This window comes from Oncorhynchus mykiss, chromosome 5, assembly GCF_057628025.1.
Source record: "Oncorhynchus mykiss isolate SJ-2025 chromosome 5, ASM5762802v1, whole genome shotgun sequence".
NCBI classification, from domain to species: domain Eukaryota; kingdom Metazoa; phylum Chordata; class Actinopteri; order Salmoniformes; family Salmonidae; genus Oncorhynchus; species Oncorhynchus mykiss.
In genome coordinates, this window is record NC_143026.1 from 82808576 (window position 1) to 82952754 (window position 144179).

Consider the following 144179-nt stretch of genomic DNA (forward strand, 5'->3'; position numbering starts at 1 on the left):
AAGTGCACCAGTAAGCAAGTGACTCAGCCCCTGTAATAGGGTTAGAGGCAGAGAATCCAAGTGGAAAGATGGGAACCGGCCAGGCAGAGACAGCAAGCCTTTCCGTTCACCTTCACACTCCTGGGTCAGACTACACTCAATCATATGACCCACTGAAGAGATAAGTCTTCAGTAAAGACTTAAAGGTTGAGACCGAGTCTGTGTCTCTCACATGGGTAGGCAGACCATTCCATAAAAATGGAGCTCTATAGGAGAAAGCCCTGCCTTCAGCTGTTTGCTTAGAAATTCTAGGGACAATTAGGAGGCCTGTGTCTTGTGACCGTAGCGTATGTGTAGGTATGTACGGCAGGACCAAATCAGAGAGATAGGTAGGAGCAAGCCCATGTAATGCTTTGTAGGTTTGCAGTAAAACCTTGAAATCAGTGTAGGGAGGTTAGCACTGGAGTAATATGATCAAATTTATTGGTTCTAGCAGCCGTATTTAGCACTAACTGAAGTTTATTTAGTGCTTTATCAGGGTAGCCAGAAAGTAGAGCATTGCAGTAGTCTAACCTAGAAGTAACAAAAGCATGTATTAAGTTTTCTGCATCATTTTTAGACAGAAAGTTTCTGATTTTTGCAATGTTACGTAGATGGAAAAAAGCTGTCCTTGACACAGTCTTGATATGTTCGTCAAAAGAGAGATCAGGGTCCAGAGTAACGCCGAGAACACAGGGAACACATCAGTCTCCCTTCCTCTCTCTCCTATCATGCATGTATTGTATTAACCAAGCTATTGAGAGACGTAGGGGTTATCTTGACAGCTTTTCCCAGCAGATTCAGATCCTAGACGTACATATGATCTCCAGAAAGCTGGCTGATGTGCAACTAATAAACAAATATCTAATACACAACCTGAACAACAGTTTTATTGAATTACTACCTTTCTAAGTGTTGACATTCCAGCCTCAAATGTCACTTCAGGTAAAGCATCTGAGAAGAATGCAACACTATGACAACAGCATGGCAGAGACATGTTAGAAAGGTACATCGTCATACACACTATCCTATGCTTTAGCAGAACTGTGCTTGGTCAGAAAGGCAATCGGTGAGCATTATAGAGTTAACAGTTGGTTTTAATCTGCTATCCTAAACAGAGTAAGTTAATTAAGAACAGATTACATAATTACAGGCACAGCAACATTACAAGCACAGCATCATATATGGGCTCTAAAACACCTGTGAGAGATTTACCTTGGATCATAAAACAAGAACAATATGGACTTCATAATACTCTGCTATAGGGCACAATCCCCGACTACACAGCATTTCGCCAAACCATTCCCTGTCCTTTGTGCTAAACTCTTCCGTGTTCCTTCATGAATTCATTAGCCTTGTCTTAGCATGTTTGATTACACTTTAACGCATTTAATTGATGTCTACATGTTGTTCCATCTATTTGGTGCCAACAATCCATCCACACAGCCCAGATCCATGGTAGGGTAATGGTAATGACAACACAACGGTAGTGTCTCATAGCAGTGCTCTCTCTGGCATTGATCGATTGTCCCTTATTTGATGTGGCCTGTTGGATCTGAACTACAGTGACATCCAATCCCCTCCCAACCCCCTTTTACTAGGAAGGAAGTGCTCACCCACTGGTTGTCTGTTCCCTCTTGAGAGAGAGGCAGGAGGACGGGGCAAGCCAGGAGATGGTGGAGGTGTCAATGGGGAGGGAGGCTGAGGAGGAGGGGGGTGGGGTAATATTTACATTGAGCTCTTCCTCTTGCTGGCCAGGGGCCCATGGGAAAAGAATATGAAAGACAAACAATGAACAATAGATGGTTTTGGGGGTGAGCTACGGTGCCAACACAGCGTGTGCCATGGGACGGAGGGATGAATGTAGGCGTGGGGGGGGGGGGGGGTCTCTAGTCCTGGTGTAGCTGGGGGTTAGGATGACTTCACTGGCTCTCTGTAGAGTACACCTGAACTATTTTACACTGAAATGTGCACTTTTGGGACTATTCCATTGGTTCAATTGTACTGGGTAAACCAAATCAAGCACAGCACAAGTATTTTAAAGTATGTGACATATGTATTTGACCTAGGTCTGTCTGCAACTAGCGACTCTCTGAAGTGTCTACGATACTCCAAACACCAAAGAGAATATTCTGGTCATGCTATAGATGCCAGCTGGGAGTCTGAGCTCCTTTCCTCCTTTCTCTTTTCACGGTGCATCACTGCGGCATTTCCACTTGTTCTGGGAAAGACACAGACAGCATCATTAGAGCTGCAACAGGGAGTCAGGGAGAGACCACCCAGGCACACTGGAGCTCTGAGCGCTGATACCAACATATTTATCTCACCAAATTGTCCAAGGCACGGCAGAGCTTGTTTCTGTATGATAAGACCTGGCCACCCAGCCCCCCCCGCCCCTCTGGGGAACCCGTATTTTCCAATTAGCCAGGGTTAATGTGATAATGGAGGGATCAAACTGTGATTTGGGCGGTTGGTGGTTGGTTTGGCGACTACCCCATCTCTTCATTGCTGTGGCCCAGGTCCAGCACATTGCAGTGAGTTTGAGTGGATGCTTAGCCTCTGACTGGCTCTGTAAGGGCTAATTTAAGGTAATGACTTTGTAGGATTTGGGCCTTCTCAGCTCCCAGGGGTAGGCTACAGCAGCCCTTTGCCAAAAAGTAAGAATAATGGTGTCATATTACGCATACCGGCATGGACTGGACTGGTGCTCCTTCCAGAACTTGATGAGGGGTTTTGGTGCTTTGACCAGAGGGAGTTGTAATGTTTTTTTTGTTCTCCTTTTTCCCCCACAAGTTAGAGTTCTGAGGGATTTGCATGCGAGGCGTAGTGGCCCGGCGACCAACGATTCTGGGAGAAATCTGACAGCAAGTTCCAGCTGTCCATTACACGCCATTGGGTTTCATGACCACTTAAAGTAGACGTGCCAGCCAGCTCCTGTTTTCACAGACCCTAGACATGACCCTGAGAATTTCACTACTACTACACAAATGAGCCAAGAGAACCTTGTGGAAGATTCTAAAACAGTAACTGCGCATGATTTGGGTTACCTGGTGCAATGGAGCAAATGGAATAGTCCCAAAAATAAATAAAGCGGGGGAAAACCAGACAGCCAATACTCCTACGGTGAATCAATCAATCAAATTAATTTACAAAGTGCTGTACAGAAACCCAGCCTAAACCCCAAACAGCAAACAATGCAGATGTAGAGGCAATGCAGATGTAGAAGCAATGCAGACTCCCAAATGAAAATACATGTACATTTACATTCCATTTTTTGTCTAGTTCTTAAACATGCATTTCTAATTGAAAATGTTCTTATATTGCTTTACTAAGTCAATACATACGTATAGCAAACACAGACACAGTATATAGAGACAACTATTGATTCTAAGTGGGTGAGTTATTTTTCTCCATCAGAAAACCAACCAACCCAGCCCAGACATGTGTCAATCTCAGCCAGACGGCTCCCTGGAAGTGTTGCATAATAGTAGGATGTTTGCTGTGCAGTAGGTTATTGGGCAGGTCTGTGTGAACCACCCAGCACAATGAGATGTTTGAGTTTTATATCACAAACCTCACTTCCGACAAGGAAAATAAACGGTTGCCATCCCAAGGTTTGGCTTAGGCTCCTTGTTTTGAGAGCCAGCGAGTCAAGAATGACCTAATAAGAAACAAGCACTTGAGAAGGAGGAAGACACAGGCACAATTTTACCGTGTGCTTGGCAGGCACAGAACATGAACAGGGCAATATCCGTAGCAGTACAGCATTTTCTACTGTCAATATTTCACACCTCAAAGATGATAGGGCTATTATTCTCAAAGATGATAGGGCTATTATTCTCAAAGATGATAGGGCTATTATTCTCAAAGATGATAGGGCTATTATTCTCAAAGATGATAGGGCTATTATTCTCAAAGATGATAGGGCTATTATTCTCAAAGATGATAGGGCTATTATTCTCAAAGATGATAGGGCTATTATTCTCAAAGATGATAGGGCTATTATTCTCAAAGATGATAGGGCTATTATTCTCAAAGATGATAGGGCTATTATTCTCAAAGATGATAGGGCTATTATTCTCAAAGATGATAGGGCTATTATTCTCAAAGATGATAGGGCTATTATTCTCAAAGATGATAGGGCTATTATTCTCAAAGATGATAGGGCTATTATTCTCAAAGAAACAATCAACATGAAAAATGTACACTACAAAGTGCTCTGTAAACCCAAATGATGGCCGTGTTTGAGGGCATCAAAACCATTATGTATCATGGGCAAATTGTGACTGACTGATCTAAAAGTAATAATGAGTCGTTATTTATGATGCAAGGTGATTTATAGATCAGTGGGGGGATCAGCAGTGGTGATTTTAGCATGTAAAATCTAAGTGGGGCAAAAAAACAAAAACATGTTTGCTGCATGCCAGCAAAGCCACGACACAACACTAAACAATATATATTCATTGCACTATAACGGTGACTTGATGATTTGATTTTTGATTTGACAAACGGTGACAACAAACTGTAAGGGAAAACCTAAAGCCGTCCCAACAGCAGAGCTTTCTTTTCAGCACCATTAAATGAATCCTTACCACTGCTACACTTGGCTGCCAGCAAAGCCTTGTCTGGACGGGAAACAGTTAATTCATCCTCATTTACTGCCTTTTTTAAAAACATAGCTGATATGGCTGACTTGCTTAAACAAATGTGGTTTCTACTGACAATTCTGACAATTGAGATGTACAAACTATGGCATAAGGGAACAACGAGCAGATAAAAGGCAATCGTAATTTTGATTAAGATATTAATGAGCAAGCTAGGAAGGACGTAGTCAGTATAACTATTTGTTCAGAACTTTTGAAATGTACAGCTCAGTATTCTCCCTGTACACCAAATCAGAACCGTAGGCTAAATAAAGGGGGCATAGACAATGAAAGCTCTTACAATATTTGATGATTACATTTCTCTAAAACAGGCTATATGTGCACCATCAAGTCAGAACAGTAGGCTAAGTTATGAGGGAGGAAAGAGACCAAATTATTAGGGTGATGCACATGGGCTACTAACAGCTTACTACACAACATACACTTAGTATTACTTTCTTAGAGAAAGTATATCCCTGGCATATTACATAATTTATGCAGCAGCATACGATAGATTTTTGGACTCACCTTGTTGTGCTGTGCTCACTTGAACAGGAAGGTGGTGAAGCGGTCCTTCCTGTGGGCTCTAGAAAGAGTCCCACCTTGGAATTCTGAGTTGGATGAGCACTCAAAATTATTTTACATATTTTCCCAGTCGGAGCTAGTTTTATCCGAGTTCCCAGTTGTCTTGAACTCACCTCTTGTTTTACCAGACACCGCTGTTCTATCCTGCCGGTACATCGTATAACCAGCCAGGTATGTTGATATTGTTGTCGTTCAGCAACGAGTCCATGAAGCATAAGATGTTACTGTTTTTAATGTCCGGTTGGTAGTTTAATCTTCCACGTAACTCAGCGATTTTATTCTCCAAGGATTGCACGTTTTCTAGCAGAATGGAGGGAAGTGGGGGTTTATTCGATCGCTTACGAATTCTCAGAAGGCAGCCCTCTCTTCGGCCCCTCTTTCTCCACTTCCTCTTCATGCAGATCACGGGGATCGGGGCCTGTTCCCGAGGAAGCAGTATATCCTTCGCGTCGGGCTCGTCAGAGTTGCAAATAAAACGACAAAAAAATACAATCACGTAAAACATCTGCCTTCTTCTCCAGCGCTATCTTAACACTGTCGAACTGACAACCGGGGTCAGCTTGCAGGCACCCAGCTCGCCACAATGAGTCGGTAGAGCCGGATGAGATAAGGACATCCCTGCCAGCCAAACCCTCTCCTAACCCCGATGACGCTGGGCTAGCATAGACCTAGGGCTTGTTTGACATTGCAGCCGAGAGTTCATGAGACTGCCGACTGTGGTGACACGTAATTCAGGGCAGGTGTAGCAGAGACCCACCTGTTGAGCTATTTTTTTAAAAATTATTTTAGCTAAACAGGTGGGTCTCACTGACACGTCGGCAGTCGCATGCACTCTCAGCTGCAATGCCTAACGTTACTTCTTAGTCCAAGGACATTACATGTTCTGTTTAAGGGCAAATATGATCTGGAAGCCAAAACAGCCAAATACTCTAAACGTGAATCGATTCTTAATTGCGGTACGGTTCTAGAAATATAAATCCCTCTACTTTCTATCACATCAATGCAAAATAAACACTGTCTTAACAGTTGCAGCAGACAGTATGTTTCAGTGACAACATGTTTGTGCCGTCTGTCTTCCGCAGATAGGTTTAGCACAGGTTGTCTACTCTGTCTTCGGTCTGTTTTCCGTAAACAAGCTCCGTAACATGTAAATATGGCCGCATGGAAACACTAACTCTATAAAGAATGTATCAATTTACAGTTTTGTTTTTATTTCTAACCGATATGTTAGATAAGGTCCTTATGCTTCCAAAACCGTAGCGCATGCAATGCGTATTGATGTTCTGACCGAGCGTCGCGGCTCTTAACAAAACTCCCCCTTACAGTAGACGCCTTTGTCCAATGACTTATGTGTCATGTAATGGTACTATGGGCTATGTCTATGATCAAAATAAAACATCATGGCAGAGATAAATACAGAATAGTTTAAAGATATTCCAGGTTATAGAATTTTTGGTAAAATAAAGTAGGCTATGTTTGTGCGAACTGGGCCCAGGCCAACACTGCTATTAGTGGCAAGATGGAGAGGTTGACAGTTCACAAACCAACATGTTTATATTATTTTCATGTTCATATATATATATATATATATATATATATATATATATATATATATATATATATATATATATATATTATATATATAATATATAATAATATAGATAATATATATATATATATATATATATATATATATATATCTCACTCAACTCAGCTATTGTGAGCTTATGCTCTGAGGGGATGCAAAGTAGAGTGCGTGATGATATCGTCACTGGTCGTTGCAGGAAGTGGCAACCTGGAAGTTGATTTCGGAAAAGGTTAGCTGGGATTTTTCGTTCAACAGCACTTAATTGTAAGTTACCCTATGTTATCTATTTATTTAACTAAATGTGACACAAATATGAACTATTTATCATGGTCTTAGTTCGTATCGCTTCAGAGAGAGTTCAGAAGATTGTTTCCATTTCCAGCTAGCTAACGTTAGACAACTCGATAGTTCGCTAACAGTGTCCAGCTTCATATTGAAATACGGTCTCACGTTACTATGTATGTTTGTCTGATGGTTGTTAAGAGTCTATGTATTTTGGCTGACAGCGAACGAACTTGAGAAATGTTTAGCTATTAACGTTAGTTGCCCTAGCTAGCTCGTGTCAATTGACCTGTCAAAAAAACCAACCCTGCTCATCTTTAACTGTTGACATGCTCATATGAATGTAATCATTAGTCGATTTTGCAAGTAAAACGAGAATTTCTATTCGACAAATTGAGATGTTTCGTATGTTCCCGAAACAGAGTCAGATTTCGCATTCAAGGGGTCATTGACTCATCTACCTGCCTACTGGGAGTGAAAACGTTTTGGAACCCCTGCTCTAACATGTTGGCTTCAGCATTCCCGAACAGTCCAATTACAAGTCAGAATGTTGAATAAACGTAATTTTAACTTACTTTACCTGTCGTCAGCTGTTTTTGTCCTCGTGTCGTGTTATTAACCCGACTTTCAGTACGGCGGTTTGAATTTCCGGTTTTGTGTTTACTATTCTGAAGTGATTCGCATGCGACAAAATACTTGCCCGAGCTTAACCGTACTACAGACCAAACGTTGTTGCATGCAATCAGCTGGCAAATATCACAAGTACTTTCAGCTGATTGCGAGGGAAAGTGCTTTGGTCACAACTTTCGGTTATATTCGACTATTGTTTACATATTGTGCAATGCGTCAAGAGATTGAATACAAAGATTGATACAAACCGGCGCCGCAAAAACTCAGGTAAACAATACTTTACTGTGGATATTGTATCTCCACTTCCTACCGTCAAAAGGACCAACAGCACAGACAATAGGTAAAGTAAGTGTCAATATCATTTTATTCAACATTCTGGATTGTAGTCTTTTTTAGGGCGACTTCTTTCAGACAGAATGTCCATGGGGTAACCACGGTAACAGTCTGATGTTTATGCATAGGCCTATGTAATGCCAATCTCATGAAATATACACTGTTTGGGCTATACGTGTAAATTTGACTCTGCAGAGGCAGATGTAGAGGAGCTCTGCAGGATAGAATGGAAACAGTGGCTTGTCAAACCAATAGCCATTTCCCCTTGTTGTTTTGTTTTATTGATGTGTACCCTGACTGGCCTCAATAAGCCATCGGGAGCCCGGCATTGCCACCAGCCATTGAGGGAATGCTTCCTTTGAAATTAATGACAGCTGCTATACTGCTTGCTTTACGCCGAGGTTTAATTCTCGATGACTGACGCCTGTTCTTGGGAATTGAAATAATGAGAAATAAAGTTGAATTTGGTGGGTTACTATGTAGCAGATAGAACGTCACATTGATGGCAACGCGTGTAGTGTAGCTGAAGTGTTACTGTTTGTGTGTGTGTTCTCCAAGCTTACTTGTATGATTTGCTATTCATGGAAATGACAACAATAGAAGTATGTTGAGAATGTGAAATTATCATTATAAAAATGTTTGCTTGCATCAGAGTGTAGTTAGGCTGAGCCCACACTGTAGAGCTGTTTGTCTTTCATTATGGCCAGTTACTGCATGATTACACCCCATCATATAGGGCAGGCGAATCATGTCAGGCTCTGAGGCACTGTCCTGGCCTCTGCACAGCCACCAGCCCTGATTGGCATGATTTTAGTGATTGACATTTGGTAGATGATCCTTCTGCACTGATACAGCAGCATATTGCTGTGTTCTCAATCATCCATAATTGGTAGCTAGAAGGTCAGTGTTTTGAAACTATAGCATACAGAGCCTAGCGCTAACATAACAATTATGTCTTTAGTCTCCTTGGATCAATTTTTAACTACTTTAACAGACTTCTGATCTAAATGAGACTTTGCAGAAGCCTACATTTATGTAAGTTACTGGTAAGTTTTTTTTGTTTTGTTGTAAGATTTTAAGCTTAGATATCATCTAAATGATGTAGGCCTAAGTGTGTCAGATAGGCAAGCAGCTGCCTTAATATATCAGAGCACCACATTTTTCATGTTGGATCAGTGTTGAGGGGTCTTCTATTGGTAGAGGAACATTACCTCTGCTGTGTCACCCTCAGAAATGAAAGGTCAAAGCACAGACCCTTGTTGCTGTGTGTGTGTGTCCTTGCGTGTTGTACACTATGTGCTGTTTCAGCTGGAGCATTGGGGGGAGAGAGGAGGGAGGGAGAGAGACTGCACAGGCAGCTCTTTCCCTTGCTGGTCGACAGCTTAAGGTATCACAAACTTAATGAGACTCAAGCCATGTCCTGTTATCACACCTAGGAATACAGTATGTTTAACATCAACTGGAAAATGAAGACTAACAGTAATATAGGTATGGTATTCTTGTGGTTCTCCTTTCAGCTTTGTTAAAGGATCTGAATTATTGCGTTGTGTGGGTGGGTGTGCAGGCCTCTCAGTTAATGTATTATTTTTGTAATGATTTTTTGAAATTCCCCCAAAATGTAAAACCTTTCTTAGTAATTACTGAATATTTTCTAAACCTTTACGCTGTGTGTGTAACATTCTGTGGTTGACACTAGTGATGCACTGATATTACATTTTTGGCTGATACCGATATTCAATATTTTCATTGCCAAAAATACCTATACAGATTTTAACGGCCTTTTAAGTATTCTAGTACAGTTAAATAATTAACACACACACATGGATGCAGCGGTCTAAGGCACTGCATCTCAGTGCAAGAGGCATCACTACAGTCCCTGGTTCGAATCCAGACTTTATCACATCCAGCTGTGATTAGGAGTCCCATAGGACGGCGCACAATTGGCCCAGCGTCGTCCGCGCCTTCATTGTAAATAAGAATTTGTTCTTAACTGACTTGCCTAGTTAAATAAAGGTTACACCCACACACACCACAATGACCAAAAAGTTACTTTGTTGGCATTTACGTATGTCCCCATTACCAGTAAAACCTAATCAAAACCTATTTCTTTCACTTACTTGCGTGCAGTTTTGTTGTTCATTTGTTCAGTCGTTTCATTCTCAACCAGGATTATTATGGAACGCCGTTTGGGTCTTTGCGTGTCAAACAACACTATGACGTGTCAAATAAGCTTGTTGATCAATCAGGATCTGACTATGACTGCAAGTCAAATAATAAATTAACGCGTTCATACATTTAATGTAGTTGTTACACATTGATTACACTATCACTCGTATTTCATATGCTATGATGCTGGTAAAGTCGTCTCGCGCACCTACAGTGCTGGTCATTAAAAAAGCTAGCTAGCTCATGGATGCAAACAATGTTTTTCTACAAAAATATAGCAAAACGTCATAATCTATTTCAGTTGCTATAGTTAGCTAGCTCACTATCTCGCTAGGTGTCATCATGTAAAATAACCCTAATTTATAAGACAGTTCTTATTTGATTAATGGTGGTCTGACCCATCTATGTGAAGCTAGCCACAATGAGGATTAGCCACAATAGTGGACTTTGCGGTTAGCCTTCAAAATAAAACTATGGCACAATCCTACTATTTGTATTAATTTGCATCACTGTCAATGTCATACTTTTATTTTGAAGGTAAACCGCAAATTCCACTATTGTGCCTAATCCTTATTGTGGCTAGCTTCACAACACATAACCCGGTCCGGTCGAGCTTCACGAGCAGAAGGAAGCTAGCTGGTTGCTTATAACGTTAGCTTTGGGCAACAGGGTTAAGTAGCTGGATAGCTATTTATTTTCATGAACTGAAGGTCAATTTCAATAGGCGAACAACACGTGGCAACCTAGCTAGTACTTACTCACAAGGATTCCTAAATCATTGCTAAGAATAATGAAAATGACTGCAGTTTCTACTGGTCATGGTTTTCAGGCTGGTTGTATTGGTGCTAGCTAGGTACCAAGCTAAATCTAGCTACCCCTGAAGTTGCAGTCAAACAAATGTATGGTTTATTACCAACGTGATATTGTAAACACATCATTCATGGGCGGTGTTTGCTTGTTTGCAGACTTTTTTGTAGAAGCTTTGACAGTGCAACTGTATCTTTTTTGACATGCAAAAACCCAAACGGCGTTCTATAGTATGTATGTCGTGAAGCAAATAGCAGTGACGGTATTACTGTGTAACATCTGGAAAAATAGCGCACTTGGTAGTGTGTACCAGTGCTCGACCAGTCTGCGAAAGCCAACATCACCTATGACAGAGAACGGCTGAAATGTTTGTACTCTTTCAAATGACTGCTCGACTTGTTGACTGCTCGATCCACACAGCAGACATTGTGGGCTAGGTTAGGAATGCTGTGTTGCCCGCGTAGCGCCAAATTTTACGTGGCATCATTACTTCCTGTACCTTCGATATAGGTATGCACTGTAGCTTTGACATTGGTTTTTAACATCGCCGTTAAACTTGACATCGGGCCGATACCGATGTTGTCATTTGTAGCTAATATCGGCCGATTCACCGATATATCGTGCATCCCTAGTTGACACATAGCATGTCACAGGAAATCAGTGCTAAGCTGTCTCTGTCTCTCTGTGGTTGGAGCCTTTAGGACCCCCGTACCTCACCCTTGACCCCCACCCTGCTCCCTGGGGAGAACACAGGGACGTTTCCTGCCCCCTCACAGGGCTCTAATTGGAAATGTTGGGTGGGCCGGACGGCCCCTGTTTGTTTGTTTTGGTGGAATGCTCGACAGCGGGTTATATTTTTGTGGCATTTTCTCAGCAGTGGTTGCTGCTTTAGGATTAAGCCAGGGGTGGTTGAAGCAGAGCGGTTACAGCAGGGGTGGGAGGGTTGATGGGGGCAATGTTTTTGGAGTGGCACTTCTCTCTCACCCCTGATGTCCCTCCTCTCTCTCCACTCCCCCCCACCTGCTGGCCAGCCCCTCTCATACAGTCTTTTTGAGTAGTTACGCTGAGTGTGAGTGAAGGGTTATGTTTTTGGAGTCAGTGGCACTTCTGTCTCACCTCTGTCATTCCTTTTCTCCCCCTCTTCCCCACCTGGCTGGTAGCCACTCTTTCCCCTCTTTCAGTCCCCCCTGCTGACAGACTTGTTTGTTGGCCATTGGTTTTCACAGTCCTGGGTCAGTTCCCAGACCCAGTCAGACTACAGGGTAGTCCAGGACAGACCACACTGGATTCTGGGAGAGGGATGGGTGATAACACAGTAATAACCCTTTAAAAACCTCTAAAACAGTAATAACACAGTAATAAGGGATAATAACGAGGGGCTATGCGTTCTATGGAAAATAATTGAATCAAATTGTATTAGTCACATGTGCCGAATACAATAGGTGTAGTAGACCTTACAGTGAAATGCTTACTTATGAGCCCCTAACCAACAATGCAGTTAAAAAAAAATAAATGAATAAGAAATAAAAGTAACAAGTATTTAAAGAGCAGCAGTAAAATAACAATAGCGAGACTATATGCAGGGGGGTACCGGTACAGAGTCAATGTGCGGGGGCACCGGTTAGTTGAGGTAATATGTACATGTGGGTAGAGGGGGGGCAGCAATGCAAATAGTCTGGGTAGCCATTAGAGGTCGACCGATTTATGATTTATAAACGCTGATACCGATTATTGGATGACCAAAAAAAGCCGATACCGATCGTCCGATTTTTATATATATATTTGTAATAATGACAATTACAACAACACTGAATGGACACTTTTATTTGAACTTAATATAATACATCAATTAAATCAATTTAGTCACAAATAAATAATGAAACATGTTCAATTTGGTTTAAATAACGCAATACAAAGTGTTGGAGAAGAAAGTGAAAGTGTAATATTTGCCATGTAAAAAAGCTAACGTTTAAGTTCCTTGCTCAGAACATGAGAACATATGAAAGCTGGTGGTTCCTTTTAACGTGAGTCTTCAATATTCCCACGTAAGAAGGTTTACGTTGTAGTTATAGGAATTATAGGACTATTTCTCTCTATACCATTTGTATTTCATATACCTTTGACTATTGGATGTTCTTATAGGCACTATAGTTTTGCCAGTCTAATCTCGGGAGTTGATAGGCTTGAAGTCATAAACAGCGCAATGCTTGAAGCACAGCGAAGAGCTGCTGGCAAATGCAGGAAAGTGCTGTTTGAATGAATGCTTACGAGCCTTCTGCTGCCTACCACCGCTCAGTCAGACTGCTCTATCAAATATCAAATCATATACTTAATTATGATATAATAACACACAGAAATACGAGCCTTAGGTTATTAATATGGTCAAATCCGGAAACTATCATTTCAAAAACAAAACGTTTATTCTTTCAGTGAAATACGGAACTGTTCCGTATTTTATCTAACGGGTGGCATCCCTAAGTCTAAATATTGCTGTTACATTGTACATCATTCAATGTTATGTCATAATTATGTACAATTCTGGCAAATTAATTACGGTCTTTGTTAGGAAGAAATGGTCTTCACACAGATCGCAACGAGCCAGGCGGCCCAAACTGCTGCATATAACCTGACTCTGCTTGCACGCAAGAGAAGTGACACAATTTCCCTAGTTAGAAGTAATTCATGTTAGCAGGTAATATTAACTAAATATGCAGGTTTAAAAAATATACTTGTGTATTGATTTTAAGAAAGGCATTGATGTTTATGGTTAGGTACACATTGGTGCAACGACTGTTTTTTTGCGAATGCACTTGTTAAATCATCACCCGTTTGGTGAAGTAGCCTGTGATTCGATGATAAATTAACAGGCACCGCATCGATTATATGCAACGCAGGACAAGGTAGATAAACTAGTAGTATCATCAACCATGTGTAGTTAACTAGTGATTATGTTAAGATTGTTTTTTAGAAGATACATTTAATGCTAGCTAGCAACTTACCTTGGCTTCTTGCTACACTCGCGCATCAGGTAGTTAGCCTGCCACGCAGTCTCCTCGTGGAGTGCAATGTAATCTGCCATAATCGATGTTCAAAAATGCAGATTACCGATTGTAAAATCGGCCATTCTAATTAATCGGCCATTCTAATTAATCGGCCATTCTAATTAATCGGTTGACCTCTAGTAGCCATTTGATTCGGTGTTCAGGAGTCTTATGGCTTGGGGGTAGAAGCCTCTTGGGCCTAGACTTGGCGCTCCGGTACCGCTTGCGTGCGGTAGCACAGAGAACAGTCTATGACTAGGGTGGCTGGAGTCTTTAACAATTTTTAGGACCTTCCACTGACACTGCCTGGTATAGATGTCCTGGATGGCAGAGAGCTTAGCCCCAGTGATGCACTGGGCCGTTCGCCCTACCCTCTGTAGTGCCTTGCGGTTGGAGGCCGAGCAGTTGCCATACCAGTCAGTGATGCAACCAGTCAGGATGCTCTCGATGGTGCAGCTGTAGAACCTTTTGAGGATCTGAGGACCCATGCTAAATCTTTTCAGTTTCCTGAGAGGGAATAGGTTTTGTTGTGCCCTCTTCACGACTGTCTTGGTGTGTTTGGACTATGGTAGTTTGTTGGGGATGTGGACACCAAGGAACTTGACACTCTCAACCTGCTCCACTGCAGCCCCGTCGATGAGAATGGAGGCATGCTCGGTCCTCTTTTTTTCCTGTAGTCCACAATCATCTCCTTTGTTTTGATCACGTTAAGGGAGAGGTTGTTGTCCTGGCACCACACGGCCAGGTCTCTGACCTCCTCCCTATAGGCTGTCTCGACATTGTCGATGATCAGGCCTACCACTCATCGGCAAACTTAATGATAATAATGAACGACTTGGAAGGTGTGTTCCAGGACACGTACAAGCGGAGTGGGAATGACCTTTCACGGAGTTGCATTATTTTCTAGAGAACTTATAGAACCTCGAGTTGATTATCCCTTTTATACCATGGCTATAATTTAACACATTTTCCACTAGAATGTGTTCATTTGCCGGTAGAAATGTGTTCAAGTAGCTAGCAAGTTGACTACAGCTACAGTAGTTGCTGTGGTAACCAAACAGAAAGACTTGCAGTCCTAGCTTGCTATTATAAAAATCAAATTCAACGATCTCAATAATGTTTTCAATTCGACTTTTGCTTTCAAAAGCAGCTCAAACAAAACATGTAAGAATGAACTATAGCCATTGAATTCTACCGTGCCGATTTACCGTGCATTATCGGGAAATAATGCATACTCTAGAATGCCCTTCAAGCCAATCAGAAACAGTGTTTATCAATGCCATGGTACAACTCTGTAACCACCCTGTAATAACCCTTTAATAACATGATACACTAGCAGAAGGAACCACTCAATTCACTGTTTGTTTGCAATTTAGGCTAAAGGAGCTGTTTTGGTATTGTCCAGTTTAATAGGTCTAGTCTGTGGTTGACTGTGAGGAATTTTTTTTCTCACGCTCATCGTGATGATCCATGTTTTTGTATGTAAACAAAGTTACTGTACTTATGACACGGCATTACCAAGGTTTAAACCCTGTCTCCCCATAGCATCTCATTATGTAGCTTTCTGTCTCCACATCTTAAACCCTCTACAAACATCAGCCTGCATTCATACGCCCACATATCACTGTTCTGTTTATTTATCCAGGATTCTGAGAGGAGAAATTGGTGCCTATGCTTAAGTTAGATCTTAAAAATATCATTTCAGACCAACAAACAGAGCCAGCCAAAGGATAACAAACGGGAGAGGAGACAGAGGGGATGGAGAGAGCCAAACCCAGACGCCTGATGGCTCTGGTCTAAGTCCTCTCCGGGACCCTCTTACTGTCCTGTGTTGGGATTGGCTGAGAAGTGCTGACTCATTGTGGAAGGCTTGACTGGCCAACAGATTCGATAACAAAAAATGTCTGTCTGCCCAAAAACATAAAAGGCACTGCAATGACAACATATTACGAGTCAGATTATTTGGTTGTATGTTTTACACAATAGTGCTGATTTTGAAGTTGTCTATTTGTAATCGATTCCTGCCTTATCAAAATGTAACATTTGATTCAAAATAAAACTAGCCTATGTATGAGCCTTGTTGTCTTCTGAAACTTATTTTATCCCATTACTTTTTCTTTAATGCACACATCAGAGAGAGTGTAGCCTAACTGATGCTGTCTGTGAAATACTTGGCAGTGTTCTATCTGTCCCCTGCCAGTCTGCCACTGAGGGCCAGTTCAAAGCAATCTGTATGAGTTCTGGTGTGAGTTTTGAGTGAGGAATGGTTTCTTAAATCGCTGGCCTGTCAGATCAGAGATCAGAGCCGGTCATACCAGGGCCAGGATGTTTGGCCAGCTCTGTGCATTCAGACTGAGGGGAATCTTTGATGGAATCTGGTGTTTGTGTAATGTTGGGGGGCTGAGGAGAGTGTTAGTATGGGGTACTGGGGAGGCTTAGTGGTAGCAGCGCTGATGGGGAGGCAGGCAGGGGTGACGGTGTGGTGGGCAGGCATGGCGGTGTGGGGGGCAGACGGAGATGTCTGAAAGGGTTCCTTTGTGCCCCTAGTCCAGACCATCACACAGAACATACACCTAACCCCCTCTCACCTGTCAATCACTCCTACTTGGGGATATGAGAAACCGTACAATACATAGAGCTCAGATCAGAGCGAAGTGGACCACTACACTACATACTATCTGTCTAATTCAGAATAGGCAGGCCAGTTGTGTGTAACATGAGCTAACATCAGGATTTCCTTAACAAGCTCAGTTTGTAAACTCAGCCCATTGCTGTCTCCAGTAGGGATATCACCCCTGACAACCAAGGGGACATCTCTCTGACCACCCTCTCTACCCCCCAGGTTCTTCTCACAGTGACTCAGTCCTTCTGTAGCAGTAGAGCGAGATGAGGAGGGATGAAAGGGACGCATGCTGGAAGTAGTAAGTAAGTCAAAGTTTAGTAAAAAGATGACTTAAATAAACCACTTAAGGTCTACGTTTGGGAGCAGTAAGTGAAATCACCCCCCTGTCAAGCTGCTGCTATCCCCCTCTCGGCCCTCTGCTCTCCTCAGAACCTTTCCTCCTGTCCAGTTCATTAACCTAAACAGCAGGGGAAAATCAGCCAAACCCCTAAAACCCAGACAAACTCTCAGAGGGGGGACCATATGACAGACAGATGATCAACACTCACACTGCCTGGGAAGTGTGTGTGTGGGCATGCTGTGTGTGCTTAAATGCTGGCTTGTGTGTGGGTTTCTTAGTGCACGCATCCTAGGTTGTGTTAAATATATATATATCACAATACACTTATTTGCTCTCCTTAGCGTCTTTCTAAAACAGAACAGTGTCCTGGGATCGTGTGTAGGTGTGGGGTATATTATTTGAAGTGTGCAAATGTCCTAGGGCATAGTCCTATATGGTTTTCATCTGTTCTTAAATATAAATATACCGTATAAAATACTTCCTATGAAAAAAGCTATTTCTCATATTCAGACCATACAACGGTTGTGTCACAAATGGCACCCAAATGGCACCCAAATGGCACCCAACTCACTATAGGCTAGTGCACTACCATCTGGTCAATAGTAGTACACTCTATTAGGAATATGGTGCCATTTGGGACATTACTTGGGCTACATGCAGTCTTCCCTAACCAGAGAGCTCCTTTCTCCCTGGGCTTGTTAGCTCTGTTTCTGTTGCTTATCAAGACCTAGTAGGATCTAGTGTGACAGAGCTACCAAATAGAGGGGCAGTCACTCTGTTCATAAGTCCCTTTCCAAGTAAAACAAACCTGCCATTTTAGCCCATTTAGAACAACGGCACTGAGGGAGAGAGAGCGAGACGTAGACTGGGAGGTGTTGCCTAGGGCGGCAGGTAGCCTAGCGGTTAAGAGCATTGGGCCAGTAACTGAATGGTTGCTGGTTCTAAACCCTGAGCCGACTAGGTAAAAAATCTTTCTATGTGGATTAGAGCATCTGCTATATGACTTAAATGTAAACAATGTCAATGTATAGCGAGACAATGCTTCTGGATCCGTAATGTGGTCAATGAGTAGGAAGATGTTACCCTAGCAGCTGGTGTTTGGAGGATATTGGGCACGGGTGTTGATTATCACTTAATTATCAAACATCTTCCTACTCATTGGCCACATTACGGATGTTTTACCAACATATTCAAATATTGATTTACATATTTTCATTAACTTTATTTTGATAAATTTATTCATACTATTTCATCCTTCCACAAGATATAGTCCCGACCGGCAGAGAGAGCAGTCCTTAACTGCCTTTTTATATGACTTTAATTGTTATTAATGTACTGTGTGCAGTCTCTAGCCTACTTGATTTTCAGGTGGTTTATTGTAGGCTTTCCAAAGAGGGTCCTTTAGTGCCCCCTAGAGGATTTTTGTAGAACTAATAAACACACACTGCTGTAATACAATCTGCAGTGCAGTCATGCAAATACTGTTGCTTAGCTTACCTGTTTTTTTTTTTTCTTCACATTTTTTCAGTAACAGTATGACTCATGGCAATGAACAATAACCTAGTGAAACCTGAATAGGCATTCCTATTCTGTAGTTAGTTTTGATACAGCTTAGTTTTGTTTCTGCTCCTGTCATATCTAAGAGCTTGGTCAATATAAAGGACGTAGTCCTACATAAAATGTTTATTCAAAATGTAACATCTATGCCTCAATTGTCACTGACAGGGTTGTTCCACTAGCTTGTGACGTGTGGCTCGTGCAAGAGCCTATGTGCTCTGTCTGTGTGTGTGTGTGTTACAGAGTGGAGGGGTCTGGGCACTGTTCCCGTGTCCATGCATGGCCCCCAGAGTAAAGTAAACACAGTGCTCTTTTCTCATCCCAGCCGTCAGCATGCTCTCCCCAGGCCCGAGCCAGAGACCACACAGCCAGACCACACACACACACACTGCCCAGACCCCTCCACTCTGCAGCACAGATCCCTCCACACACTCTCTCACATACACAGAGACCACACAGCGCCTGCTCGGGCCCCTCGCATGCAACCGAGCAGAGCTGTCATTCTTCCTAGCCTGTGTGTGTGTGTACACAAGATGTGGATAGAAACACTCCTGTTGAGGAAACACAACAGTTGTAGACATTTTGTGCAGAAGAAGACAGACTAACCCCTATATTCCCCACTGCCCCCTCCATTCAAACTCCCCTTCTAAAGATATGGGCTTGATGAACGACAGACGAGGCGCTTGTTTAAGGCCTGTTAGCCTCTTATCTTCTCCATGTCAGATCCCCTGCCCCTAGATAACCTCTGACAAGCACACTGCAGCGGAGGTTAGATTAGGCTGCATGAGTTAGTCCTACATCCCCTTTGAGTTATCAGACCGCCATCTCTGTAGTGTGTGTGTGTGAACTCAGATTACAGCCTAGTAGAACTGCTGTTCTATCATTCTGTGTGTGTAGTTAGCTAGGTGCCACCCTGTAGTGTGTGTGTGAACTCAGATTATAGCCTAGTAGAACTGCTGTTCTATCATTCTGTGTGTGTAGCTAGCTAGGTGCCACTCTGGAGAGAGAGAGTGTGTGTGTGTGTGTGTGTGTGTGTAGCTAGCTAGGTGCCACTCTGGAGTGTGTGTAGCTAGCTAGGTGCCACTGGAGTGGTTGGATGTGTGCTTTTGTGAATGTGCTGAATAATTTTGAAGGAGTGTTTTTTAAAAACATTTTTTACATGTATTTTTTGTAAACTTCGTCTTACTTGTTGAGTTTATCAAAAATTTCCAACTCCAGAAATGAGCCCAATAGCACATTGATAAAATGATTTGCATTGATAAAATGATTTGTTTAAATTATTTTAACATATTGGGCTATGCATATAGCCTATGCATGGTCCATATGAACAGGTAAGCTATTAGCAATAAACATTATAACCTGTTGCCCAACTGATGCAGCAAAGTGCAAATACATAGGCTGGAGCATTGACCCAATTGGGCTAATCATTAGCCAGATCCCAAATGTGATATTTTAACTAGATATTATCCTATTGATACATTTTATGTCCCCAAAAACTTGCACAGTGATTATAATGTAGGCCTACCTGTTGGTGTAACTTAGGGTGACTTTCCACCCGGGGTAACACGCACCCAGCCTGTACTTCTCACAGAAACCACTTCATGTCACAAGTTTTCCCCCCAACACTTTCTCTGGTTGCCACTACTCTTGATCAACAAAAAATATTATCTGTCTCATTACCATTTCTAAGTCACTTCCAAAAAATGATTTTGAGGTAGAGTTGCGTTCTACCCCAAGTTACCCTACAATTGACCGGTGTTACATTCAGCCCCACTCTCCCCTATGCACTCACTGTGAATTGCAGAGCAGTAACATGCTTAACCATGTTTAGCAGTTACACTGGTGGGCACCGAAGGCAATCAATTAATAAAACCTTGGAAGAGTTCAGTGTTGGATAGCCATAGCATCCCTCTCTGTTTGAGCCGGGTGTTTGAGTAGGCTAAACTAACTAGCTGCGTTCACTAGCTAAGTAAATGAAAGTGAAAAAAAGACACTGAAATATAGCTAGCTGTCTCTGCCTCTTTCCCGCGTCTTCAGTTTTGAATAAATTAATTTGTTAATTGTTCAACTACTCACCAGATGTTATGCACTGCAGTGCTAGCTAGCTGTAGCTTATTCTTTCAGTACAAGATTAATTATTTGATCTTTCGATTGGGTGGAAAACATGTCAGATCATGCTGCAAGAGCTTTGATACGTTGGAGGACGTCCTTCCGGAAGTTATCATAATTACTGTGTAAGAGAGTGAGAACCATGAGCCTCCTAGGTTTTGTATTGAAGAATGTACTCAGTTTCCGTTTCCGTCTTCCTCTATCTGTCCTCCGGCTACACCATGGTGCTACCCTACAGAGTGCTGTTGAGGGTACTGTAGACCTTCATTGCAAAATATTGTGTTTTAATCAATTATTTTGTGACGTGAATATACTGAATAAAAATGTAAACGCATCATGTAAAGTGTTGGTCCAATGTTTCATGAACTGAATTAAAAGATCCATAGGCACTAAGAGCTCATTTCTCTCACATTTTGTGCACATCCTTGTTATGAATATTTATTCTTTACCAAGGTAATCCATCCACCTGACAGGTATGGAATATCAAGAAGCTGATTAAACAGCATGATCATTACACAGGTGCTCCTTGTGCTGGGGACAATAAAAGGCCTCTATAAAATGTGCAGCTTTGTCACGTAACACAATGCCACAGATGGCTCAAGATTTGAGGGAGTGTGCAATTGGCATGCTGACTGCAGGAATGTCCACCAGAGCAGTTGTCAGAGAATTGAATGTTCATTTCTCTACCATAAGCCACTTCCAATGTCATTTTAGATGATTTGGCAGTACGTCCAACTGGCTTCAACCGCAGACCATGTGTTACAGCAGCCCAGAACCTCCACATCCAGCTTCTTCACCTGCAGGATCATATGAGACCAGCCATCCAGACAGCTGATTAAACTGAGGAATATTTCTGTCTGTAATAAAGCCCTTTTGTGGGGAAAAACTCATTGGCTGGGCCTGGCTCCACAGAATGTGGAGCTGGCTCCCAAGTGGGTGGGCCTATGCCCTCCCAGGCTGCGTTCCTGCACAGTCATGTGAAATCCATAGATTTGGAACTATTGAATTTATTTCAGTTGACTGATGTCCTTATATGAACTGTAACTCGGTAAAATCATTGAAATTGTTGCGTTTTATATTTTTGTTCAGTAAAGTTTTATCTAAAAATGATTAACTAAATTATTCAAATTCACTGAGGAGGATGGTCCTCCCCTTCGTCCTCTGAGGAGCCTCCACTGCGGTTACATGGCCTACACACACACATGCACCCTCTAGATATATTAGGGTAGGGCTAGCTATTCGGTCTCTTACACAAACACACACGTTGTGTAGGTTAGGCTATGTGGAATCGATGAGGGAGAGCAGCTTTATTTATCCTGCTCTCTGAGGTTTACATTCCTCCTTTCCTCCCCCCCTTTCTCTCTCTCTTAGTCCGGTCAGAGCTCCTACCAGCACCCTCATGTCCTCCTGTGTTTGTAGACATTGTAGCCTTCACTGTGAAACTCTTTTAAATATAAGCCTTATAAGATATTCTAGTCTGCATAATAAAACATTATAAAGGTTCATACATGCTTATAAATAATAACACATGAGCCTATAGCTGTGCTGTACACATTACAGCTGTTTTTATGTCTCTTGGTTTCTGTATTAGACTAATATCCGTGTTACGTGTCCTTCTGTCTTTCCCTCTCCCCTGCCGTGTTCACAGGTTACTGACTGACTTTGTGTTCCTGCACACACGTGACCACCACCATGTCTCGTGCCCACCAGCCCCCCCTGGTGACGGGCATCTCACCCAACGAGGGCACTTCATGGACCAAGGTCACCATCCGAGGAGAGAACCTGGGTACTGGCCCCGCAGACCTCGTTGGTACGAGTATGATACACACATTCACATGCAAGCACAAACTTACACACGCACAGGCACGAATGTACACACACACACTTGTTATTTTGCATTCGACTTCTGACAGTCAATTCACTTCCATTTTTTTTTTAATAGATTGCCCACCTTTCTGCAATGTAATTCATTGCTGCGGTTGTTTTTGATACGCACTAAACTGAATAATTTTATGCAAGTGTTTTCACTGGCATTGTCGATAATTGTGTGTTTGTGTATGAGAGAGAGTGTGGTATTCTCTGGCTCTTCCCAGTCTGTGAGGTAGGGTTCATGCCGTTATGACCCTTCATCAGAGTCAGACTGAGTGACTTTTATTAATTTACCCAGAGCCTGGATAGCCTACAGTCTACCACAGAACACACTGGACCTTAGTCAGCCGTGGTCAGGCTCTGCTTACATTACACAGTGTTTGTTGCTGTTTATCAAATGAAAGGTTTTCATTACTTTTTGAAGGGGAAAATACTTTTTTATGATTCTAGATTAAATTACTTTTCGTTTCTTTCAACTGAGTGAAACCTCTGCCTAATTCACAATCTTTTATACCCGGCCAAGATGATGAATTTTAACCCATATTCATTTTGTTTAAAAATAAGACTGTATGTAAAGGAATTAGAACATAATCAAACAATCATTTTAGGCCTACATTTAAAAGATGTGATTTAAATGCTGAAACAAATTATGTCTGAATAATATGTTATTTTAGGTTTTTGGTACGTGTTAATTGAATTTAGACCTAAAATAATATTTTCTAACCTTTGTGGTAAAGATGTATTTGTCAAAATGTTGAATTTAAAATGTAAAGATTATTATAGCATTGATGGGAGTCTTTTATTAATATGGTAGTCAATATGTAGGGATATTAGTTATGATGATTTATTGTTAAAAAGGAGATTTTGTTACCACAAAAAAATATACATTAGATACTCTAACTAAATACTGTATATACTGTTTTTATTCAATTTGATCAAAATGTAATTGACCAAAGTTATTCAATTATTTAGAATTATGGGTTAATTGTTTTTACAGAATTACAATAATTGTTTTGTTTTAAATATATACAGTATCAGTCAAAAGTTTGGACACACCTACTAATTCAAGGCTTTTTCTTTATTTTACTATATTCTATATTCAAGAATAATAGTGAAGATGTCAAACACCCAAAAAAGTGTTAAACAAATCCAAATATATTTGATATTTGAGAATCTTCAAAGTAGCCACCCTTTGCCTTGATGACAGCTTTGTACACTCTTGGCATTCTCTCAACCAGCTTCATGAGGCAGTCACCTGGAATGCATTTCCATTAACAGGTGTGCCTTGCTAAAAGTTCATTTGTGGAATGTCTTTCCTTAATTTGTTTGAGCCAATCATTTGTGTTGTGACAAGGTAGGGGTGGTATACAGAAAATAGCCCTATTTGGTAAAATACCAAGTCCTAATTATGGCAAGAACAGCTCCAATAAGCAAAGAGAAATGACAGTCCATTCTTACTTTGACTGACCTTCATGGTCTTAATGTGGAACATTTCAAGAACTTTGAACTTTTCTTCAAGTTCAGTCACAAAAACCATCAAGCGCTATGATGAAACTGGCTCTCATGAGGACCGCTAGAGGAAAGGAAGACCCAGAGTTACCTCTGCTGCAGAGGATAAGTTCAAAACAGTTACCAGCCTCAGAAATGGCAGTTTAAATAAATGCAACAGACACATTTTAACATCAACTGTTCAGAGGAGACTGTGTGAATCAGGCCTTCATGGTCAAATTGCTGCAAATTAACCACTACTAAAGACACCAATGAGAAGAAGAGACTTGCTTGGGCCAAGAAACACGAGCAATGGACATTAGACCGGTGGAAATCTGTCCTTTGGTCTGATGAGTACCATTTTTTTATTTTTGGTTACAACCGCCATGAGACGCAGAGTAGGTGAACGGATGATCTCCGCATGTGTGGTTCCCACCGTGAAGCATGGAGGAGGAGGTGTGATGGTGTGGGGGTGCTTTGCTGGTGACACTCAGTGATTTATTTAGAATTCAAGGCACACTTAACCAGCATGGCTACCACAGCATTCTGCAGCGATACGCCATCTCATCTGGTGTGCGTTTAGTGGGACTATAATTTGTTTTTCAACAGGAAAATGATCCAAAACACACCTCCAGGCTGTGTAAGGGCTATTTGATCAAGAAGAAGAGTGATGGAGTGCTGAATCAGTTGACCTGGCCTCCACAATCACCCAACCTCAACCCAATTGAGATGGTTTTGGATGGGTTGGATTGCAGAGTGAAGGAAAAGCAGTGCTCAGAATATGTGGGAACTCCTTCAAGACTGTTGGAAAAGCATTCCAGGTGAAGCTGGTTGAGAAAATGCCAAGCGTGTAAAACTGTCATCAAGGCAAAGAGTGCTACTTTGAAGAATCTCAAATATATTATAACTTTTTGGGTTGCTACATGATTCCATATGTGTTATTTCATAGTTTTGATGTCTTCACTATCATTCTACAATGTAGAAAATAGTAAAAATAAAGAAACACCCTTGAATGAGTAGGTGTGTCCAAACATTTTTGGTATGACTGGTACTGCATATATATTTTGGGGTTTGACATTTCACATTTTTGGCAAATTTAAGTTGTGCTAATGTAAAGAAAATAACTTGTACTTCCACAATTCCTTTAGCTGCTATTTCAAAATGCCTTATTGTTTTTATTTAATTATTTTTATTTTACCTTTATTTAACCAGGTAGGCTAGTTGAGAACAAGTTCTCATTTGCAACTGCGACCTGGCCAAGATAAAGCAAAGCAGTGTGACACAGACAACAACACAGTTACACATGGAGTAAACAATAAACAAGCCAATAACACAATAAACAAGTCAATGACACAGTAGAAAAAAGAAAGTCGACATACAGTGTGTGCAAAAGGCATGAGGAAGTAGGCAATAAATAGGCCATAGGAGCGAATAATTACAATTTAGCAGATTGACACTGGAGTGATAAATGAGCAGATGATGTGCAAGTACAGATACTGGTGTGCAAAAGAGCAGAAAAGTAAATAAAATAAAAACTGTATGGGGATGAGGTTGGTAGATTGGGTGGGCTATTTACAGATGGACTATGTACATCTATATCTACTGATCATGTATGATCAGTTAGCTGCTCAGGTAGTTGATGTTTAAAGTTGGTGAGGGAAATGAATGTCTCCAACTTCAGCGATTTTTTGCAATTCGTTCCAGTCACTGGCAGCAGAGAACTGGAAGGAAAGGCGGCCAAATGAGGTGTTGGCTTTGGGGATGATCAGTGAGATATGCCTGCTGGAACGTGTGCTACGGGTGGGTGTTGTTATCGTGACCAGTGAACTGAGATAAGGCAGAGCTATACCTAGACTTATAGATGACCTGGAGCCAGTGGGTTGTGGAACATCTGTTGCTTAAAATTAAACTCTGTGGATAGTCTACATTTATTTTTATGTAAATGCCCTGAATTTGTGGCATTGTCAAAATGCCACCACTCATTTCCCTAGAATTTCAGTATTATATACAAAAGTATGTGGACACCCCTTCAAATTAGTGGATCGTAAGTGCTGTTATTGTGAAGTGAAAATGTCTAGGAGCAACAACGGCTCAGCCGCAAAGTGGTAGGCTACACAAGCTCACAGAAGGGGACCGCCACTGAAGCGCATACAAATCGTCTGTCCTCGGTTGCAACACTCACTGCTGAGTTCCAAACTGCCTCTGGAAGCAACGTCAGCAGAACTGTTTGTCGGGAGATTCATGAAATGGGTTTCCATGGATGAGCAGCTCCAGACAAGCCTAAGTTCACCATGCGCAATGCCAAGCATCGGCTGGTGTGCTGTAAAGTTTGGACTCAGTGGAAGCAGTGGAAACACGTTCTCTGGAGTGATGAATCACGCTTCATCATCTGGCGGTCTGACGGACGAATCTGGGTTTGCCGGATGCCAGGAGAACGCTACCTGCCCCAATGCATAGTGCAAACTGTAAAGTTTTGTGGAGAAGGAATAATGGTCTGGGGCTGTTCTTCGTAGTTCGGGCTAGGCTGTTTAGTTCCAGTGAAGGGATATCTTACCGTGACTCTGTGCTTCCAAAGTTGTGGCAACAGTTTGGGGAAGGCCTGTTTCAGCATGTTGCTCCTGTGCACAAAGTGAGGTCCTTAATACAGAAATGGTTTGTCAAAATCGGTGTGGAAGAACTTGACTGGCCTGCACAGAGCCCTGACCTCAACCCCATCGAACACCTTTTGGATGAATTCGAACGCCGACTGCGAAGCCAGGCCTAATCGCCCAACAACAGTGCCCGACCTCGCTAATACTATTGTGGCTGAATTAAATCAAATCCCTGCAGCAATGTTCCAACATCTAGTGGAAAACCTCAGAAGAGTGGAGGCTGTTATAGCAGCAAAGGGGGGACCAACTCCATGTTAATGCCCGTGATTTTGGAATGAGATGTTGGACAAACTTTTGGTCATGTAGTGCATTTCTGACCACTAATATCCCTGGAGCCTGAAATTAGCCTATTAGATGTTGGATAGCAACAGGTGTGTGTTAGTTAGTGCATCTACTGTATATTCAAACAAAACAACCAGTACAGAACAAAGGCAGGAAATGTCCTTTGTTACTGTTTTATTATTTACAGTTTGTTTCAGTGGTTATTTGTTGATCATCTCTCACAGGATTTTATGATGTTTAAGTGCAGTCATCTGTAGCTCTCTGTTCAGTTCCATTTGGTCAGATAAATCAAATGGGTTTCACTTTCTCTCTTTTTAGTCACTCTCTTTCTTTTCTCTCGATCACTTTCTTTCTCTCTAAACTTCTCTTTACTCCATGAGAAGGGTCAGATAGAAAGATAAATAAAATAGAAAGTGTAGAAGTAGAGTAAATAGATCTGTAATGAGCCACTTAACAGTGAAGTGACAGCACTCTCAGTGTGGAGAGAATGATGAAGCTGTGGCAGACTTGCCAGGGCTACACAGGACTGACTGGACCCTGGGCTGAACTTTGACCCCCTAATGACAGGTTTATTAAACTGCTGTTTGTGTCATGCCTCTTCTCTCAATGTGTCTCTGTGTTATTACTTGTCCTGTTGCTGTAAGCGTGCCTATATATTTCTCTCTCTCTAAGGTCTCTTCATCTGTGGTCACAACTGCCTGCTGACGGCTGAGTGGATGTCAGCCAGTAAGATAGTGTGTCATGTGGGCCCAGCCAAAGACGATAAGGGAGAGATCATCGTCAGCACCAAGTCAGGAGGACACGGCACCTCCACCGTCTCCTTCAAGCTGCTCAAGGCTGAGAAGATCGGTAAGATGGCTGCTGTCTGTAAGCACTCCAGTTCTAATACAAGTCTCTCTGTCAATCATCAGAGGAACTCTAGAATGACTACTCAGTGGCACAAGTACAGACAATCTTCCTCGGTATTACCAAGCAGAGGCAGCGGGGAACTACAGTATGGATACTCATACTGTTTTGTCCTGTGTTGCTGTACAAACTGTATAGTAGCTCTGTCAGGTACTATTATTTTGTGTGTGTGTGATCTTGGCGGTCCCTCAGTGATGATGTGTGTCTGTGCTCTAGGTATCCTGGACCAGTCTGCTGTGTGGGTGGATGAGATGAACTATTACGACATGAGAACCGACCGCAACAAGGGCATCTCTCCCCTCTCCCTACGCCCCAGCAATCCATTGGGCATCGACGTAGACAAGTAGGGACATACACACACACGCACGCACGCACACTACACACACACACACACACGCGCATGCTACACACACACAAGACACGCATGCATGCACACACTACACACACACCACACACACATACATAAACACACAGGTTCTAGTCTTTGAGTCATGATTTAGGTCTGTAAACAGAAACAAAGGATCCCCATGTGGAGGTGTTTGAAATGTTATGCCAACACAGCAATGGCTCAACTGGATTTAACCGCTGAACAATGCACTGGAGACAAAATCATTGTGTTTAAAGGAGAGAGAAGAAAAGAAGAAAGGAAATAGTTGAAAAGAAAGAGTGCAGCCCACCACACATGGTCATAGGAGGCGTGTGGTGTGGTCTCAGCCTCCCACGCGCCTGGCAGAGAAAGCACAGCCTGTAATGTATAGTTGAGTTTATATAGTTCTGGTATGTCTGTGCTCTAGGCCCTCTGGTGTTTGTTTGGTTTAGAGGGGGCAGGGGCCAAGTGACCACTCGTGGCCAGGGAGGTTAGCCCCTGACTGAGCCGCAAACCCTCCATGTCCAGGGTCACTTTCCTGGGCCTACTGGAAGGCTGCAACCCATAGAACGAGTTATCCCGAACTGAGAAACCACGGTTTCTTCTCTTCATGTTATTAGCCACATTAAAGACTTTCTCTGGTACTTTGGCGACTAGTAAGTTTGTTTTTTTAAACCTCCCAATTTGGGCTGGATGTGTCTATGTGTAGTTCACACATGCATAATCTTTGAGCAAAGTTGCTCTCTTACCTTAATTAGCTATGAAATCCCTAGTTTGAAAGCAACTGCTTTCTGGAAGCTGTGCGGCGCCATTTCCCCCCACTTGGGCCAGCCCCCTAGCAATTCGAGTTTCAGCCAATGAGCTTCAGCCCTTCGCCATTTTAGTGACTGTTAGCAAGACGTACACACAGTAGAGAGCGATCAATGACGTAACGTAGTAAGCCATTTTTGTGGATCGCTTTTGGCTCATGGATGCTACTTTCAGAGCTGCTGGCTAAAAAGTATGCAAAAAGATGGGAGAATATCTAGTAAAGACACTCGTCCATTAAAATGGACACACACACACTGCACAGTACACACACACACTGCACAGTTCACACACACACACACACACACACACACACACACACATCACATCACATGAATGAATGTAGCCAATGCTGTTTATTGAAGAGACAGTGGCTAGCTGTTCAACCAGACACAGTTGACCAGGAGAAGTGGAGTGGACGGAGTCGGACAACCTTTTAGTGAATCGTTTAGTAATTCAATAACTTTCAACCCATGATTATCATTACGAGGTCTTGAACCAGTTTGAACAAGTTTGTCTGGTGGTGATGTCACTGGCTGGTTATTATTGCCGAGAGGTCAGACAGGAAGTCATCTTGTCGGTCTGCAAAACACTTCCTGGGGATGTCATCATCAACCTGTTCCTTTTTATTTTGGTCCACACGCTACAGAGTAACAAACCTCGTCCGTGCCGCAATGCTCCAGTAATAATGTCCCAACTGTAACTGCTTGTTTTGAGTTCGCCTACTGAACTGCATGAATAGTAAGAGCAAAGTTTCTCTCAGCGTATACGTATGTGCTTCCTGTCTGTAGAGCAAAGCAGCGGATCCGTAACATGTGAGAGCAGGCTTTGATAACGTGCCAGGTATGGAGATGAGGGAATAACTTAACGGAATGAGAAAGTTGTTTCTCTCTCTTTTGCTTCCTGACTCTCTCTCTGTCTCTGTCTCTTTCGAGATACATGTGTAAATTGAATATGCCACTTTGTAGAAGCTTTGTAAAGTGACCTACAGTGCATCCGTTTTTAGTATGTTCACTTGATCTTTGCAAATTCAATCTGTAAACTTTGTTGTTCACGCCACACTCTTACCAACTGAGCAACAAAGTTACAAGGTCGTTAGCAGAGCATGGGTACTTTGAATGGAAAGTGTGGTGAGTTCTATGGTGATCAAACCCTCTCTCTCTCCCACTTCTTTCCCATGACAACCCATCGTTACATCTTTTCTGAGATAATTCTGCTCTATGATGTTTGTGTGTGTGCATGCATGCGTGTGTGTGTAATCACTCCCTGAAGGCTCAGTGGGCTCCAGTACATTACAGTGGAGGCTGGATGGGGGGGGGGGTTAGGGTTTAGTTTGTGTAGCCCACGGGTCATTACCACAGATCAAACCTTCCTAATGAGCTCTAGGTCCTCAAGGGGCACCCAGGCGTCACACACTGCTCTTCCCACGCCCGGGCCTCCCTCCTTGGGCACAGCCTGGCCTCACACTGACCCCTGCTGGATGACTTTATACAAACACCCCAACTCACCTTTCACCTCATTACATTATAAGAAGGACATTCTTGTTATTTTGTACAATGTCATGGATATGTTATTTCTTATTTGTGAAACTATGTACAGTTGTAAGCATTACCTATTATGTGTTGTTTGTGTAGATTGTGTTCAATTTTCAACTTCATTGTCAAAGAGAGAAATGGGCTAAGCAGTATAATCTATAATACTATGTTTGCTTTTAACCAAATGTGCCTGAATACATTATCCGTATGGGTGATCAAGAGAAATCCAACCCACAATCACTCTACCAACTGACCCAAACAGGACCACAGCATGACCGTACAGGACCACAGCATGACCGTACAGGACCACAGCATGACCGTACAGGACCACAGCATGACCGTACAGGACCACAGCATGACCGTACAGGACCACAGCATGACCGTACAGGACCACAGCATGACCGTACAGGACCACAGCATGACCGTACATAGAAGATATAAAACAGAAATTTCACAGGGTTTCTTAGTAATCCGTTTTCTCCCCCAGGGGTAAGGTCCCTCTGAAAGATCTGGAGGCCATGTTCCCAGGGGTGAGTGGGGATTTCACCAGCGAGAACTTCTCAGCCACCTGGTACCTAATCGAGAACCACTCTGTCACCAGGTAGGTCAGGCCGACCCACCTATCTATTTTCTACGACCTCTGAGTCAGACACACAGCCAATCACAAGTATATTTCTCCTGTACCAGCCAGCGCACCATCCCAACTAATATGTTGATGAACGTCAGCCCTCTAGCCAAGCGATCAGTCAGAAACACTGTTGGAAGTAATGCAGTGACTTGGCACAACACTTTTGAATGTTGTCTTTATCATCAAATCACAATTTATTTCAAATGCATTTAACAAAGGCCTCAATACAGTTTACAATAAAAACATTTTTATTTTTAATTTTTTTACGTGGTTCTCAGTCCATCCAATCAATCCACTGACCCAGAAACAGAGCTAGTCTGTAAATAAATACAATCTAGCTCCAATCCCTGTTGATCCCTGACCCCTGACTTGGCACAAGAAAACTTTGGACATGTGGAGGAATTGTCCTTTCTCTTGTTGACTTCTGACCCCTGGTCTCTGTCATACTAGGACAGTGTTTGTCAGCATGTCTGTCAGGTTATTATTAGTCTCTCCTGGTTTCCTCCCTGTCATCCATCATGGTTCCCCTCCATCTAACCCCCCAGTCTAGCGGATGGATCCTGTCTGCTCCTGGCCAGCAACTGCAGGGCTGCAGACTCCACTGGGTTGGGCTGTTTTGGGTTGACAGGGCCTGTGTTTCTTCCTCCAGAGGAAACTTACATTCACTCCCAAAGTACACACACGCATGCTTGTGCGGACTCACTTGTGTGCGTTACACATAGAAAATCGTACGCACACACACACTCCTCTGACTGATGGGATGGTGTCACACTTGGAAGTAAACAGAGTTTTTAACTTTCACATCCCACTTTTCTTTCTCATCTCGCTCTCTCTTTCCCTCCCTCCCCCTCTCAGTTTTGACCAGTTGCGTATGGCAGCCAGTAACCTGAAGAAGCAGGCCACTAGGAAGAACGAGGGCAGTCTGGCCTACGTGAAGGGAGGCCTCAGCACTTTCTTTGAGGCACAGGACGCCCTCGCAGGTAAAGATACAGTACACGTTACACACAGACTATACACAGAGTATGTGTTTTTTACACTGTACATCAATACTACACAGAGAGTGTGTGGTATATACATTATATGTGTGCTATTACACAGGTAGATGATAACCGTATAAAGACAATGAATGTAAACATGTTTCAGGGTTGACGGTACTTGTCTCTCATGATGCAAGTAAGAGTTTGTGAGGCTCTGGTCTATTGCAGTGTGTGTTTGACTAATATCCTTTACAGACATAGAACACTTCTACAGTAACGCGTCGATAGCGACAGTAGATCATTTTTAAAAGTGCCGCATCAGGAGCATCTGTACCTTTTCTGACAGTAGAATTCTGCTCTGGCATATAATGACCGGTATTGTGTCCCTGACAACAATAAACCTTACTGATTGATGTGCTGCTGTGTTTTTTTAAATGGCGTTTTATTTTATGATAGTTTTCTTTCTACTAAATTTCTTGGTAAGTCACAGTGTTTAATGAACTTTTTTTAGGAGAGAGTGGGCTGCTGGCAGGCAGGGCGCAGGCAGGCAGCTCGAGATTATTTGATTGACAGTTCTTGTCCCATAGTGATGGACGTCAAACCTGCTTCAGAGGAGGTATTCCATTATAGACAAGTAAAATGCCTGTTCAGTGGTTCTTCAAAACTATCTCCAGAGATGGTTTTGTGTCGTCTTTTGAAATAGTGTACCCTTAGCCGAGGCACTTTCAAGGTGGCACATTCCATCTGTCTGTAAAGAGTATAAGACCGGTATGGTTTGGGATATCATTAGTGTGGTGTTTTACAGTGGGAGTTAGAATAAGACAGGTGTGGTTTGGGATATCATTAGTGTGGTGTTTTACAGTGGGAGTTAGAATAAGACAGGTATGGTTTGGGATATCAGTAGTGTGGTGTTTTACAGTGGGAGTTAGAATAAGACAGGTATGATTTGGGATATCATTAGTGTGGTGTTTTACAGTGGGAGTTAGAATAAGACAGGTGTGGTTTGGGATATTATTAGTGTGGTGTTTTACAGTGGGAGTTAGAATAAGACAGGTATGGTTTGGGATATCATTAGTGTGGTGTTTTACAGTGGGAGTTAGAATAAGACAGGTGTGGTTTGGGATATCATTAGTGTGGTGTTTTACAGTGGGAGTTAGAATAAGACAGGTATGGTTTGGGATATCATTAGTGTGGTGTTTTACAGTGGGAGTTAGAATAAGACAGGTATGGTTTGAGATATCATTAGTGTGGTGTTTTACAGTGGGAGTTAGAATAAGACAGGTGTGGTTTGAGATATCATTAGTGTGGTGTATTACAGTGGGAGTTAGAATAAGACAGGTATGGTTTGGGATATCATTAGTGTGGTTTACAGTGGGAGTTAGAATAAGACAGGTGTGGTTTGGGATATCATTAGTGTGGTGTATTACAGTGGGAGTTAGAATAAGACAGGTGTGGTTTGGGATATCATTAGTGTGGTGTTTTACAGTGGGAGTTAGAATAAGACAGGTATGGTTTGGGATATCATTAGTGTGGTGTTTTACAGTGGGAGTTAGAATAAGACAGGTATGGTTTGAGATATCATTATTGTGGTGTTTTACAGTGGGAGTTAGAATAAGACAGGTATGGTTTGGGATGTCATTAGTGTGGTGTATTACAGTGGGAGTTAGAATAAGACAGGTATGGTTTGGGTTATCATTAGTGTGGTGTTTTACAGTGGGAGTTAGAATAAGACAGGTATGGTTTGGGATATCATTAGTGTGGTGTATTACAGTGGGAGTTAGAATAAGACAGGTATGGTTTGGGATATCATTAGTGTGGTGTATTACAGTGGGAGTTAGAATAAGACAGGCATGGTTTGAGATATCATGAGTGTGGTGTTTTACAGTGGGAGTTAGAATAAGACAGGTATGGTTTGGGATATCATTAGTGTGGTGTATTACAGTGGGAGTTAGAATAAGACAGGTATGGTTTGGGATATCATTAGTGTGGTGTTTTACAGTGGGAGTTAGAATAAGACAGGTATGGTTTGGGATATCATTAGTGTGGTGTTTTACAGTGGGAGTTAGAATAAGACAGGTATGGTTTGGGATATCATTAGTGTGGTGTTTTACAGTGGGAGTTAGAATAAGACAGGTATGGTTTGAGATATCATTAGTGTGGTGTTTTACAGTGGGAGTTAGAATAAGACAGGTATGGTTTGGGATATCATTAGTGTGGTGTTTTACAGTGGGAGTTAGAATAAGACAGGTGTGGTTTGGGATATCATTAGTGTGGTGTATTACAGTGGGAGTTAGAATAAGAAAGGTATGGTTTGAGATATCATTAGTGTGGTGTTTTACAGTGGGAGTTAGAATAAGACAGGTGTGGTTTGGGATATCATTAGTGTGGTGTTTTACAGTGGGAGTTAGAATAAGACAGGTATGGTTTGGGATATCATTAGTGTGGTGTTTTACAGTGGGAGTTAGAATAAGACAGGTGTGGTTTGGGATATCATTAGTGTGGTGTATTACAGTGGGAGTTAGAATAAGACAGGTATGGTTTGGGATATCATTAGTGTGGTGTTTTACAGTGGGAGTTAAAATAAGACAGGTATGGTTTGGGATATCATTAGTGTGGTGTATTACAGTGGGAGTTAGAATAAGACAGGTGTGGTTTGGGATATCATTAGTGTGGTGTATTACAGTGGGAGTTAGAATAAGACAGGTATGGTTTGGGATATCATTAGTGTGGTGTTTTACAGTGGGAGTTAGAATAAGACAGGTATAGTTTGGGATATCATTAGTGTGGTGTTTTACAGTGGGAGTTAGAATAAGACAGGTATGGTTTGAGATATCATTAGTGTGGTGTTTTACAGTGGGAGTTAGAATAAAACAGGTATGGTTTGGGATATCATTAGTGTGGTGTTTTACAGTGGGAGTTAGAATAAAACAGGTATGGTTTGGGATGTCATTAGTGTGGTGTTTTACAGTGGGAGTTAGAATAAGACAGGTATGGTTTGGGATATCATTAGTGTGGTGTTTTACAGTGGGAGTTAGAATAAGACAGGTATGATTTGGGATATCATTAGTGTGGTGTTTTACAGTGGGAGTTAGAATAAGACAGGTATGGTTTGGGATATCATTAGTGTGGTGTTTTACAGTGGTAGTTAGAATAAGACAGGTATGGTTTGGGATATCATTAGTGTGGTGTATTACAGTGGGAGTTAGAATAAGACAGGTGTGGTTTGGGATATCATTGGTGTGGTGTATTACAGTGGGAGTTAGAATAAGACAGGTGTGGTTTGGGATATCATTAGTGTGGTGTTTTACAGTGGGAGTTAGAATAAGACAGGTATGGTTTGGGATATCATTAGTGTGGTGTATTACAGTGGGAGTTAGAATAAGACAGGTGTGGTTTGGGATATCATTAGTGTGGTGTTTTACAGTGAGCATGTAATCTAAGGACTTCCTGACCATTCCTCAGAACTCTGATGGACGTGTGGAAGCTGGCCTCTAGGTTTGTGTGTATGTGGGTGTGTATTGCCTGGTGTGTTTTCTGAAAAGTGTGTGTGATTCTGGGGTGTGTTTGTGTGCCTATGACCACGTCTCTGCAGCTCCTGGGTTTTCCTGTTGTGTGTGTAAATCAAATCAAATTTTATTTGTCACATGCCGAACACAGCAGGGAAATGCTTACTTATACAAGCCCTTAACCAACAATGCAGTTTTAAGAAAAATAAGTGTTAATGTATTTGCTTAAATAAAATATTACAAATAGAAAATAGAAAAATATCAAATAATGAAAGTTAACAGTAAAATAACAGTAACGAGGCTATATGCAGGGGATACCTTACAGAGTCAATGTGCTGGGGCACAGGATTTGGGCATGCACACGGTCACGCAGTGTGGTCTAGCAGTGGTTGATTAAAGAGGCATGTGTGTGTGAGCAGAGCACCACTCCACCGCAGTGTACCACAGTTGCGCTAGCCAACCACAACATCTTCATTAAAACGGCATCAGCTCTCACATGTCAATCACAGTGCTGCCTGTAGCAGGGCCATCTAGTTCTGTACTGCTTTCCTATTAGAACCGTTCATTACACAAATACACACACACCAACTAACATACACACTGAGACATATGCACACGCATACACACACATGTATACCCAAACAGACGCACACACACTCCCATGGCCTTTCTGATTCACTCTCTGATAACTCTGAGGTAACATTTTGACTGCTGTCGCTCTGCCAGGTAGCTCAGTCAAATCAATTGTTCAACTTTATCAGTCATATTTTTGTCTGTTTACTCTAATTCCCCTCATAGCCACTCAGTTACTTCCCTTGACTATTTATATGTTTCAGTCATTATTATGATTGCTTTCCGTATGTAATGTCTGTGCCCGGGTGGAGCAGGGGGGTCCGAATCCGAGGCAATGTTTTCATTGTTAGCGTCTGAATCTAAATAAACGGAGCAGGGCAACACAATGCAGGCCAGAGCAATAGGGATGATAACGGCCCTAATATGACCGAGGGGAACAATACAGTCCCTTTCTCACGTTCACTCTGCTGAGCGTGCCCATTATGAGCCAAAATGGGAAGAGCAGGTGTCCTCAGTGACCCAGGAAATAATGCACCCTCAGATGGACTCATGGCCTGTGAACCAGGAAGCAATAGACCATAAGATGACAAGTCAATTGACCTGTGTCATTAGGCTGTACTTCACTGTAAAGGTTTAAGAGTATATTCTGCCTCCTTACAGCACGGCTGTCAAGCTCATTCCACGGAGGGCCGAGTGTCTGCAGGTTTTACATTTTTACTTTCAATTAAGACCTAGACAACCAGGTAAGGGGAGTTCCTTTCTAATTAGTGACCTTAATTCATCAATCAAGTACGAGGGTGGAGCGAAAACCCGCAGAACCTCGGCCCTCCGTGGAATGAGTATGACGTGCCTTACAGCACATAGTCCTGTGATTATGTCTGTTTTTAGGGAGTTGAATCTGAGGCCCTTGTTTGTTTTGGTTATTGAGAATGTCTCAGTGCTAGTTCTGGTATGGATAGTAAGCTTGATGTATGGTTCAAGTTACATACAATAGTCAGGTATGGTCAGGGTAAGCTTTAGTAATGTGCCAGCCATCTTGTTCTGAACCAGACGGCACTTGGCGGCTCCAGCAGTTGCTCACTGCCAGGTCCAGTTAGCACAGCTGTCCGCAAAACTGTGAATCCTTTCTTTGTCTGTCTCTCTCCATGTTTGGCAAGTCGTCTGAGTCATTCTAAATTAGCTCTACTTCAGGTGTTGCTGTACAAATTTAAAGGAAATTAATAATGAAGGGTCTGTGTGTGTGTGTGTGTGTGTGTGTGTGTGTGTGTGTGTGTGTGTCTGTGCTTCTGAGCGTGTGTGTGTGTGTCTGCGTCTGTGCGTGTGTGCTCTGTGTTCAGCATGTGTTACATTAAAAGTGGCACGGTACTAATAGCGGTTTAGCCTGTGGTGCTTCCAGCTCACTTAATCACCATTTAATGGCTTTTATTTTTAGTCTCCTCCTCAGTTTATTTTCTCTTCTGGCTGCATGTGAGAATTTTATTGATGGCTCTCGTAAAAGCCACTGGTGTTTTATTATTAAGAGAGAGCAGGGGAGTGGGGATCGCAGTGTGGAAATAAGGAAGGAATGTCTCTGCATGGACCAAATCTGGAAAATGAAATGAGTTCTGTTCTACCAGAAATGTTTTAAACAAGTGGTGTGTTTTGAGAATCCATGAGGTTCTTCTCTTTCCCCTCTTCTCTCTCCTGTTATCATCTCTCTCTACTTTCTCTCTTTTGTCTTGCCCTCTTCATTCCTTCCTCTCTTCTCATTTCATCTCCTCCAACAGAAATGTGTGTGTGCGCGTGCGCACTTGCCTCTGACGTCTCAGTAATAATGTCGGTGTGTGTTTCCCTGCTGGGTTTAAACACACAGTTTAGCACCAGGCACTAACTGGCTAACCCCACCCATCCTCATCCCACAGCACTATTTATGGCTAGTTTGGTTAGTGCAGTGGCTAGGCCAAATGCTAACCTCAGTGCGTGTAGTGTTGTGGACAGTGATAAGCTCTCTCCATTTAGGGAATGGAAACTACAGCCAACTGTTGCTCCCTAAACATGCTTACTACACCCTTCCTACACGGCTCCCCTTCTCTATTAGACTGAGACTTGTAGATACATAGTGACAGAGAAGAGGAGGGTAGATCGAGGGGTTACTTGAGGTCAAAGGTCAGACGACCTCGATGTCTAGGGTCACCCACCCAGTGGACCAGGGACTGGGTAAAACAGGAAGTGAAGGAATAGTTCTCTAAACTCTCTGTTTGACCCTGAGCAGGCAGGCTGTTGAAAGGCATGAGGGGGTTCATAGTTCATAGTCATAGTTGGGGGCTGTTTGGTTAGGCTGATCCGCTGACAAACTGAACCATGTTTCACAGGGGTCTTCTGAGACCTGGCTGACTGACTAACTGGCTCACTGATTGACAGAGAGGCCGGGTTCCTTCTTTTTGCAGGGGGGCCTCAGAAGAATTATGAAATTTGATGTCTTTCATTGTTGTGTGAAAAGGAAGTGGCCCTGCGATACAGGAAACGGACCACCGCTACCGTGTTCCAAAATCCCATATTTCCCAGGGCCGTATTCCCGACGCTCTGAACCTCCGACTCCGGTGCATAGTCAGGAGTCAAAACATCTCCAACTTCAGAACCCAGGGAGGCTGTATTTTTATTTTGGATCCATTCTTTTCAATGGGTTCCAGGAAGCTGAGTGGGGGCTGCCTGTGTCTCTTCCTCCGCTCGCGTGTGTGTGTGTGTGGTGTGTGTTATCTGGAGGCTGTTGGGGTGTTTAGGTTAGCCGTGACGTCATGACCGCGGCAGCGAGTATGTGTGACAGACAGAGAGGACACACAGCTGGCAGGGGGCATGGGGGTCTCCGCAGAGACAAAAACCAGGACCCTGGGGGTGTGTGTTTGTACAATACACTAGACTTCCCTCTACTCTATACTTTTCAGAGCAAATGGCATTATTCTTCCATAAAACCTCTGGTCTCCCTGTTTCTGTCTGTAGGCTAAGTAAGTCTATGGTTCCTGCCCTGGCTCTCTGAATGTCCTCTGGCCATTCTGCTTGCGTTGGTTCAGTGATGTCCGTGTCAATTTAGGCAGCCATGATATGATGGCATGTTTGATTAGTGAGGTTCAGGAATACCTCAGCCTCTGCCTCAAGGCTCCCGTCTTTCAGAACAGGACCCACATTTATTTACAGAACTCTCTCTCCCCTTTCTCTTTTTCCTTCCTTCGTTCCTTTTCTCTCGCTTTGTTCTGTTTTAGCTGACAGTCGTTGTTTTCAGTGGAGCGAATGAGGGTGAGAGTGGTGAAAAGCAGAGAATAAGGAAAGGGGGCTTGAAAGGGGGATGACATCCCTTTTCTCTTTCCCTTGTCAGTGTTTCTCGTCTCGTACCCTAGCCTCCCCTCTTTCTTCTCTCCCCCTCCATCCTGTCCTCTAATCCTACTCCCCCCCCCCTCCATCCTCTCCTCTCAACCTACTCTCTCCCCAACTCCTCTCCTCAATCTTCTCTCCCACCCTCCATCTTCTCCTCTTCTCTCTCCCCCTCTCCATCTTCTCCCCCCCCCCCCCGCCATCTTCTCTCTGCCCCTCTCCCCCCTCAATAAATGCTCACTGCCCCTCTCAGCACCCAGCTGCCCCACTACAGTCATTTGAGCAGCTCTGATACTCACTCACTCTCACACACACATGAATTACTCCAGACCAATTCTCTCTTCTATCTCCTTTTCTTCTCCTTTTCTCACCTTTTACACTCTACCTTTCATCTACTTCTCCTTGCCTTACCACACCAGCACTATTTCCTACTCCGTGTTGATGTTGGACTGTGGACCCCCCCAGATCTTTATTCATTAGTGTTGTATAGTCAACCTGACACAAGCAGCATCCCTCTCAGCAGTAGAAATAGTGCCTTTCAGTCAGCTCTCCTCACCCAAATATTATTCCCCCAACTGATAAAACATTTGGATTTACATTTCCTCTGGGAGTCTCTTGGTCTTTGGGTGCACAGTATCTACAGTCTATGTTCAAAATGGATCAGTCTTCTTTCACCTAGATTATTTTCCAGGCATGTTACAAAGGCCATCAATGGAACATCAAATGCTGATCTGGAGTGGATGTTGATTGGGGGTACCAATTCAGTCAGGTTAGGTCAAGTGGATCAGTTACAGTAGCTGTGGTCAGGTCAGTGGTTGGCGTGGGAACGGTTGAGAGGGGCGTGGTCAGAGTCTGACAGAAGCCACTGGGGCAGAGAGGCTGTTTATTGTTTTAACTTCAGTTCCTCAAATTGGAATCTCATAATTACGCATGTTAGATTGAGCAGTAGATGCACTCTGTGATTACAGAACACACAGAGACCTTAAAATAACTTGAATAACTCTATCTCTCTTTATCTTTCTCAATGTGTCTCTATATCTGAGTCTGTGCTGCTTTAATTCAGTGATTTGATACTGAATTCAGAGCTCAGATTTTTTTCTTGTCTCCTTTGATTGAACAGAATAATTGGAGCATCCATGACAGCTAGTCACGGTGTTGAATAAAACACTATTGTTATTTTACAGCGATCCACCAGAGGTTGGAGTCTGATGGGACAGAGAAGGTGGAGGGCTCCATGACACAGCGCCTGGAGAATGTCCTCAACAGTAAGCCTTCCATCTTTCTATCCATCCATACATCTTCAATATGCATCCGTCCATCCATCTATTCACTCTCTGTTAATATCTCTACCTCTCAGTTGGAACATACACCAATTCATAGGTCAAGTCAAATCAGTAGTATGTATTGTAATCTGAAGGCAGACATCATCCCAGCTGACATTGTTTAGACTACCTTCTCTCTCTATAGGAAGTCCAATTAGCAGGAAGTTTCTTCAGAAAACACCACCTACTTAACTATCAATCTGTTTGAGGATAGATAGAGTGCGATTTCGCCTCCTCGCCACCCACCAATTATATCACACACACCATGTTGTGTGTGTTCGTTTTTCCCTGTCTGTAGAGCGTCTCTTCCAGCTAGATCCTCTGTCCCTGTCTCCCATCTCATACATGATAATGTGACTCCTACAATGGAGCATCAATAAACATGTCCTCAGGGTTGAAGGTAAATAAACCTCCCTCCCGGACGCTGCTTTCATCCCCACAGCCCCAGACAGACACACATGTGGGCCCACAGCCCCAGACAGACACACATGTGGGCCCACAGCCCCAGACAGACACACATGTGGGCCCACAGCCCCAGACAGACACACATGTGGGCCCACAGCCCCAGACAGACACACATGTGGGCCCACAGCCCCAGACAGACATACATGTGGGCCCACAGCCCCAGACAGACATACATGTGGGCCCACAGCCCCAGACAGACATACATGTGGGCCCACAGCCCCAGACAGACATACATGTGGGCCCACAGCCCCAGACAGACATACATGTGGGCCCACAGCCCCAGACACACATACATGTGGGCCCACAGCCCCAGACAGAAATACATGTGGGCCCACAGCCCCAGACAGAAATACATGTGGGCCCACAGCCCCAGACAGACATACATGTGGGCCCACAGCCCCAGACAGACACACATGTGGGCCCACAGCCCCAGACAGACACACATGTGGGCCCACAGCCCCAGACAGACATACATGTGGGCCCACAGCCCCAGACAGACATACATGTGGGCCCACAGCCCCAGACAGACATACATGTGGGCCCACAGCCCCAGACAGACATACATGTGGGCCCACAGCCCCAGACAGACATACATGTGGGCCCACAGCCCCAGACACACATACATGTGGGCCCACAGCCCCAGACAGAAATACATGTGGGCCCACAGCCCCAGACAGACATACATGTGGGCCCACAGCCCCAGACAGACATACATGTGGGCCCACAGCCCCAGACAGATATACATGTGGGCCCACAGCCCCAGACAGACATACATGTGGGCCCACAGCCCCAGACAGACATACATGTGGGCCCACAGCCCCAGACAGACATACATGTGGGCCCACAGCCCCAGACAGACATACATGTGGGCCCACAGCCCCAGACAGATATACATGTGGGCCCACAGCCCCAGACAGACATACATGTGGGCCCACAGCCGAGAGCTCAGCAACCGCACACCTCCATAACTCCCTACATGTGGGCCTTCAGCCCGAGAGTAACCGAGCCACCCCTCCCCCACCCTCCAGTCACCACACACACCAGTGGGTCTACACAATCACAAACATCCCCCCGAAATATCAAAACAGCATGACAACTCGTCAGTCAGAGCCCAGAGTGGGGAGTGAAAAATGTGAAATATTTCTCTGTTCGCTGTTTCAATGTTTTTCCTTTTGAGATTTGGTGTGGTGGGGGCGAGAGGGCTAACCCCTTTTTCTGATTAAAATCATTTTTGCGAGTCCTTGTTTTTTCTTTTTTTGCCGGCACATCCGAGGCCACCCACAAAGCCGGAGAGTAGTGTGTGAATGGGCCTGGGAGGGAGAGAGAAGGAAAGACTGAGAGATACAGTGCCTTGCGAAAGTATTCGGCCCCCTTGAACTTTGCGACCTTTTGCCACATTTCAGGCTTCAAACATAAAGATATTAAACTGTATTTTTTTGTGAAGAATCAACAACAAGTGGGACACAATCATGAAGTGGAACGACATTTATTGGATATTTCAAACTTTTTTAATAAATCAAAAACTGAAAAATTGGGCGTGCAAAATTATTCAGCCCCCTTAAGTTAATACTTTGTAGTGCCACCTTTTGCTGCGATTACAGCTGTAAGTCGCTTGGGGTATGTCTCTATCAGTTTTGCACATCGAGAGACTGAAATGTTTTCCCATTCCTCCTTGCAAAACAGCTCGAGCTCAGTGAGGTTGGATGGCGAGCATTTGTGAACAGCAGTTTTCAGTTCTTTCCACAGATTCTCGATTGGATTCATGTCTGGACTTTGACTTGGCCATTCTAACACCTGGATATGTTTATTTTTGAACCATTCCATTGTAGATTTTGCTTTATGTTTTGGATCATTGTCTTGTTGGAAGACAAATCTCAGTCCCAGTCTCAGGTCTTTTGCAGACTCCATCAGGTTTTCTTCCAGAATGGTCCTGTATTTGGCTCCATCCATCTTCCCATCAATTTTAACCATCTTCCCTGTCCCTGCTGAAGAAAAGCAGGCCCAAACCATGATGCTGCCACCACCATGTTTGACAGTGGGGATGGTGTGTTCAGCTGTGTTGCTTTTACGCCAAACATAACGTTTTGCATTGTTGCCAAAAAGTTCAATTTTGGTTTAATCTGTCCAGAGCACCTTCTTCCACATGTTTGGTGTGTCTCCCAGGTGGCTTGTGGCAAACTTTAAATTACACTTTTTATGGATATCTTTAAGAAATGGCTTTCTTCTTGCCACTCTTCCATAAAGGCCAGATTTGTGCAATATACAACTGATTGTTGTCCTATGGACAGAGTCTCCCACCTCAGCTGTAGATCTCTGCAGTTCATCCAGAGTGATCATGGGCCTCTTGGCTGCATCTCTGATCAGTCTTCTCCTTGTATGAGCTGAAAGTTTAGAGGGACGGCCAGGTCTTGGTAGATTTGCAGTGGTCTGATACTCCTTCCATTTCAATATTATTGCTTGCACAGTGCTCCTTGGGATGTTTAAAGCTTGGGAAATCTTTTTGTATCCAAATCCGGCTTTAAACTTCTTCACAACAGTATCTCGGACCTGCCTGGTGTGTTCCTTGTTCTTCATGATGCTCTCTGCGCTTTTAACGGACCTCTGAGACTATCACAGTGCAGGTGCATTTATACAGAGACTTGATTACACACAGGTGGATTGTATTTATCATCATTAGTCATTTAGGTCAACATTGAATCATTCAGAGATCCTCACTGAACTTCTGGAGAGAGTTTGCTGCACTGAAAGTAAAGGGGCTGAATATTTTTGCACGCCCAATTTTTCAGTTTTTGATTTGTTAAAAAAGTTTGAAATATCCAATAAATGTCGTTCCACTTCATGATTGTGTCCCACTTGTTGTTGATTCTTCACAAAAAAATACAGTTTTATATCTTGATGTTTGAAGCCTGAAATGTGGCAAAAGGTCGCAAAGTTCAAGGGGGCCGAATACTTTCGCAAGGCACTGTAGCTGTCATGCTGTCCTTACTGACTCTCTCTCTCTACCTCTGCCTAGTTCAGGTAGCTTCCTGGCACACAGCTTCCTGGCACACAGCTTCCTGGCACACAGCTTCCTGGCACACAGCTTCCTGGCACACAGGCCACAGAGGGAAATCAGATTCTCGCCTGAAAGATAATATGTATTAGTAGAAAAAAAAATCTAGATTTTTTTTGATACCTGCCCTTTCTCTCTCTTTACTTCCTTCTCTCTACCCCCCTCCCCCCATCTCAGGAGCCAGTGATACAGCAGACACTCTGTTCCAGGAGGTTTTGGGGAGGAAGGATAAAGCTGACTCAACACGTAACGCCCTCAACGTTCTGCAGCGCTTCAAGTTCCTCTTTAACCTGCCGCTCAACATTGAACGAAACACACACAAGGTATACAGAACAGACACACACACACACCTGCCCCTCAACAAAGAGTGCAACATACACAAGGTGCCCATCATACACACACATATAGACAGATACACATACGGACGCACACACACACCACACACATTTCTATGTACACACACAGCATACACACCTCTCTCTATCTGTCGCTCATCATTAAGTACAGTATCCACAAGGTGGTGCTACAGAGGCCTGAATGTGTGTAGGGTGTATTCAGTTTACAATGCTAGAGTCTCATCTTGACATGTTCTTGTCCACTGTAGCTTTTTCTCTGTGTCACAAAATTCAACAAATGTGATGTTGTTACAGTGAGAGTTTAATGTTGTTGTGTTCTCTCTACATGTTATAATCATAAAGTATAATGTTGTTGTGTTCTCTCTACATGTTATAATCATAAAGTATCATGTTGTTGTGTTCTCTCTACATGTTATAATCATAAAGTATTATGTTGTGTTCTCTACATGTTATAATCATAAAGTATTATGTTGTTGTGTTCTCTCTACTTGTTATAATCATAAAGTATTATGTTGTTGTGTTCTCTACATGTTATAATCATAAAGTATTATGTTGTTGTGTTCTCTCTACATGTTATAATCATAATATATTATGTTGTTGTGTTCTCTACATGTTATAATCATAAAGTATTATGTTGTTGTGTTCTCTCTACATGTTATAATCATAAAGTATTATGTTGTTGTGTTCTCTACATGTTATAATCATAAAGTATTATGTTGTTGTGTTCTCTCTACATGTTATAATCATAAAGTATTATGTTGTTGTGTTCTCTACATGTTATAATCATAAAGTATTATGTTGTTGTGTTCTCTCTACTTGTTATAATCATAATATATTATGTTGTTGTGTTCTCTACATGTTATAATCATAATATATTATGTTGTTGTGTTCTCTACATGTTATAATCATAATATATTATGTTGTTGTGTTCTCTACATGTTATAATCATAAAGTATTATGTTGTGTTCTCTACATGTTATAATCATAAAGTAATATGTTGTTGTGTTCTCTCTACATGTTATAATCATTAAGTATTATGTTGTGTTCTCTCTACATGTTATAATCATAAAGTATTATGTTGTGTTCTCTCTACATGTTATAATCATAAAGTATTATGTTGTTGTGTTCTCTCTACATGTTATAATCATAAAGTATTATGTTGTTGTGTTCTCTCTACATGTTATAATCATAAAGTATTATGTTGTTGTGTTCTCTCTACATGTTATAATCATAAAGTATTATGTTGTTGTGTTCTCTCTACATGTTATAATCATAAAGTATTATGTTGTGTTCTCTCTACATGTTATAATCATAAAGTATTATGTTGTTGTGTTCTCTCTACGTGTTATAATCATAATATATTATGTTGTTGTGTTCTCTCTACATGTTATAATCATAAAGTATTAGGTTGTTGTGTTCTCTCTACATGTTATAATCATAAAGTATTATGTTGTTGTGTTCTCTCTACATGTTATAATCATAAAGTATTATGTTGTTGTGTTCTCTACATGTTATAATCATAAAGTATTATGTTGTTGTGTTCTCTCTACATGTTATAATCATAAAGTATTATGTTGTGTTCTCTACATGTTATAATCATAAAGTATTATGTTGTTGTGTTCTCTACATGTTATAATCATAAAGTATTATGTTGTGTTCTCTACATGTTATAATCATAAAGTATTATGTTGTTGTGTTCTCTACATGTTATAATCATAAAGTATTATGTTGTTGTGTTCTCTCTACATGTTATAATCATAAAGTATTATGTTGTGTTCTCTACATGTTATAATCATAAAGTATTATGTTGTTGTTCTCTACATGTTATAATCATAAAGTATTATGTTGTTGTGTTCTCTCTACATGTTATAATCATAAAGTATTATGTTGTTGTGTTCTCTACATGTTATAATCATAAAGTATAATGTTGTTGTGTTCTCTCTACATGTTATAATCATAAAGTATTATGTTGTTGTGTTCTCTACGTGTTATAATCATAATAAATTATGTTGTTGTGTTCTCTCTACATGTTATAATCATAAAGTATTATGTTGTTGTGTTTTCTCTACATGTTATAATCATAATATATTATGTTGTTGTGTTCTCTACATGTTATAATCATAAAGTATCATGTTGTTGTGTTCTCTCTACTTGTTATAATCATAAAGTATTATGTTGTTGTGTTCTCTACATGTTATAATCATAAAGTATTATGTTGTTGTGTTCTCTCTACATCTTATAATCATAAAGTATTATGTTGTGTTCTCTACATGTTATAATCATAAAGTATTATGTTGTTGTGTTCTCTCTACATGTTATAATCATAAAGTATTATGTTGTGTTCTCTACATGTTATAATCATAAAGTATTATGTTGTTGTGTTCTCTCTACATGTTATAATCATAAAGTATTATGTTGTGTTCTCTACATGTTATAATCATAAAGTATTATGTTGTTGTGTTCTCTCTACATGTTATAATCATAAAGTATCATGTTATTGTGTTCTCTACATGTTATAATCATAAAGTATTATGTTGTTGTTCTCTACATGTTATAATCATAAAGTATTATGCTGTGTTCTCTACATGTTATAATCATAAAGTATTATGTTGTGTTCTCTCTACATGTTATAATCATAAAGTATTATGTTGTTCTGTTCTCTCTACATGTTATAATCATAAAGTATCATGTTGTTGTGTTCTCTCTACATGTTATAATCATAAAGTATTATGTTGTTGTGTTCTCTCTACATGTTATAATCATAAAGTATTATGTTGTGTTCTCTCTACATGTTATAATCATAAAGTATTATGTTGTTGTGTTCTCTACATGTTATAATCATAAAGTATTATGTTGTTGTGTTCTCTACATGTTATAATCATAAAGTATAATGTTGTTGTGTTTTCTCTACATGTTATAATCATAAAGTATTATGTTGTTGTGTTCTCTACTTGTTATAATCATAAAGTATTATGTTGTTGTGTTCTCTCTACATGTTATAATCATAAAGTATTATGTTGTTGTGTTCTCTCTACATGTTATAATCATAAAGTATTATGTTGTTGTGTTCTCTCTACATGTTATAATCATAAAGTATTATGTTGTTGTGTTCTCTCTACATGTTATAATCATAAAGTATTATGTTGTTGTGTTCTCTTTACATGTTATAATCATAAAGTATCATGTTGTTGTGTTCTCTACATGTTATAATCATAAAGTATTATGTTGTTGTTCTCTACATGTTATAATCATAAAGTATTATCTTGTGTTCTCTACATGTTATAATCATAAAGTATCATGTTATTGTGTTCTCTACATGTTATAATCATAAAGTATTATGTTGTTGTTCTCTACATGTTATAATCATACATTATTATGTTGTGTTCTCTACATGTTATAATCATAAAGTATTATGTTGTTGTGTTCTCTACATGTTATAATCATAAAGTATTATGTTGTTGTGTTCTCTACATGTTATAATCATAAAGTATTATGTTGTTGTGTTCTCTACATGTTATAATCAATCATAAAGTATTATGTTGTGTTCTCTACATGTTATAATCATAAAGTATCATGTTGTTGTGTTCTCTCTACATGTTATAATCATAAAGTATTATGTTGTTGTGTTCTCTCTACATGTTATAATCATAAAGTATTATGTTGTTCTGTTCTCTCTACATGTTATAATCATAAAGTATTATGTTGTTCTGTTCCCTCTACATGTTATAATCATAAATTATTATGTTGTTCTCTACATGTTATAATCAATCATAAAGTATTATGTTGTGTTCTCTCTACATGTTATAATCATAAAGTATTATGTTGTTGTGTTCTCTACATGTTATAATCATAAAGTATTATGTTGTTGTGTTCTCTACATGTTATAATCATAAAGTATCATGTTGTTGTGTTCTCTACATGTTATAATCATAATATATTATGTTGTTGTGTTCTCTACGTGTTATAATCATAATATATTATGTTGTTGTGTTCTCTCTACATGTTATAATCATAAAGTATTATGTTGTTGTGTTTTCTCTACATGTTATAATCATAAAGTATTATGTTGTTGTGTTCTCTACTTGTTATAATCATAAAGTATTATGTTGTTGTGTTCTCTCTACATGTTATAATCATAAAGTATTATGTTGTTGTGTTCTCTCTACATGTTATAATCATAAAGTATTATGTTGTTGTGTTCTCTCTACATGTTATAATCATAAAGTATTATGTTGTTGTGTTCTCTCTACATGTTATAATCATAAAGTATTATGTTGTTGTGTTCTCTCTACTTGTTATAATCATAAAGTATTATGTTGTTGTGTTCTCTCTACATGTTATAATCATAAAGTATCATGTTGTTGTGTTCTTTCTACATGTTATAATCATAAAGTATCATGTTGTTGTGTTCTCTACATGTTATAATCATAAAGTATTATGTTGTTGTTCTCTACATGTTATAATCATAAAGTATTATCTTGTGTTCTCTACATGTTATAATCATAAAGTATCATGTTATTGTGTTCTCTACATGTTATAATCATAAAGTATTATGTTGTTGTTCTCTACATGTTATAATCATACATTATTATGTTGTGTTCTCTACATGTTATAATCATAAAGTATTATGTTGTTGTGTTCTCTACATGTTATAATCATAAAGTATTATGTTGTTGTGTTCTCTACATGTTATAATCATAAAGTATTATGTTGTTGTGTTCTCTACATGTTATAATCAATCATAAAGTATTATGTTGTGTTCTCTACATGTTATAATCATAAAGTATCATGTTGTTGTGTTCTCTCTACATGTTATAATCATAAAGTATTATGTTGTTGTGTTCTCTCTACATGTTATAATCATAAAGTATTATGTTGTTCTGTTCTCTCTACATGTTATAATCATAAAGTATTATGTTGTTCTGTTCCCTCTACATGTTATAATCATAAATTATTATGTTGTTGTTCTCTACATGTTATAATCAATCATAAAGTATTATGTTGTGTTCTCTCTACATGTTATAATCATAAAGTATTATGTTGTTGTGTTCTCTACATGTTATAATCATAAAGTATTATGTTGTGTTCTCTCTACATGTTATAATCATAAAGTATTATGTTGTTCTGTTCTCTCTACATGTTATAATCATAAAGTATCATGTTGTTGTTTTTCTCTACATGTTATAATCATAAAGTATTATGTTGTTGTGTTCTCTACATGTTATAATCAATCATAAAGTATTATGTTGTGTTCTCTACATGTTATAATCATAAAGTATCATGTTGTTGTGTTCTCTACATGTTATAATCATAAAGTATCATGTTATTGTGTTCTCTACATGTTATAATCATAAAGTATTATGTTGTAGTGTTCTCTACATGTTATAATCATAAAGTATTATGTTGTTGTGTTCTCTACATGTTATAATCATAAATTATTATGTTGTTGTGTTCTCTACATGTTATAATCAATCATAAAGTATTATGTTGTGTTCTCTACATGTTATAATCATAAAGTATTATGTTGTTGTTCTCTACATGTTATAATCATAAATTATTATGTTGTGTTCTCTACATGTTATAATCATAAAGTATTATGTTGTTGTTGTGTTCTCTACATGTTATAATCATAAAGTATTATGTTGTTGTGTTCTCTACATGTTATAATCATAAAGTATTATGTTGTTGTGTTCTCTACATGTTATAATCAATCATAAAGTATTATGTTGTGTTCTCTACATGTTATAATCATAAAGTATCATGTTGTTGTGTTCTCTCTACATGTTATAATCATAAAGTATTATGTTGTTGTGTTCTCTCTACATGTTATAATCATAAAGTATTATGTTGTTCTGTTCTCTCTACATGTTATAATCATAAAGTATTATGTTGTTCTGTTCCCTCTACATGTTATAATCATAAATTATTATGTTGTTGTTCTCTACATGTTATAATCAATCATAAAGTATTATGTTGTGTTCTCTCTACATGTTATAATCATAAAGTATTATGTTGTTGTGTTCTCTACATGTTATAATCATAAAGTATTATGTTGTGTTCTCTCTACATGTTATAATCATAAAGTATTATGTTGTTCTGTTCTCTCTACATGTTATAATCATAAAGTATCATGTTGTTGTGTTCTCTCTACATGTTATAATCATAAAGTATTATGTTGTTGTGTTCTCTACATGTTATAATCATAAAGTATTATGTTGTTGTGTTCTCTCTACATGTTATAATCATAAAGTATTATGTTGTGTTCTCTACATGTTATAGTCATAAAGTATTATTTTGTGATCTCTACATGTTATAATCATAAAGTATCATGTTATTGTGTTCTCTACATGTTATAATCATAAAGTATTATGTTGTAGTGTTCTCTACATGTTATAATCATAAAGTATTATGTTGTTGTGTTCTCTCTACATGTTATAATCATAAAGTATTATGTTGTTGTGTTCTCTCTACTTGTTATAATCATAAAGTATTATGTTGTTGTGTTCTCTCTACATGTTATAATCATAAAGTATTATGTTGTTGTGTTCTCTCTACATGTTATAATCATAAAGTATTATGTTGTTGTGTTCTCTCTACATGTTATAATCATAAAGTATTATGTTGTTGTGTTCTCTCTACTTGTTATAATCATAAAGTATTATGTTGTTGTGTTCTCTCTACATGTTATAATCATAAAGTATCATGTTGTTGTGTTCTTTCTACATGTTATAATCATAAAGTATCATGTTGTTGTGTTCTCTACATGTTATAATCATAAAGTATTATGTTGTTGTTCTCTACATGTTATAATCATAAAGTATTATCTTGTGTTCTCTACATGTTATAATCATAAAGTATCATGTTATTGTGTTCTCTACATGTTATAATCATAAAGTATTATGTTGTTGTTCTCTACATGTTATAATCATACATTATTATGTTGTGTTCTCTACATGTTATAATCATAAAGTATTATGTTGTTGTGTTCTCTACATGTTATAATCATAAAGTATTATGTTGTTGTGTTCTCTACATGTTATAATCATAAAGTATTATGTTGTTGTGTTCTCTACATGTTATAATCAATCATAAAGTATTATGTTGTGTTCTCTACATGTTATAATCATAAAGTATCATGTTGTTGTGTTCTCTCTACATGTTATAATCATAAAGTATTATGTTGTTGTGTTCTCTCTACATGTTATAATCATAAAGTATTATGTTGTTCTGTTCTCTCTACATGTTATAATCATAAAGTATTATGTTGTTCTGTTCCCTCTACATGTTATAATCATAAATTATTATGTTGTTGTTCTCTACATGTTATAATCAATCATAAAGTATTATGTTGTGTTCTCTCTACATGTTATAATCATAAAGTATTATGTTGTTGTGTTCTCTACATGTTATAATCATAAAGTATTATGTTGTGTTCTCTCTACATGTTATAATCATAAAGTATTATGTTGTTCTGTTCTCTCTACATGTTATAATCATAAAGTATCATGTTGTTGTGTTCTCTCTACATGTTATAATCATAAAGTATTATGTTGTTGTGTTCTCTCTACATGTTATAATCATAAAGTATTATGTTGTTGTGTTCTCTCTACATGTTATAATCATAAAGTATTATGTTGTGTTCTCTACATGTTATAGTCATAAAGTATTATTTTGTGATCTCTACATGTTATAATCATAAAGTATCATGTTATTGTGTTCTCTACATGTTATAATCATAAAGTATTATGTTGTAGTGTTCTCTACATGTTATAATCATAAAGTATTATGTTGTTGTGTTCTCTACATGTTATAATCATAAAGTATTATGTTGTTGTTCTCTACATGTTATAATCATAAAGTATTATGTTGTGTTCTCTACATGTTATAATCATGAAGTATTATGTTGTTGTGTTCTCTCTACATGTTATAATCATAAAGTATTATGTTGTCTTCTCTCTACATGTTATAATCATAAAGTATCATGTTGTTGTGTTCTCTCTACATGTTATAATCATAATATATTATGTGGTTGTTCTCTACATGTTATAATCATAAAGTATTATGTTGTGTTCTCTCTACATGTTATAATCATAAAGTATTATGTTGTTGTGTTCTCTCTACATGTTATAATCATAAAGTATTATGTTGTTGTGTTCTCTCTACATGTTATAATCATAAAGTATCATGTTGTTGTGTTCTCTCTACGTGTTATAATCATAATATATTATGTTGTTGTGTTCTCTCTACATGTTATAATCATAAAGTATTATGTTGTTGTGTTCTCTACTTGTTATAATCATAAAGTATTATGTTGTTGTGTTCTCTCTACATGTTATAATCATAAAGTATCATGTTGTTGTGTTCTCTACATGTTATAATCATAAAGTATTATGTTGTGTTCTCTACATGTTATAATCAGAAAGTATCATGTTGTGTTCTCTCTACATGTTATAATCATAATATATTATGTTGTTTTTCTCTACATGTTATAATCATAAAGTATTATGTTGTTGTGTTCTCTACATGTTATAATCAATCATAAAGTATTATGTTGTGTTCTCTACATGTTATAATCATAAAGTATCATGTTGTTGTGTTCTCTACATGTTATAATCATAAAGTATCATGTTATTGTGTTCTCTACATGTTATAATCATAAAGTATTATGTTGTAGTGTTCTCTACATGTTATAATCATAAAGTATTATGTTGTTGTGTTCTCTACATGTTATAATCATAAATTATTATGTTGTTGTGTTCTCTACATGTTATAATCAATCATAAAGTATTATGTTGTGTTCTCTACATGTTATAATCATAAAGTATTATGTTGTTGTTCTCTACATGTTATAATCATAAATTATTATGTTGTGTTCTCTACATGTTATAATCATAAAGTATTATGTTGTTGTTGTGTTCTCTACATGTTATAATCATAAAGTATTATGTTGTTGTGTTCTCTACATGTTATAATCATAAAGTATTATGTTGTTGTGTTCTCTACATGTTATAATCAATCATAAAGTATTATGTTGTGTTCTCTACATGTTATAATCATAAAGTATCATGTTGTTGTGTTCTCTCTACATGTTATAATCATAAAGTATTATGTTGTTGTGTTCTCTCTACATGTTATAATCATAAAGTATTATGTTGTTCTGTTCTCTCTACATGTTATAATCATAAAGTATTATGTTGTTCTGTTCCCTCTACATGTTATAATCATAAATTATTATGTTGTTGTTCTCTACATGTTATAATCAATCATAAAGTATTATGTTGTGTTCTCTCTACATGTTATAATCATAAAGTATTATGTTGTTGTGTTCTCTACATGTTATAATCATAAAGTATTATGTTGTGTTCTCTCTACATGTTATAATCATAAAGTATTATGTTGTTCTGTTCTCTCTACATGTTATAATCATAAAGTATCATGTTGTTGTGTTCTCTCTACATGTTATAATCATAAAGTATTATGTTGTTGTGTTCTCTACATGTTATAATCATAAAGTATTATGTTGTTGTGTTCTCTCTACATGTTATAATCATAAAGTATTATGTTGTGTTCTCTACATGTTATAGTCATAAAGTATTATTTTGTGATCTCTACATGTTATAATCATAAAGTATCATGTTATTGTGTTCTCTACATGTTATAATCATAAAGTATTATGTTGTAGTGTTCTCTACATGTTATAATCATAAAGTATTATGTTGTTGTGTTCTCTACATGTTATAATCATAAATTATTATGTTGTTGTGTTCTCTACATGTTATAATCAATCATAAAGTATTATGTTGTGTTCTCTACATGTTATAATCATAAAGTATCATGTTGTTGTGTTCTCTACATGTTATAATCATAAATTATGATGTTGTTGTTCTCTACATGTTATTATCATAAAGTATTATGTTGTGTTCTCTCTACATGTTATAATCATAAAGTATTATGTTGTTGTGTTCTCTACATGTTATAATCATAAAGTATTATGTTGTTCTCTACATGTTATAATCATAAAGTATTATGTTGTGTTCTCTACATGTTATAATCATAAAGTATTATGTTGTGTTCTCTACATGTTATAATCATGAAGTATTATGTTGTTGTGTTCTCTCTACATGTTATAATCATAAAGTATTATGTTGTCTTCTCTCTACATGTTATAATCATAAAGTATCATGTTGTTGTGTTCTCTCTACATGTTATAATCATAATATATTATGTGGTTGTTCTCTACATGTTATAATCATAAAGTATTATGTTGTGTTCTCTCTACATGTTATAATCATAAAGTATTATGTTGTTGTGTTCTCTCTACATGTTATAATCATAAAGTATTATGTTGTTGTGTTCTCTCTACATGTTATAATCATAAAGTATCATGTTGTTGTGTTCTCTCTACGTGTTATAATCATAATATATTATGTTGTTGTGTTCTCTCTACATGTTATAATCATAAAGTATTATGTTGTTGTGTTCTCTCTACATGTTATAATCATAAAGTATTATGTTGTTGTGTTCTCTACATGTTATAATCATAAAGTATTATGTTGTTGTGTTCTCTACTTGTTATAATCATAAAGTATTATGTTGTTGTGTTCTCTCTACATGTTATAATCATAAAGTATCATGTTGTTGTGTTCTCTACATGTTATAATCATAAAGTATTATGTTGTGTTCTCTACATGTTATAATCAGAAAGTATCATGTTGTGTTCTCTCTACATGTTATAATCATAATATATTATGTTGTTGTTCTCTACATGTTATAATCATAAAGTATTATGTTGTTGTGTTCTCTACATGTTATAATCAATCATAAAGTATTATGTTGTGTTCTCTACATGTTATAATCATAAAGTATCATGTTGTTGTGTTCTCTACATGTTATAATCATAAAGTATCATGTTATTGTGTTCTCTACATGTTATAATCATAAAGTATTATGTTGTAGTGTTCTCTACATGTTATAATCATAAAGTATTATGTTGTTGTGTTCTCTACATGTTATAATCATAAATTATTATGTTGTTGTGTTCTCTACATGTTATAATCAATCATAAAGTATTATGTTGTGTTCTCTACATGTTATAATCATAAAGTATCATGTTGTTGTGTTCTCTACATGTTATAATCATAAATTATGATGTTGTTGTTCTCTACATGTTATTATCATAAAGTATTATGTTGTGTTCTCTCTACATGTTATAATCATAAAGTATTATGTTGTTGTGTTCTCTACATGTTATAATCATAAAGTATTATGTTGTTGTTCTCTACATGTTATAATCATAAAGTATTATGTTGTGTTCTCTACATGTTATAATCATAAAGTATTATGTTGTGTTCTCTACATGTTATAATCATGAAGTATTATGTTGTTGTGTTCTCTCTACATGTTATAATCATAAAGTATTATGTTGTCTTCTCTCTACATGTTATAATCATAAAGTATCATGTTGTTGTGTTCTCTCTACATGTTATAATCATAATATATTATGTGGTTGTTCTCTACATGTTATAATCATAAAGTATTATGTTGTGTTCTCTCTACATGTTATAATCATAAAGTATTATGTTGTTGTGTTCTCTCTACATGTTATAATCATAAAGTATTATGTTGTTGTGTTCTCTCTACATGTTATAATCATAAAGTATCATGTTGTTGTGTTCTCTCTACGTGTTATAATCATAATATATTATGTTGTTGTGTTCTCTCTACATGTTATAATCATAAAGTATTATGTTGTGTTCTCTCTACATGTTATAATCATAAAGTATTATGTTGTTGTGTTCTCTACATGTTATAATCATAAAGTATTATGTTGTTGTGTTCTCTACTTGTTATAATCATAAAGTATTATGTTGTTGTGTTCTCTCTACATGTTATAATCATAAAGTATCATGTTGTTGTGTTCTCTACATGTTATAATCATAAAGTATTATGTTGTGTTCTCTACATGTTATAATCAGAAAGTATCATGTTGTGTTCTCTCTACATGTTATAATCATAATATATTATGTTGTTGTTCTCTACATGTTATAATCATAAAGTATTATGTTGTTGTGTTCTCTACATGTTATAATCAATCATAAAGTATTATGTTGTGTTCTCTACATGTTATAATCATAAAGTATCATGTTGTTGTGTTCTCTACATGTTATAATCATAAAGTATTATGTTGTTGTTCTCTACATGTTATAATCATAAAGTATTATTTTGTGTTCTCTACATGTTATAATCATACAGTATTATGTTGTTGTGTTCTCTACATGTTATAATCAATCATAAAGTATTATGTTGTTGTTCTCTACATGTTATAATCATAAAGTATTATGTTGTGTTGTCTACATGTTATAATCATAAAGTATTATGTTGTTGTGTTCTCTCTACATGTTATAATCATAAAGTATTATGTTGTTGTGTTCTCTACATATTATAATCATGAAGTATTATGTTGTTGTGTTCTCTCTACATGTTATAATCATAATATATTATGTTGTTGTGTTCTCTCTACATGTTATAATCATAACGTATTATGTTGTTGTGTTCTCTACATATTATAATCATGAAGTATTATGTTGTTGTGTTCTCTCTACATGTTATAATCATAATATATTATGTTGTTGTGTTCTCTCTACATGTTATAATCATAAAGTATTATGTTGTTGTATTTTCTACATATTATAATCATAAAGTATTATGTTGTTGTGTTCTCTACATGTTATAATCATAAAGTATTATGTTGTGTTCTCTACATGTTATAATCATGAAGTATTATGTTGTTGTGTTCTCTCTACATGTTATAATCATAAAGTATTATGTTTTTGTGATCTCTCTACATGTTATAATCATAAAGTATCATGTTGTGTTCTCTCTACATGTTATAATCATAAAGTATTATGTTGTGTTCTCTCTACATGTTATAATCATAAAGTATTATGTTGTTGTGTTCTCTACATGTTATAATCATAAAGTATTATGTTGTTGTGTTCTCTCTACATGTTATAATCATAAAGTATTATGTTGTTGTGTTCTCTCTACATGTTATAATCATAAAGTATTATGTTGTTGTGTTCTCTCTACATGTTATAATCATAAAGTATTATGTTGTTGTGTTCTCTCTACATGTTATAATCATAAAGTATTATGATGTTGTGTTCTCTCTACATGTTATAATCATTAAGTATTATGTTGTTGTGTTCTCTCTACATGTTATAATCATAAAGTATCATGTTGTTGTGTTCTCTCTACGTGTTATAATCATAATATATTATGTTGTTGTGTTCTCTCTACATGTTATAATCATAAAGTATTATGTTGTTGTGTTCTCTCTACTTGTTATAATCATAAAGTATTATGTTGTTGTGTTCTCTCTACATGTTATAATCATAAAGTATTATGTTTTTGTTCTCTACATGTTATAATCATAAAGTATTATGTTGTGTTCTCTCTTCATGTTATAATCATAATGTATTATGTTTTTGTTCTCTACATGTTATAATCATAAAGTATTATGTTGTGTTCTCTACATGTTATAATCATAAAGTATTATGTTGTTGTGTTCTCTCTACTTGTTATAATCATAAAGTATTATGTTGTGTTCTCTCTACATGTTGTAATCATAAAGTATTATGTTGTGTTCTCTCTACATGTTATAATCATAAAGTATTATGTTGTGTTCTCTACATGTTATAATCATAAAGTATTATGTTGTGTGCTCTACATGTTATAATCATAAAGTATTATGTTGTGTTCTCTCTACTTGTTATAATCATAAAGTATTATGTTGTTGTGTTCTCTCTACATGTTATAATCATAAAGTATTATGTTGTTGTGTTCTCTCTACTTGTTATAATCATAAAGTATTATGTTGTTGTGTTCTCTCTACATGTTATAATCATAAAGTATTATGTTGTTGTGTTCTCTCTACTTGTTATAATCATAAAGTATGATGTTGTGTTCTCTCTACATGTTATAATCATAAAGTATTATGTTGTGTTCTCTCTACATGTTATAATCATAAAGTATTATGTTGTGTTCTTTACATGTTATAATCATAAAGTATTATGTTGTTGTGTTCTCTCTACATGTTATAATCATAAAGTATCATGTTGTGTTCTCTACATGTTATAATCATAAAGTATTATGTTGTGTTCTCTCTACATGTTATAATCATAAAGTATTATGTTGTTGTGTTCTCTACATGTTATAATCATAAAGTATTATGTTGTTGTGTTCTCTCTACATGTTATAATCATAAAGTATCATGTTGTTGTGTTCTCTACATGTTATAATCATAAAGTATTATGTTGTGTTCTCTCTACATGTTATAATCATAAAGTATTATGTTGTTGTCCTCTACATGTTATAATCATAAAGTATTATGTTGTTGTGTTCTCTCTACATGTTATAATCATAAAGTATTATGTTGTTGTGTTCTCTCTACATGTTATAATCATAAAGTATTATGTTGTTGTGTTCTCTCTACATGTTATAATCATAAAGTATTATGTTGTTGTGTTCTCTCTACATGTTATAATCATAAAGTATTATGTTGTTGTGTTCTCTCTACATGTTATAATCATAAAGTATCATGTTGTTGTGTTCTCTACATGTTATAATCATAAAGTATTATGTTGTGTTCTCTCTACATGTTATAATCATAAAGTATTATGTTGTTGTTCTCTACATGTTATAATCATAAAGTATTATGTTGTTGTGTTCTCTCTACATGTTATAATCATAAAGTATTATGTTGTTGTGTTCTCTCTACATGTTATAATCATAAAGTATTATGTTGTGTTCTCTCTACATGTTATAATCATAAAGTATTATGTTGTTGTGTTCTCTCTACATGTTATAATCATAAAGTATTATGTTTTGTTCTCTCTACATGTTATAATCATAAAGTATTATGTTGTGTTCTCTACATTTTATAATCATAAAGTATTATGTTGTTGTTCTCTACATGTTATAATCATAAAGTATTATGTTGTGTTCTCTACATGTTATAATCATAATATATTATGTTGTTGTGTTCTCTCTACATGTTATAATCATAAAGTATTATGTTGTTGTGTTCTCTACATGTTATAATCATAAAGTATTATGTTGTTGTTCTCTACATGTTATAATCATAAAGTATTATGTTGTTGTGTTCTCTACATGTTATAATCATGAAGTATTATGTTGTTGTGTTCTCTACATGTTATAATCATAAAGTATTATGTTGTTGTTCTCTACATGTTATAATCATAAAGTATTATGTTGTTGTGTTCTCTACATGTTATAATCATAAAGTATTATGTTGTTGTTCTCTACATGTTATAATCATAAAGTATTATGTTGTTGTGTTCTCTACATGTTATAATCATAAAGTATTATGTTGTTGTGTTCTCTACATGTTATAATCATAAAGTATTATGTTGTTGTTCTCTACATGTTATAATCATAAAGTATTATGTTGTTGTGTTCTCTACATGTTATAATCATAAAGTATTATGTTGTTGTTCTCTACATGTTATAATCATAAAGTATTATGTTGTTGTTCTCTACATGTTATAATCATAAAGTATTATGTTGTTGTGTTCTCTACATGTTATAATCATAAAGTATTATGTTGTGTTCTCTCTACATGTTATAATCATAAAGTATTATGTTGTTGTGTTCTCTCTACATGTTATAATCATAAAGTATTATGTTTTGTTCTCTCTACATGTTATAATCATAAAGTATTATGTTGTGTTCTCTACATGTTATAATCATAATATATTATGTTGTTGTGTTCTCTCTACATGTTATAATCATAATATATTATGTGGTTGTTCTCTACATGTTATAATCATAAAGTATTATGTTGTTGTGTTCTCTCTACTTGTTATAATCATAATATATTATGTTGTTGTGTTCTCTCTACATGTTGTAATCATAAAGTATTATGATGTTGTGTTCTCTCTACATGTTATAATCATAAAGTATTATGTTGTTGTGTTCTCTACATGTTATAATCATAAAGTATTATGTTGTTGTGTTCTCTCTACTTGTTATAATCATAATATATTATGTTGTTGTGTTCTCTCTACATGTTGTAATCATAAAGTATTATGATGTTGTGTTCTCTCTACATGTTATAATCATAAAGTATTATGTTGTTGTGTTCTCTACATGTTATAATCATAAAGTATTATGTTGTTGTGTTCTCTCTACGTGTTATAATCATAATATATTATGTTGTTGTGTTCTCTCTCAGGGAGATTATGATGTGGTGATCAACGACTATGAGAAAGCCAAGTCTCTGTTTGGGAACACTGAGGTCCCCGTCTTTAAAAAAGGTAGGATAAAGTGAAGAGATCGGTGAACATTTTAATTTGATTTAATAAAAAAAAAAATATTTCACCTTTATTTAACCAGGTAGCCTAGTTGAGAACATGTTCTCATTTACAACTGCGACCTGGCCAAGATAAAGCGAAGCAGTTCGACACAAACAACAACACAGAGTTACACATGGAATAAACAAACATACAGTCAATAATACAGTAGAAAAGGTCTATATACAGTGTGTGCAAATGAGGTAGGATAAGGGAGGTAAGGCAATAAATAGGCCATAGTGGCAAAGTAGTTCCAATATAGCAATTAAACACTGGAATGGTAGATGTGCAGAAGATGAATGTGCAAGTAGAGATACTGGGGTGCAAAGGTGCAAGATAATTAAATAAATACAGTATGGAGATGAGGTAGTTGGATGGGCTATTTACAGGAGCAGTGATCTGTGATCTGTGCTTTAAGCTAGTAAGGGAGATATGAGTCTCCAGCTTCAGTGATTTTTGCAGTTTGTTCCAGTCATTGGCAGCAGAGAACTGGAAGGAAAGGCGGCCAAAGGAGGAATTGGCTTTGGGGGTGACCAGTGAGATATACCTGCTGAAGCGCGTGCTATGGGTGGGTGCTGCTATGGTGACCTGAGATAAGCTGAGATAAGGCGGGGCTTTACCTAGCAGAGACTTGTAGATGACCTGGAGCCAGTGGGTCATATACTGTACTGCAACCGAGTAAGTGTGATCCTCTCCTCCTGTGTGTCTGTCTATAGTGTATGCCGAGGTGGAGACTAGGATCGGGGCTCTGAGGAGTTTGCTACTGGACAAACTACTGGAGACGCCATCTACCTTGCATGACCAGAAGAGATACATCAGGTGTCAGTAAACTTCATGTATATGTACTGTAGCCAGGAAGGCGGTGTGTTACATTCTCCCCATTCTCACTGCCCTCTCTCACTTTCTATATGTTTATCTCTCGTTGTATACCTGTCTACAAAGCCTTGCTTGCTCTTTTGCTTTCTCTCTTACTTCCCTGTCTCTCCTTAAATACCATCTGTCTGTTGCTCTTTCTCTCCTTATTACTCTATTTCCCTCTCCCTCGCTCTCCTTTTTCCTCTTTTCCGCTCTCCATCTTTCTCTCTTCCCCCTTCTCCTGCTCCCTCATTCTCTTCTACTCCTCTCCCTCCTCTCCCTCCATCCTCATAGTTGTGGTCTGTGATAGTTTATTATTACTCAGAACGACCCGTCAGAACCAGAGAGAGCAGCTCACGATCACAGCAGCCATCTTTCATCCTGCTACATTACATTAGAGCTAGCTGGCTTTAAACATCCACCATGCCAAACCTCCTGTTTACCTTACACCCATTAGGGGGAACCTAGGGGGTCTCTGGTGGGGGTTGTGGTGGAGTAAAGTCAGACATGGTTTCAAATAGTTTCATACAGTATTTGTTTCCCTTCAAATATTTTAGTTGCTCTTGATAGAAATTGCCTGATTTAAAAATGGAACCAACAGAATAGTCCCAAATGGGCAAACCGTGCCCACCTGGAAATCCAGGTTGACTTAATCGAATGCAAAAAAACGATTTGAAAGGAAAAGAATACTGTTTGAATCCAAATAGTTGGCTTGTTGTGTCTTGTAGGGGTTTGGGGGCTGGAGGTTCCCTTGTAATGAGGAACAAATGATTCTGGTCTGGTCGGGTCTGCCTGTTATGTGATGGTGTCAGCCCACAATGAGAGAGTAGAGAGTATCTCAGTCATTTGAGATTATCCCACACAGTACTGAGTGATGTACAGGGAATGTAGTGGGGAAGAGGACTGTGGGTAGGGGATGAGGGTTTTAGTGATGAGATGGGGATGAGGGTTTTGGTGATGAGTTGGGGAGGGGATGAGGGTTTTGGGGATGAGTTGGGGAGGGGATGAGGGTTTTGGGGATGAGTTGGGGAGGGGATGAGGGTTTTGGGGATGAGTTGGGGAGGGGATGAGGGTTTTGGGGATGAGTTGGGGAGAGGATGAGGGTTTTGGGGATGAGTTTGGGAGGGGATGAGGGTTTTGGGGATGAGTTTGGGGGATGAGTTGGGGCGGGGATGAGGGTTTGGGAATGTTTTGGAGATGAGGTTAAGGCAAAGGCTACAGGAGATGGAGGTTGCTGGGTTTAGACTTAAATCTGAAGAGTGTCATGTTGAAGTGTTTGTTTTAAATCCATTTCTTACCTGAGTGTGTCAGCATTGACAACATCACCTGTGAAGTGCTGTGCCCACATTCTAATTCTTACCTGTGTGTGTTCCTTCCAGGTATCTGTCTGACCTGCATGCACCAGGGGACCCTGCCTGGCAGTGTATCTACGCCCAGCACAAGTGGATCCTCGGACTGATGCAGAACTGCAAGGAGGAGTTTATCAATGACCAGAGAGGTGAGTTACAGACACACACACACACACACACACACACACACACACACAGAGAGTCACACACACACGTAATATAGAAAGAAAAGCCCTTATTTCCCCATTTCAGTCAGACTGGTTAGGTTGACTAAGAGAATTCTTGCATTCTCTTTACCATATCCCGACACACTCCCCCTTTCCTCTCTTGCTCTTTTTCTCCACGTCCCTCTCTCCCCTTTTCCATCTCTCATTCTGACAGAGTCAGTGTGTTTATTTTTTCATGAGCGTATGAAAAAGATGAAAGAGAGGGACTCTTGGTGTTGGACTTGGGTTTCAGGGCCCGAGACACACCGCGTGCGGCCGCACAGATGGATTGGAACAATTAACCCCAATTAAGCTGTTTCTCTGTTAAATCAGCCAGCAGGAAAATGTGGATGTGAAACCTTCCTCTCAGGAAGAATAGTACAGCAACGCATGAACACACACACACTCAAACACACATGCTAACCTCTCACCATTACAATAAAGAGAGGTTAGCATGTCTTGGGGGTATGATATTTTTGCATCTGTAACTTTCTCACTCATTATTCATGATTCATTCAGGACTACACTCTTAGAAAGGTGCAATCTAGGACCTAAATGGGTTCTTCGGCTGTCCCCATAGGATTACCCTTCGAAGAACCCTTTTGGGTTCCATGTAAAACCCTTTCCACAAAGGGTTCTACATGGAACCCAAAAGAGTTCTCCACAATACATTATTTACCATTCATTTCTATTGGGCATAAAATAATCGTAAACACAACCAAAACAAAAAGCAAATACATCCAACAAGCTTGATGTAATCATTGCATGCTATGAATATGGGACCCAGACACACACATACACAGAACACTGCGATGACTGCCGTACGCAGTGGAGTCCGAGTATAAACAGGGCTAATGATAAGGGGAACAGTGGTTTCCGGGGCTCAGGGTGATGAATATGGGGGCTCTACCACTCCGCTCACACGGAGCTGCTTCTCTCATATCTGGGATGGAGTTAGTTACACATCACAACAGACATGGACACCTGTCAGTCAGCTGTTAGTCTACACAGAGTCAGGAAGTCAGATGTGTGAATTTAGTGAGGGCTCAGAGTATATAGGCCTACTGTATGTAAGTACATGGATGACACCAGTCACTCAGTTTCATTTAGGGAATGATTTAAAGAAAACATTGAATATCAAAAGCACACACAGACACACACTATGCAGCAGCAGCTGTCTCCTGGCCCCCTGTCTTGTCTTGTGAGCTCAGCCACTCATATACCTGGCAGCCATTTACACCTGTAGACCACATCCCTGCTTCCCTCACCCTCACCCTCCAACCCCAGCTCCCGAAACCAGTGCTTCCCAAAAACAACCCCTCCCAGTATCTCTCAAACCCTTCCTCCACCAGCTCCACTCTCACTTCTGACATCCATCATCACACACACACACCCTATTGTCAGAGTCACACCTGGCAGGGCAGGCCTATTAACTCTGTGATTGATTGGTTGTGTCTATAGTAACTGATGTAATTTTCCTCTTTCATTCCTGGGGTAGCGAAATGCTCCGGAATGTTCCGGTCTAGAACGTGACGGTTCCGAAGCCCATTCTAGGGTGTTATAATTACCTCAGAAAATGATCCTAAAACGTGAATTAGCTGTATTTTCCCTTGGTTGAAACTAATTAATCACATGTTGATGTGTGGTTAGTTGGTTTGTAAGCACAGCAGCGATCAGTGCAGCGCTGGCAGTCAAATCAAATCAAATTTTATTGGTCACATACATGTGTTTAGTAGATGTTTAGTAGATGTAGTGAAATGCTTGTGTTTCTATCTCCGACAGTGCAGTAATATCTAACAAGTAATATCTAAAAATGTCACAACATATACCCAATACACACAAATCTAAAGAAAGGAATTAAGAATATATAAATATATGGACGAGCAATGTCAGAGCGCCATAGACTAAGATACAGTAGAATAGTATAGAATACAGTATATACATATGAGATGAGTAATGCAAGATATGTAAAGTTTATTAAAGTGACTAGTGTTCCATTTATTAAAGTGGCCTCTAATGTGCTAGTGATGTCTATTTAACAGTCTGATGACCTTGAGATAGAAGCTGTTTTTCAGTCTCTCATTTCCAGCTTTGATGCACCTGTACTGACCTGACAATGAGACCTATACAATCGCAATGGCCAATGCGCAATTCTCTCACTCCGTACCTCAAATCCATATGAAATATCCTTGTAAAATAGTTGCTGTGGAACTTATAATTGAGAGTTGAGAAATACCTACAGAAAGCTGAGAACATCCTCTCTCCATCTGTGACAACAAGATAACTGTCTTTTCCCAGCAATACGATTTTAAAATGTTATACAATCAGAAAACTTTCTTTCTCCCAGAGCATTTTTTCACCCCGGGAAAGGGAGAGTGGCTCGCTCGACACAAAAACAGGACCCAGCAAAACAGGTACAGGGGCCGGCAGACACTTTCATTACAGGAATCATGAGGATAATGTAGCCTACTTTACTGTTTGACCAACATAGGAAGTTTTTAGTGAGGTGAATAATTGTGCAGCCAACACCGACGCGACCAATACATATTTTTTAACTCGCACAGCAAAGTCAAAGGGTCACAAAAGGCAACTAAAAGGTTGCAGTCTGGAGCCCTGCCTTGTAGGGCGTTTCGCTATAGGCATACTCTCTAACTTTTGTTTTACTTCAATGAAAAAGGCCTCCATCTTCACAATCAACAGTAGCCTAGGTCAAGGCTCCTCTTTCACTTTCTCTCTCTCCTCAGCAGCAGGGCAGCCCCGAACAATTTGGCTACAAATTAATTTATCAGCTTGAAAAAAAATATATATATGTTTTTTTTTTTATTAACCCATCCACCACCCCCCTTCTTCAGAGGACACATCTTGTTTGGTTTTTACAGCTTTTCTGCTACATTTTACAAATACATTTTACATACACATATTGCATACTTTTATATAAAGCAAACACATAACAATAATACATGACCAAACATGAGCTCTTTAATCCCGCCCCTCAGCCACTCACAGCCCATCCACCTATCACCATAGACCTCAGCTCTTTAATCCCGCCCCTCAGCCACTCACAGCCCATCCACCTATCACCATAGACCTCAGCTCTTTAATCTCAACCCTCAGCCACTCTCAGCCCATCCCACCTATCACTATAGACCATTATCGTTTTGTTTCCATGTGCCATATATTTTTAAATTTTGTGATGTTTTACGTACATTTTGAACCTTTCTAATCATATAGAATCGCTCAACACTGCTATTTGTAGAGTTCATTTTAAGTGAATGTTGTAATTTTTTAACCATTCCCGAACCTGTGACCAGAAACAAGCTACATAGGGGCAATACCAGAATAAATAGCATCAAAATCTACAGTGCTGAGATTGTTGTATGCCCCGTATATATAGCATTCTGTTGGTGACATGAATTTTGTATAATCATTTAAATGGAAAAACTCAGTGTTGAATCAAGTGTTGTTTTTTGTACTAGTTCATAAACCATGTGCCATGGAATCGGTACATCAAAATTCTCTTCCCATTTATTTTGCAACCTGTACGGCGCAGAAACTGTATCAACATTTTTGTCCTCAAATGAAACTGGTATATTTTTCTATTTATGCCATTTCCTTTCAGCCAATTTGTATCTTTAATACAGTGGGGCAAAAAAGTATTTAGTCAGCCACCAATTGTGCAAGTTCTCCCACTTAAAAAGAAAAATATTATAAAAATGTTCCATACGGAATGTTTTTTTATTAATCAGTATATTTGAGTTTAACCATAACATTTGTTGTAGTATTTGTTCTATCTTTTCTGGAGGGTAAAATTGTAACCAGATTTGTATGGCTTGTTCAAGAAAGGGCGATCATTAAAACAAAATTCAATTTTCAATTAGAGAGAAGTTGTAATCTGTATAAAGGCAAAAATGTAGTTTTTGAACAACAGATGAGCCTTTATTAATAATGTACTGGAGAACCATTTGGGGTTTAAGTATAATTGATGTATGAGTGAGGCTTTTAGTGAGAGGTTTAAAGCTTTAATGTTTTGTCATTTTAGCCCCCCCAAACTCATATTCATTATATAAGTAGGCACACCCACACACACATACTGGACACCATGGGAAAGGGTTCACCCAACACCTGTATCAACAGCAACAACTCTGATCCCTCTTTCTATAAAAAAAAGATGGGAACATGGCCAGGAATGAGAGAGAAAGAGAGAGAATGCAGCTCCATATGTGCAGAATCTCTCTGTCTGTCTGTGTGCCCATTGCTTTGCGTCTTTGTGCGTGTGGGTTGTGTGCATGCTTAAATATGTACTTCCAAACATACAGTGCCTTCAGAAAGTAATCACACCTCTAGACTTTTTCCAGATGTTGTTGTATTACAAATTGGGATTAAAATGGATTTGTCATCTTTTGTCAACGATCTACACAAAATATTCTGTAATGCCAAAGTGGAAGAAAATTCCAGAGCAGACTAGATTAAAAATCTGTTGATGTGCCCTTGAGCAAGGTACTTAACCTTAATTGCTCTGCATAAGAGCGTCTGCTAAATCATAAGAGCGTCTGCGTTGGTTATGCGCTGGGTATTTGAATCAGCGGTGTAGTACTAGGACAAAAACCAAAACGTACACCCAGGGGGGCCCCAGGACCGAGTTTGGCAAATGCTGTGCTAAATGACTGAAGAGTAAAAATGCAAGTTGGTTGTTCATCATTGCTAGACAGCCATTTTCAAGTCTTTCCATAGATTTTCAAGCCGATTTAAGTCAAAACCCTAGTCCTTGCCGATGACAAGCATACCCATACCATAATACAGCCACCACCATGCTTGAAAATATGAAGAGTGTGTTATGTTACTATTGTGGAGTAACTACAATGTTGTTTAATCCATCCTCAGTTATCTCCTCTGACAGCCATTAAACTCTGTTACTGTTCTAAAGTTACCAGTGGCCTCATGGTGAAATCACTGAGCGGTTTCCTTCCTCTCCGGCAACTGAGTCCACCTGTATCTTTGTAGTGACTGGGTGTATTGATACACCATCCAAAGTGTAATTAATAACTTCACCATGCTCTAAGGGATATTCAATGCCATCTACCAGTAGGTCTCCTCCTTTGCGAAACATTGGAAAACCTCCCTGGTCTTTGAGGTTGAATTTGTACTTGAAATTCACTGCTCGACAGAGAGACCTTATAGGTAATTGTTTGTGTGGGGTACAGAGATGGGGTAGTAATTTAAAACAGGTTAAACACTACTATTGTACACAGAGTCCATGCAACTTATTCTGTGACCTTGTTAAGCACATTTTTACTCCTGAACTAATTTAGGCTTGCCATAACAAGTGTTGAATACTTATTGACTGAAGACATTTTAGCGTTTCATTTTTTATTAATTCATTTCTAAAAAACATAATTCCACTTTGACGTTATGGGGTATTGTGTGTAGATCAGTGACACAAAATCTAAATGTAATCCATTTTAAATTCGGCTGTAACACAACAAAATGTGCAAAAGTACAGGGTGAATATTTTCTGAAGGCCCTGTATGTGTGTATAAATGTGTGTGTATGAAAGATGATGTGCTTCTCTGGAGGGTGCTTATGGTCTCTTTCCTGGTTTATCTGACTCACCTTGTAGTTTACTAACATTTGTAGATGGAAGGGTTTGGTTAGTGCTTGTGCACAGTCAGCCTGCAGCCCTTCAATCTGGGGGATTCACCAAGCTCACTGACCACAACAGAGCGAGTGTGTCATGTTTTGGAAATAAGTCAGCTCTTTTTCTTACTGCATTTACAGTAAAGGATCTGTAGGCGTTCTAGTGGTGTTGTTTCTATCAGTACTTTACCCTGACTTTCATTTTGTCTACTCCCTTCACAGAACAGCGCAAACTGGCTCTAACCAGTATAGAAAGAGGAGTGGGAGGCCCCGGTGCACAACTGAGCAAGTAGACAAGTACATTAGGTGACTCCGGGATGCTGGCCTAGGCAAAGTTGCAAAGAAAAACCATATCTCAGACTGGCCAATAAAAAAGACTAAGATGGGTTAAAGAACACAGACACTGGACAGAGGAACTCTGCCTAAAAGGCCAGCTTCCCGGGGTGGCCTCTTCACTGTTGACGTTGAGGCTGGTGTTTTGTGGGTACTATATAATGAAGCTTGCAGTTGAGGACTTTTTAGGCATCTGCTTCTCAAACTAGACACTCTAATGTACTTGTCCTCTTGCTCAGTTGTGCACCGGGGCCTCCCACTCCTCTTTCTATTCTGTTTAGAGCCAGTTTTCTCTGATCTGTGAAGGGAGTAGTACACAGCGTTGTATGGGATCTTCAGTTTCTGGGCAATTTCTCGCAAGGAATAGCTTTCATTTCTCAGAACAAGAATAGACTGACGAGTTTCAGAAGAAAGTACTTTTGTTTCTGGACATTTTGAGCCTGTCATCGAACCCACAAATGCTGAGAGACCTCGCTACTGTTATTTTTCACTGTCTTTTTACTGTTGTTTTTATTTCTTTACTTATATTGTTCACCTAATACCTTTTTTTACACTGTTGGTTAGAGCCTGTAAGTAAGCATTCCACTGTAAGGTCTACCTACACCTGTTGTATTCGGCGCACGTAACAAATAAACTTTGATGCTCCAGATACTCAACTAGTTTAAAGGTCAGTTTTATAGCTTCTTTAATCAGAACAACAGTTTTCAGCTGTGCTAGAATAATTGCAAAAGTGTTTTCTAATGATCAATTAGCCTTTTAAAATGATAAACTTGAATTAGCTAACACAACGTGCCATTAGATCACAGGAGAGATGGTTGCTGATAATTGGCCTCTGTACGCCTATGTAGATGTTCCATTAAAATCAGCCGTTTCCAGCTACAATAGTAATTTACAACATTAACAATGTCTACGCTGTATTTCTGATCAATTTGATGTTATTTTAATGGACAAAATGTTTTGCTTTTCTTTCAAAAACGAGGACATTTCTAAGTGACCCCAAACTTTTGAACGGTAGTGTGTGTGTGTATATATATATATATATATATATATATATATATATATATATATATATGTATATATATATATATATATATATATATATATATATATATATATATATATATATATATATATATATATATATATATATATATATATATATATATATATATATATATGTATGTATGTATGTATATATATATATATATATATATATATATATATATATATATATATATATATATATATATATATATATATATATATATATATATATATATATATATATACAGTACCAGTCATAAGTTTGGACACAAATACTCATTCAAGGGTTTTTCTTTATTTGTACTATTTCCTACATTGTAGAATAATAGTGAAGACATCAAAACTATGAAATAACACATATGGAGTCATATAGTAACCCAAAAAGTGTCAATGGAAGCAAGTCCCTGCAGCAATGTTCCAACTTCTAGTGAAAAGCCTTCCCAGAAGAGTGGAGGCTGTTATAGCAGCAAAGGGAGGACCAACTCCATATTCGTGCACAGGATTTTGGAATGAGATATTCGATGAACATGTGTCCACATACTAATGGTCATATAGTGATTTTTCTATTTGGTCCTCAAACTTGAACTCGACTCTGAGGCGAAAATGAGGCGTTTTCCGCGATCCGGAATACGGGCTTTCTGAGCCAGCATACACTGCCTCATCTGATTGATTGAGTTGGCGGGCTTTCTGACTTTGTGGCTGTGGTAACTAGTGATGTCCCATCTCGTGGAGAGCAGCACTGTAGCTCTCTTTCCCCATCTAGTGGAGACTGGAGCGCAGTAAGTGGCCTGATCAGGCCAGCGTAATCTGTCCCAGATCCAACAGACATCACTCTGCCCAGCTAAACTGAATTCACCTCTGCCTTGTACAAACCCACTGCCCTCTCCTCAGCTCCCCTTTGCTCCCTTCTCCTCCTCCTCTCTCGCGCATCACTCTGAAACAACGGGGCATTCTCTGCATCGCCGGCAAGGGGAGAGATGGATCAAAAGACAAATAAAGAAAGGAGGAGGGGATTGTTTGGTGTGAAAGCCTGCTGAGATTATTGAGGAATTTGGAGTTATTATGAAAACGGTTGATTTAATCTCTCAAGTATTTGATCCTGTGGGTTCTCTCTCTCTCTGTCTCTCTCACTCTCACTCTCTCTCTCTCTCTGTCTCTCTCTCTCTCTGTCTCTCCCTACCTCTCTCCCTCTATTTCGCCATCTCAGTGGGGTTGGGGGCCATAGCCCTGGATCTAGAGGGGGACCCTCGCCCGTCGGCCCTCAGCAGGATCAGGGACACAGCTTCTCTGAAGAGGGGGTGCAGTCTGCGTACCCCCCGCCCCAGCAGTGAGTAACACTAGCTACACTATATAAACTCAGCAAAAAAAGAAATGTCCTCTCACTGTCAACTGCATTTATTTTCAGCAAACGTAACGTGTAAATATTTGTATGAAAAAAACATGATTCAACAACTGAGACATTAACTGAACACGTTCCACAGACATGTGACTAACAGAAATTGAATAATGTGTCCCTGAACAAAGGGGGGGGGGGGGGGGGGGTCAAAATGAAAAGTAACAGTCAATATCTGGTGTTGAGTCAATATCTCAGCGTTGAGATTACCTGCAATTACAACAAGCTCAGTCCGATGATGCTGTGACACACCGCCCCAGACCATGACGGACCCTCCACCTCCAAATCGATCCCGCTCCAGAGTAAAGGCCTCGGTGTAACGCACTTTCCTTCGACGATAAACGCAAATCCGACCATCACCCCTGGTGAGACTAAACTGCGACTCGTCAGTGAAGAGCACTTTTTGCTAGTCCTGTCTGGTCCAGCGACGGTGGGTATGTGCCCATAGGCAACATTGTTGCCATTGATGTCTGGTGAGGACCTGCCTTACAACAGGCCTACAAGCCCTCAGTCCAGCCTCTCTCAGCCTACAGTCTGAGCACTGATGGAGGGATTGTGCGTTCCTGGTGTAACTCAGGCAGTTGTTGTTGCCATCCTGTACCTGTCCCACAGGTGTGATTTTCAGATGTACCGATCCTGTGCAGGTGTTATTACACGTGGTGTGCCACTGCGAGAACGATCAGCTGTCCGTCCTGTCTCCCTGTTGCGCTGTCTTAGGCGTCTCACATCTGCAGTCCTCATGCCTCCTTGCAGCATGCCTAAGGCACATTCACGCAGATTAGCAGGGACCCTGGGCATCTTTCTTTTGGTATTTTTCCGTCAGTAGAAAGGCCTCTTTAGTGTCCTAACTTTCATAACTGTAACCTAAATTGCCTACCGTCTGTAAGCTGTTAGTCTTAATGACCGTTCCACAGGTGCATGTTCATTAATTGTTTATGGTTCATTGAACAAGCATGGGAAACAGTGTTTAAACCCTTTACAATGAAGATCTGTGAAGTTATTTGGAATTTTACGAATTATCTTTGAAAGACAGGGTCCTGAAAAAGGGACGTTTATTTTTTTGCTGAGTTTATATATACATGTATATATATATATATATATATATATATAGGTGTTTTTATTTAACCTTTATTTAACTAGGCAAGTCAGTTAAGAACAAATTCTTATTTACAATGACGGCCTACACCATCAAAACCCTGGACGACGCTGGGATTGGGAGTCCTATGGGCCTCCCAATCACGGTCGGTTGTGATACAGCCTTAGAATGCTGCGCCACTCGGGAGCTCAATTTGTCTAGGACCAAAAGGCTCCTTAACAGCTTCTACCCCCAAGCCATAAGACTGCTGAACAATTAATCAAATGGCCACCAGAATATTTGTTTTGTACACTGCTGCTACTCGCTGTTTATTATCTATGCATAGTCACTTCACCCCTACCTATATGTACAACTTACCTCAACTAACCTGTACCCCCGCAAATTGACTCGGTACCCTGTGTATATAGCCTCGTTATTGTTATTTTATTGTGTTACTTAAATTTTTTTAAACTTCAGTTTATTTGGTCAATATTTTCTCAACTCTTCTTGAACTGCGCTGTTGGTTAAGGGCTTGTAAGTAAGCATTTCACGGTAAGGTCTACACTTGTTGTATTCTGCACACATGTCAAATAAAGTTTGATTTGATTACAGTACAGTATAACAATATATCAAGTTAAATCAAGTCAAATGTGTCACATACACATTTTTAGCAGATGTTATTGCGATTGTAGCGAAATGCTTGTGTTTCTAGCTCCAACAGTGCAGTAATATCTAACAATTCACAACAATACACACCAAGTAAAATAATGGAATTAAGGAATATTTAAATATTAGGATGAGCAATGTCAGAGTGGCATAGACTAAAATACAGTAGAACAGAATACATTATATGAGTATAAAGGCAAAATATGCAAACATTATTAAAGTGACTAGTGTTCCATTATTAAGTGGCCGGTGAGTTCAAGTCTATGTAAGTGGGGAAGCAGCCCTTAAGGTTCAGGGTTACGTAACTGTGTGGAAGCCGCCTAGTGATGGCTATTTCACAGTCTGCTGGCCTTGAGATAGAAGCTGTCTGTCGGTCCCAGCTTTGATGTACCTGTACTGATCGCGCCTTCTGGATGATGGCTCGGGTGGTTGTTGTCCTTGTTGATCTTTTTGGCCTTCCTGTGACATCGGGTGCTGTAGGTGTCATGGAGGGCAGATAGTTTACGCCCAGTGATATGTTGGGCAGAACGCACTACCGCCTGGAGAGCCCTGCGGTTGCGGGCGGTGCAGTTGCCGTACCAGGTAATACAGCCCGAGGGTGTGCTCTCAATTGTGCATCTGTAAAGGTTTGTGAGGGTTTTAGGTGCCAAGCCAAATTTCTTCAGCCTCCTGATGTTGAAGAGGCCCCGTTGCGCCTTCTTCACCACACTGTCTGTGTGGGTGGACCATTTCAGATCATCAGTGATGTGTACACCAAGGAACTTGAAGCTTTCCACCTGCTACACTGCGGTCCCGTCCCACTGCTGGCCCGTAGGACAGTGTGCAGTGCGATGGCGATTGCATCGTCTGTGGATCTATTGGGGTGGTAAGCAAATTGAAGTGGGTCTAGAGTGTCCGGTAAGGTAGATATGAACCTTAACTAGCCCCTCAAAGCACTTCATGATGACATAAGTGAATGCTACGGGGCGAGAGTAATTTAATTCAGTTCCCTTTGCTTTCTTGGGTACAGGAACAATGTTGGACATCTTGAAGCAAGTGGGGACAGCAGACTGGATAGGGAGAGATTGAATATGTCCGTAAACACTCCAGCCAGCTGGTCTGTGTATACTCTGAGGACATGGCGAGGGATGCCGTCTATACACACACTACCAGCGATTCTCAACCTGTGTTGTGGACAATGTAGATTTGTAACGCTTCATCGTGAACTATACTTTATGTACAACACTATATTACTCCACTCCATTCTCTTGTCCCTCTGTAACCTGTCTGCTTGTGGTCTGTGACCTGTCTGTCTGTAACCTGTCTGCCTGTAACCTGTCTACCTGTGGTCTGTCTCTTGTGTGTGTTGTAGCCTGGCGTTATGAGACGCCCCAGCAGGTGCAGTTTGTGGAGAAGCTGTCGGACGTGGTGATTGGCCAGCTGCCCAACTTCTGGAAGCTCTGGATCTCTTACGTCAATGGCAGCCTCTTCAGCGAGGTACACACACACACACACACACACACACATATACACATACTCTCTGTACACACCTATATCAGTCCTCAAGCACTGTGTCTGTTGTTTTTTAAACAGACTGGTGAGAAATCTGGCCAGGTGGAGAAATCGAAGAAGAATGCCAGACAGAGACAGAACGACTTTAAGGTATGTTTTGTTGAGTTAGATATACTTTTGGTAAACCTCAGAAGACTCTCTTTCTGTGTGTATTTTTACTTCCTGAAATGGTTTGTGTTATATATTTGATATGTCTGTAGAAAATGATTGAGGAGGTGACCCATCGCCTGGTGAAGCTGGTGAGAGGTGCTCTCCTCCCCTCTACTCTGACTGAGCTGGAGCTGAGGCTGTATGGTGGCTGGGAGAGCAAGACTGAACTCACTGGACCCTGGCTCACACAGGTCATACACACTGTCAGGTATGGACACCTCGCTCTAGTGTATTGATAATGGCGCCAGAGAGAATGGCTGCAGTTTTACGGTCTCCTAAACAATTGTGCTATTGTGTGTGTTTTTTCCGCATTATTTGTAACTTATTTTGAACATATTGTTTCTGCCACCGTCTCTTATGACCCAAAAAAGTTTATAGAAATCAGGACAGCGATTACTCACCTCGTATTGAAAGACGATTTGTTCTTTAACTAGTCGGACGAGAGGTATTTACTCCAGACACCCGACAAGTCCCTCATCCCCGTCATTCGCTGGAGAAAGAGACAGGGATATCGAGGACGAAGGTCGAGGTGCCTTGTAAGGGTCCGGCAGCGAATGGGTAATTTGCATTTACCATTGGTCCTATCAGCCAAAGTACATTGAATAATAAAATAGACAAACTACAAGCACGTATATCCTACCAACAGGACATTAAAAACTGCAATATCCTATGTTTCATTGAGTCGTGACTGAACGACAACATGAATAACATACAGCTGGCGGGACACACTGTACCGGCAGGATAGAACAGTAGCCTCTGGTAAGACAATGGGTGACGGTCTATGTATATTTGTAAACAACAGCTGGTTCACGATTTCTAAGGAAGTCTCAAGGTTTTGCTCGCCTGAGGTAGAGTATCTCATGATAAGCTGTAGACCACACTATTTACCAAGAGAGTTTTCATGTATATTCCTTGTAGATGTCTATTTACCACCACAAACTGATGCTGGCATGAGGACCGCCCTCAGTGTGCTGTAAACGCCCATAAGCAAACAGGAAAACACTCATCCAGAGGCGGCGCTTCTAGTAACCGGGGACTTTAATGCAGGGAGACATAAATCCATTTTACCTCATTTCTACCAGCATTTCACATGTGCAACCAGAGGGGAAAAAACTAGACCACCTTTACTCCACACACAGAGACTCATATATACAAAGCTCTCCCTCGCCCTCCATTTGGCAAATCTGACCATCATTTTATCCTGGTTCCTGCTAACAAGCAAAAACTAAAGCAGGAAGCACCTGTGACTCGGTCAATAAAAAAAAGTGGTCAGATGAAGCAGATGCTAAGCTACAGGATTGTTTTGCTAGCACAGACTGAAATATGTTCCGGGATTCTTCCGATGGCATTGAGGAGTACACCACATCAGTCACTGGCTTCATCAATAAGTGAATCGATGATGTCGTCCCCACAGTGTCCGCGTACATTTCCCAACCAGAAGCCAAGGATTACAGGCAACATCTGCACTGAGGTTACGTGTAGAGCTGACGCTTTCAAGGAGCGAGACTCTAACCCGGAAGCTTATAAGAAATCCCGCTATGCCCTTCGACGAACCATCAAACAGGCAAAGCATCAATACAGGACTAAGATCGAATCGTACTTCCACCATAATTTGCAAATAAATTCATAAAAAATCCTACAATGTGATTTTCTGGAATTTTTTTTCTAATTTTGTCTGTCATAGTTGTAGTGTACCTATGATGAAAATTACAGGCCTCTCTCATCTTTTTAAGTGGGAGAACTTGCACAATTGGTGGCTGACTAAATACTCTTTTGCCCCACTGTATACTAAGTTGACTGTGCCTTTAAACAGCTTGGAAAATTCCAGAAAAGGATGTCATGGCTTTAGAAGCTTCTGATTGGCTAATTGACATAACTTGAGTCAATTGGAGGTGTACCTGTGGATGTGTTTCAAGGCCTACCTTCAAACTCAGTGCCTCTTTGCTTGACATCATGAGAAATTCAAAATAAATCAGCCAAAACCTCAGGAAAAAAAATGGTAGATCTCCACAAGTCTGGTTCATCCTTGGGAACAATTTTCAAATGCATGAAGGTACCACGTTCATCTGTACAAACAATAGTGTGCAAGTATAAACACCATGGGATCACGCAGCCATCATACCACTCAGGAAGGTGACATGTTCTGTCTCCTAAAGATGAATGTACTTTGGTGCGAAAAACGCAAATCAATCCCAGAACAACAGCAAAGGACCTTGTGAAGATGCTGGAAAAAACATGTACAAAAGTATCTATATCCACAGTAAAACAAGTCCTATAGCGATATAACCTGAAAGGCCGCTCAGCAAGGAAGAAGCCACTCCTCCAAAACCGCCATAAAAAAGCCAGACTGCGGTTTGCAACTGCACATGGGGACAACGATCATACTTTTTTTTAGAAATGTCCTCTGGTCTGATGTAACAAAAATAGAAATGTTTGGCCATAATGACCATTGTTATGTTTGGAGGAAAAAGGGGGAGGCTTGCAAGCTGAAGAACACCATCCCAACTGTGAAGCACAGGGGTGGCAGCATCATGTTGTGTGGGTGCTTTGCTGCAGGAGGAACTGGTGCACTTCACAAAATAGATGGCATCATGAGCCGGAAAATTATGTGGATATATTGAAGCAACATCTCAAGACATCAGTCAAGAAATTACGCTTGGTCGCAAATGGGTCTTTCAAATGGACAATGACCCCAAGCATACTTCCAAAGCTGTGGCAAAATGGCTTAAGGACAACAAAGTCAAGGTATTTGTGTGGCCATCACAAAGTCCTGACCTCAATCCAATAGAAAATTTGTGGGCAGAACTGAAAAAGCATGTGCGAGCAAGGAGGCCTGACTCAGTTATACCAGCTCTGTCAGGGGGAATGTGCCAAAATTCACCCAACTTATTGTGGGAAGCTTGTGGAAGGTTACCCAAAACGTTTCACCCAAGTTAAACAATTTAAAGGCAATGCTACGAAATACTAATTAAGTGTATGTAAACCTCTGACCCACTGGGAATGTGATGTCAGAATAATAGTAAAGAGAATTATTTATTTCAGCTTTTATTTTTTTCATTTCCCATTCTTAAAATGATGTGGTGATCCTAACTGACCTAAGACAGGGAATTTTTACTAGAGTTAAATATCAGGAATTGTGAAACTAAGTTTAAATGTATTTGGCTAAGGTGTATGTATACTTCCGACTTCAACTTGTTATCTCGACTAATAGGTGCACATTGACTCTGTAACGGTAGCCCCTGTATATAGCCTTGCTATTGTTATTTTACTGCTGCTCTACAATTATTTGTTGTTTTTATTTCTTATTTTTTTACTCTTCTATTTTTTTTTTTACTTAACACATATTTTTCTTAACTGCACTGTTGGTCAAGGGCTTGTAAGAAAGCATTTCACTGTAAGGTCTACACCTTGTATTGTATTCGGCGCATTTGACAAATACATTTTTATTTTATTTGATACACGCTGTCAGGTATGCACACCTCACTCTAGTGTTATACATACTGTCACGAATGGACATCTCACTCTAGTGTCATACACACTGTCAGGTATGCACACCTCACTCTAGTGTTATACATACTGTCACGAATGGACATCTCACTCTAGTGTCATACACACTGTCAGGTATGGACACCTCACTCTTGTGTTGTACACACTGTCAGATATGGACACCTCACTCTTGTGTCGTACACACTGTCAGGTATGGACACCTCACTCTAATGTGTGTTTGTGCGAGCATGTGTGTGTCAATGACTTTATCCCCCATATTCTAGACCATCAATCCCTCCTCCACTAAAACTTTCTCGCTCTCGCCTCTCTCGTCTCTCTCATCTCTCAGAATCATTTTTGAAGCTCTGGCTGCTCTGGAGATCCCTAATGATCTGCTGCAGGTGATCCAGGATCTACTGTTGGAGCTGAGACATCACTGTCTACTGGTCACCCTGCACCACACCGCAGGGGGTGAGGGAGGAGGGGAGGGAGGGGATGGGAACTGAGACATCACTGTCTACAGGTCTCCCTGCACCACACCGCAAAGAGTAAGAGAGAAGGAGATATGGGAGGGAGGGAGGAGATCGGAGGAAGGAAGGAAGGAAGAGGAAAGGGGACCTGAGACATCACTGTCTGGAAGAAAGGGGCAGAAGGAGGAAAGAGATGGAGAAAGGGGCAGAGGTGGGTTAGGTAAGGTGAGGTTAGTGAAAGAGAAAGTGTTTGTGAAAGGGGGTTTTGTGGTTAAACTCTGTTGGTCATTCTGACTGTGGCCCTAGATCTATAGAAACTCAGGTTGATAGTAACAGCTCATGTGGTTTTGAAGGTAGTCATTCACTAGTTTAGAGGGTCATTTCACTTTCTTCTGCGGTCTTCTACCAAACAGTTCTATTTAAAATGTCATGTGAACTGATCATGGCTCTTCACTTGTTCACGAGTATGTAGTATCATTATTTAATTTGATAGTGATCAAAAATAATGGGAAATGGCAAAAGCACACATTTGTTGCCCCTACAGTGATTTATGTTGGTGTATGCATTTTGTCAGATGTCAAAAGGCTTGCAGAGAAAGAGGACTGGGTCGTAGACAATGAAGGAATCACCAGCTTGGTAAAGTTATATTTACTATACTTTGTGATATATCATTATTTATTTTATAGTAAGATATGATGAAAAATATGACATGGTAAAATCTATATATCTGATTTGTGTGTTGTGTCGTGTGCAGCCAGCCCAGTTTGAGCAGTGCATGGTGCAGATGCTGCAGTCACTCAAAGAACCCATGGAGACCAAACCTGGGGAGGTCAATGTAAGGAACACACACTATAACAGAACCTCATTCATCTATGTGAACTACTCTTTTTATGTATGTGAATTGCACTGAACAATCATATAAATGCAACATGCAACAATTTCAAAGATTTTACTGAGTTACAGTTCATATAAGGACATGAATACATTCATTAGGCTCTAATATATGGATTTCACATGACTGGGATTACAGATGTGCATCTGGTGGTCACGAATACCTTAATAAATATGGTAGGGGCGTTGATCAGAGAACCAGTCCGTATCTGGTGTGAACACCTTTTGCCTCATGCAGCACGACACATCTCCTTTGCGTGGAGTTGATCAGGCTGTTGCTTGTGGCCTGTGGATTGTGGGAACTGGAACACGCTGTCGTGCACATCGATCCAGAACATGCTCAATGTCTGGTGAGAATGCAGGCCATGGAAGAACTGGGAGATGTTCAACTTCCAGGAATTGTGTAGAGATCCTTGCGACATGGGGCCGTGCATTATCATGCTGATAATGCACGGTTGATGGCAGTGGATGAATGGCACGTCAATGGGCCTCAGGATCTCATCACGGTATCTGTTACAGTATATCACAGAGATACCGTGATGAGATCCTGAGGCCCATTGACGTGCCATTCATCCACTGCCATCAACCGTGCATTATCAGCATGATAATGCACGGCCCCATGTCGCAAGGATCTCTACACAATTCCTGGAAGTTGAACATCTCCCAGTTCTTCCATGGCCTGCATTCTCACCAGACATTGTGCATTCAAATTGGCATCGATAAAATGCAATTGTGTTCATTGTCCATAGCTTATGCCTGCACATACCATAACCTGACCACCACCACGGGGCACTCTGTTCACAACATTGACATCAGCAAACCGCTCGCCCACACGACACCATACACACTGTCTGCCATCTGCCCGGTACAGTTGAAACCGGATTAATCCGCAAAGAGCACACTTCTCCAGCATGCCAGTGGCAATCGAAGGTGAGCATTTGCCCACTGAAGTCGGTTATGACGCCAAACTGCAGTCAAGTCAAGACCCTGGTGAGGACGACGAACATGCAGATGATCTTCCCTGAGACAGTTTCTGACAGTTTGTGCAGATATGATTCGGTTGTACAAACCAACAATTTCATCAGCTGTCCTGGTGGCTGGTCTCAGACGAACCCGCAGATGAAGAAGCCATATGTGGAGGTACTGGGCTGGCGTGGTTACACGTGGTCTGCGGTTGTGAGGCCTGTTGGATGTACTGACAAATTCTTTAAAATGATGTTGGAGGCGGCTTATGGTAGAGAAATTAACATGAAATTCTCTGGCAACAGCTCGGGTGGACATTCCTGCAGTCAGCATGCCAATTGCGTGCTCCCTCAACTTGAGACATCTGTGGCTTGTGTTCTGTGACAAAACTGCATATTTTAGAGTGGCCTTTTATTGTCCACATCACAAGGTACACCTGTGTAATGATCATGCTGTTTATTCAGCTTCTTGATATGCCACACCTGTCAGGTGGATAGATTATCTTGGCAAAGGAGAAATGCTCACTAACAGGGATGTAAACAAATTTGTGCACAAAATTGGAGAGAAATAAGCTTTTTGTGCGCAAGGGACATTTTGGGGGATTTTGTTTTTTCAGCTCATGAAACGTGGGACCAACACCTTACATGTTGTATTGGACCACAGTACTGTGTGATAATTGGTTGTGTGCAGTGTGCTGTCTCACCTTCCCCTCCTGTCTTCAGATCCTCCAGTTGGATCAGGCCCAAGATCAAGCCTCAGAGCTCTGTGTGGACATCATGAGGGTACTGTACAGTCACTACAGACTAGGTTTACACAATATTTCACCACAATAATACAGAGTAGAGATTAAGATTACAGTATAGTTCAACATAGGTTTATGGTACTACTGTCACAAGAGAATAGGTTTACAGTATATTTCACTCTAGTGAAGGGTCACAGATAGTTTATTGCTACAATGCTCAAATTCAGTAGGCATTTAGGAATGGTTTCCAGGACACAGATTAAGACTAGTCCTGGACTGAAAAGGCACCTTCAATGGAGAATCTCCATTAAGAATGCTTTTTAGTACTGGATTAGGCTTCATCTATGTCCGGGACACCGGCCCTTAGATTATTGTAGCCTTTTACATTTGTAGCAGGAATGGATCCGGAAGCTCTGTGAGAGGATCATGAAGGTATAGTACTATAGAGTAAAGATAAGGATTACATCATATTTCGCCATAGGAATATCTACAGTTTACTAGTAGTTTACTGTAGGTCTACAGTGCACAAATTCAGTTGAAATGTATTAATTATTGTAGACTTGTACTTTCTGAGCAGGTTCAAGAGCAGGTGAAAAAGCTCTGAGGATAAGGTACTGTATGGTACAGAGTAGATACGCGACTAGGATTACACCATAGGAATCCCTACAGATTATAGGTCAGGGGTAGGCAACTACATTCAGCCGCGTGCTGATTTTTGACTGAGTGGATGGTCAGCGGGATAGAATATAATTCTAATAATTTGAACACTGAAAATTGACCACAACTAAGCCCAAAAAGAGATTGTATTTAAAATAAAAAATATAATTTTATACCTTGATTACATTGAGGCACGATCACATGACTTTTTTTTTTACAACAAACAATTTCTTTGCAGGGTGGTTTTGGCCCACGGGCCGCCTGTTTCCGACCCGTTATATGTAGTTTACTGTAGGTTTGCAGTGCAGTCCATTCACCCCACTCCTTTTTAATATAGTCGACTGTTACTGTTGTCTGAGTGACTGACCTGTCTCTGTGACGCTGACCTGTCTCTGTGACGCTGACCTGTCTCTGTGACGCTGACCTGTCTCTGTGACGCTGACCTGTCTCTGTGACGCTGACTTGTCTCTGTGACGCTGACCTGTCTCTGTGATGCTGACCTGTAACATCTCTTCCAGGTGTTTGTCAACTGCCTGGAGCAGCTGAGCAATAAAACAGATGGAGACATCAACACTTCACAGTGAGTACAGGCAGGGACTTTACATCCAGTGTCATTTTGTGTGTGTCTTCCTTAGTGTGTTTTTGAACTCCTTATGTGTGTGTATTCTTAGTATATCAGTGGACCTTGCCTCTCCAGACCCATTCAGTGGCCTTCAGGAAGACTTCTGTGCAACACCGGTAAGAAGATCTGAATTTTCTCAGACTGAGACTACAGGCCTCAATTGAACTCAATCTACCTCAATCTCACGCTACAGGATTGCCAATGTCAATGAGCATTCTCAATTAAGGTTATTTTTCTTACAATCTAACCCCCCTACACACCCACACACACGTGTATCTCCTTCACTGGTAAACCAAACCAATCTGTTATGATACTGTTTCCTGGTTGTGGACAGGAAGCAGACACAACCTCATTTCTTGTATATGTGTCCAGATGAGAGTGAATGGGCCTGGGTGTGTAGTGAAGGGGAGAGGAGGAAGAGGAAGGGGAGTTTTTGGTAAAGGGAAATAGAGCAGGGTGCAGATGGGGTTTCCCCTGATCTCTGATCTCTAGCAGGGCTGAGTCGATGAGACAGCCAGACAATATTCAGGGCACATGCCAGAGTTCAGGCCTACAGAACCACCTTAAGACATTATCATATGGAGTAGCAGACATCTCACTGAAATACAGTAAGGCCTCAGAGAAACGGTGGGCTGGTAGGCCATAGATTGACATGGTCTACAGAGACTGGAAGTGTTGAAAAATAATAGAAGAAGACTAGAATTCTTATAATAAAAGGAGTTGCCAAAGTAACCAAATTATTTGAGATTGTCTTTTAAGACCAGGACCTCTCCTCTTTTAGGAGTGAACACTACCTGTTACACTAATCCTGTCAGTGAGGTTGTCAGTGAGGTAACTGTTATAATTGACCTTGTATCATTGAAGAAAACCCGGTGTGTAGTGTGGCGTCAAACAGCATTTTAGTCAATTCCAGTAAAACAGGGATGGAGTCGATGATGAGATTAACTGACAGATGCTCAGAAACAATCGCTCAACATAACAAATCCAACATCCTGAACTTTCTACGGGTGTGTGTGGGTGTGTGTGCATCTCTTTCTCTCTATAGGAGCAGCGTCTGCTGATAATCCTGAGTAACTGTCAGTACCTGGAGAAACACACCTTCCTTAACATGGCTGAACACTTTGAGAAACACGGTTTCACCGGGACTGACAAGATCACACAGGTTAGTCGAGAGGACACACACAAACACAGACACAAACAGACACACACACAGTTAACTGTCAGAAACAGCAAACAGTTAACTGGCTCCTTAGATGTTTTGGTGTTTAGTTTTTGGTGTTCTTTGAAGAAGAAGATTTGTCACCAAAGAACTGATGAGAAATGATGTTTTGGGGCAGAACTATTACTCGCTCTTTCTCTTTAAACAGCTAAAGGTCAGATCTCTGAGTCAAGTCTCCTTCTCTCTCACACACACACTCATACAGACAGATATTGGTTGGCTGTTCCTGTAAAAACAGGTAAACGGCTTGTGTTTTTTAGAAACATGGCCTGTAAGCAGTTGGTTCAAAACCAGGATCTATATTGTGACTATAAGAACATAAATCAAGTTCCTGTAAAAGCAATTTGTGACAGCTGCTGATGTAAGAATAGATTTCTAAGTACATTTCATTGAAATGTGATTGATGTCTCTCTCCTCTGCTCCCAGGTGTTGATTAGGTTTGTCTCTGCCTCTGTTTCCAGGTGAGTGTCCATGCAGTGAAGGAGCTGGATGAGAGTCTGTTTGATGCCTACATCGAGAGGAAGTCAGATCCCATCGTAGGATCCCTAGAACCAGGCATCTACGCTGGATACTTCGACTGGAGGGACTGTAGTACACCTACAGGTACACACACACACACACACACACACACACACACACACACACACACACACACACACACAGATATACGCTGCTACTTTGATTTATTTTATATAACCTTTATTTAACTAGGCAAGTCAGTTAAGAACAAATTCTTATTTACAGTACACCAGCAGGTACACAGAAATGTATTTCTAGAATTTTTATAATTTTCTCTCTGCATTGTTGGGAAGGGCCCGTAAGTAAGCGTTTCACTGTTAGTCTACACCTGTTGTTTACCAAGCATGTGACAAATGTGATTTGATTTGATCTGCCCTGTCTACGTCCATTGGCGCGACTGCACACCTTTTTACATACCTTAATCACAGGACATTATGGACTGAGGCCAGTATTCAAACCAACACAGATTAACCACCTGTACACGGCGATAGACTTTTAAATGCAATTTCCCAGATGTTTGTGGAGATTGTATTCGCAATGTCGAGTTCTTCCACCAAGCAGAGAGAGGGGGGTTTACCCATAATAACCCTTGACCTATCTAGCCTCTTGGGCTTATCTCCAAAAGCAATAAACCTTACGGCTGTCTGGGGAACATTATGGCAGAGGTTTTCAAACTGGGGTCTGCAGCCCCCTAAGGTTCCATAGAGGCACTGCAGGGGTTCTGCTAAATTATTTTATGAATATCGCTAGCTTCAACAGCATACCATATGTCTCTGCCTCCAGTATGAAGGAAGTTAGTGGTAGTTTCACGAGCCAATGCTAAAGGTTCAAGTTTGATTAGTCGTATGTACGTATACACATGGTATACACAGTCCAATGAAATACTTACTTGCAGGTTCCAACAACAATAAGAAATGATAAAAGATAAGAATATGAACATAAAATAAATGGCTCAGTAGAATATAATAACATTTTAGCATCAGTATAATACATGAAGGCACAATTCATAGTCCAGGATTAACACTTGTTTTGGAAAAGCTGGGATTGTTTAAATTGTGCAGTATTTAGCAATCATAATAAGAGTTTGGCAGCAGCAGTTGTGATGTGTGTGTTGCGTGAATGTACAGTACCAGTCAAAAGTTTGGACACACCTACTCATTCAAAGGTTTTTCTTTATTTGTACTATTTCCTACATTGTAGAATAATAGTGAAGACATCAAAACTATGAAATAACACATATGGAATCATATACAAACCAAAAAAGTGTTAAACAATTCTTCAAAGTAGCCACCTTTTGCATTGATGACAGCTTTGTACACTCTTGGCATTCTCTGAACCAGCTTCATGAGGTAGTCACCTGAAATGTGTGCCTTGTTAAAAGTTAATTTGTAGAATTTCTTTCCTTAGTGTGTTTGAGCCAATCAGTTGTGTTGTGACAAGGTGTGGTGGTGGTGGGGGGGTACAGAAGATAGCCCAATTGGTAAAAGGCCAAGTCCATATTATGGCAAGAACAGCTCAAATAAGCATAGAGAAGCGACGATAGTCCATCATTACTTTAAGACATGAAGGTCAGTCAATCCGGAAAATGTCAAGAACTTTGAAAGTTTCTTCAAGCTCAGTCGCAAAAACCATCAAGCACTATGATGAAACTGGCTCTCATGAGGACCACCACAGGACAGGAAGACCCACAGTTACCTCTGCTGCAGAGGATAAGTTCATTAGAGGTAACTAAAAACCAAATAAATGCTTCACAGAGTTCAAGTAACAGACACATCTCAACATCAACTTTTCAGAAGAGACTGCGTGAATCAGGCCTTCATGATCCAATTACTGCAAAGAAACCACTACTAAAGGACATTAAATAAGAATAAGAGACTTACTTGAGCCAAAAAACACGAGCAATGGACATTAGACCGGTGAAAATCAGTCCTTTCGAGTCCAAATTTGAGATTTTTGATTCCAACCGCTTTGTCTTTGTGAGATGCAGAGTAGGTGAACAGATGATATCCATATGTGTGGTTCCTACGGTGAAGCATGGAGGAGGAGGTGTGATGGTGTGGGGCTGCTTTGCTGGTGACACTGTCTGTGATTTATTTAGAATTCAAGGCACAGTTATTCTGCAGCGATACGCCATCCCATCTGGTTTGCGCTTAGTGGGACTATCATTTGTTTTTCAACAGGACAATGACCCAAAACACACCTCCAGACTGTGTAAGGGCTATTTGATCAAGAAGGAGAGTGATGGTGCTGCATCAGATGACTTGGCCTCCACAAACCTGACCTCAACCTAATTGAGATGGTTTGGGAGGAGTTGGATCGCAGAGTGAAGGAAAAGCAGCAAACAGTGCTCAGCATATGTGGGAACTCATTCAAGACTGTTGGAAAAGCATTCCTCATGAAACTGGTTGAGAGAATGCCAAGTATGCAAAACTGTCAAGGCAAAGGGTGGCTACTTTGAATAATCTAAAATATGTTTAGATTTGTTTATCATTTTTTGTTACTTATGTGTTATTGATTCCATATGTATTATTTCATAGTTTGGATGTTTTCCCTATTATTCTACAATATAGAAAATAGTAAAAAAATCTGAAAAACCCTTGAATGAGCAGGTGTGTCCAAACTTTTGACCGGTAGTGTATATGTATGTGTGAGTGAGTGGATGAGTTAGCAAGTTAGCGAGTGAGCGCAAGTGTGCTAAGGTGCGGAGAATCCGAGCAGGTGGTCAGTCCAGTTCAAGTGTTCAGCAGTCTGATGGCTTGTAGATACCAACAGACTCAGAGACTGTTTCTATCAGACCTCATGCTCCGATGCCTGCCCGACAGTAACGGAGTGAACTGCTCATGGCTGGGGTGTATGGGGTCATTGATGATGCTGAGGGACTTCCTCATGCACCGTTTCAAGTAGATGTCCCAGATGGATGGGAGCACGGTCCCAGTGATGCATTGGACCTTCTTCACCACACAGGAGACGGACTTGTGGTCGTGGACAGAGCGATTCCTGTACCAGGCTGTGATGCAACCGGTCAGGACGCTCTCGATGGTGCAGAGGTAGTATTTGGAGAAGACCCAGGGTGACTTGCCCGATTTTCTTCAGCTGCCTTAGGAAGTAGAGACGCTGTTGCACCCTCTTGACAAGAGTGGTGGTGTTGTTGATCCATGACAAATCCTCTTTGATGTGGGTGCAGTGAAACTTAAAACTGCTGACTCTCTCTACTGCAGTCCCCTTGATGTGGATCAGGGCATGTTCCCTTCTCTGCTTCCTGAAGTCAACAACTCCTTTGCTTTGCTGATGTTGACGGAGAGTTTGTTGTCCTGGCACCACAATACCAGTTCACTTACCTCCTCCCTGGGGTCTGCCCGTCAGTATAATAGTAAAATTGTGATTTAGTCAGACATCATAAGCAGAAGCTCTATAGAGATGGCGACTTGGAATGAAATAGTAAAGTCATCAAATAAAACAAATATTTTATTAAAGTAAATTAATGTGAATAAATTATGGTTAATCGAAAACTGTGATTTTATTTTTTCATAATCGAACCGAAACTGAACCAACCTCAAAAAGCACTAATCTCTTGGCACTAACTAAATGTCTGTGTGTCCTGAAGTTTTACGATGAACAGTGCTTGGATGTGCTTAGCCTGATGTTCACAACTTCACATACAGTCTACTCTTAGTCTACTCTGTATTAGGGCTGTGACGATACCAGTATCACAATATTTTTACATTGTCAAATTAAATCATGAAGCAGATCAAACTTTTTTGTCCTTTAAAAATCTGCTGTTTGTAAAATATAGTGTGCTATAGCTGGGAAAATAAATACATGTCACTCTGGATGACAACATGTTTGTTTCCAACATTAGGGCTGTTTTGATAAAGAAGTTAAATCCGCTTCCTGTTTTCTTTCATTGCCACGATACTGACGAGTATCGCAGTACTGGTATCGCCCCGGCCCTGTTGTTGTGGGTGGGGGAGCTCCTTGTAGGACATGTCAAACCCTGAATCATCAGGGAATTCTTCATACAATCATACACACACACTCTAAATTGAAGTGATGTTAGCAGTGACATGGACATATATCATTCTGGTCTGTGGTTTTGTGTGTATGCGCACACACACACACATACACACAGATGTGCTATGAGGCTGTGCACAGGTGACACTTGTGTGTGTTTTACGTACCTTAAAACAGGGAGTGTGTGTGTGTGTGCGCTCAGAGGAGCATAGCCCCACTCCCCTATGCTCCTCAATGTTCCAAGGAGAAAAGGTGGTGCCTTTTATGATTTTGTGTGTTCCGCTAATAGTGAAACAGGAACATTTGGGCTTTTTAACCACAGCTATAAGGAATAGGATATGATACTTTCACTGGCTAAACATGTGGGTAATTGGTGTGTGTATGCTGAGGCCTGCATTGCCAGCGGAAACAGAGAAAGACAACCTTCACTGGTTTTGGTCTTTTGTTTTCTCGTGGTAACACTCTTGCCCCCTGGAAGTATTAATCTTTAAAGCACCAGACACCAGACAATCATCTCATTTATATTTATTATATTGTCTTCTCAACATGACATTGGGGATGTGACAAGTGGAAAAGTTTTCTTAACATTTAAACAGCCATTTGTTAAAATGCTAAGAATTTTTACTAAAATTCCATGTGAATTCACAATGCAGCTGTGCTGCTGCCAGCAACGGTGTGGGTATTATAGTGCATCCCTTTCAGATGGTTACGCATTGCACCTGTACTACCATTAAGGTACCTCAATTCCACCTTGCAAAGTTTGCATTTTACTTCTCATTTAACTTCTCAAAGTATTGCCATACAGGACTTCACTGCTGTTGCTTGCCTTTCTCTGAAATGTTTCCAACTGTTAACCATGATGACGTAGTGGTAGAGAGTCGACTCCAAAATGATTTCTCCACTCGTTGCATGTCGACTCCAGTGTTAACTCTCATTTCTAAGTGTCAAGATTCAGTATTTTTGGAACGGAGGAGACTGACTTGTTACTGTACTTCCGAGAATACAAACAGTCGCATCTTTCATAGCGAGGGACAGAGACAGAATTTAATTGAATTGACAGAGGAGATGGACACAGTATAGGCAGTATAGACTATAACATGGAAACTGGGATTCAAATGTTGTTGTTAGGGATTTTTCTTAACGTCAAGGATCCCAACTTTGTTTATACATTTAAATGTTCACACTCCTACTTAGGGGTGCCAATACACGTTATACACCCACCATGGAGAATACCTACATTATATGGCTCATCTCAACCTCTACCAATAGAAATATCTACTTTCAATCTTTCCTCGCCCACTGCATTTCAGTCTAGTCTTATAGTAAAAGAGAACTGATAAATGTGTTAGGTCTGGGATCAGTTTCATAAGATCGGTTTCGGGTTTTGACGTTATTATGGAACTACCTTCTTTCCAAGGTGTGAGGAACTACCTGAAAGAAGCCTTGGTCAACATCATCACTGTTCATGCTGAGGTAAGGCATTGGCTTTTCTGTATAATGAAGAGATGCATGACAAAAATTATTGGGGGCCTTCTGTAATGAGTAGAGCAGTCAGTCAGTAGTCACAGAGAGAGTTTGATCTCTCTCGTTATCCCCCTGCCCCTCTCTCTCTCTCTCCACCTCTTTCTCTCTCAGGTCTTCACAGTGTCAAAGGAGCTAGTTCCCAGGGTTCTGACTAGAATCGTTGATGGTGTGGCGGAGGAGATGAGCCGTCTCATGCAGTGTGTGTCATCCTTCAGCATGAACGGAGCCATACAGGTACACCACACACGCGCACACACACACACACACACACACACACACACACACACACACACACACACACTTTCAGATGCCACTCTCTCGAGTGAGTCAAATGAAGAGCCACCAACTGGGGGGATTTACCCTCTTTTACTGATGATTCTAAACCCCAGCACCTCTATCAGACCAGCTACTGGTATACTACACTCTACAGCCCAAACTGAGGATACTTTAAATTACCCTAAAGTACTCTATTAAATGCCCAGTGCAGTCACTGTTTTATACAGTATATTTTTCCACACTATGAAGTTGGAATTACACTGAAATTATGAAAATTATGATAACTGCTCTTTTAGTGTAAGAGCTGTTTGAAAAGACTGCCAGAAATGTCAGCTTGTTTTGGTGGGATGGAGTTTTGACCTGCCTGGTGACATCATCAGGCAGTAAATTAGTTAATAGACCAATAAGAAAGAGAGTTCTAAACCTCTCTGCCAATAACAGGTAGTGTTGTTCAGTTTTCCCTTCCCCACTCAGACCACTCCCAGACAGTCCGAGCAAAATTCTTGCTTGAGAAAGTGCTCTTTGCGAAGAAGCTTTTGTTTCTTTTTTTTTACCAATTTTAATTACAGTAAGGTACTTAATTGTTACCTTGAAAAATATTTGATATTGAAATAAAAACTGCTGCACTGGACCTTTTAACCTCATTTACCCATTATTTATTTTTTCTTTATCCATCTCTCTCACTCACTCACTCTCTCACTCACTCACTCACTCACTCACTCACTCACTCACTCACTCACTCACTCACTCACTCACTCAATTTCAATTTAAGGGCTTTTTTAAATTAATTTTTATTTAACCTTTATTTAACCAGGTAAGCTAGTTGAGAACAAGTTCTCATTTACAACTGCGACCTGGCCAAGATAAAGCAAAGCAGTGCGACACAAACAACAACAGAGTTACATGGAATAAACAAGCGTACAGTCAATAACACAATAGGGAAAAAATGAAGTCTATATACAGTGTGTGCAAATGCCATGAGGTAAGGCAATAAATAGACCATAGTAGCAAAGTAATTACAATTTAGCAGATTAACACTGGAGTGATAGATGAGCAGATGATGATGAGCAGATGATGGTGTGTAAGTAGTGATACTGGTGTGCAAAAGAGCAGCAAAGTAAATAAAAACAATATGGGGATGAGATAGGTAGATTGGGTGGGCTATTTACAGATGTACTATGTACGGCTGCAGCGATCGGTTAGCTGCTCAGAGAGCTGATGTTTAAAGTTAGTGAGGGAAATGTAAGTCTCCAGCTTCAGCAATTTTTGCAATTCGTTCCAGTCACTGGCAGCAGAGAACTGGAAGGAAAGGCGGCCAAAGGAGGTGTTGGTTTTAGGGATGAGATGAGATATACCTGCTGGAGTGCGTGCTACGGGTGGATGTTGTTATCGTGACCAGTGAGCTGAGATAAGGCAGAGCTTTACCTAGCATAGACTTGTAGATTACCTAGTTGGTCTGGCGACGAATATGTAGCGAGGGCCAGCCGACTAGAGCATACAGGTCGCAGTGGTATAAGGCGCTTTGGTAACAAAACGGATGGCACTGTGATAGACTGCATCCAATTTGCTGAGTAGAGTATTGGAAGCTATTTTGTAAATGACATCGCTGAAGTCGAGGATCGGTAGGATAGTCAGTTTTACTAGGGTAATTTTGGCGGCGTGAGTGAAGGAGGCTTTGTTGTGAAATAGAAAGCCGATTCTAGATTTAATTTTGGATTGAAGATGTTTGATGTGAGTCTGGAAGGAGTTTACAGTCTAGCCAGACACCTAGGTATTTGTAGTTGTCCACGTATTCTAGGTCAGAACCGTCCAGAGTAGTGATGCTAGTCGGGAGGAAGGGTGCGGGGAGCGAACTGTTGAAAAGCATTCATTTGGTTTTGCTAGCGTTTAAAAACAGTTGGAGGCCACGGAAGGAGTGTTGTATGGCATTGAAGCTCGTTTGGAAGTTAGTTAACACAGTGTCCAAGAAAGGGCCAGATGTATACAGAATGGTGTCGTCTGCGTAGGTGGATCAGGGAATCACCCGCAGAAAGAGCGACATTGTTGATTTATACAGAGAAAAGAGTCGGCAGGAGAATTGAACCCTGTGGCACCCCCATAGAGACTGCCAGAGGTCCGGACAACAGGCTCTCCTATTTTACACACTGAACTCTATCTGCGAAGTAGCTGGGGAACCAGGCGAGGCAGTCATTTGAGAAACCTATTTGACGCTATTGCGTCTGCCAATAAGAATACGTTGATTGACCGAGTCGAAAGCCTTGGTCAGGTCGATGAAGACGGCTGCACAGTACTGTCTTTTATCGATGGTGGTTATGATATCGTTTAGTACCTTGAGCTTGGCTGAGGTGCACCCGTGACCAGCTCGGAAACCGGATTGCACAGCAGAGAAGGTACGGTGAGATTCGAAATGGTCAGTGATATGTTTATTAACTTGGCTTTCGAATACTTTAGAAAGGCAGGGTAGGATAGAAATAGGTCTGTAACAGTTTGGGTCTAGAGTGTCACCCCCTTTGAAGAGGGGGATGACCGCGGCAGCTTTCCAATCTTTAGGCATCTTGGACGAAATGAAAGAGAGGTTGAACAGACTGGTAATAGGGGCTGCAACAATGGCGGCAGATTTTAGAAAGAAAGGGTCCAGATTGTCTAGCCCAGCTGATTTGTACAGGTCCAGGTTTTGCAGCTCTGTCAGAACATCTGCGATCTGGATTTGGGTGAAGGGGAAGCTGGGGAGGCTTTGGGCAAGTAGCTGCGAGTGGTGCGGAGCTGTTGGTCTGGGTTGGGGTAGCCAGGAAGAAAGTTTGGCCAGCCGTAGAGAAATGCCTTTTGAAATGTTCAATTATCATAGATTTATCGGTGGTGACCTTGTCGCCAAGCCTCAGTGCAGTGGGCAGCTGGGAGGAGGTGCTCTTGTTCTCCATGGACTTTACAGTGTCCCAAAACTTTTGGGAGTTAGAGCTACAGGATGCAAATTTATGTTTGAAAAAGCAAGACTTTGCTTTCCTGACTGACTGTGTATTGGTTCCTGACTTCCCTGAACAGTTGCATATCGCGGGGACTATTCGATGCTATTGCAGTCCGCCACAGGATGTTTTTGTGCTGGTCAAGGGCAGCCAGGTCTGGAGTGAACCAAGGGTTATATCTGTTCTTAGTTCTACATTTTTTGAAAGGGGCATGCTTATTTAAGATGGTGAGGAAATTACTTTTAAAGAACGACCAGGCATCCTCGACTGACGGGATGAGGTCAATATCCTTCCAGGATACCTGGGCCAGATTGATTAGAAAGGCCTGCTCGCAGCAGTGTTTCAGGGAGCGTTTGACAGTGATGAGGGGTGGTCGTTTGACCGGGGACCCATAGCGGATACAGGCAATGAGGCAGTGATCGCTGAGATCCTGATTGAAAACAGCAGAGGTGTATTTGGAGGGCATGTTGGTCAGGATAATATCTATGAGGTTGCCCATGTTTACATATTTAGGGTTGTACCTGGTGGTTTCCTTGATTATTTGTGTGAGATTGAGGGCATCTAGCTTAGATTGTAGGACTGCTGGGGTGTTAAGCATATCCCAGTTTAGGTCACCTACCAGAATGAACTCTGAAGATAGATGGGGGGCAATCAATTCACATATGGTGTCCAGGGCACAGCTATATATGTGTCCAGGGCAAGACGGTATATGTCTATATACAGTGTTGTAATGATGTGCAAATAGTTAAAGTACAAAAGGTAAAATAAATAAAACATAAATATGGGTTGTATTTACAATGGGGTTTGTTATTCACTGGTTGCCCTTTTCTTGTGGCAACAGGTCACACATATTACTGCTGTGATTGTACACTGTGGTATTTCACCCAATAGATTTCGGAGTTTATCAAAATTGGATTTGTTTTAGAATTCTTTGTGGGTCTGTGTAATCTGAGGTAAATATGTGTCTCCTATATGGTCATACATTTGGCAGGGGGTTAGGAAGTGCAGCTGTTTCCACCTCATTTCACTCTCTCTCTCTCACTCTCTCCAGGCCCGTTTGGAGATCAATGCTCTGAGAGATGTTGTAGCCTCCTACCTGTCATCTGAGAGCCAGTAAGACCCCAAAAACACTCCCTGATACTGTACTGTACTACATCACTACACACCTATGTATCACACGCACACCTACACTTCACACACACACTGTGCATACTACTGTATACATGTACATATGTTACAGAAACTACACAGTACTCTCACTGTCATTCCTGTAAGTCACATTAATCTTACCCACGCCTTCTACCAGCCACTCTAGTCTACATTACCTGGGGGTACTGTATATTGAAAAGGAAGCGAACGCAGCACTCCAGTTAGTTTAATCTGTTTTTGTGTGATGGTATGTCTTCTCCTTTGTGTAGTAGAATGTTGGTGTGTGTCGTGTGGTGTGGTGTCAACTGTTTGTATCTTGTTTCAGCGCCAACTTCAAGCAGGCTCTGGAGGCCCTCCCCCAGTTACACAGTGGAGCAGACCAAAAGTAAGTCCATTTGTAACTCCTTTTAAAATATGGAGAGATTTCACTTCCATTTAAAATATGGAGAGATTTCACTTCCATTTAAAATATGGAGAGATTTCACTTCCATTTAAAATATGGAGAGATTTCACTTCCATTTAAAATATGGAGAGATTTCACTTCCATTTAAAATATGGAGAGATTTCACTTCCATTTAAAATATGGAGAGATTTCACTTCCATTTAAAATATGGAGAGATTTCACTTCCATTTAAAATATGGAGAGATTTCTCTTCCATTTAAAATATGGAGAGATTTCACTTCCATTTAAAATATGGAGAGATTTCACTTCCATTTAAAATATGGAGAGATTTCACTTCCATTTAAAATATGGAGAGATTTCACTTCCATTTAAAATATGGAGAGATTTCACTTCCATTTAAAATATGGAGAGATTTCACTTCCATTTAAAATATGGGGAGATTTCACTTCCATTTAAAATATGGGGTGATTTCACTTCCATTTAAAATATGGAGAGATTTCACTTCCATTTAAAATAAGGAGCGAATTCAGTGTCAACAGAAACTGTATTTGATTTCATTATTTTTGGATTTGTATTTAGATATTGAATTCATTATTTTTGAGTTTGTAATGGACAAATTGAGTCATTGAAATTCATAAATGGAACTTGAAACCGATTTAATTAATATTGCATTCAGTTTTAAAATTCAATTTAATTGAATATTAAAATTCTATATTTATATATTCAGTTTCAATATGGTAAATATTACATTCATTGCCCTGGTATCAAGTTTATAAACTAATTTCAAGTGTACCAAAGTTTCAAACATTCAACTTCTTAAATGCGTTCGGATTCAGTCTTCAAATTCAGTTCTCTACATTCAGATTCAAAACCAGAGATAACATCCTGGTCAGCAAGGAATGGTAGAAGAGAACAGATAGATTTCTGAAGCCAATGTGGCATTTTGAATACATTTTCTTCCTATGATTTTGGCTCTAGCATTTGAACCGTTTGGGCTATGAGATATTATGACCCAATTCCTGAAAGCTCTCTGGAACACGGTTGTGTATTGCGTTCCCCTCTATGATGCTCAAAGGACTCGTTAGAAGGGAGTGCGACAAAAAATGCAGTTTGGCCACAATAACAATATAATTGAATAGCCATGTCATAGCCCTTCGAAGTATAGCTTTTCCACTTTCTAATTAATCTTGCTCTTGTGACTGACTGGATTCGAACCGGGTCTCCTGCATGTCAAAAGACTGTGTTAGCTCACTTACACCAACATCTAATAGGCTAATTTCAGGCTCCAAGGATATTAGTGGTCAGAAATGCACTACATGACCAAAAGTATGTGGACACTTGCTCTTCAAACATCTCATTCCAAAATCATGGGCATTAACATGGAGTTGGTCCCCCCTTTGCTGCTATAACAGCTTTCACTCTTCTGGCTCGCAGTCGCCGTTCCAATTCATCCCGAAGGTGTTCGTTGGGGTTGAGGGCAGGGCTCTGTGTAGGCCAGTCAAGTTTTTACACACCGATCTCGACAAGACATTTCTGTATGGACCTCGCTTTGTGCACAGGAACATTTTCATGCTGAAGCAGGAAAGGGCCTTCCCCAAACTGTTGCCACAAAGTTGGAAGCACATAATCATCTAGAATGTCATTGTATACTGTAGCGTTAAGATTTCTCTTCACTGGAACTAAGGGGCCTAGCCCGAACTATGAAAAACAGCCACATACTATTATTCTTCCTCTACCAAACTTCACAGTTCGCACCATGCATTGGGGCAGGTAGCATTCTCCTGGAATCCACCAAACCCAGATTTGTCCACTGGACTGCCAGATGGTGAAGCGTGATTCATCACAAAAGAGAACACATTTCTACTGCTCCAGAGTCCAATGGTGGCGAGCTTTACACCACTCCAGCCGATGCCTGGCTGCTCGGCCTTGGAAACCCATTTCATGAAGCTCCAGATGAACAGTTCCTGTGCTGACGTTGCTTCCAGAGGCAGTTTGGAATTCGGTAGAGAGTGTTGCAACTGAGGACAGACTATTTTTGTGCGCTACCCGCTTCAGCACTCAGTACAACGTAACTTTCAGGTCTCTTGAGAAGGTACTCATCATGCAAGCATGCTCCCCAAACCACCTGTTACACTTCACCCTCCCTTTGACCTCCTCCTCCTCGAAGAGACCCATTCAAGTCACATAACCAATACCTAGGTTTGCCAGAGACTTGAAACTAACAAGCTGTCATTGTAAATAAGATTGTGTTCTTAACTGAATTGCCTAGTTAAATAAAGGTAATGTTATATATATATATATATATATATTACCTTTATTTAACTATATATATATATATATATATTATATATATTTAAATAAACACAAACTAACACATGTCAAATTAACACGTCTTCAGGTCTCAGGCAAGTTTCTTATCCCATAAGCATGGATCGACAAACCACACTATTTTGATGAGTAACCTAGCTGGATCTTGAAGAGTTGTATTAGTGTAGCAGATGGGATCTGTGAAACTCACTCCTCAGCCAAAAGTGTCGCCCCGTGCGATATTGAATACCTTTTTTTTCAACTTTATTTAATCAGGTAGGCCAGTAGAGAACAAGTTCTCATTTACAACTGCTACCTGGCCAAGATAAAGCAGTAGTGCGACAAAAACAACAACACAAAGTTACTCATGGGATAAACAAACACACAGTCAATAACATAATAGAAAAATCTATGTGCAGTGTGTGCAAATGTAGTTAGGTAGGTAAGGTAATAAATAGACCATAGTGGCGAAATAATTACAATTTAGCATTAACACTGGAGTGATAGATGTTTCAGATGATGATGTACAAGTGGAGATAATGGGGTGCAAAAGAGCAAATAAAAAAATAACAGTATGGGGATGAGGTAATTGGGTGTTATTTACAGATGGGGTGTGTACAGATGCAATGATCGGTAAGCTGCTTTGACAGCTGATGCTTAAAGTTAGTGAGGAAGATATAAGTCTCCAGCTTCAGTGATTTTTGCAATTCGTTCCAGTCATTAGCAGCAGATAATTGGAAGGGAAGGCGGCCAGAGGAGGTGTTGGCTTTGGGGATGACCAGTGAAATATAGCTGCTGGAGCGCGTGCTACGGGTGGGTGCTGCAATGGTGACCAGTGAGCTGAGATAAGGTGGGGCTTTACCTAGCAGAGACTTGTAGATGACCTGGAGCCAGTGGGTTTGGCGATGAAAATGTAGCGAGGGCCAGCCAACGAGAGCACACAGGTCACAGTGATGGGTAGTATATGGTGCTTTGGTGACAAAACAGATGGCACTGTGATCGACTCCATCCAATTTGCTGAGTAGAGTGTTGGAGGCTATTTTGTAAATGACATCACCGAAGTCAAGGATCGGTAGGATAGTCAGTTTTATGAGGGTATGTTTGGCAGCATGAGTGAAGGAGGCTTTGTTGCGAAATAGGAAGCCGATTCTAGATTTAATTTTTGATTGGAGATGCTCGATGTGAGTCTGGAAGGAGAGTTTACAGTCTAACCAGACACCTAGGTATTTGTAGTTGTCCCCATATTCTAAGCCAGATCCGTCCAGAGTAGGGATGCTAGGCAGGCGGGAAGGTACAGGCCGCAATCGGTTGAAGAGCATGCATTTAGTTTTACTAGCATTTAAGAGCAGTTGGAGGCCACGGAAGGAGTGTTGTATGACATTGAAGCTCGTTTGGAAGTTTGTTAACACAGTGTCCAAGGAAGGGCCAGATGTATACAGAATGGTGTCGTCTGCGTAGAGGTCGATCAGAGAATCACCAGCAGCAAGAGCGACATCATTGATTTATACAGAGAAAAGAGTCAGCCCGAGAATTGAACCCTGTGGCACCCCCATAGAGACTGCCAGAGGTCCGGACAACAGGCCCTCCAATTTTACACGCTGAACTCTATCTGAGAAGTAGCTGGTGAACCAGGCGAAGCAGTCATTTGAGAAACCAAGGCTATTGAGTCTGCCGATAAGAATGCAGTGATTGTCAGAGTCGAAAGCCTTGGCCAGGTCGATGAAGACGGCTGCACAGTACTGTCTTTTATCTATGGTGGTTATGATATTGTTTAGGACCTTGAGCGTGGCTGAGGTGCACCCATGACCAGCTCGGAAACCAGATGGCATAGCGGAGATGGTACGGTGGGATTCGAAATGGTCTGTGATCTGTTTATTAACTTGGCTTTCGAAGACTTTAGAAAGGCAGGGCAGGATGGATATAGGTTTGTAACAGTTTGGGTCTAGACTGTCTCCCCCTTTGAAGAGGGGGCTGACTGCGGCCGTTTCCATACTTTAGGAATCTCAGACGATACGGAAGAGAGGTTGAACAGGCTAGTAATTGGGGTTGCAATAATGGCGGCAGATACTTTTAGGAAGAGGGTCCAGATTGTCTAGCCCAGCTGATTTGTAGGGATCCAGATTTTGCAGCTCCTTCAGAACATCAGCTATCTGGATTTGGGTGAAGGAGAAGCGGGTTGGGGGGGGGGGGCTTGAGCAAGTTGCTGCAGGGGGTGCTGAGATGTTGGCCGGGGTAGGGGTAGCCAGGTGGAAAGCATGGCCAGCCGTAGAAAAATGCTTATTGAAATTCTCGATTATCATAGATTTATTGGTGGTGACAGTGTTTCCTAGCCTCAGTGCAATGGACAGCTGGGAGGAGGTTCTCCATGGACTTTACAGTGTTCCAAAACCTTTTGGAATTAGTGCTACAGGATGTAAATTTATGTTTGAAAAGGCTAGCCTTAGCTTTCCGAACTGACTTTGTATATTGTTTCCTGACTTCCCTGAAAAGTTGTGTGTCGCAGGGGCTATTCGATGTTAATGCAGTACGCTACAGGATGTTTTTGTGCTGGTCAAGGGCAGTCAAGTCTGGAGTGAACCAAGGGCTGTATCTGTTCTCAGTTCTACATTTTTTGAATGGGCATGCTTATTTAAGATGATGAGGAAAGCACTTTTAAAGAACAACCAGGCATCCTCTACTGACTTGAAGTGAAGTGTTTTAGGGAGCGTTTGACAGTGATGAGGAGTGGTCGTTTGACTGCTGGCCCATTGCGGACGCAGGCAATGAGGCAGTGATCGCTGAGATCCTGGTTGAAGACAGCAGAGCTGCATTTGGAGGGCAGGTTGTTTAGGATGATATCTATGAGGGTGCCCATGTTTACGGGTTTAGGGTTGTACCTGGTAGGTTCCTTGATCATTTGTTTGAGATTGAGGGCATCTAGCTTAGATAGTAGGACGGCCGGGGTGCTAAACATTTCCCAGTTTAGGTCACCTAACAGTACGAACTCTGAAGATATATGGGGGGCAATCCATTCACATATGGTGTCCAGAGCACAGCTGGGGGCTGAGGGGGGTCTATAACACGCGGCAACAGTGAGAGACTTATTTCTGGAAAGGTGGATTTTTTAAAGTAGAAGCTTGAATTGTTTGGGCACAGACCTGGATAGCATGACAGAACGCTGCAGGCTATCTCTGCAGTAGATTGCAATTCTGCCCCCTTTGGCAGTTTCTTGATGGAAAATGTTGTATTTGGGGGTGGAAATTTCAGACTTTTTGGTGGCCTTCCTAAGCCAGGATTCAGACACGGCTACGACATCAGTGTTGGCGGAGTGTGCTAAAGCAGTGAATAAGACAAATTTAGGGAGGGGGCTTCTGATAATAACATGCATGAGACAAAGGCTTTTACGGTTACAGAAGTCAACAAATGAGAGCGCCTGGGTAATAGGTGTGATGCTGGGGGCAAAAGGGCCTGGGTTAACCTCTACACCACCAGAGAAACAGAGGAGTAGGATAAGGTTACAGCTAAAGGCTATGAGAACTGGTTGTCTAGTGCGTTGGGAACAGAGAATTAAAGGGGCAGATTTCTGGGCGTGGTAGAATAGATTCAGGGCATAATGTACAAGCAAGGATATGGTAGGATGAGAGTACAGTGGGGGTAAACCTAGGCATTGAGTGACTATGAGAGAGTTTGCATCTCTAGAGACATCAGCTCAGCCAGGTGTGGTCTCCCCATTTGTGGGGGTATGTGACAAAAGAGCTATCTAAGGCATGTTGAGCTGGACTAGGGGCTCTACAGTGAAATAAAACAATAACTATCCAAAACAGCAGAAGACAAGGCATATTGACATTAGAGAGAGGCAAGTGTAGCGAAGTGACCATAGGGTCCAATGAGCAGCAATAGGTGAGTCCGGGAGCCGTTTGGTAGTCGCTACTATGCTAGGCGAGCGGGAGGCACGGCATTTAGAAAGCTAGCGTGCCGTTGCTAGCAGATGGGTGTTTCGGCGACATCGCAACGGAAAAGCCTGTTGAAACCACATCGGACGATTACGTCGGCAGACCAGTCGTGAAGGACCAGTGGGGCTCCGTGTCGGCAATAAAGGGTCCAGGCCAATTGGCAGAAGAGGTATTGTAGCCCACGAATTAGCGAGTATACCTATTCAACTAGCCAGGAGATGGGCCTAGCTCGAGGCTAGTTCAAGGATAGCTCAAGGCTAACTGGTGCTTGCTTTGGGACAGAGGCGTTAGCCAGCAGTAGCCACTTGGTTGTAGCTAGCTAGCTGCGATGATCCAGTGTAATGGCCCAGAGCTTGCGGCTTGAATCTGGTGATGTGGTGGAGAAAAGCAGTCTGATATGCTCTGGGTTGATATCGCGCTGTGCAGACTGGCAGGTATTGACCGAGCTAAAGCTGGCTGGTGTCCGGGCTAAAGGTGAAGGGCTAGCCGTGGCCAACAGTGACTAGTAGCTAGTTAGCTGGCTAGCTTCTGATTGAGGTTCCAGTTATCACGTCTAAAAATAGCAGATCTGTAACACACTGGGTGAGGCGGGTTGCAGGAAAGTATATTTAGATCGTAGGCGGAACGTGAGATTAAAATATATACAAAAAATAACTGATAAAATGACTATTTTACATGTGACAAGACAAACACACGTCCGACTGCTACGCCATCTTGGATACATAGCGTGATGGGTTGGTATGCTACAGGAAGGTGGTCGCGTGTGTTTTCGAGGTCGAGGTCCTGAGTTTGAGTTTCCTTATGAGCTGAATCAGGGGGACGTGGTACTCGCTAATCAAGCTAGACTGTGATCTACAGTTGCGCTTAGCCCAACCGCTCAGCCCAACTGCAGTTGAAGAAGGCCTTTTTCAATAGTGCGGCAGGTTGGAATGCTTCAGGAGGGCGGTCACGTGTGTTTGCGAGGCAGAGGTCCTGAGTTCAAGTCTCGGTATAAGCTGAATCAGGGGGAATCAGTACTTGCTAAGCAAGCGGCCTCTACATTAACTTCCTGATCGCTTCCCTAAGGGCTTAAGCACATTTTTGTATTGTTTTATTTAACCTTGATTTAAGCAGGGAAATCTCATTGAGACCAAGGCCTCTTTTCCAAGGAAGCCCTGCATGTACACAATCCGACTAATTTGCAACATTTACAAATACAAAATACTCTATCATCAACTTACAAATCGCAATTATAAAAAACAAGGCTGTGGCTATTGATCTGACTTTTTCAGGTTCTGACTTCAAGGATCATGTTCTGCGCATGTGTAAAATGCAGGGCACCCTTTTACCTGCAGAGAACAGGCTACTCAGACGAATGGTGCTCGTTTGATACAGTTAGATCAAGTAGAATCAATGTCTGCAAGATCACAATGTTCACAGTATTCTACATAACAGAACCAAATATAATAGTATAGTTTAATGTTACTGTAAGACGAAAACACCAATTGTGAATTATAATTCTTCAAGTTTTACCCATAGTAACCATTTGATCTCAATCAGTTTCATGGGGATATGCTTTTAGATCTTGCGTTATACAGTGTTGGTTCAAAGTAACCTACACTGTTGTTTTGAATGATGTACCGTGAGCGAATTTAACCTCTAGTGACTCCCCATCCCGCATGAGGGAGCGTAATCATCGACTGACACAAATTAGCATAACGCAACGGACATAAATATTCCTAGAAAATATTCCCATTTATGAAAATCACAAGTGAAATATATTGAGACACAGCTTAGCCTTTTGTTAATCACCCTGTCATCTCAGATGTTCAAAATATGCTTTACAGCCAAAGCTAGACAAGCATTTGTGTAAGTTTATCGATAGCCTAGCATAGCATTTTGTCCAGCTAGCAGCAGGTAACTTGGTCACGGAAATCAGAAAAGCAATCAAATTAAATCGTTTACCTTTGATGAGCTTCGGATGTTTTCACTCACAAGACTCCCAGTTAGATAGCCAATGTTCCTTTTTTCCCAAAATATTATTTTTGTAGGCGAAATAGCTCCGTTTGTTCTTCACGTTTGGCTGAGAAATCGCCCGGAAATTGCAGTCACGAAAACGGCGAAAAAAATATTCAAAATTAGCTCCATAATATCGACAGAAACATGGCAAACGTTTATAATCAATCCTCAAGGTGTTTTTCAAATATCTATTCGATAATATATCCACCGGGACAATTCGTTTTTCAGTAGGACACGATTGGAATAATGGCTACCTCTGTATTTTACGCGAGAATCACTCTGGGAGCATCAGGTGACCACTTGCGCAATGTAGCTGCTTACGGGTATTCTTCAACATAAATGCGTAAAACTACGTCACAATGCTGTAGACACCTTGGGGAATACGGAGAAAAAGTAATCTGGTTGATAGCCCATTCACTGCTCAATAGGGACGCATTGGAACGCAGCGCTTTCAAAACATGAGGCACTTCCGGATTGGATTTTTCTCAGGCTTTCGCCTGCAACATCAGTTCTGTTATACTCACAGACAATATTTTTACAGTTTTGGAAACTTTAGAGTGTTTTCTATCCTAAGCTGTCAATTATATGCATATTTTATCATCTTGTCCTGACAAAATATCCCGTTTACTACGGGAACGTTATTTTTCCAAAAATGAAAATACTGCCCCCTAGTCACAAATTAAGAGCAGATGTGTTAGTAACAAAGTAGCCTACCTTTGTAGTCTAGAAGTCGGAAGTTTACATAGACTTAGGTTGGAGTCATTAAAACTTGTTTTTCAACCACTCCACAAATGTCTTGTTAACAAACTTTAGTTTTGGCAAGTCGGTTAGGACATCTACTTTGTGCATGACACAAGTAATTTTTCCAACAATTGTTTACACACAAATTATTTCACTTATAATTCACTGTATCGCAATTCCAGTGGGTCAGAAGTTTATATACACTAAGTGCCTTTAAACAGCTTGGATAAAAAGATTGGGGGGGCTGTTTTGTTAGACTTTAGTGTGGCTTTTGACATTATCGATCATCATCTGCTGCTTGAAAAACGTATGTGTTATGGCTTTACACCCCCTACTATATTGTGGGTAAAGAGTTACCAGTCTAACAGAACACAGAGGGTGTTCTTTAATGGAAGCCTCCCCAACATAATCCAGGTTAAATCAGAAATTCCCCAGGGCAGCTGTTTAGGCCCCTTACTTTTTTCAATCTTGGCTAATGACATGCCACTGCTTTGAGTAAAGCCAGTGTGTCTATGTATGCGGATGACTCAACACTATACACATCAGCTACCACAGTGACTGAAATTACTGCAACACGTAACAAAGAGCTGCAGTTAGTTTCAGAATGGGTGGCAAGGAATACGTTTCAACCTAAATCTTTCAAAAACTAAAAGCATTGTATTTGGAACAAATATAGAAGTACACCTTATGGAACGGCAGGGACTGTGAAGGCAGGGACTGTGAAGTGACACACACACGGGTACAGACACACGCATACACACACACGTACATTGTAATATTGTTGTGTAGTGGTATCATACATTTTGTGTTATGGATATGTGGTGGTGTGACAGTGTTATATGATGTACTGTTTTAGCGTTTGTTTTGTGTGTAATACAAGTCTTAATGTGTTTGGAGTAGCTGTTGCCTTGGAAGCAGCTAATGGGGATTCCTAATAAAATACAAATACAAATAGTTTATTAATTTGATACACAGACAATGACTGCAATATTTACCATATTGAAGCAGAATGTATAAATATTAAAGATGCACTATGCAGATATCGCTCTGACATTTCCTGGTTGCTGAAATACTAATAGTTCGCCTAATTTCAGTTTGTGATAAAACAAGCAAGTATAGTGTAAAGAATCATTGTACCATCTAAACCGCTGTGAAATATATTTTCCATAACCAAAACTGTTGTATTTTCAGCTGTTTGAAGCTGGTGTACAAAACCATAAGTAAAATACGCAAAAATGAAACAGGAAGCATAGAAAAAACGCACATGAAACTGATCTACCGCTTCTTAGACTTGCTTTGAATGAGAATGATCTATAACTCACATGTCTATGTAAATTTGGTCGGGTCGCCTAAAAAGATCGCCCAAATATAAAAGTTTGAAATAACACATATGGAATCATGTAGGAACCAAAAAAGTGTTAAACAAATCAAAATATATTTTATATTTGAAATTCTTCAAAGTAGCCACCCTTTGCATTGATGACCACTTTGCTCACTCCTGGCATTCTCTCAACCAGCTCCAGTTACCTGGAATGCATTTCAATTAACAGGTGTGCCTTGTTAAAAGTTAATTTCCTTCTTAATGCGTTTGAGCCAATCAGTTGTGTTGTGATGAGGTAGGGGTGGTATACAGAAGATAGCCCTATTTGGTAAAAGACCAAGACCATATTATGGCAAGACCAGAGCAAATAAGCAAAGAGAAATGACAGTCCATCATTACTTTAAGACATGAAGGTCAGTCAATCCAGAACATTTCAAGAACTTTAAAAGAACCCATCAAGCGCTGTGATGAAACTGGCTCTCATGAGGACTGCCACAGGAAAGGAAGACCCAGTGTTACCTTTGTTGCAAAGGATACGTTCAGCTTCAGAAATTGCAGCCCAAATAAATGCTTCACAGAGGTCAAGTAACAGACATCTCAACATCAACTGTTCAGAGGGAGACTGCGTGAATCAGGCCTTCATGGTAGAATTGCTGCCAACAAACCATTACTAAAGGACCAATAATAAGAAGAGACTGGCTTGGGCCAAAAACACGAGCAATGGACATTAGACTGGTGGAAATCTGTCCTTTTGGTCTGATGAGTCCAAATTTGAGATTTTTGGTTCCAACCACCGTGTCTTTGTGAGACGCAGAGAAGGTGAACGAATGATCTCCACATGTGTGGTTCCCACCGTGAAGCATGGAGAGGGAGGTGTGATGGTGTGGGGCTGCTTTGCTGGTGACACTGTTTGGGATTTATTTAGAATTCAAGGCACACTTAACCAGCATGGCTACCACAGCATTCTGCAATGATACCCATTCCATGTGGTTTGGCTTAGTGGGTCTATCATTTGTTTTTCAACAGGAAAATGATCCAACACACCTCCAGGCTGTGTAAGGATGTTTTGACCAACAAGGAGTGTGATGGAGTGCGGCATCACCCGACCTCAACCTAATTGAGATGGTTTGGGATGAGTGGGACCGCAGAGTGAAGGAAAAGCAGCCAACAAGTGCTCAGCATATGTGGGAACTCCTGTTGGAAAAGCATTCCAGGTGAAGCTGGTTGAGAGAATGCCAAGCGTGTGCAAATCTGTCATCAAGGCAAAGGGTGGCTACTTTGAAGAATCTAAAATGTTAAATATATTTAGATTTGTTGAACACTTTGGTGACTACATGATTCCATATGTGTTATTTAATCATTTTGATATCTTCATTATTATTCTACAATGTAGAAAATAGTTTTAAAAACTAAAAAAACTTGAATGAATAGGTGTGTCCAAACTTTTGACTGGTACTGTACATATTGTAGCTTTAAATTTGAATATTCAATCAAATTGAAATATAATGTTAAAACCGAATGCCATTTTCAGTCAATTCAGTTTCAGATCCTGAAATAGAAGTTTAATTTATGAAGTCAGTTATCCAATTTGTGCATTACAAATTCAAAAATATTGAATTCAAAAACAGTTTTGGTTGGTACTGAAATCTCTCCAGTTACACCCTCATTTAATATCATGATTCTACCTCTTTCTTTCCTTGCTTCCATCTCTCTTTTTTTTGTTCTTTCTCTCTGTCTCTCTCTGTCTCTGTAGGTTTCTCGAGGAGTTGCTAAATAGGTTTAAGAGCAGTATGCAGCTCCAACTCACCTGTTTCCAGCCCTCTAATGTCCAGCCTGTCAAGAGATGAGCCAAATTTATTTTTGATGGAAAGACCCAGAGTAATTACATGGTTAATCTGGGCAGCCCCTCTACTGTAGAATCATGCTAATTATAATATTGTTAGATGGCCGCTCATCTAGCAATCAGCATCCAGTCCCTTTTGGCTAGTCTGGTTTTAGAGGCAGGACTGTCTCTACTCTCTCCTGCTAAGAAATATGTCAGAGCCAGCCAACAGCTCTCTGAATGTTCATAAAGAAACTGCAGGTGTGTCATTATGTGTTATATGTGGAATTTGTTTTCAGTGCTGTTCTGTCCTCAAATTAAAAGACCTGCCAATTAAAATACACATTTCAATTGATTCTGTTCTTGTGACCTGTCACTTTTCACCTTATCATACTAGTAACATACTAGCTTATTGAATGGTTTATTACACATTGCTGCCATTGTCATATCTACTCACACCCTACCCAACCGCTCATTCAGACCATACAGTGTCCTTGACCTTGATTAGGCTTGTCCCATAGAAGGTTGTGCAGAGACAGTGAATGAGTGAACGTTAGAGAGACATCTCTGTCCCATAGACGGTAGAACCCCAGCCATAGATTAGCCACTGCATCAATTCAGGAGATCATTGCGCTCACACATAGTCTAGCACTAGTATAGGGTAGGGCCAGTTAGACAGGGATGTGGTGTTAGTAGAGTGGGGTAGGGTAGGAAGTTGTGAACCGTTCTGCAAGATAGACAGCAAGAGGAGTGGTCTATGCTAACTCCATACTGGCTGTAAAAAATATAGGACAGATTTGGTTGTAGTTGGATGGTTGCGGTTTTGCAGTATTTATGTGGTCGTATGTTTTAAACTTTATTTAACTAGGCAAGTCAGTTAAGAACAAATTCTTATTTACAATGACGGCCTACACCGGCCAAACTCAGACGACGCTGGGCCAATTGTGCGCCGCCCTATGTGACTCCCAATCACGACTAGTTGTTATACAGCTTGAATGTCAGACATTGTAGTAGTAGTTACAGTGGGGCAAAAAAGTATTTAGTCAGCCACCAATTGTGCAAGTTCTCCCACTTAAGAAGATGAGAGAGGCCTGTAATTTTCATCATAGGTACACTTCAACTATAACAGACAAAATTAGAAAGAAAATCCAGAAAATCACATTGTAGGATTTTTAATGAATTTATTTACAAATTATGGTGGAAAATAAGTATTTGGTCAATAACAAAAGTTTATCTCAATACTTTGTTATATACCCTTTGTTGGCAATGACAGAGGTCAAACGTTTTCTGTAAGTCTTCACAAGGTTTTCACACACTGTTGCTGGTATTTTGGCCCATTCCTCCATGCAGATCTCCTCTAGAGCAGTGATGTTTTGGGGCTGTTGCTGGGCAACACGGACTTTCAAAAACAGAAAAACAGCCCCAAAGCATGATGTTACCACCCCCATGCTTCACAGTAGGTATGGTGTTTTTTGGATGCAACTCCGCATTCTTTGTCCTCCAAACACGACGAGTTGAGTTTTTACCAAAAAGTTATATTTTGGTTTCATCTGACCATATGACATTCTCCCAATCTTCTGGATCATCCAAATGCTCTCTAGCAAACTTCAGACGGGCCTGGACATGTACTGGCTTAAGCTGGGGGACACGTCTGGCACTGCAGGATTTGAGTCCCTGGCGGCGTAGTGTGTTACTGATGGTAGGCTTTGTTACTTTGGTCCCAGCTCTCTGCAGGTCATTCACTAGGTCCCCCCGTGTGGTTCTGGGATTTTTGCTCACCGTTCTTGTGATCATTTTGACCCCACTGGGTGAGATCTTGCGTGGAGCCCCAGATCGAGGGAGATTATCAGTGGTCTTGTATGTCTTCCATTTCCTAATAATTGCTCCCACAGTTGATTTCTTCAAACCAAGCTGCTTACCTATTGTAGATTCAGTCTTCACAGCCTGGTGCAGGTCTACAATTTTGTTTCTGGTGTCCTTTGACAGCTCTTTGGTCTTGGCCATAGTGGAGTTTGGAGTGTGACTGTTTGAAGTTGTGGACAGGTGTCTTTTATACTGATAACAAGTTCAAACAGGTGCCATTAATACAGGTAACGAGTGGAGGACAGAGGAGCCTCTGAAAGAAGAAGTTACAGGTGTGTGAGAGCCAGAAATCTTACTTGTTTGTAGGTGACCAAATACTTATTTTCCACCATAATTTGCAAATAAATTCATTAAAAATCCTACAATGTGATTTTCTGGATTTTTTTTTCTCATTTTGTCTGTCATAGTTGAAGTGTACCTATGATGAAAAGTACAGGCCTCTCATCTTTTTAAGTGGGAGAACTTGCACAATTGGTGGCTGACTAAATACTTTTTTGCCCCACTGTACATTACTGACCATTATTCCTCCTCCATCAAACTTTACAGTTGGCACTTCACTGGGGCAGGTAGCGTTCTCCTGGCATCCGCCAAACACAGATTCGTCTGTCGGACTGCCAGATGGTGAAGCGTGATTCATCACTCCAGAGGACACGTTTCCACTGCTCCAGAGTCCAATAGCGGCAAGCTTGGCATTGCGCATGGTGATCTTAGGCTTGTGTCTGGCTGCTCAGCCATGATAACCCATTTCATGAAGCTCCCGACGAACAGTTCTTCTGCTGAATTTGCTTCCAGAGACACTTTGGAACTCGATAGTGAGTGTTGCAACCAAGGACAGAGGATTTTGACAAGCTTCAGCACTTGCCGGTACCGTTCTGTGAGCTTGTGTGGCCTACCACTTTGCAGCTGAGCCGTTATTGCTCCTAGACTTTTTCACTTTTTCACAATAACAGCACTCACAGTTGACCAGGGCAGACATGTTACGAACTGACTTGTTGGAAAAGTAGCATCCTATGACGGTGCCACATTGAAAGTCAATGAGCTCTTCAGTACAGGCCAATCTCCTGTAGTGTTTGTCTATGGAGATTGCATGGCTCTGCACTCATTTTTATACACCTGTCAGCATGGGTGTGGCTGAAATAGCCGAATCCAAGAATTTAGCCACTAATCTAACCAAAAATTATAATAAAATATGAGATTGAAATGTTCTTATCGACAAAACAAACCCAAAAATGTGCTAATCTTCTCATTGCCACTATCAACTGATCGAGAAAAAGCAAAGCCAAATTGCATCATGTGAGCTACATTATCAACAGCAGGACCATAACCCCATGCCAGGCAGGGGAAATTTCATCAGCACCATAACCCCAGGCCAGGCAGGGGACATTTCATCAGCAGCACCATAACCCCAGGCAGGGGACATTATCATCAGCAGAACCATAACCCCAGGCAGGGGACATGATCATCATCAGCACCATAACCCCAGGCCAGGCAGGGGACATTTCATCAGCAGCACCATAACCCCAGGCAGGGGACATTATCATCAGCAGAACCATAACCCCAGGCAGGGGACATGATCATCAGCAGCACCATACACCCAGGCCAGGCAGGGGACATTATCATCCGCAGAACTATAACCCCAGGCCAGGCAGGGGACATTATCATCAGCAGAACCATAACCCCAGGCCAGGCAGGGGACATTTCATCAGCAGCACCATAACCCCAGGCCAGGCAGGGGACATTATCATCAGCAGAACCATAACCCCAGGCGAGGCAGGGGAAAAGCCATTTAGACTGCGGTTGTTTTGATTCTCTCTTCTTTCTGGTCTGTTCTAAACTTAGCTCTCTATGTGGAGTGTCCACCCACGGATTCATTCACATCAGCAGTATGTTCAAAGCCCTCAGGTCTCATCCTTCCACAACCGGTACTGTTTACAGCCGGAGACGCGAGGTGGGGAGGGGAGTTTTTACACCACACTTCTGTTCCATTTTGGACGCAGGTGAAAACATGTTTACATCAATCAAGGTGGATTCTTTGAAATAGGTGTTTTTGGTAATAAGGCTGTAATGGGAAGAACACAGGTTACATAGGGATTGTGTAGGTAGGTGGTGTAACAAATGGTCAGACAAGTTAATTTATTTTCTTTGATCATTCTTATCAGACATCTTATAAACCTGTTGTATGGTGTCTCATCCTTAAGGGTGGTTCAACTCTGTCCTTCCTTGCAATGGTACACCTGTTCACTAATGGTTGTTTTACATATCAGTGTAATTTAGAAGACTTTTTAATCTATAACCGTTTCCCCCAAAAAAATATAGTACATTGTTACTATTACATATATTACAGCATATTACAATTGAAAGTACTACCCAGTCTTGTTTACTCTATCAGTCAGCCGGTGATTGAGAATTCTACTCAGGGTTTTTCACTGTTCTTCCATGGAAATTTAAATGTAGTCAGCGCATGTAGAGGCACCCCAGGAAACACTTGTATCAGTTCTAAACGCTAAGGCTCTTAGGGCCTCGTTGGGATGGAAAGAGTGGCCAACCTCTTCCTCTTCCCCTGGTGATGTCATCACACATTGTTTATGACAGCGTTCTCCTGTGAGTGTGTTTGATTAACCAGCGTCATCCTGCATCTGAACCAGGCTTCCTGTAAACAGACGCACAAAAGCACACACACACACACACACACACGTAAACACATGCACACATCCGAAGGATGTCACTTCACCACAAATCCCTTGTCTAACATGAGCCCTCTAGCTATTTGATTGAGTGTCTATGTATGTCTCAAAAAATGCACAATTTTTGCGTTGGTACAATTTTTTATTTTTCTATTACAGAACATGTTCCGTATGTATGACAGACTGAGCTTATTGAAGGGTTCAGCATGCTAGTCAGTGTTTCAGTGTGGTTCAATCTCACTGAGTTTATCGAAGATTCAGCATGCTAGTCAGTGTTTCAGTGTGGTTCAATCTCACTGAGTTTATCGAAGATTCAGCATGCTAGCCAGTGTTTCAGTGTGGTCCAATCTCACTGAGTTTATCGAAGATTCAGCATGCTAGTCAGTGTTTCAGTGTGGTCCAATCTCACTGAGTTTATCGAAGATTCAGCATGCTAGTCAGTGTTTCAGTATGGTCCAATCTCACTGAGTTTATCGAAGATTCAGCATGCTAGTCAGTGTTTCAGTGTGGTCCAATCTCACTGAGTTTATCGAAGATTCAGCATGCTAGTCAGTGTTTCAGTGTGGTCCAATCTCACTGAGTTTATCGAAGATTCAGCATGCTAGTCAGTGTTTCAGTGTGGTTCAATCTCACTGAGTTTATCGAAGATTCAGCATGCTAGTCAGTGTTTCAGTGTGGTCCAATCTCACTGAGTTTATCGAAGATTCAGCATGCTAGTCAGTGTTTCAGTGTGGTCCAATCTCACTGAGTTTATCGAAGATTCAGCATGCTAGTCAGTGTTTCAGTGTGGTCCAATCTCACTGAGTTTATCGAAGATTCAGCATGCTAGTCAGTGTTTCAGTGTGGTCCAATCTCACTGAGTTTATCGAAGATTCAGCATGCTAGTCAGTGTTTCAGTGTGGTTCAATCTCACTGAGTTTATCGAAGATTCAGCATGCTAGTCAGTGTTTCAGTGTGGTCCAATCTCACTGAGTTTATCGAAGGGTTCAGCATGCTAGTCAGTGTTTCAGTGTGGTTCAATCTCACTGAGTTTATCGAAGATTCAGCATGCTAGTCAGTGTTTCAGTGTGATCCAATCTCACTGAGTTTATCGAAGATTCAGCATGCTAGTCAGTGTTTCAGTGTGGTTCAATCTCACTGAGTTTATCGAAGATTCAGCATGCTAGTCAGTGTTTCAGTGTGGTTCAATCTCACTGAGTTTATCGAAAATTCAGCATGCTAGTCAGTGTTTCAGTGTGGTCCAATCTCACTGAGTTTATCGAAGGGTTCAGCATGCTAGTCAGTGTTTCAGTGTGGTTCAATCTCACTGAGTTTATCGAAGATTCAGCATGCTAGTCAGTGTTTCAGTGTGATCCAATCTCACTGAGTTTATCGAAGATTCAGCATGCTAGTCAGTGTTTCAGTGTGGTTCAATCTCACTGAGTTTATCGAAGATTCAGCATGCTAGTCAGTGTTTCAGTGTGGTTCAATCTCACTGAGTTTATCAAAGATTCAGCATGCTAGTCAGTGTTTCAGTGTGGTCCAATCTCACTGAGTTTATCGAAGATTCAGCATGCTAGTCAGTGTTTCAGTGTGGTTCAATCTCAGAGGCCGTCTTTGGTCATCTCTATTACAGTATTCCCTATTATACAGTATTGATGCTGGGAAATCTACATACAGTAGTAGCAACAGTAGTCAGGTAAAATGTCTAACATAGTTACAGAAGAAATTGAGCAAACACAATTAAGCACATGAAAAAACATGTCAATACAATCACTACAGCTGTCAGTTATTTTGCTGTCAGAAAGTGGACGTTGAAACACAAAATGTCAATCAAGTTTGAGTCTCTACGGCTAAAGGACGGCTCCCTGAGTTGTTAAAATCAAGTTTGTTCCAAAGAAAATTTGGAACATTGATTCCCTTGAGTCCTTACAACACACAAACACATCTACAATATACAACTATCTGTTACAATCTCTTCAGTGGTCCCGGGGTATGTTCCTCCATAGCCTGGCTTGGTTCAATTCAGTCTGGCCTGGCTTGGTTCAGTTCAACCTGGCTTGGTTCAGTTTGTCTTGGATTGGAGTGGCATAGTTCTGCTTCGGCTTTGAGTGAAATCTGGGATCCAGAGTACAGGGAAACGACTCTCCTCCTCTCCCCAGGCTTTCTCCCATCTCCTCCTCTCCCCATATCCTGCACCGCAGTCTGACTGTGATCAGAGCTGGCCAAATATGTCAGTCCTGCAGGGTGTTGCTATGGTGATGCGTGATGACCCTCTGGTAGTCCTCGGTTAAAGCAGGTGTCATGCTGTGTTCCGTGACCCCTGGGAGGGAGAGGTCGTAGCTGCGGTAGTAGTGTCCGCTGGTCTGCTGGTGCTGGGTGTAGTATAGGAGTTGCCTGGCAAACATGGGCTCCACCTGCAGGGGCGGAGGGGAACAGCAGGGATCAGTACTGGTGTCACTGGGAGCCGGTGGTATTGAGGCATAGCCACGGGACGTAGGGGCGCTGAGGGAGCTGCAGCAACCCCTGATAAATATCCCCCCGAAAAATGTTTTTTACTAAATTTATACATTACCATTCAAAAGTTGAACAACAGTTTTCAGCTGTGCTAACATCATTTCAAAAGGGTTTTCTCATGATCAATTAGCCTTTTAAAATGACAAACTTGGATTAGCAAACACAACATGCCATTGGAACACAGGAGTGATGGTTGCTGATAAAGGGCCTGTGTACGACTATGTAGATATTCCATTAAAATCAGCCGTTTCCAGCTACAATAGTCATTTACAACATTAACAATGTCTACACTGTATTTCTGATCAATTTCGTGTTATAACTTTTGAACGGTAGTGTATGTACAGTACCAGTCAAAAGTTTGGACACACCTACTCATTCAACGGTTTTTATTTGTACTATTTACTACATTGTAGAATAATAGTAAAGACATCAAAACTATGAAATAACACATATGGAATCATGTACAGTGTTATATGTGTTATTTCATAGTTTTGATGACTTCACTATTATTCTACAATGTAGAAAACAGTACAAATAAAGAAAAACCCTTGAATGAGTAGGTTGTCCAAACTTTTGACTGGTACTGTATATTTAACAAAAAAATGGTGCACTAGGCCTTTATTGCTCCTGTATTAGGGTAGACAATTACCTGTCATCAGAGCAGTGAAAATGAAACCTTTCTTCTCTCTGCATTGTTGGGAAGGGCCCGTAAGTAAGTGTTTCCCTGTTAGTCTACGCCAGTGGTGGAAAAAGTACCCAACTGTCATACTGGAGTAAAAGTATAGATCTCTTAATAGAAAGTTCCTCAAGTAAAAGTGAAAGTCACCCAGTAAAATACTACTTTAGTAAAAGTCCAAAAGTATTTGGTTCTAAATATACTTAAGTATCAAAAGTAAATGTCAGCTCTAAAATATACTTAAGTATCAAAGTAGAAATAGAAATCATTTCAAAATCCTTATATTAAGCAAAGCAGACGACACCCATTTTCTTGTTTTGTGCACACCCCAACACTCAGACATCATTTACAGATAGCCAGGGGCACACCCCAACACTCAGATATCATTTACAGATAGCCAGGGGCACACCCCAACACTCAGACATAATTTACAGATAGCCAGGGGCACACCCCAACACTCAGACATCATTTACAGATAGCCAGGGGCACACCCCAACACTCAGACATCATTTACAGATAGCCAGGGGCACACCCCAACACCCAGACATAATTTACAGATAGCCAGGGGCACACCCCAACACTCAGACATCATTTACAGATAGCCAGGGGCACACCCCAACACTCAGATATAATTTACAGATAGCCAGGGGCACACCCCAACACTCAGACATAATTTACAGATAGCCAGGGGCACACCCCAACACTCAGACGTCATTTACAGATAGCCAGGGGCACACCCCAACACTCAGATATCATTTACAGATAGCCAGGGGCACACCCCAACACTCAGACATCATTTACAGATAGCCAGGGGCACACCCCAACACTCAGACATCATTTACAGATAGCCAGGGGCACACCCCAACACCCAGACATAATTTACAGATAGCCAGGGGCACACCCCAACACTCAGACATCATTTACAGATAGCCAGGGGCACACCCCAACACTCAGACATCATTTACAGATAGCCAGGGGCACACCCCAACACTCAGACATAATTTACAGATAGCCAGGGGCACACCCCAACACTCATATATCATTTACAGATAGCCAGGGGCACACCCCAACACTCAGACATCATTTACAGATAGCCAGGGGCACACCCCAACACTCAGACGTCATTTACAGATAGCCAGGGGCACACCCCAACACTCAGACGTCATTTACAGATAGCCAGGGGCACACCCCAACACTCAGACATAATTTACAGATAGCCAGGGGCACACCCCAACACTCAGACGTCATTTACAGATAGCCAGGGGCACACCCCAACACTCAGATATCATTTACAGATAGCCAGGGGCACACCCCAACACTCAGACATCATTTACAGATAGCCAGGGGCACACCCCAACACTCAGACATCATTTACAGATAGCCAGGGGCACACCCCAACACCCAGACATCATTTACAGATAGCCAGTGGCACACCCCAACACTCAGACATCATTTACAGATAGCCAGGGGCACACCCCAACACTCAGACATCATTTACAGATAGCCAGGGGCACACCCCAACACTCAGACATCATTTACAGATAGCCAGGGGCACACCCCAACACTCAGACATCATTTACAGATAGCCAGGGGCACACCCCAACACTCAGATATCATTTACAGATAGCCAGGGGCACACCCCAACACTCAGACATAATTTACAGATAGCCAGGGGCACACCCCAACACTCAGACGTCATTTACAGATAGCCAGGGGCACACCCCAACACTCAGACGTCATTTACAGATAGCCAGGGGCACACCCCAACACTCAGACGTCATTTACAGATAGCCAGGGGCACACCCCAACACTCAGACATAATTTACAGATAGCCAGGGGCACACCCCAACACTCAGACATCATTTACAGATAGCCAGGGGCACACCCCAACACTCAGACATCATTTACAGATAGCCAGGGGCACACCCCAACACTCAGACATCATTTACAGATAGCCAGGGGCACACCCCAACACTCAGACGTCATTTACAGATAGCCAGGGGCACACCCCAACACTCAGACATAATTTACAGATAGCCAGGGGCACACCCCAACACTCAGACATCATTTACAGATAGCCAGGGGCACACCCCAACACTCAGACGTCATTTACAGATAGCCAGGGGCACACCCCAACACTCAGACGTCATTTACAGATAGCCAGGGGCACACCCCAACACTCAGACATAATTTACAGATAGCCAGGGGCACACCCCAACACTCAGACATAATTTACAGATAGCCAGGGGCACACCCCAACACTCAGACGTCATTTACAGATAGCCAGGGGCACACCCCAACACTCAGACGTCATTTACAGATAGCCAGGGGCACACCCCAACACTCAGACGTCATTTACAGATAGCCAGGGGCACACCCCAACACTCAGACATCATTTACAGATAGCCAGGGGCACACCCCAACACTCAGACATCATTTACAGATAGCCAGGGGCACACCCCAACACTCAGACATCATTTACAGATAGCCAGGGGCACACCCCAACACTCAGACATCATTTACAGATAGCCAGGGGCACACCCCAACACTCAGACATCATTTACAAATGATGCATTTGTGTTTAGTGAGTCAGAGTCAGTAGGGATGCCACGTGTTATCTTGATAAGTGCGTCAATTGGACCATTTTCCTGTCCTGCTAAGCATTCATCACGAGTACTTTTGAGTGTCAGGGAAATGTATGCTGTAAAAAGTACATTATTTTCTTTAGGAATGTAGTGAAGTAAAAGTGAAAGTTGTCAAAAAATATAAAAAGTAAAGTACATCTACCCCCAAAAAACGACTTAAGATGTACTTTAAAGTATTTTTACTTATGTACTTTATACCACTGGTCTACACCTATTGTTTACGAAGCATGTGACAAATACAGTTTGATTTTAGTAGAATGGAGGGATGTTAGGGGGTGGAGAGAGGGCCAGGATTAGGGGATGGGGTTTGGATAAAGTAGAGAGAGTGGCTGAATACAGGTAGTAGAGGTCATATTAATATTAGGTGATAGTTATATACCGTACCTGTACAGTGAGGGTCCTCCTCTGTCTCTGTGGGTCCAGACATTCGTCTCCAAAACTCAGCAGCACCTGGAGACGTGGAGGCGGCCGGCCATGGAGGGCATAGCCCTGCAGCTCTGGTAGACAGCGAGAAATAAGTGGTTAATAGGGTCTAGATGGTTAAGTTAGGTAAAGAGGAAAGGCATGGATTGCATAGCCCTGCAGCTCTGAGACAAACAGGGAGGGAGGGAGGTGAGGTGGAAATGGTTAGATTAGATACAGAGGAGAGACATGGAGGGAATAGCCCTGTAGCTCTGAGACAAACAGGGAGGGAGGGAGGTGAGGTGGAAATGGTTCGATTAGATACAGAGGAGAGACATGGGGGAATAGCTCTGCAGCTCTGAGACAAACAGGGAGAAATAGGATTCGATCTAGAAGGTAGGGTTGTGTATATAGATAGGTTCGCAGGGAGGGGACATTGGGTCGATAAAGGGTTAATACATTTTGGTCAAAGGGAATTCTTATGAGCTGGTGTGGTGGTGACTTTAGAGGTTGTGTGACTGGATGGAAACCCCTGGTTCTATATGCAAATTAGACCAATCAGGCTGAACACATCTGTGGTAGGTGGGTGGGGATGAGGTCACTACTGTGTGTCATGTGTCATTCTTAAAAGTGTGTGTTGGGGATTATGGAGGCAATCTCATCATATTTCAAGGAAATGAGGACGTATCTGCTTCCTGTTCATGACCAGGAAACAGCATGACAACAGAGAGTGGTTTGGTTTGCCAGTGAATGTGACACGTGTGTGGGTGCATGCCCGCCTGCCTGCTTGCAGTGTACGTTAACTCACCTGCAAAGTAGTCCTGTGTGTGCAGTAGTTTACAGGTGTGTTCTCTCTCCAGCTTGTTGGGTTTATCTCCGTAGGGCGATAACCCTCCCTCCCAGAACACTCTCTCCTGGCACAGCCGCCGAGCGTAGAGACCATCTGGGGCCATCCATAGCAGCACGCCCCTCTCCAGGGTACCACCAGGGGGGCTGGGGGGGCACTCCTCCCCCCTCCCCAGGGCTGGGAGGCTGTCCAGGGGTAGGGGCACCAGGTCTGGACCTCCAGTGGGGGAATACAGCTTGTCGTCTGGGGAGCAGGGAGTTATGCGACAGCCCTCTGGACTAGAGGTGGTCACCTCCCTCCACAATGAGTCCCGGTAGAACACTGACACATGTAACCGCATATCTGGGGTGGAGGAGGGAGTAATGGTCAGAGCTAACACAATATAATACCAATTACGTGGAACAAAATATATTATTGGCAAGTCATATGTGAAGTAAATAAGTGTGTGTGTACACTGTATATTGTACCTGAGAGGGCCTCGGCTGATCTCATGCTGGTGTCCAGTGTGAAGGGGGAGGGCTGGCCATCAGTAGGGTAGGTGTAGAAGGACCCTGTGATCTGGTACCCTGCAAACACAGAGAGACAGTACCTGAATAAAGGCACTTATTCCAACACTCAGAACAGCATACACACAAATATCATGGGTCGAATCGACAATCACGTGAAAAGCAAGTTATTTGAGCAATGTCAAGTTAGTATGTAGGCCCATGTGAACATAACTCCCACCGCCTGAATAGCTGGTTGACCCTCACCAACTGGGCCACCTGGTCCACGATACATTTTCTAATTCATAGTCTATCGTCCTAGAACGGAAAATTGCTCTTTACACTCTCTGCACACACTCATATCCCGACTCTTTCATTTACATATTTCCCCCACCGCACATCATCCTGTAAAAAAAGAGTTGATTTATTTATACATGTCTACATTCATCATTTATAATGTAACTTAGTGTTTATAGTGTAGCTTGTAGTTCTTAGCGTACATAGTGCATAGTGTGTACAGTACATAGTGTACATACCACATGGATTTGTGTAAACTCTGCTTCTACATACAGTATGTTGTCTGTATATCCTGTTTATTGTGGCTGCACCAATTCACCAAGTCAAATTCCTGTACATGCAAATGTATTTGGTGAATAAAGGTGATTCTGACTACACATCTACACACCCTAAATTACATTCTCTCATACAAACAAACATGGATGCTGTGGTATTGGGCCTACCGTTGTCCATGCTGGGGCCCTGGGCCCAGGGTAGGCTGCGTGAGGGGTAGGAACACTGGGCATAGGGCAGCTCAGGGAGCGAGGTCTGCTCTGGAAGATAGTCCCTCATCCAGCCTCGCTCTGCACTGGACATGTACCCAGACATCTACCCACATAGAGACAGGGAGATACCTCTCAGTCAACCATCACATCTGCACACATAGAGACAGAGATTTGTGCAGCTGTCTCGCTCTCTCTCTCTCTCTCTCGCACACACAAACACACACACACACACACACACACGCAGTGTTGGGAGTAGTGAACTACATGTAGTTCAACTAGTAATTTATCTAGTAGTAGCTTGGTGGTAGTTGAACTATATTCAAATCTAGATAGTGTTTTTAGTAGTTAATTACTTTTTTTGCCATGTAGCTGTGTAGCTAACTACTGGAACTACACACAACTTTTTTTGCCATGTAGCTAACTACTGGAACTACACACAACTTTTTTTGCCATGTAGCTAACTACTGGAACTACACACAACTTTTTTTGCCATGTAGCTAACTACTGGAACTACACACAACTTTTTTTGCCATGTAGCTAACTACTGGAACTACACACAACTTTTTTTGCCATGTAGCTAACTACTGGAACTACACACAACTTTTTTTGCCATGTAGCTAACTACTGGAACTACACACAACTTTTTTTGCCATGTAGCTAACTACTGGAACTACACACAACTTTTTTTGCCATGTAGCTAACTACTGGAACTACACACAACTTTTTTTGCCATGTAGCTAACTACTGGAACTACACACAACTTTTTTTGCCATGTAGCTAACTACTGGAACTACACACAACTTTTTTTGCCATGTAGCTAACTACTGGAACTACACACAACTTTTTTTGCCATGTAGCTAACTACTGGAACTACACACAACTTTTTTTGCCATGTAGCTGTGTAGCTAACTACTGGAACTACACACAACTTTTTTTGCCATGTAGCTGTGTAGCTAACTACTGGAACTACACACAACTTTTTTTGCCATGTAGCTAACTACTGGAACTACACACAACTTTTTTTGCCATGTAGCTAACTACTGGAACTACACACAACTTTTTTTGCAAAAAGAAAAGATGGGTGAAGTAGAGAATTTCCTTTCTTTTTTGGCATCAGACATGGCTAATTCTCACTTTAAACCCAGTTTGTGTTAAATAGGCTAAATGACACATTCTGTTAATATCTGTCTCCAGAGTGATCTGTCTTGCAATCTGTATTCTATGCCATTTGACTTTTAGTTTTGATGTAGTGAACTACTTTTTCACAGTAACTTTAGTTAAACTATATGTTTCTTAAGGGGAGCTTTAGTGTAGCTTAACTTCTTCCAGTGTGAAGTAAGTGGTTAACTATATTTCTGAATATCTTCCCCAACACTGCACACACACACACGCACACACGCGCACACACACACACACACACACACACACACCCTTGTAATAGTTACCTGAGTCTGTAGGGCGGGGTAGGAGGGGTGCATGGGATAACTCGGGGGAGTCTGCGGGCTGCCACCATCCTCCTGTTTGGATCCTGATAGCAAGAAATCTGTTACACAGGAGGAATAATTGAAACAAAACACAGACACACACACATTCATTGCGCTCTCAAAGTTCATGAGAGAATAATACCTTCATTATTACACATGCACAAGTATAATCAGGACTTTATCCTACAGTTGGCTGTAACTAATTCACAGTGTCTTGTGGTTTGGCAGCCTGATTATCCAGCATACTGATGTGTATTTGTACAGAACTCACTGGCCCCTATCAAACCCTATCAAAACCCAATCACCCCCCCCCCCCCCCCCCCTTACAAAAAACCCATCGGGGCATTCAGTGAGTGGGTGGCATCTCTGTTTCCTACTGAATGGTGGTGTACAGTATATGATAAAAACAAGAAGTTGATTTTATAACTTTGATAACCTGTTTTCATCATTTTCATTCATACAACTACCGTTTATTGCATGTATTGGAATGCCACTTAAATGTATAGAATACTGGGTAGAATTGATAGAATTTTCTAGAATTGATAGAATATAATTATACTGACGTCTCTTGGCGCCCTCGGGTATGATCCGGTAGACTTTGTAGGGGTCTGAGATGTCCAGTTGACTCTTTTCCACGAGCTCTTCGAAGTCGTTACTTTTGTTGAGTGCGCACCGCAGGCGCGTCTTCCACGTTGGCGGGTCAGGTTTGTCGATGCCCTCACGAAACTTGCCCTTAAACAGCGCCCAAGCCTGCAGGAATGTCACACAAAACTGAGCCGTGAGATATGGGTAACGAATCACCGGTGCAGTTGTGAATGAGTTGTGAGACAAGTCCTGTGCTTCTGGGATTTGGCACAACCTACCCAAAGCGCACGAACTGAACTCATCATTAGTCTAATAGTTCTGTTTGCAACCAACACAACTAAATGTCCAATATTTTGGTCAAGTGTATAATACACATCTCTAACAAATGCAGTGCGTAAATGCAACAGTTGAGAGACATTCCGTTGAGGCCCCGTATCATACAGTACCTTGAAGAGAGCGGCATCCTCGTCCCGGTTGTAGTCCTGCTTGCCTGCGTGCTTCCACGGTATCCTGAAGATGCTCTTGTCGTCGTTCTCCCACACGAGGCCTGCGTACTTCCCGGTGTCAACCTGCTCGATCAGCCACGAGCGGAGCTTCCCGTTTCCACAGCTCACTGTAGACATGCCGTAGTCCGAATCCGGATTCATCTCTAGCCAAGAGACACTGTAGACAAGTACTCAGATATTTAGTATCCAAATGATCCAGCACACATACATTTTCAAAAAAATGTCTGCAAAAATATTATGGCTAGATTTTTTAATGTCAAATTGCTTGCGTAAACTTGCAGATCAATTATGTACATTTTATTAAAATAATTAAAGAATGGGCTACATTCACTTTTGAAAAAGTTTAATTGGATGTGAACTTATCTTTTGCTGCAGGTAGCCTATATGTTTTAGAGGGAGCAGAGCAAGTGTCCATGACTTACCTCTGAAACTCGAAACCCCTTTGAGTTTTGAAATCAATCAGTCTCGAAAGATCATAATGCAGCGTGACAACTTAACTTAAATCATAGTTGTGGAGTGGGCGGGGCGAGTAGAGAGATGTGCACCTGCTACGTTCTGTGAACCTTATCTGCGCAAGCCTCCCGTAAACAGCAGGGGGAAGTCCTCACCCGACACCCGCAATCCTGGAAAGTGGGAAAATCTATTCACCGTAGTAGAGAGCAAAACAATTCTTTGAAGTTATATAAACCCATGTAATGGGCTAAATATAAGCATACATCCTGCCAGTGATATTTTATGTTCATGATACAAATCAAGCATACATCCTGCCACTGATATTTTATGCTCATGATACAAATCGGTTGGCCTAATTCCCTGTCCAAGAAGTGCAATTGATATAGCCTCAAGGATTGGGAAAACTTGATCTCAAATAAGCCTGAATATGTAAGAAGCATACTGGGTGCCTAATTCTTCAACTAAGGCATATTGCAAAAAAAGTAAGTAGCCTAGGTATAATCATTGTAAATACTAAAGTCATGGGCTTGTGATTGTGATCAAGAATATTGCCTTCCTGTGGAGAACAAATTGAAATGTAGCTGAGCTTGCAAAGTCATATAACACTTGAAAACAGTAGACACGTTTTGTTTCTTTTTAAATAATATGTCAGAATGGTCAATAAAAAACTATCTTGAATATACATGCAATCAAAATGATGTTGGTCTATAAAGATGCAGTGCTGAGTTTCATATAATAATTACACACAAAGCACACACACAAACCCACACAACACTCACAGAAAGAGGAGCGTGTGTATGGAGGGGGGTGAAGGAGATGATCAAATGAGAGGAGTACCTGTGTCTTGGTGTGGATTACATTTAGCCTGTAGTAAAGTATGTTTGCTGTGCTGTCAGATGGATTGCTCTTCCATGTTGCTGTGACAGTTAGGGGGAAAGGAGCCCATGTTGAAGAAGACCCCAATCACACACAGGGACCACTGAGAAATCCCCTTGTGGCAGCATTCACATTTGCAAACATATCATATCCATATACCATATCATATTTTTGACAACTTGGAATTTTGCACATTTGCCTCCAGCAAAGTTGGTCGATTTAAAGTTGGTTGACTGTGAATATGGAACTCAAGTCCAGCTCATATCTATGCAGTGAGACAAAGGGATTGGCTGGGCGTTGCGTGAGTGACAGGTGTCTGGCTGGAGACATGGGGTCATGTGTTGCTGGTGCCGTGGCCGTTGCTATGGAGTCACTGATGGTCTGAGACTTTGGCAACAGAAGGGCTCCAATCTCCTCTTCACCGTTGAAAGGGTTCTTCTCGTACCTGTCCTTAAACCATAACCTACACCGCATCCGGAAAGTATTCAGACCCCTTGACTTTTTCTACATTTTGTTACATTACAGCTTTATGGATTAAATACATTTTTGTTCCTCATCAATCTACACACGATACCCCAGAATGACAAAGCGAAAACATTTTTTTTTTTAAATGTTTGCACATTTATTAAAAATAAAAACAGAAATAACTTATTTACATAAGTATTCAGACCCTTGCTATGAGACTCATAATTGAGCTCAGGTGCATTTCCATTGATCATCCTTGAGATGTTTCTACAAATTGATTGGTGTCCACCTGTGGTAAATTCAATTGATTGGACATGCTTTGGAAAGGCACACACCTGTCTATATAAGAGCCCAAAGTTGACAGTGCATGTCAGAGCAAAAACTAAGCCATGAGGTCGAAGGAATTGTCCGTAGATTGTTTGAGGCACAGATATGGGAATGGGTAACAAAAACATTCTGCAGCGTTGAAGCTCCCCAAGAACACAGTGGCCTCCATCATTCTTAAATGGGGGAAGTTTGGAACCACCAAGACTCTTCCTAGAGCTGGCTGCTGGGCCAAACTGAGCAATCAGGGGAGAAGGGCCTTGGTCAGGGAGTTGACCAAGAACCTGATGGTCACTCTGACAGAGCTCCAGAGTTCCTCTGTAGAGATGTGAGAACCTTCCAGAAGGACAACCATCTCTGTAGCACTCTACCAATCAGTCCTTTATGGTGGCCAGACAGAAGCCACTCCTCAGTAAAGTGCACACAACAGCCCGAATGACGTGTGTCAAAAGGCACCTAAAGAACTCTCAGACCATGAGAAACAATATTATCTGATCTGATGAAACCAAGATTGACTAGTCAGGATCCAGGGAAAGATGAACGGAGCAAAGTACAGAGAGATCATTGATGAAAACCTGCTCCAGAGCACTCAGTACATCAGACTGGGGTGAATGTTCACCTTCCAACAGGACAACGACCCTAAGCACACAGCCAAGACAACGCAGAAGTGGCTTCAGGACAAGTCTCTGAATGTCCTTGAGTGGCCCAGCCAGAGCCCGGACTTAAACCCTGTAGACTGTAATCGCTGCCGAAGGTTCTTCAACAAAGTACTGAGTAAAGGGTATTTTTCTATACCTTTTGCTTTGTTATTATGGGGTATTGTTTGTAGATTAATTGTCACGGTCGTCATATGGAAGAGACCAAGGCGCAGCGTGGTAAGTGTACATCTTTAATGAAAGAAAGAAAACTGAACATACAAAACAACAAAACAAACAGTGAAGCTAATATGGCTAGTGCAGACAGGCAACTAAACATAGAATAAGAACCCACAAAATACCCGAGGAATATGGCTACCTAAATATGGTCCCCAATCAGAGACATCGATAAACAGCTGCCTCTGATTGAGAACCAATCTAGGCAACCATAGACATATAAACACCTAGACTAGAAAACCCCTAGACATACAAAAAAACCCTAGACAATACAAAAAACCCTAGTCAATACAAAAACCCCTAGACAATACAAAAACTAAACAAACCACCCTTGTCACACCCTGACCTAACCAAAATAAAGAAAACTAAGATAACTAAGGTCAGGGCGTGACATTAATGAGGGGGGGGAAACAATTTAATCCATTTTAGAATAACTTCATAACGTAACAAAACGTGGAAAAAGTCAAGGGGTCTGAATACTTTCTTAAGGCACTGTACACTGAGAACAGAGAGAGAGAGACAGAAGGAAAGAGTGTCACAAGAAAGGACGAGTCTCAAGAGATGGATAGTTGAAAGGAAGCAGAGAGAGACCACGAGGTGGAGATTGATAGAGAGAAGAACCAGGGAGAGTGGAGGACAGTCAACACTCGGGAAGGTGAGAGAGAGATAAAGATGAGAGGAGGATAGTGAAGGCTCAATAGGTGAGGGAAAGAGAGAAGAAAGAGAGAAAAGACCTGTTGACTCTGACCAGCTAGTCCTCTAGCTGGTGTAGGAACACAATGTCAAATGTGTTATTTGTCACATACACGTGTTTCGTAGATGTTATTGCGGGTATAGTGAAATGCTTGTGTTTCTAGCGCCAACAGTGCAGTAATAACTAACAAGTAATATCTAACAATACACACAAAGCACACGGCTGCACCACGCTCACCGCAGATAACGATGCCACCCAGCCCCGCCCTGTAACAGTCATGATGTACACCACCACCAATGCAACACTACAGGAAACACCTGCCACACTGGGAACACATCAGTCAATCAATGAATGATCAAGTCATCAATACAGTACATCAATCATCATTCATATATTAAAATACCAGCGAACCAGGCATCGCTTCCCTTTGAGGCTGGACTCGTGGATGAATATGATGCGGTCCTTAAAGAACTGGTTTCTGGGGACGGAAAGGAGATAGAAACCCAAACTTTGAGTTTGGTTTAATGTAAACCGTTTAGGGGTTATACTGTAATAAACGTAATGTATATGTAAACCACCCACGCACATTATGCACACACGAGCGTGAGCACACACACACAGAACACACACTTACAGGCTTTGTTTGGAGGCATCAGCAGCAGGAAGACAGAGGAGAATGACGAGCTGAACAACACAAGTCAACAATAGACCCAATTATACATTTAGCTATAAGCAATGTGTCAGAATGTTAGCCAACCTGCCTAGTGATAAGGCTTTTCATCATAGTTAGAACTCTGTGTGTGTGTGTGTGTGTGTTTGTGTGTGTGTGTGTGTGTGTGTGTGTGTGTGTGTGTGTGTGTGTGTGTATGTGTGTGTGTGTGTGTGTGTGTGTGTGTGTGGTGAATGTGCACCTGACAGCTGATGGTGTGCCCATGGCCCCAGCGGGCAGAAACTACTCTGTCCCGATATGACTGCACCTCCGCAAAAACCCCTCGGCCCTCTGGGACAGACTGAGCCGCAGGAGTCCTCCAACAGGACAGTTCAGTCAGTCGCATGTGCACACACCACCGACGGACAGAAGGACGCATGCATTTAGCTATAGTATCTATGGAACTGGGAACTGTCTAATGTTATAGAAGATGTCCTACCATGTATACTGTATATGCATACAACTGATGACTGATGGGACTGCTTTCTGCTAACATTAATTCAGAAATATCCTTATGACATTTTCTAATTAACCTTCTCAACTGGTCATCACAATAATGAGTCATCATAATCAGCACAGTTAACTACAATACAACACAGTCAACACCAATCATCATCAAAGCAACTGCTGATATCCTGGTCATAACCACAAGTTACCACACAATCCTAACCAAAACTGTGTGCAGTGAATTAAAGGGTGGCGAAAAACACACTGCAATGAAAAAAGATCAGATTCATATTTATATTGATAAGCGTAATCAATTTCTTCTAAAATTGCCGATGTAAACTTGACCAGGTTGCGAGCTAACCTCTACCCTATCCAAAACCACAGAGCCATCTTCCCAGAAATCAATCAGTCAATCTACCCGTTGACTGTTGAGTATGCAAATAAACCCCCCAGCTGACTGGCTATTAGCCTGCAGGACGACAAACAGACATCTGAGTCATTACGCTATTGCTTCTCGACTGTTCATCAGTTGATTGATAGGTACAATGATAAAGTATTTTATAATAGTGTGATGACTTGCCAACGATTTATAGTTGATGGTTGTAATTATCGTTATATTTATTGGTAAGTGGGATTGGGACGTTAGCTGTGTTATAGCTGTCATAAACCATTCATAGTTCTGTTGTAACTATATCATAAGCCATTCTTAGTTCTGTTGTAACTATATCATAAGCCATTCTTAGTTCTGTTGTAACTATATCATAAGCCATTCATAGTTCTGTTGTAACTATATCATAAACCATTCATAGTTCTGTTGTAACTATATCATAAACCATTCATAGTTCTGTTGTAACTATATCATAAGCCATTCATAGTTCTGTTGTAACTATATCATAAACCATTCATAGTTCTGTTGTAACTATATCATAAACCATTCATAGTTCTGTTGTAACTATATCATAAGCCATTCTTAGTTATGTTGTAACTATATCAAAAGCCATTCTTAGCCCATCAACTATGGATGAGAAAGGGTTAGTGAAAGGCGATAGCAGCATTGTTTTGAGTCTTTGTGTTTAACATGTGCTTTTAATATAAGTTGTTGGCTGATTAGACTGGGTCGTGATACTGTATTAGAAGTTCTCTCTTCAGCGTAATAGTAGTGAAAGCACACTAGTGTACACACAACAACTAACTGACATGCTGTCACAGACTGAGAAAGTGTACAGAGATCGGGACGTGGTTTTCATGCTGGCTTTCAATGAGAAAAGATGAAAGTTCTGAGGCAATAGGGAAAGGGGGATGCCTTGTCAATTGTACAACTGAATGTCATGTGTACGTGTGTTTGTACACAAATATGTTATAGTCTGTGCAACTTAAACAGCTGCAGTCAACAGCACTGAATGAAAACTAGTTGCTAACCACACAGCTCATTTTGGCATTCTCAGTTTGAGATTGGTCCTCTCTCTATCTTTTTTTTCTCACACACACGCACACACACATTTCCCGCTCTTTCATAAACATATTTGAACATCTGAATTTAGCCCTATCTGAAAAACCAGAGTAACATTTAATAGAGTTACACTTTCATGTCATGAATAAATATAGAAAATAAGAAAATGCAGATAACAATATACCTAACTGACCACATTCAGCTGCAAATGAAATGACATATATTTAGTTGAAAAGCTGTTAAATAATTAACATGCAGTATCAAATCAAACAGAAATTCAAAGTGTTTTGGCAGCTGCACCTTCAATTACATCACTTTTTGTAGAACCCCGTTGTCTTGTGAGTGATACCAGAAGTCGGTACTACTTTCCATATAACAATTGAAAATGGGGATAAGAAAGTTTGACTTTCACAACAATTTCAGTTTACTATTTTAGGAGTCGTAACAGAGAAGTGTGTGTTGTTGACATGATCCGTTCATAAATACTATACCATGTAAGTTGCGTTTGACTCAAAGTTTATTTACGTATTATTATTTACGTATTGTTTTCTTCCACAGATGTCATAAAATCTCTATTGTATATAGTATACACACAAAAGTTGACATAATCCTACTGTTTAATTATGCGATAAGACATGAGGGGGTGTGGTATAAGGCCAACACGGAGTGCCTTGATAGAGCCGTGGTAAATTGGCCATATACCACAAAATGATTACCAAAGTAATTAAAACAGTAAAAAGTATTGTTTTTGTCATACTCATAGTATATGGCCTGATATACCACAGCTTTCAGCCAATCAGCATTCAGGGCTTAAACCACCCAGTTTATAATGTAGAATAACCTTTTCCCTGTTAAAGTAACCATTTTACTCATGGTTATATCAAGTTGAGAGAGATAGATCATGGCTGGCCTACGACTGGGATCTAGTGACTATTTGTTGTTCAAGATCAAGGACAGTCTGAGAAGGTCACGATATAAGCAGAGTAGGATCTAGATTGCTCTCTACTACTTCTCATTGCATTAGCCTGCTGAAACCACATATTCTTCCATACCAACATAACACACAGTGAGGCGGTAGCATCTAGATTGACCAAGTAACACTGCTGATCTAGCCTATCACACAGCACGAGGCCGTGAACCTAGAAGCTTTAACTGCAGGGCCACGTTCAGTTAACATACGTTCTTGAATGTTCTAGATAGAAATGCCATGAGTAGAGCTGATGTGATTCCTTATTCTACATGTTAGAGATACAGGTTTGTTCTACATAGTCTAATTCTATCTGAACGTTCCAAAACTTTGCGTCCTGCTGAACATGCCCTGGGTCAGGGGTCTGGTCACCATGGTAACAGGGTGAGGCGTGACAGATGTGGTCTCCTCTTTAGGATGGGTGCAGCTGTTTCATGGATGGACAGGAAGTGGGTGATATTGTGTTTCTCCAACAGCTCCCTGTCCCACACATCTGCAGAGGATAGAAACTACAGAAAATGACATAAGAAAACTATACTTTTATCCAAAGAGACTTACAGTACAGGAAGTGATAACATTTTGAGTATATGTACATGATCCCTGAAGGAATCTAACCCATGGCCACGACCCTAGAGTTACTAGCGCCATGCACTTACCAACTGAGAAAAATCACATAGGCCCTGTCCTCCAATCACAAAGACCCCATGTACTCCAGTCCTAAATAAAGAGTTTTCTGCTCAACAACAACAACCAACTCCCCAAGGATCTCCAAGCAAACAAGCTCTCACAAACAGGCTTTTCTTAATTTGAACTGAAAGAAAAACCGGAAAACCAATGTTTCTAAAACAGGCCAACACCTTGGCCCAAAAGCAAGAAACAGTAAATGTTCTAATCAAATTCAGTCTTTAAAAGGAAGCTTAAGGTTCTCTACCTAGGACAGATGTGCCCAGAGCATGTGTTCTCACACTGGGGAGGTCTGATGGGCCATGAGGTGATATATAGAAGGACTACATAGGACTAAACTCACTCTGAGAGAATTAGGCCCAAGCCTGATTATGAAATGGGGCCCAAACCAAACCATGCACAGTGTAGGAGTCAGTCAATTGATATTGGCTGCTGTAATCAATTATATAATATTGATCATCAAACAAATTCTTTAGAAGCAAAATATGTTCACAGGGACATTCCTTAAGATAAAAATAACAGACATATTACATGGAGACACCCTTATAACTGTGCTTTAGCTGGTCTATGGAAAGAGCTGGTGAACTGAAGTGTGTGTGTGTAAGGGACACCCCCATAAAGGGACACCCCCTGCTACACACATGCCTACGCCACACACACACACAGTGAGGGGAATGACTTTCCTCTGAAGTTTTCCAGCTAGGCATCAGGAAGTACCTAGAATGCACCAAGAGTGTGGTTACATTTTTATTCTCAAATTATTCTATAGCCTATAATAAAGAGATTCCGTTAATTGTAGTCTATTTATTACAGTAGACTATCTCTTTGATCATTGCAATAGCAGGCTATTTAACTGAATTCCATGTAGCCAATTTTCTGCCAATCAAAGGCAGATGACACACGTGCTCCAATCACATTACCGCTACCTTGTTGATTCCATTTCTCACTTCCTGGGAAGGAAATCTCCCGCTGCCAGGTGCGTCATTCAAAGACATCAGGTTGGGCAAAACTTAACATGGCGGTGTTCGCCTTAGTAATCTCACTGGAATAAAGAACTCCTCCATTCCGTCCATAATTAAAAGAGATTGTGATACCTCAAAATAGGGCTACTTAATGTTAGATCCCTCACTTCCAAGGATCTTCATGTTTTTCCTCATAATCCTGGACTATCGGATCACCATTTTATTACGTTTGCAATCGCAACAAATAATCTGTTCTTATTTTCAATGATGGCCTAGGAACAGTGGGTTAACTGCCTTGTTCGGGGCAGAACGACAGATTTTTACCTTGTCAGCTCGGGGATTTGATCTTGCAACCTTTCGTTACTAGTCCAACGCTCTAACCACTAGGCTACCTGTCGCCCGGTACACAGAAAATACCCGAGCTCTGAAACAAGCTTCCAGAAAATTGGAGCAATGGCGCTACACCAAACTGGAAGTCTTCCGACTAGCTTGGAAAGACAGTACCGTGCAGTATCGAAGAGCCCTTACTGCTGCTACACCAAACTGGAAGTCTTCCGACTAGCTTGGAAAGACAGTACCGTGCAGTATCGAAGATCCCTTACTGCTGCTACACCAAACTGGAAGTCTTCCGACTAGCTTGGAAAGACAGTACCGTGCAGTATCGAAGAGCCCTTACTGCTGCTACACCAAACTGGAAGTCTTCCGACTAGCTTGGAAAGACAGTACCGTGCAGTATCGAAGAGCCCTTACTGCTGCTACACCAAACTGGAAGTCTTCCGACTAGCTTGGAAAGACAGTACCGTGCAGTATCGAAGAGCCCTTACTGCTGCTACACCAAACTGGAAGTCTTCCGACTAGCTTGGAAAGACAGTACCGTGCAGTATCGAAGAGCCCTTACTGCTGCTACATCAAACTGGAAGTCTTCCGACTAGCTTGGAAAGACAGTACCGTGCAGTATCGAAGAGCCCTTACTGCTGCTACATCAAACTGGAAGTCTTCCACCTAGCTTGGAAAGACAGTACCGTGCAGTATCGAAGAGCCCTTACTGCTGCTACACCAAACTGGAAGTCTTCCGACTAGCTTGGAAAGACAGTACCGTGCAGAATCGAAGAGCCCTTACTGCTGCTACACCAAACTGGAAGTCTTCCGACTAGCTTGGAAAGACAGTACCGTGCAGAATCGAAGAGCCCTTACTGCTGCTACACCAAACTGGAAGTCTTCCGACTAGCTTGGAAAGACAGTACCGTGCAGTATCGAAAGCGTTCACTGATCATCCTATTTTTCCAATTTAATTTAGGAAAATAATAGAGCAGCATTCCCCAAGAGAGGATGGCTTTCACTTCAGCAGTGATAAATTCATGAACTAATTTGAGGAAAAGATCATGATCATTAGAAAGCAAATTACGGACTCCTCTTTAAATCTGCGTATTCTTCCAAAGCTCAGTTGTCCTGAGTCTGCACAACTCTGTCAGGACCTATGATCAAGGGAGACACTCAAGTTTTTTAAGTACTATATCTCTTGACACATTGATGAAAATAATCATGGCCTCTAAACCTTCAAGCTGCATACTGGACCCTATTCCAACTAGATTACGCTACTTGTTTGGCCCTGTCCGAGGGTATCGTTGGAGGGGACCTCAGTGTCTCCTGACCCTTCCTGTCTCAGTCTCCAGTATTTATGCTGCAGTAGTTTATGTGTTGGGGGGCTAGGTTCAGTCTGTTATATCCAGAGTATTTATCCTGTCTTATCCGGTGTCCTGTGTGAATTTAAGTATTGGTTCCTCTCTAGGTTTCTTCCTAGGTTCTGTCCTTTCTAGGGAGTTTTTCCTAGCCACCGTGCTTCTACACCTTGGGGTTTTAGGCTAGGTTTCTGTGCAGCACTTTGTGACATCAGCTGATGTAAGAAGGGCTTTATAAATACATTTGATTGATTGATCAATGTATTATATACTGATAAAAAAATATAAAGCAACAATTTTACTGAGTTGCAGTTCATATATAGAAATAAGTAAATTGAAATTAATTAATTAGGCCCTAATCATGTGTGGGCTTGGAGGGGGGGGGGGATAGGCCCACCCACTTGGGGGCCAGGCCCACCCACTGGGGACTGGACCAGCCAATCAGAATGAGTTTTTCCCCACAAAATGCATTTAATTGCAGACAGAAATACTCCTCAGTTCCATCAGCTGTCCAGGTGGTTGGTCTCAGATGATACAAGTGAAGAAGCCAGATGTGGAGGTTCGTTTTTTTTTATTTACACAGACAGGGGCACGGTCCAACACAGACATCATTTACAAATGCAGTATTTGTGTAGAGTGAATCCGCCAGATCAGAGGTAGTAGGGTTGGCAATGAGTTACAGTATAATGATTGCTGGGGGAATTGGACTGTAATCCTGTCCTGCATGAGCATTCAACATGCAATGAATAGGAGTAAAAAGTACATATTTTCTTTAGGAATGTAGTGGAGTAAAAGTAAAAGTTGTCAAAAATAGAAATAATAAAGTAAAGTACAGATACCCCCAAAAACGACATAAGTAGTACTTTAAAGTATTCTTACTTAAGTACTTCACACTACTGCTAATTTTAGTGTCCCGGATTTACATTTACTATGTTACGTTTTGTCTATGAGACCAGTCTGGATAGACAGAGAGATCCACCCGGATCCACCGGGACTCCAACAGAGGTCCAATAATCCATATCCTTCCTCAATTGTGCTGAATTTTTAACCATCTGCTGCATACATTTACATAAGTGAAGGCTACAAGTGTAACAAAGAATGAATCCTGACCTGATGGAGGATTTACTACAAGTAGCCTACAAAACAAATGGATCATATTTTGGGATGTCCAGTATGGTTTGGGCATTCATTGGGGTTGAGATAACTAGAGATTATTTTCTGCTGTTGCTGTTGTTATTGTTGTACACTATTCTAGGGAAGTCATAGTCGTGTCATTTACAGTAACCTAACCTTTGCCTTCAATGTTGTTACACCTCCACTGTTCTGTGATGTATTTTTAGCAGGGCTTTGTGTCTAGCCTCAATGTGTTCCTGTGTGTGGTTACTGTGTACGGCATGCGTTGGAGGGCTACCGAGAGCGGAGGCGTTTACAATAAGAGAGAGAGTTTCTTAAAGAGGAATGGCCTTTATAGAGATGTGTGCGAGAGAGAGAAAGAGAGCGAGAGATAGAAATTATGTGTGTGTTGAATTCAGTGGTACTTGGGGAGAAGAAACACACTGTGTGCAGGAGTATGTAGGCCTGGCCTACACTGCTGAAAGTAAGAGGGAGGGGGTTTGAGGGAGGTCACAGAGGTGAGTAGGCAGAAACGGGTAGTGGGTTCATATTATTTGAGGAAATGGCTCTGAAACAAGGAAGAGGGGGGATTTTCTCTAAAAGGTGGAGGGGAATGGAGAAAGGAGGTAAATAACCTAGGAGTGCGTTTCAGAGAGCTCAAAATACATATACAGAAAAGCAAGTGAGAGAGGAGTGTATGACAGATCTATAGGCTACTAGTCTTATATGAAGGTCCTGTAGTGAAGGCCCATTGACACTAATGGTGTGGCTTGACTAACATTTAATGTTAAAAATACATTAAAATAATTTGTTATATTTTTTCAAGCAATATAAACATACACAGACAATAGACAGCAGACAGACGCACACAAACAACGACAACACCCCTGCCTTGCTCCCACCTCCTCCATGGCCTGCAAGACTCTATTACACATGAACTTAAACTGCCTTCATGGCCTGCAAGACTCTATTACACGTGAACTCAAACTGCCTTCATGGCCTGCAAGACTCTACTACACATGAACTCAAACTGCCTTCATGGCCTGCAAGACTCTACTACATGTGAACTCAAACTGCCTTCACGGCCTGCAAGACTCTACTACACATGAACTCAAACTGCCTTCCTGGCCTGCAAGACTCTACTACACATGAACTCAAACTGCCTTCCTGGCCTGCAAGACTCTACTACACGTGAACTTAAACTGCCTTCATGGCCTGCAAGACTCTACTACACATGAACTCAAACTGCCTTCCTGGCCTGCAAGACTCTACTACACATGAACTCAAACTGCCTTCCTGGCCTGCAAGACTCTACTACACATGAACTCAAACTGCCTTCCTGGCCTGCAAGACTCTACTACACGTGAACTTAAACTGCCTTCATGGCCTGCAAGACTCTACTACACATGAACTCAAACTGCCTTCCTGGCCTGCAAGACTCTACTACACATGAACTCAAACTGCCTTCCTGGCCTGCAAGACTCTACTACACATGAACTCAAACTGCCTTCCTGGCCTGCAAGACTCTACTACACATGAACTCAAACTGCCTTCCTGGCCTGCAAGACTCTACTACACGTGAACTTAAACTGCCTTCATGGCCTGCAAGACTCTATTACACGTGAACTTAAACTGCCTTCACGGCCTGCAAGACTCTACTACACGTGAACTTAAACTGCCTTCCTGGCCTGCAAGACTCTATTACACGTGAACTTAAACTGCCTTCACGGCCTGCAAGACTCTACTACACATGAACTCAAATTGCCTTCACGGCCTGCAAGACTCTACTACACATGAACTCAAACTGCCTTCCTGGCCTGCAAGACTCTACTACACATGAACTCAAACTGCCTTCCTGGCCTGCAAGACTCTACTACACGTGAACTTAAACTGCCTTCATGGCCTGCAAGACTCTACTACACATGAACTCAAACTGCCTTCCTGGCCTGCAAGACTCTACTACACATGAACTCAAACTGCCTTCACGGCCTGCAAGACTCTACTACACATGAACTCAAACTGCCTTCCTGGCCTGCAAGACTCTACTACACATGAACTCAAACTGCCTTCCTGGCCTGCAAGACTCTACTACACGTGAACTTAAACTGCCTTCATGGCCTGCAAGACTCTACTACACATGAACTCAAACTGCCTTCCTGGCCTGCAAGACTCTACTACACGTGAACTTAAACTGCCTTCATGGCCTGCAAGACTCTACTACACATGAACTCAAACTGCCTTCCTGGCCTGCAAGACTCTACTACACGTGAACTTAAACTGCCTTCATGGCCTGCAAGACTCTACTACACGTGAACTTAAACTGCCTTCACGGCCTGCAAGACTCTACTACACATGAACTCAAACTGCCTTCCTGGCCTGCAAGACTCTACTACACGTGAACTTAAACTGCCTTCCTGGCCTGCAAGACTCTACTACACATGAACTCAAACTGCCTTCCTGGCCTGCAAGACTCTACTACACATGAACTCAAACTGCCTTCCTGGCCTGCAAGACTCTACTACACATGAACTCAAACTGCCTTCCTGGCCTGCAAGACTCTACTACACGTGAACTTAAACTGCCTTCATGGCCTGCAAGACTCTACTACACATGAACTCAAACTGCCTTCCTGGCCTGCAAGACTCTACTACACATGAACTCAAACTGCCTTCACGGCCTGCAAGACTCTACTACACATGAACTCAAACTGCCTTCCTGGCCTGCAAGACTCTACTACACATGAACTCAAACTGCCTTCCTGGCCTGCAAGACTCTACTACATGTGAACTTAAACTGCCTTCATGGCCTGCAAGACTCTACTACACATGAACTCAAACTGCCTTCCTGGCCTGCAAGACTCTACTACACGTGAACTTAAACTGCCTTCATGGCCTGCAAGACTCTACTACACATGAACTCAAACTGCCTTCCTGGCCTGCAAGACTCTACTACACGTGAACTTAAACTGCCTTCATGGCCTGCAAGACTCTACTACACGTGAACTTAAACTGCCTTCACGGCCTGCAAGACTCTACTACACGTGAACTCAAATTGCACCACTCTGCGCTTTTTTGTCACTCACACTGTTTCAATATTCAAATAATAATACATTTCATTCTTCCACTGTCCCAACGATGGAGGATCACTTGATTTACAGTTTTTAAGCAAAACCTTTTTCAGAAGTACGATGCACACACTCATATGCCTTGGCTTGAAATATGCAGATAGATGGATTAAAATTCTATTTCTATTGTAACACTTTTGACAGACAACTTTCTGACTTCGCCCATAACTTTCAGACATTTTAGCACTCCCAGAAGGCATGAATCATTGAGTCACAGTTAGTTTTGTACTTTAGACATGACTCATTCTGTACATTAGTAATACTGGATTAAGAGTATATTTTAGTTAACAGTAATTTAGTTGGTTATGTTCCAACATTCCCTCGGACATATTCAATCAATCCCTATCCCAGTCTGTTGTTCCCACATGCTTCAAGAGCGCCACCATTGTTCCTGTTCCCAAGAAAGCTAAGGTAACTGAGCTAAACGACTACCGCCCCGTAGCACTCACTTCCGTCATCATGAAGTGCTTTGAGAGACTAATCAAGGACCATATCACCTCCACCCTACCTGACACCCTAGACCCACTCCAATTTGCTTACCGCCCAAATAGGTCCACAGACGATGCAATCTCAACCACACTGCACACTGCCCTAACCCATCTGGACAAGAGGAATACCTATGTGAGAATGCTGTTCATCGACTACAGCTCGGCATTTAACACCATAGTGCCCTCCAAGCTCGTCATCAAGCTCGAGACCCTGGGTCTCGACCCCGCCCTGTGCAACTGGGTACTGGACTTCCTGACGGGCCGCCCCCAGGTGGTGAGGGTAGGCAACAACATTTCCACCCCGCTGATCCTCAACACTGGGGCCCCACAAGGGTGCGTTCTGAGCCCTCTTCTGTACTCCCTGTTCACCCACAACTGCGTGGCCATGCACGCCTCCAACTCAATCATCAAGTTTGCGGACGACACAACAGTGGTAGGCTTGATTACCAACTACGACGAGACGGCCTACAGGGAGGAGGTGAGGGCCCTCGGAGTGTGGTGTCAGGAAAATAACCTCACACTCAACGTCAACAAAACTAAGGAGATGATTGTGGACTTCAGGAAACAGCAGAGGGAACACCCCCCTATCCACATCGATGGAACAGTAGTGGAGAGGGTAGTAGTAGTAGTAGTTTTAAGTTCCTCGGCGTACACATCACAGACAAACTGAATTGGTCCACCCACACAGACAGCATCGTGAAGAAGGCGCAGCAGCGCCTCTTCAACCTCAGGAGGCTGAAGAAATTCGGCTTGTCACCAAAAGCACTCACAAACTGCTACAGATGCACAATCGAGAGCATCCTGTCGGGCTGTATCACCGCCTGGTACGGCAACTGCTCCGCCCACAACCGTAAGGCTCTCCAGAGGGTAGTGAGGTCTGCACAACGCATCACCGGGGGCAAACTACCTGCCCTCCAGGACACCTACACCACCCGATGTCACAGGAAGGCCATAAAGATCATCAAGGACAACAACCACCCGAGCCACTGCCTGTTCACCCCGCTATCATCCAGAAGGCGAGGTCAGTACAGGTGCATCAAAGCTGGGACCGAGAGACTGAAAAACAGCTTCTATCTCAAGGCCATCAGACTGTTAAACAGCCACCACTAACATTGAGTGGCTGCTGCCAACACACTGACTCAACTCCAGCCACTTTAATAATGGAAATTGATGGGAAATGATGTAAAATATATCACTAGCCACTTTAAACAATGCTACCTAATATAATGTTTACATACCCTACATTATTCATCTCATATGCATATGTATATACTGTACTCTATATCATATACTGCATCTTTATGTAATACATGTATCACTAGCCACTTTAACTATGCCACTTTGTTTACATACTCATCTCATATGTATATACTGCACTCAATACCATCTAATGTATCTTGCCTATGCCGCTCTGTACCATCACTCATTCATATATCTTTATGTACATATTCATTATCCCCTTACACTTGTGTCTATAAGGTAGTAGTTTTGGAATTGTTAGCTAGATTACTTGTTGGTTATTACTGCATTGTCGGAACTAGAAGCACAAGCATTTCGCTACACTCTGCTAACCATGTGTATGTGACAAATACACTTTGATTTGATTTGATATTGTTATGGTGTTGTTAACTATGAAGTTGTTAATGTTCTTCCATATTGTTATGGTGTTGTTAACTATGAAGTTGTTAATGTTCTTCCATATTGTTATGGTGTTGTTAACTATGAAGTTGTTAATGTTCTTCCATATTGTTATGGTGTTGTTAACTATGAAGTTGTTAATGTTCTTCCATATTGTTATAGTGTTGTTAACTATGAAGTTGTTAATGTTCTTCCATATTGTTATGGTGTTCTTAACTATGAAGTTGTTAATGTTCTTCCATATTGTTATGGTGTTGTTAACTATGAAGTTGTTAATGTTCTTCCATATTGTTATGGTGTTGTTAACTATGAAGTTGTTAATGTTCTTCCATATAGTTATGGTGTTGTTAACTATGAAGTTGTTAATGTTCTTCCATATTGTTATGGTGTTGTTAACTATGAAGTTGTTAATGTTCTTCCATATTGTTATGGTGTTGTTAACTATGAAGTTGTTAATGTTCTTCCATATTGTTATGAGGTTCTTAACTATGAAGTTGTTAATGTTCTTCCATATTGTTATGGTGTTGTTAACTATGAAGTTGTTAATGTTCTTCCATATTGTTATGGTGTTGTTAACTATGAAGTTGTTAATGTTCTTCCATATTGTTATGGTGTTGTTAACTATGAAGTTGTTAATGTTCTTCCATATTGTTATGGTGTTGTTAACTATGAAGTTGTTAATGTTCTTCCATATTGTTATGGTGTTGTTAACTATGAAGTTGTTAATGTTCTTCCATATTGTTATGGTGTTGTTAACTATGAAGTTGTTAATGTTCTTCCATATTGTTATAGTGTTGTTAACTATGAAGTTGTTAATGTTCTTCCATATTGTTATGGTGTTGTTAACTATGAAGTTGTTAATGTTCTTCCATATTGTTAACTATGAAGTTGTTAATGTTCTTCCATATTGTTATAGTGTTGTTAACTATGAAGTTGTTAATGTTCTTCCATATTGTTATGGTGTTGTTAACTATGAAGTTGTTAATGTTCTTCCATATTGTTATGGTGTTGTTAACTATGAAGTTGTATGTTGAATGTTCTTAGCTTAATCTTTTGAAAACAAACACGTAAAACGATTCGGATGAGCATCTTCAAAATGTACCCATTGTTCCTCTTTAGTGCATTTAACAATTTCAAGTCTGGATGTTTTAAATCACCCTCAGACTTAGGAACATGTAAAACTTTCCTGTTTATTCTATGAGTTTTATTTGTCCATATAAAGTCTGTTATGGCCACGTCTACTTTATTAAAGAATGTCTTCAGTACCCCAATTGGTATTACCGAGAATAAATACAAACTTTGGGAGGAGTCATGTCATTCTGAAGAGGTTTATTCTACCTGTTGGAATAAATATAAACTTTGGGAGGAGTCATGTCAATTCTGAAGAGGTTTATTCTACCTGTTAGAATAAATATAAACTTTGGGAGGAGTCATGCCATTCTGAAGAGGTTGATTTTACCTGTTAGAATAAATATAAACTTTGGGAGGAGTCATGTCAATTCTGAAGAGGTTTATTCTACCTGTTAGAATATATATGAACTTTGGGAGGAGTCATGCCATTCTGAAGAGGTTTATTCTACCTGTTGGAATAAATACATACTTTGGGAGGAGTCATGTCATTCTGAAGAGGTTTATTCTACCTGTTAGATTTATGGGAATAAGTATTTAATATTTTTTGTGGTCCACTTAAAGGATGGCTGTAGATCATTAGTTATGTTTTATTTCAGTTTTTTCCACATCCTGAGATTTTAGAGTATTCTGAAAATATTTTTTAACAAAAGGGGCATTGAGTTTTCAATATTAGTCAGGCTAAATTATTTTAGCTGGAAAGTTGAAGGCTTCCAAAGTTTTGAAAAGTAAAGGCCATGCCTTTTCGGCATTAACAGCAGTTATTCATAAATCTAAATCATTTATTTTAGCAGTATTGAATTATACTGAAACATGTTCTTGTATTTGTTTGTAAGTGTGTATTTTGACCTGTTTGACCTGTTTGATTAATATGTCTCAAGTCTGGTAAGACTTTTACCATTGTGTTACATATGAGTTTTATTATTATTTTATTGTCACAAATTATGGGTCTGTAATCTGCAGGGGACTCTCCAGATTTTTCTGATTTTAATAACTTAAATAACTTTTTGGAAGCACTGAATTGAGTGACGTGTGTTGTCATTTGAGTAAATAGAGGCACTACTTTGTCCCAGAATGTCAAACAAAAATCTATGTGAAAACCGTCCCACAGCTGGTACTTTTCTCCACGGTAATGTTTTAACAGTGATTTTTTGTCTGCTGATAGTTGCTTTAGGGTTTTTGAGTCTAAGAAAGATGTAGGATCAGTCCAATTGCAAAAAGTATTAGGACAGTGACAATTTGACAATTGTTTTGGGCTCTGTACTCAGAATTATACAATGCTGAAATTATACAATGACTATTAGGTTACAGTGCAGTCTGTCAGCTTTAATTTTAGTGTATTTTCATTCATATCGGGTGAACCGCTTAGAAATTACAGCACTTTTTGAACATAGTCCCCCAATTTTAGGGGACAAAAAGTACAGTGCATTCGTAAAGTATGCAGAACCCTTGACTTTTCCCACATTTTGTCATGTTACAACCTTATTCTATTCCTCATTTTTCCCTCATCAATCTCCACACAATACCCCATAATGACAAAGCAAAAACTGTTTTTTAGAAATGTTTGTACATAAGTATTCATACCCTTTACTCAGCACTTTGCTTAAGCACTTTTGGCAACAATTACAGCTTCCAGTCTTCCTGGGTATGATGCTACAAGCTTGGCACACATGTATTTGGGGACTTTCTCCCAATCTTCTCTGCAGATCTTCTCGAGCTCTGTCAGGTTGGATGGGGAGCATCACTGCACAGATATTTTCAGGTTTCTCTAGAGATGTTCGATCGAGTTCTGGCTGAGCCACTCAAGGACATTCACAAACTTGTCCCGAAGCCACTCCTGTGTTGTCTTGGCTGTGTGCTTAGGGTCGTTGTCCTGTTGGAAGGTGAACCTTCACCCCAGTCTGAGGTCCTGAGTGCTCTGGAGCAGGTTTTCATCAAGGATCTCTCTGTACTTTGCTCCATTCATCTTTGCCTCAATCTGACTAGTCTCCCAGTCCCTGCCACTGAAATATATCCCCACAGTATAATGCTGCCACCACCATGCTTCGCCGTAGGGATGGTGCCAGGTTTCCTCCAGGCATTCAGGCCAAAGAGTTCAATCTTGGTTTCATCAGACCAGAGAATCTTGTTTCTCATGGTCTGAGAGTACTTTAGGTGCCTTTTGGCAAACTCCAAGCGGGCTGTCATATGCCTTTTACTGAGGAGTGACTTCCGTCAGGCCACTCTACCATGAAGGCCTGATTGGTGGAGTGCTGCAGAGATGGTTGTCCTTCCAGAAGGTTATCTCATCTCCATAGAGGAACTCTTGAGCTCTCTCAGTGTGACCATCGGGTTCTTAGTCACCTCCCTGACCAAGGCCTTTCACCCGCGATTGCTCAGTTTGGCTGGGCGGCCAGCTCTAGGAAGAGTCTTGGTGGTTCCAAACTTCTTTATTTTAAGAATGATGGAGGCCACGGTGTTCATGGGAACCTTCAATTCTGCAGACATTTTTGGTACCCTTCCCCAGATTTGTGCCTCGACACAATCCTGTCTCGGAGCTCTACGGACAATTCCTTCTAAATCATTCAGAGGGTGAATGGGCAAGGCAAAATATTTAAGTGCCTTTGAACGGGGTATAGTAGTAGGTGCCAGGTGCACTGGTTTGTGTTAATAACTACAACACTCCTGTGTTTTTCATGCTACAACTACAACGCTCCATGTGTATCAAAAATGATCCACCACCCAAAGGACATCTAGACAACTTGACACAACTGTGGGAAGTATTGGAGTCAACATGAGCCAGCATCCCTGTGGAAAGCTTTCGATGCCATGTAGAGTCCACGCCCTGACAAATTGAGGCTGTTCTGAGGTAAAAAGAGGAGGTGCAACTCAATATTAGGAAGGTGTTCTTAAATGTTTTGTATACTCAGTGTGTATGTTGTTGAGGGTGGGGCTCAAGACAATTTTAACTGCACACTTGTTAGTGTACATTGATTTAATAAATGTCATATGTTTTTCCCCCAACACCACTTTCCATCAATTTGTACAGCAGACCCTCACGCCAAATTGAGTGCAAAGTTTTTTTGAAATCAACAAAGCATGAGAAGACTTTGCTTTTGTTTGTCAGTTAGCGTGTGCAGGGTGTATATGTGGTCTGTCGTACAGGATTTTGATAAGAA

General features: G+C 40.8%; 2 protein-coding genes across 10 annotated transcripts; one reads left to right on the forward strand and one right to left on the reverse strand.

Annotated features, from left to right (window-relative positions):
• The first annotated feature begins 6960 nt into the window (after nucleotides 1-6960).
• exoc2 (exocyst complex component 2) lies at nucleotides 6961-107848 on the forward strand. 8 transcript variants are annotated; one of them, XR_016496338.1, is made up of 30 exons: nucleotides 6968-7098; nucleotides 16936-17014; nucleotides 22371-22532; nucleotides 27685-27861; nucleotides 28135-28261; nucleotides 31115-31228; nucleotides 32111-32235; nucleotides 40841-40921; nucleotides 44673-44818; nucleotides 61107-61188; nucleotides 61941-62043; nucleotides 63459-63577; nucleotides 71853-71972; nucleotides 75131-75255; nucleotides 75352-75420; nucleotides 75531-75688; nucleotides 75915-76038; nucleotides 79316-79437; nucleotides 80011-80072; nucleotides 80191-80271; nucleotides 82013-82072; nucleotides 83208-83269; nucleotides 83361-83427; nucleotides 84357-84473; nucleotides 84992-85133; nucleotides 90478-90533; nucleotides 90696-90818; nucleotides 94872-94933; nucleotides 95295-95354; nucleotides 107425-107848. XR_016496338.1 is itself a non-coding variant. In XM_021604507.3 (29 exons), the coding sequence occupies exons 3-29, from the start codon at nucleotides 22415-22417 to the stop codon at nucleotides 107516-107518; spliced, it is 2772 nt and encodes a 923-aa protein (XP_021460182.3). In that variant the 5' UTR covers nucleotides 6963-7098; nucleotides 16936-17018; nucleotides 22371-22414; the 3' UTR covers nucleotides 107519-107848. The 8 variants fall into 8 exon arrangements, 5 of the variants coding, with proteins under 5 accessions (XP_021460184.3, XP_021460182.3, XP_021460183.3 ...); XR_016496336.1 differs by having other exon boundaries at nucleotides 7001-7098; nucleotides 16936-17018; XM_021604507.3 differs by lacking the exon at nucleotides 75915-76038 and having other exon boundaries at nucleotides 6963-7098; nucleotides 16936-17018.
• A 4313-nt stretch (nucleotides 107849-112161) lies between these two features.
• On the reverse strand, nucleotides 112162-123466 carry LOC110524663 (interferon regulatory factor 4). 2 transcript variants are annotated; one of them, XM_036978543.2, is made up of 9 exons: nucleotides 123371-123466; nucleotides 122889-123105; nucleotides 122421-122607; nucleotides 121819-121916; nucleotides 120332-120476; nucleotides 119574-119672; nucleotides 119068-119448; nucleotides 118242-118354; nucleotides 112162-114436 (listed from the first exon to the last, which is right to left on the reverse strand). In XM_036978543.2, the coding sequence occupies exons 2-9, from the start codon at nucleotides 123087-123089 to the stop codon at nucleotides 114254-114256; spliced, it is 1407 nt and encodes a 468-aa protein (XP_036834438.2). In that variant the 5' UTR covers nucleotides 123090-123105; nucleotides 123371-123466; the 3' UTR covers nucleotides 112162-114253. The 2 variants fall into 2 exon arrangements, with proteins under 2 accessions (XP_036834438.2, XP_090092264.1); XM_090236138.1 differs by having other exon boundaries at nucleotides 121819-121901; nucleotides 123371-123419.
• Between the last annotated feature and the right edge of the window lie 20713 nt (nucleotides 123467-144179).

Excerpts from the sequence above, each read along its gene's own strand:
- exoc2 (XM_021604509.3), top strand. The coding sequence starts at position 22,415 with ATGTCTCGTGCCCACCAGCCCCCCCTGGTGACGGGCATCTCACCCAAC. Across the intron at positions 31,229-32,110 it reads GAGAACCACTCTGTCACCAG|TTTTGACCAGTTGCGTATGG; the intron begins GTAGGTCAGGCC and ends TCCCCCTCTCAG. Across the intron at positions 84,474-84,991 it reads GGACTGACAAGATCACACAG|GTGAGTGTCCATGCAGTGAA; the intron begins GTTAGTCGAGAG and ends CTCTGTTTCCAG.
- LOC110524663 (XM_036978543.2), bottom strand. The coding sequence starts at position 123,089 with ATGAATCCGGATTCGGACTACGGCATGTCTACAGTGAGCTGTGGAAAC. Across the intron at positions 119,449-119,573 it reads ATCAGCCGAGGCCCTCTCAG|ATATGCGGTTACATGTGTCA; the intron begins GTACAATATACA and ends CCTCCACCCCAG. Across the intron at positions 118,355-119,067 it reads CACACAGGACTACTTTGCAG|AGCTGCAGGGCTATGCCCTC; the intron begins GTGAGTTAACGT and ends GCTGTCTACCAG.